The 121,896-nt window shown below is 40.6% G+C and overlaps 1 protein-coding gene, 1 non-coding gene and 1 pseudogene across 2 annotated transcripts; 1 reads left to right on the forward strand and 2 right to left on the reverse strand.

Annotated features, from left to right (window-relative positions):
- Nucleotides 1-39,198: 39,198 nt before the first annotated feature.
- Msn (moesin) lies at nucleotides 39,199-109,429 on the forward strand. Its single transcript, XM_034485201.1, has 13 exons — nucleotides 39,199-39,475; nucleotides 83,742-83,825; nucleotides 91,639-91,734; nucleotides 93,839-94,113; nucleotides 95,563-95,646; nucleotides 96,743-96,889; nucleotides 98,755-98,851; nucleotides 100,863-101,026; nucleotides 104,496-104,626; nucleotides 104,867-105,027; nucleotides 106,114-106,206; nucleotides 106,650-106,874; nucleotides 107,352-109,429. Exons 1-13 carry the CDS (start codon nucleotides 39,464-39,466, stop codon nucleotides 107,514-107,516), a joined length of 1,734 nt encoding a protein of 577 aa, XP_034341092.1. The 5' UTR covers nucleotides 39,199-39,463; the 3' UTR covers nucleotides 107,517-109,429.
- Nucleotides 91,863-92,002, reverse strand: LOC117695654 (small Cajal body-specific RNA 3). The gene has a single exon (XR_004604688.1).
- Nucleotides 109,430-111,965: 2,536 nt separating the features above from the next.
- On the reverse strand, nucleotides 111,966-112,316 carry LOC117695486 (elongin-B pseudogene; annotated as a pseudogene).
- Nucleotides 112,317-121,896: the final 9,580 nt, after the last annotated feature.

Raw genomic sequence — 121,896 nt, forward strand, 5'->3', positions numbered from 1 at the left:
GGATAGGAGAGGGGAGGGGATAGGAGAGGGGAGGGGAGGAGATAGGAGAGGGGAGGGGAAGAGAGGGGAGGGGAGGGGAGGAGAGGAGGGGAGGGGAGGAGATAGGAGAGGGGAGGAGATAGGAGAGGGGAGGAGATAGGAGAGGGGAGGAGATAGGAGAGGGGAGGGGAGGGGAGGGGAGGGGAGGGGAGGGGAGGGGAGGGGAGGGGAGAGGAGAGGAGAGGAGAGGAGAGGAGAGGAGAGGAGAGGAGAGGAGAGGAGAGGAGAGGAGAGGAGAGGAAAGGAGCAGCAGTTGTTGGCCCAGACAGAGAATGTGAAACGGGAGAATTTGAATATAGTGAGTGCCCCAATTCCAAGAACCTGAAGTATTCTGGCAAGAATTGTGGAGGTCAGATAGCCTTACTCCCTCAATATTTATTTATTTATTTATTTTTCCATTTTCAGTTTCATTTGTTTTAGGTACCCATGTGTGAACAGGAAGCATGTGCAGATCAGAGAGCAGATTCTGGCAGTCACTTCTTGTCTTCCAACATGGGAGTTCAAGAAACTGAAGTCAGGGAAGCAGGTCAGCAGCAGTTGCTCCTTCCCACTGAGCTGTCTCAGCAGCCTCATGTGTTTGTTTATGCACACACACACACACACACACACACACACACACACACGGGAGTGAGGGGCCAGGAATTGTGGCATATACCATTAATTCCAGTATTTGGGAGGCAGAGACAGGTGGATCTCTAAGACTTTGAGGCCAGCCTGTTCTACGTCAGCCAGGTCAGCCAGGACTGTTATACAGAGAAGCCCTGTCTTGAAAAAATAAAGCAAAACAAAAATTCTAACAAACAAGCTCACATTTTGTTTTTTTTTTTTTTTGTTGTTGTTGTTGTTTTTTTTGTTTTTTTTTTTTGTTTTTTTTTTTTTTTTTTGAGGTAGATTCTCAAGTAGTCCTGACTGACTTTGAATGTGCTATTGGTATCCAAAGATGACCTTGATCATCATTCTTCTGCCTCAGGCTCCCAAATTCTAGGATTACAGGTGTGCACTACTGTACTCAGAAGCCTGGAGGTGGAATTATTTTTATCTTTCAAAGACAATAAACTCAAGGAGGTAACTTATGTCTGTAATTCCATCATACTTAGGAGGGTGAGTCAAGACGACTGTGAATTCCAGCCTAGCCTGGACTACAGAGTGAAACCAGACTTTGTAATCGTATATCAATTAAGCTCATGCTCTTGGCAATGAATTTGATTGGTGAGGGAACAGATCAACTCTTTCAATCCTGTCATAGTTTTCTATCTCTGGTATGGAGAACTACATTATTGTAACACCTTGGGGTTTGTTTGTTTTGTTTTTTGTTTTTGTTTTCTTCTGCCTCGGGTCTGTAATTGGGTAATTCACTTTCCATCTTGAACAGAAAGCTCCATCAAAATGAATGTGGGGGTGGGGCTGTGAGATGCAACTCTTAGTCTTAATGTGTCCCTAGCTCTCTTGCATCTATTGTATAAAGCCATCCTATATCTAGGCAGAAACACAAATCTGCTTGTGATCTAGTCCCCACATAACCTTTCTAATAGTGCTCACTTGCTCTTCTCCTTGGAATCTTACAAGCTCTGATGTATTTTTGACATTCCCTAGCTCCCTCTCCCTCCTCCAGCTTCCTCCTTCTCAGGAAAGAGGCCTGGAGCAGGACTATTGCCACAGTCTGAGGGCTGCCTGGTCTCCATTGCAACTTTCAGCTCAGTAGAGCTACATAGCAAGACTCTGTCTACAAAAACATTTAAAAATTAAAAAAAGAAAGAAAAAATGCCATGGGGTAGAGGATATGGCTCAGTTAATAGAATGTTTGTGTAGCATGCACAAACTCTGAGTTTATTCTCCATCACTACAAAAATTGGGTGTGTGTTTGTAACCTCAGCATTTTGGACGTGAAGGTGGGAAGAGGAATAAGAATGGAAGACTATCCTTGACTATAGAGCAAGTTCAAAGCCATTTTGGACACATGGGACCTACCTGAAAAGGAAAAAATCTTCAAGCTTTCCAGATGCTCCCATCTAAAGATAACCCACTTCACTTCTCTGACCTAATCCTTACCACTCCTCTTTAGTGATCTATCTATAAAAGATGTTCTTGTTCTTATATAGCCCATAAACGCCTATATGTTGAACAAGATTTGCCCTTGTTTAATCCTTTATCTGAATGCTCCTTCTCCAGTTCTTTCATGTGCTACTTAATTGTTGCCTTCTCAACAAGGTAGTTTTTGCTTTCCCTTACCTGAGCTTATGACCGCTGCTACATCATTGAACTCAATACTTGCTTTAGCATTAGTTTTGATCACCAGCTAATATGTCACATAGTATTATTTTATTTGGTGTCTGTCTGCCCTATGAGGATATAAGTCCCATGACACTAATTATCTTTCATAATGGCTATTGCCCTACTGCATGTTTGAGCACCTGCCACATCATAAGTTTTTATAGATTTATTTTTCTTAATTTTAGTTATTTGTTTGTATTTGCATGAGTACGTGAATGCAGGTGTTTTCAGAGAACAGAGGCATTTGATTTTCCTGGATATGGAATTACAGGCTGCGTGACATGGATGCTAGGAATTAAACTCAGGTATTCCGCAAACACAGTATGAACCCTTAAACACTAACCTATCTCTCCAACTCCTACCATGGTTTTTAAATAAACTGTTCATGAGCCTAATATAGTAACATATTATTTACTTATTTTTTTGTGTTTTTTTGAGACAGTTTCCTTTTTCTTAGATTTATTTATTTATTCCTTCATTCATTTATTCATTTTTTTTTTACAGGGAAGAAATTAAAGTGGTATTTTCAAATAATCTGGGTTTTGTTTTGTTTTTCAATAATTTATGTTTTTATTCACTTTAAATCCCAATTGCAGCCCCCCTCTCAGTCCTGCCCTTACTAATCCCTCTCCCGAATACCACCTTCTCTTCTCAGATAAGGGGAAGTCCCCCCTTGGGTACTACCCCACCCTGGGACATCTAGTCCCAGCAGGACTAGGCACATCTTTTCCCACTGAGGCCCAACCAGGCAGTCCAGGTAGGGGAAGGGGATCCAGCAGCAGGCAGCAGAGTCAAAGACAGTTTGTGCTTCAATTGTTAGGGGACCTACATGAAGACCAAGTTGCACATCTACTACAAATGTGTAGGGGTTGTAAGTACAGTCCCTGAATGCTCTTTGGTTGGTGGCTCAGTCTCTGTGAACCCCTATGGGCCCATGTTAGTTGGCTCTTTTCGTCTTCTTGTGGTGTCCTTGACCCCTCTGGCTCACTCAATTCTATCTCCCACTCTTCCACAAGACTCCTGAGCTCCACCTGATCATTGGCTGCGGGTCTCTGCATCTGTTTCCATTAGCTACTGGATGAAGCCTCTCAGAGGACAGTTATTCTAGGCTCCTGTCTACAATTATAACATATTATCATTAATAGTGTCAGGGGGTTGGCTCTCTCCCATGGGGTGGGTCTCAAGTTGGGCCAGTCATTGGTTGGTTATTCCCTCAATCTCTGCTCCATCTTAATCCCTGTGAATTATGTAGGCAGGACAAATTTTGAGTTGAAGGTTTTGTGAAAGGGTTGATGCCTTCCTCTCTTCACTGAAAGTCCTGCCTAGCTACAGGAGATGACCACTTTAGTTTCTAGATCCCCCGCTGATAGGAATCTCAGCTAGGGTCACTCCCATGCATTCCCAGTATTTGCCCCTGTTCCCTGCCTCCAGCTTCAGAAATACCCCCTACCAAATTCTATTCTCACTCCCAGCCCTCTGTTTTCTCCCCCACCACACAACTGTTCGCCATTCCCATTACTCTCTCACCCTCTTTCCCACCCAGTTCCTTTTTTCATCCACCTCAGATGGCTACTTTGTACCCACTTCTGAGTTAGTTTTATGCATCCTTCTTGGGTCCTCCTTAGTACCAGGTTTCTCTGGGTCTGTGGATTGTAACATGGTTATCCTGCACTTTATGGATAATATCCACTTGTAAGTAAATACATACCATATTACAAATAAATCTGCTATGAAGACAGGATTTCTTTATATAGCTTTGGCTGTCCTGGAACTCACTCTGTACATGAGGCTGGCCTTAATTAACCTCACAGAGATCTGTCTGCCTCTGCCTCCCTCCCAAGTTCCAGGATTAAAGGTGTGTGCCACCACTGCCAGGCAAAGATTTGTTTTTTTTTTAAACATTGTGTGTGTGTGTGTGTACAGGTAGCAGAGAGATATGTGAGTGCAGGTGTCCACAGAGGCCAGAGGTGTGTGATGCCCTGGCACTAGAGTAACTATTGTGAGTTACCTGATCTGGGATCTGGGAATCAAATTTTGGCCATTTAGATAAGCAGTAACATACTCTTATTATCCTTGTGCTTAGCCAAGTAAAGAAAGAAAAATAAGCTCAAGGCCAGGGTTCTCCACTTCCTATGGAGTTGGAAGTCAGTCAGGGCTGCATACAATCCTATCACTCTCACACACAAATCCAATCCATAGAAAAATGTCAAAATACTAATTGAAATTCAATAGACGATAATTCAATAGATCATAGCCAATTCCTTTACAGGGTTCAGACTTCTTCTAGATTTTAGTTTTTGGCAAAATACTTTTATATAGTTGATGTATTCTCACACTTCTAGCTCATGTAACATGCTATTTATTCCCTATGCCTAGCAATTAATTTCTCCCATCTATGCTATGTGTAGACAATTCCACACCTCACAGTTCATGTATTAGTTTAAAGTCTCTCTCTCTCTCTCTCTCTCTCTCTCTCTCTCTCTCTCTCTCTCATAAAAAAGTTCAGTCTGGTTTCTCCTCCCATTCCATGCTCCTCAAAATATATTTACAAGTACCTTGTCCAATTAGCTAGGCTCTTCTCTGACTAGAATCATAACTTAAGATAACCCATTTATTTTAATTTACATTCTGCCACATTGCTGGTTATCTGAGCTCAGGTACCTTGTATCTGTCTCCTCACATCTTCCCCAGAGAATATCCCATCTAGCACTATCCCAGAATTCTCTCTGCCTCTTGGATGTCCCACCTTCTATTCTACCCTTTTCTGTAGGCCATAGGTTTTTTAATCGACAAGTGATGGCTTCATACAAGACACAGCACAATTCTTTCTCTCCTTCCCTCTCTCTTTTCTCTACTCCCTCCTCCTGTGAAATCTTTGCTTCTCCAAGATGGATTATATGCTCCCTTTCTATTTGCTAATAGCATCACTAATGTTGTATTTATCAGCCCATGCCTGAATTATTGAAGGTGATATCTGTGATATCTACCATAGTACATGAAATTAAAGCAGGAGACAGATTTGAATTGAATCCAGCTATTCTATTTCTGAGATGTGTGACCTTGGTTAAATCCCTTTACCTCCTGAACTGTTCTAACTTGGCTTTAAGTTAGATGAACACCTGTGATGAACACCATGACCAAGCTGTCAGCCAAATAAACACTTTCTTCCTCCAGGTTTTTTATGGTCATGGTGTTCATTATAGCAACTGAAAGTAAAAGAAGCCACGGCAGGAACCTGGAGTCAGGAACTGAAGCAAGGATACATAGACTACTTACTGGCTGAAAACAAAAACTAAGAAGTACATGAGTCTTAGTTTAATGTCATGTAATATAGACATCATGACATTTAGCATATGGAGTTATGATGTGAAAATAAGGAAATATTTCTGTATACATAAAGTGCTATGAAAAACATATACATTTAGTGGAGCATGATGACTCTCAGCACTTTGCAGGCTGAGAAAAGAAGATCACGTGTACAGGTCTGAGGCCAGCTCAATAAACAAAATGAAGGGCTGATTTTTTTTTTTTTGTCAACATGAGACAAGCTAGGGTCATCTGGGAAAAGGAACCTCAACTAAGAAAATGCTTCCATTGGATTGCCTGTGGGTAAGTCTATAGGGCATTTTATTGATGAATGATTGATAGAAGGCCCAGCCCACCAGGGATGGTGCCACCATAATAGTATAAGATAACAGTATACGAAATAGTATAAGAATAGTATAAGAAAACAGGCTGAAAAAGCTATTGGGAGCAAGTCAGTGATCCGTGTCCCTTGGTGGTTTCTGCTTCAATTCCTGCTTTCTAGTTCCTGCCATGAGTTCCTGCTCTACTTCCTTTTATGGTGGACTGTAATGGAATGTGTCAGTCAACAAACCCTTTCCTCCCCAAGTTGCTTTTCATTAGATTTCATCACAACAATAGACACTTAACTAAAATAGAATTTGGTACAGAGAGTAAGCTATGACAAACCTGACCATATTGTTTTGGGAATGGTTATAGAAATGTTTCACTTAGGCTGGAAGAGCTGTTGAGGACTTAGAGTTTAATGGGCCAGTCTGTACGAGCTTGGAAGATAAGAATGCTGATGTGTATGACTTTTGAAAATGATGGAAGCATGGCTTGTGGAGTTTCAGAGGGATGTAAAGATTGTCAGAGCCATTTGTGTGCTATTTTGAATTAAGAAAGTGTGGTTCTAGTCAGCTGGAACTAAAGACTCAGCTGTGGTGAACAGAGGACAGCATCACTAAAGTGAACCCCTTGCTTCACTGAGATAATTGCTGCTGGTTGGTTGGAATGGAACAGAGGAATTAGTGGTCATTAAGATGGGACCAGCAACAGGATGCACACTCTTTTAGTTCCAACACTTGGGAGGCAGAAACAATCAGATCTCTGAGTTTGAGTCTAGGCTGGTCTACAGGGAGAGAGTTCCAGAACAGCCAGGGATACACAGAGAAGTCTGTCTTGAAAAAAGTAAGATCAGCATCACTTAGATGAAGTGTTATTGGAGTAATTCTTCAGGGTCAACACCAAGAATCTGTAGTCTAGGGTGGCCACCAATGCACCTCAACCTGGCAGATGAACTTGGTAATGTGTAAGTTACCCAGGAGGCACAGGTTTGGAAGGCAAAATAGGATCAGCAAGAGCAGCTGAGGCTTGATCCTGCATGTGGCAGGGCTGGAGTCCCAGAAGAGAAGGCTGGGAGAGGCCACTGGTCAAGGTGAATCAGCATATTGTAGATACCAGTATCATGGAATGAGTGCCACCTGTACAGTGGAGCTGCCCTGAGCCTATGAGAAGAGCTGTGTACTGTGAACGGCACAGAGAAGTGTAGCTGCCTGGGACCCTTTGGAGCCCAAAAGACTTTGGCTCCCAGATGTCAAGTACTAGATTTTTACTTTGTTGAAGTTAGGTTTTGGTTCGATCTAATTGTGGTAGTGCTCTGGTCCTTTCTCTTGGGAGTAAGAAAGTATGTAACTTATTTTATATTTTAAAGGGGCACACAGTTAGGAGACTTTGGATGTTTTAAATAGACTAAGCTTTCAAAGGGAATGTTTTAGATACTATGGAACTTTTTAAAAACCAGGACTTGTTATTCCTATTGGTTAAGAATAAGACCACTACCACAACGTTTGAGCCAAAATTGAAGCAAACTTTAATTAAATACTGGCCAGGATGATGGACTCTGGCCAGGTCCATTCTGGGGTTTTCAGAAAATAGCAATGAGTCAATTTTTCAGAGACTTGTAAAGGCAAACCCATAAGGCTGTATGTTTCCCACCAGATCCAATCAGGGCAAGCATATATCCTGATGTTCTTCTTCCAACCTACATCGAATACGGGGTAGACATACATCTTGATGTATTTCCTGCCTATGTACCTCCAACCTGCATGTGACCAAGCACATCCGGTGCAGTTGGTTAGACAAACTTGTTTAGGGGAGTGAAAAGATGTGTCTTCTTATCTTTCAACATCCCAAGAAGTATCTGTTGTTGGGCAAAGGGCTTACAGGTTAGAGACATCTTTGTTTAATGGATTTCTTAGGCACAGCAACTAAAACTTAAAAAATAACTTTGGCTCTCACAGACTCTAATTTATTATTTTTAAATGTTATTTATGTTTTATGTCTATTGGTGTTTGGGCTACATGTATGTGCTGACAGAGGCTAGAATGTGATGGCTCCCTTGGAGTTACAGGTGTTTGTTAGGTACCATATGAGTGCTGGAAATAGAAACTCAGTCATCTGGGAAAGCAACTAGTAGTAGTAATTTACTTCATCCAGAAATAATGGGATGGTTCAACATCTATAAATCAAAGAAAAATGTAATTCACATAAATAGTCAAGGATAGAAAGCTTGGGAGCTCTAAAGGGTCTGGTTGGTTGATATTGTTGTTCTTTTTATGGTGTCACAAACCCCTTCAGCTCCTTCAGTCCTTTCTCTAACTCCTCCATTGGGAACACCTTGCTCATTCCAATGGTTGGATGTGAGCATCAGCCTCTGTATTTGTCAGGCTCTGGCAGAGCCTCTCAGGAGACAGCTATATCAGGCTCCTGTCAGCAAGCACTTCTTGACATCCATAGTAGGGTCTGGGTTTGGTGACTGTATACGGGATGGATCCCCAGGTGGGGCAGTCTTTGGATGGCCTTTTCTTCAGTCTCTGCTCCACACTTTGTCTCCATATTTCCTCCTGTGAATATTTTGTTTCCCCTTCTAAAAAGGATTGAAACATACACACTTTGGCCTTCCTTCTTCTTGAGCTTCATGCAGTCTGTAGTTTTACCACTGGTAGATTGAGTACATTCCAGTGGAAGGCTACACTTCCATGACTACATGGCCAGCACAAATTGTTCTTGATAAGTTATAAAATGGGGTGGATAGAGGACGATGAATCAGGGAGAAGTTGGGGGAGGTGTGAATGTGGTCAAAACTCATTGTAAGAAATACTCAAAAAACGAATTACAATTCTCTTTAAAAGAAAAACAATTCATTCAGAAAGAGGACTGTGGAAATGAACAGAAAGTTCTTAAAACAAGAAATACTGATGATTAATATTCCTTTAAAAAGTGCTCAGCATCTTTAGCCATCAGAAAACTGTAAATTTAAATGTATTTGACCCCCTGCCAATCCTCTAGCTCTGTCTTTTGGACATGTCTGTTGCAGCTGTGAACCCATAGCATTTGTGGTTACCTGCATACAATTTCCACAAAATCAAGCCAATTAAAATCACAGAATGACAAGGAAAATTAAGCTTAAAACTACATTAAGTTTCAGTCTCACTCCAGTCAGAATGGCTATCCTTAGGAATACAAAGGATAACAAATGTTGACCTGGAGGTGAAGAAAGAGAAACCCTTATTACTACCTGTGCTGTGGGAGTATAAGATAGTGCAGACACATTGGAAATCAATCTGAAGATTTCTCCTGGGCATATTCACAAAAGATTTTATATCTTACTATAAAGATATTTGCACAACTATATTCATTGCCATTCTATTAATAATAACCAGAAAGTAGAGTCAACCTATATATTCACTAATTATTGAATGGCTAATAATTACATGGTACATACGTACAGTGGAATGCCAATCATATGAACAAAAATGAAATATGTGATTTTTAAGAAATTGATGGAACTTGAAAAAGTATACTGAGTGTCACCCAGGATCCCCAAAACAAATTCACATGTTTTTTTTTTTTTTATGTAGGCCTCAAGCTTTAAATCTTGTTTTTGTGTTTAACATGGAGTGGATGTGGAAGCTAGAAAATCAGGAACATGCCATGGTAGGAGGGACGAATTTAGGGAAAGGAGGTAGTAGAATGGAGGATAAATGAAAGTAGATAAGAGGAATACTGGGGACACAAAGAGCCCAAGCAGGTAATAGTTATGAGGATGGATAAATTAGGGGTCAAGGGAAGAGTTAACCAAGAGGCTTCCATGGAGAAGCCGCATGGGAACCTATGATCTTGCAACCCGAATAAAATGTGTGTGGTATTAAGAAAAATGGAGTAGGGGTGCTGAAAGGTAGGGCAAAGTATAAATGGTGGTATCTTGGTTTCTTAGTTGAAAATCTTAATGGGATATGTTGCATGATATTTGACCACACTGTGAACACCAAGATTGTGTTATTTGCTGAAAAAAGCTGTCTCTAGCTGTGATGTAGCTCAGCCTTAGAACATATCTTTAATCCCTCTAGCTGAAATACACACACACACACACACACACACACACACACACACTTAGTATACACCTTTAACCCCAAACAACGAAGGTAAAGTTAGTTTGTAGAAAGAAGCACCCATGTTTTATTGAAAGTGATGTTTGAAAGTAATGCGTGGCAGATAAAGTGACAAGTCAGAGAACGATTTGACAGAATAGAATATGCCCAACACTGGAAAGGGAGACTACTTACGAGAGCTGGAGAGAGAGAGAGAGAGAGAGAGAGAGAGAGAGAGAGAGAGAGAGAGAGAGAGAGAGAGAGAGTTTTAGTGGGGCAGTTGTACAGAGACAGGTTGAAAAGAGAACAAACTAGACACAGGTGAAGACAGAATGAGCCAGAAGAATAGACCAGACGGCTAGAGTTAGTTTGAGACCAAGCAAAGTCACTCAGAAGAGGCCAGATCGAATCAGTCAGCTTGGAGAGGAGTTTTGAGCCAGAACAGCTGAGTTGATGCAGCCAGCCAGAGGTCAGAAAGAGCTAGAAAGGGTGAGCTTATTCATCAGTAAGTCTCAGAGGCTGAAAACATTCTAGGACTATATTGGATTGTATGGAGGGTAGAAAATTCTAGGACTAGACTTAGTTTAGCAGACAGAGGCAGTAAGCCTCTCAGAGGACAATTACACCAGGGAGAATTACAAAAACTATATCTACAGGGATACCACCCTATGAGTTTCTGGCCAGTGAACCCCTCGAGGCTTCTAACGTATAACAGGCTATTGTCATTGCTCCGCATTCTCTGCTATAACTAGGTGGCAAAGCACTACTACTGAAGACACCACATACTTTAGGTACAAGAAAGAGAGAAATCAAATGAGAAGTGAGATGGAATATGCTTCATTTAAAAACAAAATAATTATTTGTTGCGAACCTGCACTCTGCCTCAACGCTTTGGGGCTAAGTGCTCTGGTCAAGAGAGAGAGAGGGGCTCTTGGGGCAGGAAACGCAAAGAATGGAGATAAGACAGGGTGTGATCAAGTCTCTTACCAAGTCTCCTTTATTGACTCTTTTCTCAAGTCTCGTTTATTGAAGGGAATTCTGAGGTATTTATACGCTTTTGCCATGTGCCTTGTAGGCATGTGGATACCACGTGCCTTGCAGGTGTTGATATGACGTAAGCCTTACAGGCGTCTATAGCATGGACAGCACGTGCACCGCAATGCCTTGCAGGCATGGCTACCATGTGCGCCTTGCAGCTGGGGGCAATAAACAGCAAAACAAAATATGTGGGATATCAGAGTGTGCTTCAGCTGTTGTAGGCTATTGAAAACCAAATCTTTTATCAGGGTATATGGTTCCAGATGGCTGCAAAGGTAATCTAGCCGCTTTCTGCTAAAAGTCGGCTCCCAACAATTATTTTTTAAAATTATGTGCCTGGATGTGTCTGTGTGTGGGTATGTGCACCTGAGTGCAGGTGGCTGAGGGGTAGAGGAGTAAGGAGCACCTGGAAATGGAGGTAAAGGCACACAACATGGAGTCATGGACTCACAACTGTGAGTCACTGATATGGGTTCTGGGAATTGAACTCAGGTTCTCTGCAAGAGCATTGTCTTAGTCAATGTTCCATTGCTGTGAAGAGACACCATGACAATTTTAACTCTTATAAAGGAAAGCATTCAATTGAGGCTTGCTTACAGGTTCAGAGGTTTAATCCTCATTGTCATCTTGGAGGGAAGCATGGTGGCATGTGTGGGCTGACCTGGTTGGTGGTGGAGAAGAAGTTCTACATCTGGATCTGTAAGTAGCAGAAAAAGAGAGACAATGAGCCTAGCTTGAGCATTTGAAACCACAGAGCCCACCCCAATGACACACTTCCTCCAATAAGGCTGCAACTCCAACTAGTGCCACTCTCTGGTGACCAAGTATTTAAAGTCCTATGGGACTCTCTTCTGGTCCCAGGCGCTTCAGGAGCCGCAGGTTACCATGCAGACATGGTCAAGTTCAAGAACCACACCACACACAACCAGTCCTGCAAATGGCAGAGAAATGGCATCAAGAAACCCCAGTCACAAAGATACGAATCTCTTAAGGGGGTTGACCACAAGTTCCTGAGGAACATGCACTTTGCTAAGAAGCACAACAAGAAAGGCCCGAAGAAGACGCAGGGCAACAATGCAAAGGCGCCGCAGAGGCCATCAAGGTCCTTGTGGAGCCTCAGGCCATCAAGCCCAAGATGCCAAAGGGCCCCAGCCACAAACTCAGCCGCCTGGCTTTCATAGCTCACCCCAGGCTTGGGAAGTGATTCGAAGCTACATGGCCAAGGGTCGTAGGCTCTGCCAACCAAAGCCCAAGGTTCAAACCAAGGCAGAGGCCGCAGCTCCAGCTAAGACTCCCAAAGGTGCCCAGGCCCCTGTGAAGGCCCCATAGAAAAGGCCCTTGTTAATGTGAAGACCTATGAACTGCTGTGACACGCCTACCCACACACTATTTGCAGATGACAGGTGTCCTATGCTGCTTTTACAAATAAACTCGAGGCAAGATCTCTTTAAAAAAATAAAATAAAACCATATGGGAGATATATCTGTCTGTCTGTCTGTCTGTCTATCTAAACACACACACACACATACACACACACACACACACACACACACACACACACACACATTAGTCTTCAAGAGAGCCTTCCTCTGTGTAGCCCTGGCTACCCTGGAGATCTCTTTGTAGACCAGGCTAGCCCTGAGTTCAGTGATTTGTCTATCTCTGTCTCTGCCTGCTGGGATTAAAGGCATGCACCACTCCCACCTGTCTATGGAGACCATTCTTATTTAAACCACCACAAAGCATTATGCACTCTTACTAGCTGAGCCATCTCTCCAGCTCAGCCGCTCTTTACTGTTGAGCATTTACAGTGTCTAAAAGTGCTATTCTGGCAGCTAGGAGAGAAAAGTCACCAACATTATTAACCAATTATGGTTAACCAGCCCTTTATGTTATAATACAGGCCTCATATGTTCATTGGTGCAGTTGAGGCATAACTTTTGGGGCCAGCCAAAGACTTTCTGACTGGATTTAAGGCCTATTTCATGGGAGGGAATACATGTATAATACTATAAACCTGGTCAAAAGCCCATGGCTTAGGAAGTCACAGATCTTAGGAAGGAACTTACTACTTTCTGTTAAATGTTTTGCTAAATGGACATTTAGTCAAACTGCCTTCTAAGTATCAATGTATTCATAGTCGTGCACTTGATTTGAGTCAGAGAAGCTTCTTTCTGTAGTGGCAGCTAATGCACAGAGTCATAGCTGGTCAAAGTGTTTAAAATAAGTGACTTGGGAACTCAATCCTAAATGGAGCTTATCTTCCACAAAGCCTAGGGAACATTGTGAAAATTGGAGGCTGAAAGATTTTACAAGATTGAGGAATGCTGTGAGACACTCTTTTATGGAAATGATAACCATGTACTCCTGACCTTATAGCAGCTGAGTTACATTTTATATATATATATATATATATATATATATATATATATGGCATGAAAGTAGAAAACAGAGGTTTCTGTATGTAGGTGTAGGAGGGAGGTAGGAGCAGATAGTGGGTAGTGAATATGATTATAATATATTATATACATGTGTGAAATTGTAAAAAAAAATACAATGAAAATGTGGTACATACATATAGTGGACTTATATTCAAACATAAAAATAAAATTATGATATTATTAGAAAATATTATATTGCTGGGCAATGGTGGCGCACGCCTTTAATCCTAGCACTTGGGAGGCAGAGGCAGGCAGATTTCTGAGTTCGAGGCCAGCCTGGACTACAGAGTGAGTTCCAGGACAGCCAGGGCTACACAGAGAAACCCTGTCTCGAAAAACCAAAAATAAACAAATAAATAAATAAATGTCTCAAAAAAAAACAAACAAAAAAAAGAAAATATTATATTAAGTGAGGCAACTCAGGCTTACAAAGACAAATACTCTATGTTGTATCTCATATGCAAAGCTTTATATATATACATATATATAATATTTATTTTGTTTTCATATATTTTCATAGATTATATATATAATCTAAAATATACAAAGATAAGCATATGCATTTAGGTGTGAATGAGTATATGTAGATCCTAGGAAACTAAAAAGAGGCTCATGAGAAGAAGGAAAAGGCCTTAAGTAGAGGGGGAGATAGTAGAACACACATGACATGAGAGTGGAAGATGGAATATTGAGGTTGGCCAGGAAGGTTCATGAGGCCTCCTAAATTATATAAGCTACTTCCTTGGCTCTTGATTGCCCACCAGAATTAGATGGTAAGATCCTTTGTTCAAAGTACAAGGAGAAATTAAGCTAGAACTGACTTGGAAGCTTCCTTCCTGCTGGGTAGCTTTCATCATACTGTAGGAGGCTCTGTAGGCCACTGAAGGAGAAAACTCACCAATTATCTTATCTGATGGTATACCCTTCATGCTAAAATACCAACCTGCTAGGGAAAGATGTATCTACTCCCAAAATAACAGTGCAACAATGGAGTAAGCAACTACTTTCTGATTGGATTTGAGGACCTGCTCAACAAGAGGGAATACCATGCTTGGTACTATAAACCTGGTCAAAATGCCATGGCCAGGAAGATCATAGGCCCTAGGGGTAATCTAGTACTATTGCTTAGCTAAATGGACATATTGTCAAACTGTCTTCTAATATTCATGGTTATACTCATAAGTCATCCTTACTCAGAGAAGCTTGCCTTTTTTGCAGTGGGTGGTGGTTATTGCATAGACTTATAATTGGTCAAATTCCTAAAGATGTGAAATTTATGAATGTTCAGTATTCCTAAAGAGGATTATGATATCTCTGTGTGTGCTTCTAATTATATACACATATACATATATGTATATTATATATATACACACATGCATACAAAATTGTGAAAAAATGACAATTTATAAAAAATTATAAAAGAAAAAAAGAGTGGGCCTATGGAGAAGGATGTTGATGATTGCTAAGGGAGGGAAAGACATTTGCTTTAGTGATATTGATCTTTTAAGGTGTCTCTACTCCTATATATAACCCCTCATACACACTTCTGTAAGCAATACTAATGAAATTCACCGGATTACCAAAACAAGAAAACAAAAGATATGAAAAGTAAAGGGGGACTGGATGAGAAAAATGATGCCAGCAGGAGAGGGAGCAGAATAAGACTAAATGATTTAGAGTTGAATATGATCAAAATATGTTATATCATAATATCGTAATGAATCCCATTATTATGTATAATTAATAAACGTTAACAAAAACATTTTAAAAATTAGTGTTTTATCTGTGGTGCAGTAAGTGGACTCCAAAGCTAATTTGGAGGAAAGGATACATTTCAAGGACTTCCTATAAACATGCTATTTTTTTCCTTTGTTTTCTGGACACAGATTCTTACATGTAACGTAGCATAGGCTTTCTTCAGAGTTGCCATGTAGTAAGCACTGGCCTTAGACTCCTGATTCTATCACCTCCAGTTCCCACGTACTGGGACTACTGACATGTGTCAGCATGCCAAACCTTGAAATGACTGTTGTACCATGAAAATGTGGTCTTCCTTACTAAGAGTGAAAATAAAGATAGATGTAATTATAGTTCAGCCTTCTATGTTCACAGGCATTAGAATAACTGATGATATCCAGTGCCAGTAAACATGTGAATATAAAAACACTTGCAACAGTCATGCTGACATATATCTATAATCCCAGTACTTAAAAAGCTGAGATTCAAGAATTACCCCAAACTCAATACCGACTTGTCAAATTCCAGGCCAGCCAGGGATACATAGCTAAGTTTTGTTACAAACAAATAAAACCCAAGAAATAGTTGAGTGATAACGATACTTGACTGACCAAAAATACAATACAATACAATACTATACTATACTATACCAGTACTTGACTATAAAAATTTTAGATGAGAATGGCAGCCATCACTCAGGACACTGAAACAAAAGATCATTGAAAGTTTTAGGATAGCTTAGGCTAAAAAGATCCTATCTTAGGCACACATCTCTTAAAAAAAAGACAATTATGACACACTCAGGTGTGTGCCTCTGCATATGTGTATGCATGAGTGTGTGTTTTCTGTTATATATATATCTGATATATATGTCTGCATATATAATTATATATTATATACATAATTTACTATGTTATATATACATACACACACACATATATATAATTGTAGAAGAGAGATAGCAGTGCATTTGTATATTAGGCAGATTTCTTTAGGACCTAGCTTGCTAAAAGGCATGTAGAGAAATGATAAATTGGAATCTATCCAGATGGGGATGGAAATCATGCCAGGAAACTGTCTAAGGAGCTGAATGAAGGCACAGAGGACATTTAGGGAATTTTTATTTTATGAAAATGTATTTTAATTAAATTAATTTTACTTAATTTTAATTTAAATAAAATACTCAGCTATGGTGACGGTGCACGTCTTTATTCCCAGAACTTGGGAGGCAGAGGCAGGCAGGTCTCTGAGTTTGAGGCCAGCCTGGTCTATAGAGTGAGTTCCAGGACAGCTAGGGCTACACAGAGATGCAGAGAAACTTTGTCTCAAAAAATAAAAAATAAAAAATAAAAAAAAACCCAGTCCACCTAAGATTATGTAAGATCTATAGAACCTATAGGTCCTTTCCATCTAATTGTTGAGAAGGAGATTTGACGAACGTTGTGGGCTTGTACTGACTGCTTAGAGAAATGTCAGGACAAAGGGTATAAGTTAGAGCAAATGCCACAGTAATTCCTCCTTACTATCTCTAACCCTTCAAAAAGAGTCTTCCCTCATTTCCTGGATCCAATGGCCATTCCCTTCTCCCAGGGTCTCTGGCCTGTAGAATTGGCTGGGTTTTAGCAGGAACTTGGGACTCTTGTATTCTTCTTCCCTTTGGGGTCAGTTTAAATTGGCTTCTTTATTAGGCTGCAAATAGTTAAGTGATTACCTAGATGGTGTGATTTCAGGGGAGCTCTATTCCTTTGAAGATAAGTCTGGGCTTTCATTGCTGTTTTGTCCTTTGAATCTTGGATGCTTTCCAAAATTATTTTGCAAAAATGCCAATAATTACGGGAAAGGGATCACCTTAAGATGCCAGGAAATAGGAGGAGGGAGGAGCTCTGCATTCTGCAGAGGGCCTTTCCTCAGCGTTTAGAGGAAGTTTTGTGTGCTGGGCAAGGCAAGGGAGAGAAGATGGGTCTTTTAATGTGAAAAATTTAATAACAGTATTGTCTTTTATGTAAGCAGATTCTCCTTAGGTTTCATTTTCGAATTCATACAATAACAGGTTTCAAGTTTAACAAGATTTCAAGATTATCATATATATCTTCTTAATCTGCATATTTCATATATATATATATATATATATATATATATATATAATTTAAGGTTTTGTATATGTATATATTGTATGTTGAGATTGTTTCCTACCATGCTTCACGCCCTCTGTTTTTATGTTGTGTATACATACATAATTTTGTATAGCTCTATAAAACCTAGGAACCACAAATAAGAGAAAACATATGATATTTGTTTCCCTGAGACTGGCTTAATTTATTTACCACGATTATTTCCACTTTCATCTACCCACTTTCCTACAATTAGGAAAAAGGACAGATAATCTTATGTAGCCCAGTCCTCTTGCTTTCACCTCCCAATGGTTGGATTACAGTTAAGCTCCATTATACCCAGTTGCGTTGTTGGGGATTGAATCCATGGTCAGCAAGCATTTATCATCAGAGCTACAGCCTTAGTTCTCATTTGTCTTTATTGCTTAGAAGAAATCCCTTGAGACCCACCTAATGTCATTTCGACATTCTCAAGCCTAGCTGCAGAAGTGCAGTTCATGCAGTGCTGTTGGCCAATAAGTGTAGCTCTCAGCCCTCATCAGACAAGCTTCTTTTTGCAACAGAGACCATTACAGAAAACCACAACTCATCAAAATTCAGAGAAGAGCTGTCTATGAGATGCATCCAACTGATACATATAAAACATACCCCCTGCAACCAAACTCATAGAACATCTCAGAAGAGGCAGAAAGACTGAAGATTCAAAGGACCCAGAGTAGACTGAGATTTTTTTGTCTCCTAGAATTTTCAGGGAAGATGTACACATAAAATCTCAATGATATGGTTGCCTAAGTAAGACCTAAACAATGATGACCTGAGTTGGCCTGCCAAATAGATGGGGGAAATCTCACAAGTCCTCACCCCTAGCTGAAGACCTACAGACATTTAATGTCCGATGAAAGGGAGAATCAGTCTTCTCTCAGGAAAAGCCCCCTGGTAGGTTATCTAATCCCAAGTGGTAAGCTCTAAACATATGTAACACTAGATGAAATCAGAATCTTATATTTATAAATTCATATGTATATATGTAACAATGATAAACTTTCAAATCTTACACATCAGGCAAATATGAATGGTTAAACAACATAAGAGTAAATACACGTATTTGAACCTTAAAGCACACCAGGTATAGTGCCACACACCTTTAACCCAGCACTAAGCAGTCTGGAATGGGAGTATCATGAGCTCAAGGCCAGTCTGTGATGCATAAGACCATGTCTCCTAAAACAAAGCAAAACAAAACAAAGCAAAGCAAAGCAAAGCAAAGCAAAGCAAAGCAAAGCAAAGCAAAGCAAAGCAAAGCAAAGCAAAGCAAAGCAAAGCAAAGCAAAGCAAAGCAAAACAAAGCAAAACTGTAAGCTGTCCAAACATTTATTGGAATAACCACTTTCCTTTGATCAGTTTTCTATTCTGTGAAATAAGGTGAGTCTTTAAACGCTGCTTTTTCTGCCTCTTTCACTGTCTGCTAGAAAATTGAATATCCATGAAGGACTTAGTGACCTATAAAGCACTAAGTAGACTTCTGTATAGAACGTTCTAAATAATAGGCCCTTTCCTACACTGAAAATGTAACAAGATGTTTGCCAGTTTAATCTGAAATATCCATTGTTAGGTGGCAGGCTAGTTCTTGGTTGCCGTTCTGGTTAGGATTTTTATTTGTTTGGTTGGTTGGGGTTATTTTGACATTTTGATCCAACCTAAAGTTATCTGGGAAGAAGAATTTTAATTGAGAAAATACCTTCATCAAGTTATCTGTAGGGAATTGTGTGGGGTTTTAGCGAGTGATTCCATTCCATACCAATGAGTAGTGCTGGCTCTGGGTATGGCATCTTGAGTTGTATAAGAAAGCCAGTTGTACAAACCATGAAGAACAAACCAGTAAGCAGTGTTCCTCCATAGTTCTGCTTCAGTTCTTGCACTGTTTGAGTCCTTGCCTTGGCTTCCCTCTATGATGGACTATGATCAGGACTTGTAAGCCAAATAAACCCTTTCACCCAGAAGTTGCTTTGGGTCATGGTGTTTTGTCACAGTTATTCATTTCTTCTCATCTGTAAGTCCTATTACCTCTTCTGTCAACATTAAAAACAAATCCTATGATGTCAGGGGGTTCACAGTGTAGCTCAGTGGTAGCACATTTGACTGGCATGTACAAGGTCCTGTGTTCCACTCCCTAATATAATAACAAATAATTTTAGAATGTTAGACCTGGAAGAAACGACAGATAAATTTCAGCCTTATTGCACCATCAAATAGGTGGATAAGTGGCTGTGATCATAGCCCCAGTGGTAGCATATGCAAGGCTCTAAATCAGATCTTCAGTATGGCCAGAACAATTACAACCATAAAGCCAAAGCCAAATGGATGGGTAGACAGAGACCTTGAGAAGTAGAGTAACTGATCCAAGAGCTTAAGGTTTGAAGCCAGAGCTGAGTTTCAAACCCAGCACTCTTGGTACTCTGCTGCTTTTCAGAGTTCTGTTGTCCCTCCAGCCACATCCATGTTCTTTTGGAGGACACTGTGTTTTACTTTTACAAATATATATTTTGGATAGGAAAACAAAAACTATGGGAGCTCAAGGAGGCATCTGTGGTTGGGAAGTACTTCTCCAGTGAGATGAAGCTAGAAGAAATGCAACTGTTTCCCTGGTAAACATGGGAGGATGTTCTAACACTGGGAATGACTCAGTTATCATCTAATGGACAAATTAAATCAGAAAACAGGATTTGTCAGTTTAGTACAGGGGCTTTCAGTGTGTGTGTGTGTGTGTGTGTGTGTGTTGGTTGCTTTTTTGAGACGGTTTCTCTGTGTAGCACCCCTGGCTGTCCTAAAACTAGCTCTGTCGTTGAGGTTGACCTCGAACTCAGAGATCCGCCTGCTTCTGCCTCCTGAGTGCTGGGTTTAAAGGTGTGCACCACCACTGCCCGGCTGGATGTCAGTACTTATATAGGAGATGGGATTGACTGTATTTTCTCTGCTAAGGAGTTTAAATTTTAGCCTGCAGGTGTCAGAATACCACTGGAAGGTCTTAGGCTAATGTTAGATATTTACTGATATGTAGTTTGCATTTTCATAGCTATGTCCCAAACTCTTGGCAATATTCCTTCCTCAGCATTTCAAGTGTTGGGATTACAGGATGAGTGCTTCTGTGAGGGATAAATGCATTTTTACCGTTTGTAATTCCAGGCCAAGCAGAAGGATTATCAAAAATAGTCAGAAAATTCCAGACTTGCTTGCTCTCAGTCTCGGAAGAAAACTTATATTCTTCTGTCCCAAACCACTGAATACTGGAGTTGACGCCTTGTGTTGACTCATCCCTGGAACATGAGCTGGTAGGAAGACCAGCCCCACCCTTGTGTCTGGGCTGAGCCATGCGGATTTGGGGCCCAAAATGTGCTTTCCAGGCTTCTCTGGGTCAGTACATCAGGACTCTCTTGGGTCTAACATGTACTAGTCTCTGAAGGTTTTTGCTTTGACATCTATATAAACAGAATTTATATAAACAGAAGCTCAGAGCTACTTCTGAGCTTCATGTGAAAAACCAACCCACACTAAATCCCCACAGCATAGTTCTCTTCCTTTTTGTCCCATTTAATTTTCCTAAATCATGTTTCTGAGTGTGTGAACATTCAAATCATTATGGTAGCAGAGAGAAGGAAATTTCTGTAAGCTATGGGGTTGAGGGTGGAGTACTCTCATGGAGGAAATTACATTTGACTGGGTTTGTTAAGGGTGGATATTTGCATTCATTTCTAACTGTGGAAATGATGTAGCTAGGTGGAATCATAACTTAAAACAAACCTCTTCTCTCCTAAGTTGCTTTTAAAATGTTAGAATATTTTATCACAGCAACAGAAATGAGAAACTGGGTTATGTTCTGTAACATAGCGTTTTTTTGGAAGTCCAGAAAAGGGGCAGAAAGATTGTTCAATGAGTAAAAGAATCCTAAAGAAATCTTCCACATGGTGGAAGAGCAAGCTAACTCATCAAGCTGTTCTCTGACCACCACATGTGTGCCTCAGTACATACACCCTGCCCAAAACAAATAAAAATTTAATAAAAAAAAATAGCTTAAATTCCATAAGAGAAAATGAGGATGTGCAGAGTTTAAGTGGAACTAGTGAATACAAAGTTCTGGATAGAATCCTAAGCTGGTCTTGAACTTGCTGTGGAGCTAAGAACACTTGAGCTTCATGTAAAAAACTAACCCACACTAAGTCCCCACAGCACAGTTCTCTTCCCTTTTTGTCCCACTTAATTTTCCTAAATCATGTTTCTGGGTGTGTGAACATTCAAATCATTATGATATCAGAGGGAAGGAAAGTTTTGTAAGCTGTGGGGTTGAGAGTGCTGTGACCTTGAACACTTGATACACTTGAACATCCCGGTGTTGGGATTATAGGCTTTCATCACCATGTCAGGCAGCATGCAGAGGCAGAGGCAGAGGCAGAGGCAGAGGCAGAGGCAGAGGCAGAGGCAGAGGCAGAGGCAGAGGCAGAGGCAGAGGCAGAGGCAGAGGCAGAGGCAGAGGCAGAGGCAGAGGCAGAGGCAGAGGCAGAGGCAGAGGCAGAGGCAGAGGCAGAGGCAGAGGCAGAGGCAGAGGCAGAGGCAGAGGCAGAGGCAGAGGCAGAGGCAGAGGCAGAGGCAGAGGCAGAGGCAGAGGCAGAGGCAGAGGCAGAGGCAGAGGCAGAGGCAGAGGCAGAGGCAGAGGCAGAGGCAGAGGCAGAGGCAGAGGCAGAGGCAGAGGCAGAGGCAGAGGCAGAGGCAGAGGCAGAGGCAGAGGCAGAGGCAGAGGCAGAGGCAGAGGCAGAGGCAGAGGCAGAGGCAGAGGCAGAGGCAGAGGCAGAGGCAGAGGCAGAGGCAGAGGCAGAGGCAGAGGCAGAGGCAGAGGCAGAGGCAGAGGCAGAGGCAGAGGCAGAGGCAGGCAGAGAGTTCTAGGCCAACCTGGTCTATATAGCAAATTCCAGGACAGCCAAAGTTGTACAGTGAGTCACTCTATCTAAGGAGAGAGCGAGAAGGAGAGGTTGAGGGTGGGGGCGAAGACGAGAGGGAAAACAAGGCTTGGTCTGAGGTCACATAGTGAGTTTCAAGAGAGCTTGAGCTACAGTGTGAGAGTCCTCTTTCCCCCTAAAAGCATTATCTAAGTGTTTTGGCACATACTTGTAATCCCAGCATGCCAAAGTTGAGGCAGGAGGATTACTTATTGTTCGAGACCAGCCTGTATTAAATAGTGAGTTCCAAGCCAACCTCAGTTATTTATAGACACCTTTTCTTAAAAGGGGAGGATTTTGAGCAAAGTACACATATTCACAAAATTGTGAAAGAATATATAAATTTAAATATAAAAAACAAACAATGAAAAAAGATAGTTTTAGTCACAGAACCCTGATATGTGTTCTGTAGTGGCAGCCTGTCCACAAAACAGTCCACTAAGTAGAAGGAACCGAATGTCTGCTATCTAGAATCTATACTCTTGATAACGTTGCTAAGGAAAATAAAGGTAATGATTCATTTCTGTACTGAAGATTATACACGTATAAAAATGTTGCAGAAGCTGCAGAAAGACTTTTACTACTGTTCCCTTGCCCTTGGGGAATCACTTATGATTCTGAAGAAAAGGAAACTAGTGATGGCATTTGAGAGGAAACATGCAATGGTAATATAATTGAATATCCAGAATGTGGAGAAAAAATTCAGCAACAGGGCAACCAATACAAGAACAAATGGCCAGTTCCTGATAAAGGCCTGGATTGGTTTAGAACAATCAAAATTTTATGGGGTTTAAGTACTTACAGCTCTCTGAAACTTAAGCAAGATTTTTTTTAAATAACGAGTAGACTATCTTTTCTGTCCCCTTGTTGTATGCTTCAAAAATTTGTGTATTATATAATACAACTAGTTGGCATCTACTTTAAATTTATACTAGTGTAACTCCATACAGTAAAATGAAAAAAAGACTCCCCTCTCCAAGTTCTAGTATGTTCTTTTTGTATGGTACTGCCTGGCCTGGTACTCACTAATGGTTTTGTTTCTACCTCAAAGTGATGGATCACAGGTGTTCTTCAACATATCTGCTGAGTTTGTTTCTCTTTGTTTTATTTTTTAAAAATTCAATGCTGTTAATCCCAGCACTTGGGAGGCAGAGGCAGGCAGATTTCTGAGTTTGAGGCCAGCCTGGTCTACAGAGTGAGTTCCAGGACAGCCAGGGCTACACAGAGAAACCCTGTCTCGAAAAACAACAACAACAAAAAAATCAGTGCTGGAAAACTGAATGCAAGGCTTCAGACATGCTAAAAAAGCATTCCACTGAGCCACATCTTCAGTTTTTTAATTAAAAATTATATATACATATCTTTATTTATGTGTGTTTGTGCCTGCTTGAGTTTATATGTACCACATGCATGTAAGAACACTGAGAATCCAGAAGAGGGTCAAATCCCCTAAAACTAAAGTTACAAGTGGCTATGAGCCAGTATATGGATTCTGGGAACCAAACTTGGGCCTTCTGCACGCGTGCGTGCGTGCGTGTGCGCGTGCGCGTGCGTGTGCGTGTGCGTGTGCGTGCGTGTGTGTGTGTGTGTGTGTGTGTGTGTGTGTGTACATCCTCAGGGACCAAGCTTTCAGGTCAGATATAGCTCAGATCCTCTGGGTCTAGTGTCTTCAGCAATAGGGACTTATCTTTGAGCTCTGGGTGGCAACAACAGCAACATAGCTAATCCTCTCTATTCCCACAAAACCACTACTTTTCCCTAGAAAGACAGCCCAACATTTACCACCTTAGTCCCCAAGCCCAGGGAATAGGGGCGCTGACTCTTCATTAACTTCTTCAAGCTGACTATGGGCGTTGAGATATTAGAAGAGGAGTGGGGGGAAGAGCAAATTGACATGACAAACATTTCTGTATTAATGTTCATTTTGATTAGAGACCTGTCTGCTCCTGACAGCTTCCTATATTGAATTCTAAGAAGAAATTGAGCATCTTTGGAGTTACTCCAGTTGTGGTGAGACAGCCACTAGACAAGAATTGCCTCTTTCATCTGCAGACAAATTACTGTCCAGAAAAGGACACACTTGCAGAATAGTCGACTGATTATATCTGCCTAGACAGAGTATTCAGCCCTTAATAATCCTGCATCACTAAGGTCTGTCAGATGATCCTGGGCCAGAAGGCGGAAGAACAGATGCTCCAACGTTATGTAGTAGAGGGAGTGTCCAGGTGTTCAGAGGTCTCTATAAATTGGCTAAGTTTTAGAAGCTATGCTTTGTGCTTCCCACAATTATAGTTAACTCAGTCATTCTGGATTTCTGACGGGGTTGAAAACTTATAGTCTCATAGCCAATTCTGGCTATTTACCTTGAGAGAAAAGATTTGAGTGGATGGTCGTCAGCTGACATTCATCCTAAAGCCAAGGAAAAAGCCAGGTTCAGAACTAAGTGTTTTGGTTAGGAGAGATGACAGAGGTTCTGGTTAGTCAAAAAAATGTTGGACTAGGTATGAGGACTATCTTGTACCTCACAGGTACAAATTGGCATAATTAAGCTCTAATTGTATTTTGAGAGAAAAGTTTCATTTTAACAGGAAGGGTGATATGTAGGAGGAGCTAAGGTGGGAAGAGTACTGAGAGGGAGAGAAGGAGTAAGAAGAGGAGGAGAAGAAGGAGAGGAGAAGCGAGGTGATGAAAGAGAGAAAGAGGGGGGAGACAGGGAGGCAGATGTTCATGTATCTCCACCAGTCAAAGATAGTTGATATATCTAGGTTGGGCAGTGGGTTACACCTCTGATTGAGCAATACCATACTTATAAAGCCTATGATTAACATTTAAAAAAATGTATATGTGCAAAAAGAAAAAGGGGGCAAGTGATAGGGGTTTTCTAAGGGGGGGGGGACTAGGGAAAGGGGAAAGGGGAAAGGGGAAAGGGGATGGCATCTTAAGTGTAAATAAAATATCTAATAATAATTAAAAAAATAAAGTTAAATGTATGAATAAAAAAAAGAACAGCAACATAGTTTATAATGTTTTGGGCATCTCTTGGACAAACATTACTAACAACTCAAAAGAGGGATTCTCATGACAGGTGTGGGGGTTTTTGTTAGTTAGTCTTTGGCTCTTGAGAGGACCATTGTCAAACCAGATGGGAAATTTTCATTGAAACTGTGTGTGTATATAGATATACATACTTACGTATATTATATTTTAAATAGTTAACAGTATAATTCCTTATGACTTTTTTATACACTCTAACAGTCATTTTATCGTCTTACTTCCTTCTGTACTTATCTCCCCACCTTCCCAATAAAACTCACAGTCAGTTTTATCCCTTTCTCCCGCAGATCACTTGTACCCTTCTAGTCTCTTCTCTACTGTTCCTCCCCATCCCAATGGTCCTTTTTACTTTCCTGGTTTCTACAGTTTCTCTAGGTTATATACTCACATCTAAAGATTCGGTATTGAGGTACTCAGATGATAGAGAACATGCAACATTTGTCTTTCTGGGTCTAGGTAACCTCACTAAATATGGTCGGTTTTGTTCCATCCATTTACCTACAAACTTTATGATTTCCTTTTTCTTTACAGCTGAATGATATTCCATAATATATACCCATCACATTTTCATTACCAACTCATCAGTTGAAGGATGTTTGGGTTGTTTTCATTTTACAGCTACTGTGAATAGAGCAGCAAGAATAATGGCTAGGTAGTCTTTTGAGCATATGCAGAGGAATAGTGTAGCCGAGTCATATAGTAGATTTATTTTTAGCTCTATGATAATTCTCCACATTGATTTTAACAGTGGCTGAACCAGTTTGTGTTTCCACCAACATTTAATAAGGATTCACTTTTCCCAGCATCCTCTCCAGCATTTGTTGTCAGTTCTTTTGTTGATCTTTGTTTCGGTTTACATCTCTTCCATTGCAAGGGAAGAGGAATATTCTCTCTCTCTCTCTCTCTCTCTCTCTCTCTCTCTCTCTCTCTCTCTCTCTGGATATTTATTAGCTATTTTTATTCTTTCTAGAACTCTCTGTTCAGATCTCAAACTTATTTTTGAATGTGTCATTTATGTTTTTGACTCTGTTTTTTTAGTTCTTTATATATTCTTGATATGAGTCCTCTGTGAAATGGACAGCTGGCAAAGATTCCTTCCCATTGTGTGGACTTCTTCACTCAGTTGATTGTGTTATTAAGAGCGCAGATACTTTTGAATTGTATGAAATACCACTTGTAAATTATTAGCCTTCATTCTTGGAATAATGGAGTCCTATTCATAAATTCATTTCCCAGTCTATATCATATAGAGTAGTACCTGTTCCAGTAGTTTCAGTGTTTCAGGTTTTAAAGTTAAGCCTATGATCTATTAGGAGTTAGTTCTCATATAAGGTAGTAGTAGATTTGGGTCTAATTTCATACATCTGCAGGTAAACATCTAATTTTCCTAGCACCATTTGTTGAAAATGCTTTCTTTTCTTCTGTTTATATTTTTAGCACTTTTGCCAAATATTAGATGGCTGAAGTTATGTGTACTCATGCTTTGGTCTTTTGTTTTTGTTATATTGATAAAATTGTCTGTTTTGTACCCGTACCATATTGGTTTTATTACCATGGCTCTGTAATATATCTTGAGATCTGGAATTGCAATCCTTCCAGCAAAATTCCTTTTGCTCAGGATTGTTTTGGCTCTCTGGGATCTTCTGTAGTTTCATATGGATTTTAGGTTTTTTTTTCTATTTCTGTAAAGAATGAGATAGGGATTTTGATAGGTATTGCACTGAGTTTATAAAAAGATTTTGGTAGAATGATCATTTTTACAATGTTAATTCTACTAATCCATGAGCATGGAATGTCTTTTGATTTTCTAGTGTCTTTCTCTGTCTCTTTCTTCAGAAGTCTAAAGTTTTCATTGTAGAGATGCTTCATTTCCTTGGTTAGGTTTATTCATTTTATTTTCTTTGAGGCTTTTGTCAGTAGGACTGTGTATATAGAAAAGCTATTGATTTTTCCAAGTTGGTTCTGAATCTTGCTATATTACTGAAATTGTTGACTAGTCCTAGAACTTTTCAGGTAATTTTAGGGGGATGATCTCTTATAATATCATGTCATCTTCAAATAGGGATATTTTGACTCGTTCTTTTCCTATTTGTATCCCTTTCATTTCATTTTCTTGCCTTATTGTTCCAGCTAGTGATTTGAGCACAACATTAAGAAGGAGTGCAGACAGTGGGCAGCCTATGTTGTTCGTGGTTTCAGCGGGGAGGCTTCAAGTTCTTATCCATTTAGGATGATGTTGACTGTAGATTTCACCTATATAGCTTCGATTATGTTGAGGTGTGTTCCCTGTAGTCTTACCTTTCCTACGACTTTTATCATAAAGGGATGTTGGATTTTTATCAAAGGTTTTTTCTTCATCTATTGAAATGATCATGTGATTGGTTTGTTGTTAAGTGCACTTGTGTGCACTTCCATACAAGTGGATATTCCATTGATTGACTTTCCTATGTTTTATGCACGTTTGTATTTGCTTTGCAAGTATTTTATTGAACATTTTGAAACTATGTTAATCAAGAATATTAACCTGTAGTTTTTTTGTTGGTCGTTACCTGGTTTTGTCATTATATTGATACTGTTTTCATAGAAACTGAATATATGGTGTACATTTGGGTAATTCAGGCTAATATTAGTATGTGCAACTCAGCTGTAAATTTACTTCCTTCTTGTAATGTAACATATTCATTGTTTTGGAAAACTGAAGATATTGTAAATATTTTTAAGTAGCATTATATTGCCAACTTCTGGGAAATGGCTATTCAACAAGTAAATATATAACTGAAATACATTAGATAGCTGTACTAAGCACCACAAACAAGTATGTTGGCTCATTTTTTATTCCCAGTACTCAGAAAGTTGATACAGGATGCTTGTCATAGATTCCAGGATAGCATAGTCTACATAGTGAATTCCAGGATAGGGAATTAGGGCTGCATAGTCTCAAAACAACAACAAAAATAACAAGGTCCAGGAGGGAAACTTTCCACATTACACTTATTTTATTTTTTTCGTTTAGCGAAGAGAGAAATTATGTTTGAGAATTAATGAGCAAGTACTTGTGACTTACGGGCTAGCCAATACCTGTGATGCACCTAGGAGGTAGAGGTAGAAGGATCAGGAACTCCTTGGCTACCAGGAGATTTCAAAGTTGGATAACACTAAATGAAACTCTATCTCAAAAAGCAAAACCAGCATCAGCAAAAAAATATGGTGTTTAAGCTGAAACAAGAAGAAAGGGAAGTAGCCAGAAAAGGATGAAGAAAGTAGAAGCTGTCCATATTCAATCTTACCTAGAAAGTAGGAAAACTCGGGTGGCAGGAAATTTTGCAAGAGTAATTCTGCTAGCTAAACATGGCAGCTGATGCCTACAATTTCAGCACTCAGGTGACTGAGGCAGAAAGACTGGCATGAGTTAGAGGCCAGCCTAGGCTACATAGTAAGTTCCAGGGCAGATACAGTATAAGCTCCTATCACAAAGACAAAACATACAAAAAAAGTAAAGAGTAAATGTGATGATAAAGGAGTTGATGTGCTGAGTACACCCCCAGTACAATCTATAATGCTAGAGCTCTGGGGATAGCATGTAACCCCTCTAGGCCAAAAAAAAAAAAAAAAAAAAAAAAAAAAAAAAAAAAAAAAAAAAACCTAGTCTAGGCCCCCCAGGGTGTTGTGTTGATTTAATCCACTGAAAAATGGAGGCAACTAAAACACTGAAGCACCAGAAAGCTGATTAATACAGTCGTGGCTTAGGGGCACAGCTAGGCAGTGGGTGGATCTAGACAGAGGCTTTGGCCAGGGAGTCAAGATGATCTCATCTCTGTCGCAAGCATCATCAATCAGGAGGCCTGGCACTAGACAAGCTTCTAGAAGATGAAAAGAAAAAGCAAGCTACAGCCCTTCCCTTTGGGAGCTTTTGTTGGTATTCAGACAACATGCTGCAGTAGAAACAATAGCTTCTCCATTTCCTGTGCATCTGCTACAAAAGAGAAGCCCATGGACTCCTTCCTGGGCCTTAGATTCTGCTTCTAGCAATAATAAGCATGTAGTCAGAGTTGTATCTTAATAGAAAAACCCATTAGCCAGCCTCTGTAGCTTTCCCCCTTCCCCCAAATCTTTTAGTTTCATCATCAGTGCAATAGAATCACAAGGCCTTTCATCATTTTTAGGAACTCACTTGATCTTCATTGCAGAGAACACTGGCTTAAAAGTGTAGACCAATCCCCCTTCCCTGAGAAAATTCATTCACTTCTCTTAGCCTTAGTTTCCTCATGCATAAAATGGAACCATAAGCTGAGCAGGGTGATCCTGTAGCCAGACTGAGGTAGATGGTTTTAAGCTAGCCTTCTATACATAGTGTGTTCCTGGCCAACTGGGTTGTAATGTGAGAAGTCATATCAAAAGAAGATACAATAAAATCTCAAAATCAATGAATAAATAAAACAAATTGGTGTGATCTTTTTATTGTTGTTCTTTCTGTTTGGAGACAGAGTATCATGTAGCCCAGAGTGGCCTGTAACTCATTATATGGCCCATTCTAGCTTTGAATTTCTGATCTCTCTGCCTCATTCTTCCAAGTGCTGGCTTTATGGGGCTACACCATCACAACCACTATAGCTATGCTTTTTAAGGATTATTTCTAGTTTCTAGATAGTCATTCCATGATCTATATATGGGATGTTTTCTCCTCTTTCAAACATTCTGATACATAAGATTAAAGGTTGGACAGCTATAAATCAACTCATCAGAGTGAACATTTAATTCTTTCTTGTCATGAGGAGAATAGAGCCAGACCTGTTGGACTCCCCAAACACAAATTTTTGAAGAAAGGTAAGCTAAGTAGTTGGGAGTGGTATGTATTTGAGGGGGAAACTATAGGGACTGATACTTCTCCTGCATCATTACACTTCCAGAAACAAATGCTTTAAAGTCACTAGGGAAGCTCAGGAACACATGGTGTAATGAGATCAGAGTTCAATTCAACTGTAGAGAGGAATACTCCATTTTTCTCACCTAGACAGCCACACTCGGGATCACAGCTACACATCCATATGGCTGAGCTAAATATAAAAAAGTGCTCTGTTGGCATGGTGGGAAGAAAGGAGATGTTGTTGTTGTTGGCATAGATTGGGTCTCGTAGTGTAGCTCAGATTGGCCTTAGTCTCATGATTCTCCTACCTTGGTCTCCTCAATATCTGGCATTTCAGATATGCAGCACCTTGTCTGATGTGCTGGAAAGCCCTCAATATAAACTTAGTAATTTTTTATCTGCACATCTTAGCTGAATACTAGAATGTTTTCTAGCTCAAGGCTATGGTCCAAGGAATGAGAAAAACTAAAGGTGGGTCATGGAAGAGACTACTGCATACCAGATCCACATAGTAGAAATATGTAGGAATTACATAGTAGGCCCAAAAGCATACTTTCAAACACATATACAAACAAATCCTGAGAAGCCCAGGAGCCTATGGACAATATACATGATTAAAGACAGATATATCTAAGCACTAATGATTATACCTGCAATACACACAGTTATGATCACCATTTTCCACGTACAAGGTCTTTATGGGTTTGCAATATACTTCTCACACCTCTAGTCCCAACATTGTTGAAATGGAGGCAGGAGGCTCATAAGTTCGAGGCCAGTCTGAGCTAAACAATGAAACCTTGTCCACACACTTTGGCTATCAGAAATAAGAAACCAATCTCAAACCAAATGGGAAACTTTATTTTTTCTGGCTAGCTCTTATAGTGCTTTTATAGAGAGGGTACTATGTAATATAGGTTGCCAGCACAGAAAATACATCAGCAGACTTCTGATTGGATTTGAGGACTGCTATACAGAAATGAATTAATGCATGCCACTGTAATCTTAGTTGAAAGCCTATGGCTGGGGAGGTTGTAGAGACTAGGATAGAACATCTTCTACCTTACTGTTATTTTCATAATGGTCACATTGTCAAATTTGCTTCTAAATACATCTAGACTTGGGCTGTACAAACTTTTAGTTAGAGAAGCCTCCTTTTGCAGTGAGCAACAATTAATGTGCTGAGAAGAGACTGAGTGGTCATCCCTAAATGGGACATTTTTATCAATGTTCCACCAAGGCTTAGAGACCATGAAGGAAGGAGCGGCAGAAAGAATGGAAGAAAGAGGATGGGGAAGAGTTCCGTGAAATGCTGTCTTCTGGACATGACATGGTTACTGCAATCATAAAATCACAATAGCTGTAGTTACCTGCACAGGATCAAGCCAACCAAAATTACAGCATGGGTGGTGTCCTAGTTTGGTTTCTGTTACTGGGACTAAACACTGCCTAGAAACCATGTGGTAAAGGAAAGGGTTTAGTTCAGCTTATAACTTACAATCTATCATGAACTCACGGCAGAAACCTGGAGTCAGTGACTAAGCAGAAGCCATGGAGGAATCCTGTTTACTCATTTGCTCCTCATAGTTTCCTCTACTACCTTTCTTATACAACTTCATCCAACCTACCCAGAGACAGTACCACCAACTGTGGGATGGGCCCCCACACCAATCATTATTCAAAAAAATATGAAATAAATCATCTCTATTCATTTTTATGTGGATTCTAGGATTGGATGCAGATTGCCAGGCTTGCACGTCAAACACCTTTATTCACTGAGCCATTTGGCTGGCCCATTTCATTTCATTTAGTTTAGTTTAGTCTAGTTTGGTTTAGTTTAGTTTAGAGCCCAAGTGTCATGTAGTCCAGTCTTAATGTAGCCAAGGATGTCCTACAGTTTCTTTTTAAATGTAATATCATGTTGTGTGTGTGTGTGTGCATGTATGTGTGTGTGAGTGTGCACACATGTCAAAATACATGTTCAAAGGCCAAAGAATAGCTTGTGAAAATTGGTTCTTTCCTTCTAACATGTGGGTCTTAGGGATCAAACTAGGGTTGTCAGACTTGGTGATAAACACCCTTACCCACTAAGCCATTTCCTTGGTTCCTGTCCAGTTCCTAATCTTCTTCCTTTTCTTCCTCCTTTTCCTTCTCCTCCTCCTCTTTCTCTTCCTCTCCCTCTTTTCTCCTCCTCCTTCTTCCTCTAACTTTACTGTCTCCCTCTTTACCTCTCCTTCCTTCCTTCTTTTCTTTCTCTGTTTCACTTCATTATTTCATTTTATTTTATAATTAAGATGGGAGTCACATATAACCTAGGCTGGTGTACAATTTACTATGTAGCAGAGGATAACGTGATCTGTGGGTCCTCCTGGCACAGTCCTGTACCACCATACCCAGTTTTATGTTGTGGTTGGGATGAAGCCCAGAGTTTCCTGCATATTAAGCAAGAATCTTACCAACTGAACTACATCCCAACTCCCTTTTAAAGCCTGAATGTATGTGTGCTCTCTATACATGCTGGTGCCCTTCAAGGCCCAGAAGAATGAGTTAGCTCTGGAATTGGAGTTATAGGCTTTTGTGAGGCCACCCATGGGTACTGGGAACTGAACCAGGCTCCTCAAAAAACAACAACAACAACAACAACAACAACAACAACAACAACAGTAAATACTCTTAAACACTGAGCAATCTCCCCAACTCCCTTTTCTTTTCTTTTCTTTTATGAGAAAGTCTTACAACTCAGGTTGTCCTGGAACACTCTACTAGCCCAGGATGGCTTCGAGTTCACTATAAGACTCTGGCCTTACCATTCTAAGCACTAAGATTATAAGCATAAGTCACTATGTCCAGATTATTTTAAATATTATGTTAAAGGTAATTTACACTGGGATTTGTGGTGCAAACATGTAATTCTAGCACTTGTGAGGCAGAGGCAGTAGGAGCACTGTAAGCTCAAGGCTAGCCTGATCCACACAGCGAATTCCAGATCAATCAAGGCTTCAGAAGAATTGCAGTATTCCAGGGTCTGGAGAAGTGAATTGGAAGTTAAGAATATATAGCACTCTTCCTGAGGACCTAGGTTTGGTTCCCACTATCTACTTTTAGTATCTCACAACAAGCAATGAGACCTTGTTGAAAACAAACAAATAAGAACAAAAGACTACCATGTCCTACTTCCACATTCCCCTAACCACAGTAATTTATGATAATAGAAAAATTAATATAAAATGTATACATCAAGAAATAAAAGCTCTCTTTTTCCTTAAAAAAGGTTTTATTTTTACTTTTTAAATTCTGTTCACATCTGCCTCTGTCTCTGTCTCTGTCTCTGTCTCTGTCTCTCTCTCTCTCTCTCTCTCTCTCTCTCTCTGTGTGTGTGTGTGTGTGTGTGTAGTTCAGAATCTGCAGAAGTGGTGGTTGTGTGCTGCCCAAGATGGATTCTGGGAACCAAACTCAGGTTCCTTAGCCACTGAGCCATCTCTCCAGCCCACTTATTCTCAATACTTTTACTGTTTTCACAGATAACTATTGTTATTGGCTTGCTTTTTGTCTTTCTCCTTTGCTGGAGACTTATAAACATGTATAATTCATAAATGGTATCATATCATTATTATTGTTCTGTGACTTAATCAAAGACCCAAAGTTCATTTTATGATAGCTGAACAATAACCTGTTGAATTGATATACTATTCTTTTTTGTGTTCTATCACTGAGCTACATTTACAGAATTATAATAATGTGTTTAGAAACCTGCTAATGATTGACATTCAGATTGTTTTATTATTGCAATATTGTAGTGTATGACTTTGCAAATGCCTCTGTGCACAACAGTAGAATGTTCCTCTAAAGTACATGAACAACTAAGCTTGACAGTTTGTTCTTTTTGTTGTTGTTATGAATTGAGAAAGTAGTAAGGAAACAGGAGAGACTGTTACATTCGTCTTGTCTCCTAGTAAAAGAGGTGGAGGGAGTACAAATGGGAACTTTGCCTTTAGAAGGCAGCGACACTAACCACGATACCATCAACACCACAACTTTTGCCCTTAGCAGACCAAGACACAATACATGCTGATAAACCTGCAGGGCTAAAAATAAGAATGAGTGTCCTCCTGGAATAGAGGGAAAGAAAGAAAGCAGCTGCAGTTGACTAGACAAAGCCAATGTGGAGGGGAGGCCTGATGAGCACTGTGAATTGGTTGTGGGTGCTACAGGAGCTGAGGGGAAGCAGAGAACACAAAGGAGGGTGTAGAGACTGGGGGAGGGCTTCATGGAGGTGAGGCCCAGGTGGCCCAGGGGCAAAAGGGTGCACTCGGCCTGTGGCCAGAGTAGCTGGCTGAAGGGTAAGGCCTGTGCCAGGGAGCTGCAGGAAGGAAAGTGTGTGCATTATGGGGCAGGACACCTGCCAACTCTGAGGACAGGTCAAAGTTGCCATTTCTGAAGATCGCCATGTTAACCACAGGGAGAACTGCAAGGGCTGGGCAGGGAAGCCTAGAGGCAAGAAGACCATGGAGCCACCTGTCTTCACAATCCAAAACAGCTGGTAAGGGTGGACCTCGGGTATTGTTGGGAGACATGGGAGGGAGGGAGCTGTAGGAGACAGACACACAGCAACAGAGCCCAACTTGCTGACCAATGGAGATGGTCAGAGGAGTATTAAACAAGATGGCGCTGTGCACACACAAGACAGTGCTAACAGCAAAACCACTAAGAGATAGAGAGCTGCTAGGGAAGATGAGGGTGAGCACACTTCACAGACAGAGCCTGGCCTCTTAAGAGGCAGCCTGCACTGTGGGACACACAGCAGGAGGGAGGGATGGAGCACATCCTTCTAGAAGTGCCGAGTGTGAAGCATGCATGCTTTGTGGAGGGAACATAAGCCATGCATGCAGACTGGTCACATGTGGCTGGCCACTGTCTTTGGGGACAGAACTAGGATCTACTGACTAGACTGGGAGTCCCTGTTGGCAGGACTCATTTCCTATTCCAAGAGGACACTGGTTCAAACGGAATTGATCTCCTGGCTGGGGGAAGATCCTGAAATGCTTACAACTTTATGTAGGGAAAAGCCAGGAAGAAACCCTCCCCTCCCCTCCCCTCACTGTCATCCATTAGTGTGATTAATAATAAATATCCCCAGGCACTTGGTGCTGGCAAGCTGCCTTGTCACTGCTGCTTATTACCCATTGGCCATCCCCAGCTTCCAGGGTGCCCATTAGGTGCTGTGGTGAGAGGAGTCATAAAATGCACCCTCCCCTCCCCCCCACCCCACTCTCACTCCAACCCCCCACCTCCACCCTGGCCAAGTGTGCCTGTCACAGTCTGGGACTGAGGCCAGGCATTTAGGCTGGTGGAAAGAAAGTAGACTTAAACTCATAGGACCCAAGCCCAGCTTCTTATCTTATTAAGAAACCGTGTGACTTTCCAAAAGGTACTTCATTTCTCAGATTCTTAGTCTCCTTGTTCCCAGCACTGAAAAGTCTTCTGTGATATGATGTGAGTTCCTAACACTAACTATATGGTAGGTAACATTTTCTCTGCTATTACTCAAACTCTGTTTTTTTGTTGTTGTTGTTGTTGTTTCCAATAAAAGAGTCTGATTTATATTCTCAGCCATATTGTGTCATAGATTGAACTTGATCTGTTGGGGTGACAGCTGTATATTCTTTTATAGTACCACCTAGCTTCAGAATGTGCGCGTGCACACACACACACACACACACACACACACACCACATCCACCCATCTAGTTTCCTTAAATACATGCACAAAGAAAAGCTGGGTAACCTGTCAAGGAGCTGAGCAAACTACTTAAAAGGGAGGCATAGGGATTTAAGTGGAGTGGGAAAGGGCGCCATAGGGTGGGGGAAGGTTGAAGAGTGAAGGAAACGAGGCAGGGTAATGGGTGAGATTGAACCTAGGGAAGGAGAAATTGCAATAGTCCAAGTGCAAATTTTGATGATCAGAACCACAGAACTGTGATAAGTCTTTTCTAGCCAGACTAGCCAGGCTGATTCATGCTAAAGTCCATTGCAAGATTTCTTGCTGATCCTGGAGCTCACTAAGTCTCTTGGTTGGCTGGCCAAAAAGCTTCTGGGATCTACTTGTCTCCTCCCCATTCTTATCCCCATATACCTCCTGGCCAGTCTTTTAGGTAGATGGTGGCATTCGAAGTCAAGCCCTCATGCTTATTGTGTAATAATTTTACCAATAGACCCAACTCTCCAGCCTCTAAATCTCCTGTCCCTCCATTATGATGTCTCCAGCTTTCTTGGACACTGGGTCTAGAATGTTCCTGTACTGCCTCTGATTCTAGTGGCCCTACCTTGATTTACTGTTTAACATGCTTGCCTAACCTTCCTTGAATGTTAGGAATTTAGCACATCTAAATCTCTTCATGCTCCCTATTTCCCTCTGGAGAGCCAATCTATGTGTCGATGTCCAGACTTTATTTCCATGTCTTTTTCTCTACACAGACTGGCATAAGCCAGATCATTTCTAAACTTAAGTGTAGGGATTAAGCTGGTCCCAGCAAGATTGATATAATTCTCAGATCACATACGATCACAATAGGAGGTTGGCTGGGGAAAGAACAGAAGTACTGATCATGTAAACAGGAAATGGTATACAAAGAGGTAAGAAACTAAGATGAGTATCCCTGTCCATAGTGAAGAACAGCAAACACCACAGCTTCCTATGCTTTGCACTGAAGATAGGGAGACTATTTCAAGTCTAACATCCCAGTAATGTCCAGTTGCTTGACCATAGTAACCATTGCTACTTTAAGCAGCGTCTGTGTGGTGAAATGGGAAGATGGGGCATTACTTCATTGGTTCTCTCCCTACCCACCCTGATTTTAACTATCATTTTTTTTTGTACTTTTTACTATTTGCAATCTCTCATTGCCTAGGTCTAATCCTACCCATCTCCTTCAGACTCTTTTCAACTACTTCCTTCACTCTTCTACCTTCCCCCACCCTATGTCATCCTTTTCTTTTCACTTGGACTCCTATGCCTCCCTTAGCTTTTTAGTAGTTTTCTAGGCTCCTTGACATGTTACCCAGCTTTTATTTGTGCATGTGTTTGCAGGGAGTAAATGGGAGGGGGTCGTGCCTGGGGATGTGCACATACACATGGGGGTTAGGGAATTCCATACTGGGGATTTCCATGTTCCGGGAAATTGAACTAGTCTGCAGTGGACTTATTTTAGGTATTTATTTTAGTGCCAAGATCTTTTAGGCTCTAGGTGAACATGAATGAAGAAATCAGTGGGTTCCTTTAACTTGGGGGGCTGAATAGGGTGGAAGGTCCATGGACCATGGCAGTATCAAGGAATGTGATTGGTTACCATTTCTACTCCTGCTACCCAAGTCTTCTGAAAGGTGCTACTCTTCCTTGGGGCTAATACTTGGGTTTTGACAGAGAACGTTCTTCCCCCCACCCACCCACCTATCAATAAACTGTAGTATCTAGTGACAGAAATGGAGGCATGACAACTAATGAACACTGTTAAGTTGTGAGAAGATGAAATAGGACTGTTAGGTTCCTGAGTGTAAATGCAAGACTTTATGCAACCTTTATGTTTCCTTTTTTCCTGAGCAGACTACTTCTTTCTCCTCTTTTTATAATGTTTGAATGGGAAAGGACCTTGGAAACCCTGTAGTTTGGTCATTGTTATGGAAGGGAAACTCATAACAGAGAGGGGAAGGGACTTACCCAAGAAAGTGCAGAAGACATAGGGTAAGTTAATGATAAAAATGATTTGAAGCCCAGTGGGTGTTCTGATTGCCCCTTTCAGATGTCCTTTCCACTATCCTGTGTTTGACTCTCCATCACTGAGGACCTCACGAAAGACACACAATACATGCTCCTGCACAGTTGCTGGAACTGGAGGGTATATCTCACCTGAGAGACTTATACTCTTATCAAAAAGTGAATGTGAGCCTGGTATTGCGGTACATACCTATAGTCCCAGTACTAAGGTTGCTGAAGCAGGAGGATTGGGAGTCCAAGTCAACTGGCTGCTGTTACTACTCTGTGTCAAAAAAAAAAGTGAATGTATAGAAATGGTGTCAGATGTCTGCAATCCACTTGGGGTAGTAGGAGTTTTAGTTCAAGACTAACTTAAGCCAATGTAGTAGGACAGTGAATTAAAGACTAAACCTAAGTTACATAATGAGTTTAAAGCCAGCTCTGCTGACAAACAGACCAAACAAAACCAGTATGTTGGGAAAGGGCTAAGGAAAAGACCAGGACACTGATGTGAGGAAAGTTGAGATTGAAAATTGGAGGATAGAAAGTGAACTTGAAGACAGATATTTGGAAAAGGATCTCAATTCTGGAAAAAAATAAGAAAGAATACAAAGTCGAAGGAAATGTGACAGGTTAAAAATGAGTCCTATAGAAGACAATGAACTATTGAGGAGGAGCTGAAGAAGTTTAGTCCAGAAGTCTCCTGAGGAGTGTGAGAACTCGCAGGAGCTGTTATGGACAGCAGATGATTTGTTGTGGTCCCAGGGAGCTTAGGTGTGGCATGATTGGAAGTCACGGAGAAGAAGAGGAGTTCAAATGTCCACAAGCGGGAACTTTCTAACCGACAAGGCTTCCCAGAGAGGAAACTGGGCAGCTCTACTAGGCAACGGGGTTCCCAACAGTGGTAACTCATGGTTCAGGGCTGAAGAAGCATCTGCTAGGGTGTGGTCCCCAAGTCAAGCTCTGGCTCAGACTGGGGGCGGAGTCAGATGGTCGAAACTTGTTAGGGGGGATCAGTGAAGAAAGGTAGGAGGGGGCAGAGTGGGTAAGAGTGGGGAATGGGACTCCTTGGAGAGTTTTGGCCCGGGGCCTGGCCCCGCACGTGGCCAGAGTAGCCTCTCTGGGCTGGGCCGGGTTGGGCCGGGCTGGGCCGGGCTGGGCCGGGCTGGGCGGGGCGATGCCCGAAGCCGCGGGCAGGCTGGCGGGAGGGCGGGGAGAGGCGCGGAAGCTCGGCCACATAAAGGAGCGAGCAGCGCAACGGGGGCGGCTCTTTCCTGGGTGGGGTTTGTAAAGTCGTGGCCCGTTAGCAGGAAGCGGAGCAGTCGCCCAACGCTAGAGTGGGACCCAATCTGAGCACCCGGTTCTCCCGAGTCCTTGCCGAAGTGTCCTGCGCGCTCAGAGCAGCCCGACAGTTTTCCAGCCAAACTTCACCAACTCCTCTGCCCTTGCCGCCACCATGCCGAAGACGGTGAGTGCCGAGGACTAGCGCGGTCGGCCCTGGGGGCTCCAGTTTGACCCTTGCCACTCTATGGCTTCGGGCTTGGTTGGTCACAGGCCTGCCGGGGATATTGGGCTGTCCCTTAAGGCCCTAGGAAGGAGAAGATAGTGGAGTCCTACTTTGAGCGCTCTAGGGGTTGTCGGGGTGTACAGACTAGAAGTGAGGATAAGGAGGGGCCAGCCTTTCCCGGGTTCCAGTTCCCCGCCTCTGGGATGAGGCAGTGGAAACTCTTTGAGGGGCTGGATAAATCCCCATTTCTAAAGGGTCCTTGGGCACTGGGGAAACGACTCTACTTTTGAGAACAGTTCCCTGGCCCAGGAATTGGCGCCTTTCTGGAGCAAGGCTATCACGGTCTCAGAAGAGCCCCATGGTTCCAGAGAAGCCGGGAGGAGAGAGGAAGTTGCTCAGGGCGGATCCCGCACACCCATCCACCTTTCCCATAACCGCCCCTCTTCTACCCCACTTCTGCTCTGTCCCCGTTCCACTGTTTCTCAGCTCCAACTGCTTTTCCCTGGGAGATGAGGAAGATGTAGAGGTGCTCATCCGCTGGGTTACTTTACCCAGGGATACAAACACTTCACTAGGCACAAGTCTGTGGAGGGGCCCACTCAACCTACTGGAAGATGGGGCAGGTTTCTCTTCCTCTGTGAAATCCCTGTCAGACATAGTGCCTCTCTATCCCCTTAGGACCGTTTTGTGAAGTACAGGTTTTCTCTTGTGGGGCCACACCTATCTAGTGTGGTGGTTGATTTGAGATCTGGTCTCCACCCCACTGGCTGTTGCTAGCAGAAGCCTCCGGGGAGTGAGGCCTAGGGGGGCCGGATGCCCAGTAGGGAGGGGTGGGGGAGGGGTATGTGCTTGACTAATGAGCTCTGCTTGCTTTTGTGCAAGTCACGCCAGGTCCTTGCTCATGAAGGCCCTATGACCATCGTGAATTGGGGTTCTTAGGTGAGGGGCCTTGCTGGGCTCCTGTGTTGTGTGTTCCAAGCCTACACATCTCTCTAGTACTGCCTGAGCCTGGTAGAGCTGAGGTAGTGACTAGGATGCTTGAGAAGGGATGTGGGCGCCTAGGAAGAGAGGAGAGTGAATAGATACGGACGGGGGAGGTCTTTGTGTCTATATTGAGGTTTCTTGCCACCTTACTGTATTCCAGCTACACTACTGAGTCGTCCTTGCCTCTTCAGAACTCTCTTCTTAAGAAACACCAAGGGTTTTTTCTTTCTTCCTTTCTTTTTTTTCGATTTTTGTGTTTTTTGTTTTGTTTTTATATTTTAATTTTTTGAGACAGAGTCTCTTGGTCTTATATAAAATTATACTTTGTGAAAGTATATACATATGTGAAATTATACTTTGTTCTTCTCCACTGTCCCCCACCCCCGTCACCTTCACCCCAAGACCTCTGGCAGATTTCCTTCCTCCCCTCAGTTAGTCGTCTTTTCTTCTGTTTTCTTATCACATGTATTCTGTTGTGGGGCTTTTCGGTTGAGCAGGATCTCACCCTCTAACCTAGGCTGACATGGGACTCCCCATGTAATGTAAGTGGCTTTCAGATTTTTGCCAATCTTCCTGCCTTGGCCTCCACAGTGTTGAGATTACAGACTTGAGCCACCACACCTGGCTTCTTAATTTGGTTTGATCGAGGATTTGATTCTAGCCAAGGCTGGGTTGAACTCACTTTCTAGCCTGAGATATACGTAAAAACTCTTGGAAGTAGTCCTTCTTAAGTGCAGGGATTGTAGGTCTGAGCCACCACTAAACTTGGCTCCCACTCCTCTACTGTGTACTTAACCATTTCTAAAATATGGAAGATACAGAATGGTAGTGTAAAATCAAATTTCCTGTTTGTGTTAGACACGGTCAGTTTCACTGTTAAAGCCAATTTCTCCTTGCCAGGGCAGCCTACTTTAAATATGTTGAAATACACCTTTTGGGGGGACTGTTTTCCAGTTGCTAGTTCCCAAAGTCCAGTCTTTGATGTTTTTCAAGACAAGGTCCTATACTGTTGTAGCACAGGTTGGCTTCCAGCTGCTAGCCATCTCAAACCGTCCCTCTGAGTGCTAGGATCACAGGCTCTCATATGACCAGCCCATTTATCCCTTCTGGAGAGAAGAGAATTTAAATTTCAAATGTCTTTCCTGGTACTGGAGAGATTGCCTAACAAGGTACTCTCACAGGTTCTGGTCTCAGTGCCCATATGACAGCTTACAACTGTCTGTAATGCCAGTTGCAGGGGATCTGACGCCCTCTTTTGGTGTTCTTAAGCATTAGGCACAAATGTGGTACACATGCTTGCTACCAAAACACTCATGAACATAAAATAAAAAAATGAATAAACCTCTTTTTGAGAAGATCTTGTCCATGCAATTCCATCTTTAACTTTCTGATTTAATTTCAAAGATTTAGGAGACTCACTTGGGTTCCCTAAAAAAGAGATTGTTAATTTTCAAGATTTTGAGATTTTAATTTCAAACTCTATGATTTATGGTTACAATTTATTTAATTTACTTAACTGGTTTTATGAAACAAAGTCTCATATATGCCAGGCTAGGCTTGAACTTTTAATCCTCTTGCTTCCACCACCTAAATGCTGGGATTTGTTGTCACACTACCAAGTCCGACTCTTCCCGTTGTTTAGATGGGGAGATTGAAACCGATGATAGGGGAGGATGGTCCATGAGTGATGTAGCCTACACCTACAGGAAGGCTACAACTTACTTGGGTTTAGGTCTTTTTTTTTGGGGGGGGGGTCAGTCTTGAAAAACCTGTTTTGGTTTACTGGGATTTAGCAAGTCGTGGGGGGGGGGAAGTGATCAGTGCTCATTGGATGGTACCATTCATGATAGACACAGAGCCCAGCTTCTTGAAGTATTTGAAAACTTCTGGGTCCACATTCAGCTAAACTTTAACAGGGGCTGTATGAACTGTTGATTTTCCTGCCATTCCTAGCATTGCTTGAGCCACTGAAGTGGCACTAAAGTGGTACTTGGCAAATAGGGGGCAGAATTTCAGGCTTCTAACCCTTGAACCAGCCCTGCCTGTAGCCTTGAGGGTGGGGCAAGGGATCAGGAATGAAGGTTGTGTGGGAGGCTTCTGCTTCTGTCTGCTGCCCCCTCCCAGTCTCTCCTTTTTGGAAACAGTTTCTTGCTGTGTAGCTCTTAAGGGCCTATAAAATAGGCTTTTTTTTTTTTTTTTTTTTTTTTTTTTTTTTTAAACTCACAACAATCCTCTTGACTCTGCTTCAGAATTTCTGGAATTACAGGTGTGAACTACCACCTGAGGGTGGTTTGTTTTGTTTGTTTTGAGACAAAGAGTCATGCTGTGCAGCCCAAATTGGCCTTGATTCCAGGCAATCCTATTTCTGCCTCTGGAATGATGAAATTATAGCCTGTACCACACACACACACACACACGCACACGCACACTCATACGCACATAAAAGGGCAAGTTCCAGGAGTGAGTTCTCTTCACTATGGGATCTGGGAATAAAGTGATCAGCTTTGGCTGTTAAGTGGGTTACCCTTTGAATCATCTTGGACATCACTTGATTAGTTGATTGTGACTCGTGTTGCTCGATGCCCACTTTGGATTCGAACTAGATATATAGGCAACGATGACCATGAACTATGTATCTTTCCACCTCAGCCTCCCTCATACTAGGATAACAGATGACTGTTTACAGTGTCTGGCTTTTCTCCACTCTTGATTTTCCAATTTGCTGAACCCTTTGTGAAAGTATAGATAGTAGAGAACAGAATAGGCAGGATCTGGGGAATTTCAATTATACTTATCCATGGAAAATCTCTTGCCCAGAGAGGGAAAAGTCAAGGCACAAAATAGCCTCTACTTTCATCTTGGGGGGAAAGTTGCTCTGTCAGTCAGTGATGGGGTGATATTGACTATTACATTATTCTCTAAGTCCCTGTAATGGCAGCCTGTAAGAGAAGTGTTGTAAGGCACGGAAGCTCATGCCTGTAATTTTAGCACTTGGGAGGATAGAAGATTGTAGTGAGTTTGAGTTTGAGACCAGCTTGAGCTATAGAGTGAAGCTGTCTAACGCCCCTGCCCCCCCCCCCAAAAAAACTAACAGTAAACCAAAAAAAGGTGGTGCCTTTTTTTTTTCTGATTTGTTACTGTAATCCAACTGCTTTACTAGATTGTGGAAATGGAGGGGACATTTAGAGGTCATTTAGTCTTTCCCCATGCTTCCAAATCTAATTCTCTATGGATGAGAAGTGATGACAGCTACAATTATTCTGAACTCTGTTCTAATAGTGTTGCTTAGCAACAGTCTTTCTTAGGTTCCATTGTATATTCCTGGGAGTCTACCCCTACCCCCACTGGAATTTCTAGACTCAGGGTCCCAGGAGGGGGAGATCTGGCTCTCAGCAGTACTATCAGGGTTGGGCTTTTCATGACTACATGGGCTCTGATCTTCGAAGATAGATCCTCACTCTGTCTGATCTTTGAAAGATAGAACTGAGTTTATCATATGCTTCTGTCTTAACTTCCAATCTTTTCTGCTACCCACCTCATTCTTCTGTCCCTAAAGAGGAAAAGCAAACAAACAAACGAACAGTACAAAGGTGGTCTTCCTTGGAACTGTCCGTTGGTCAGGGCATGATGAGGATGTTTTTTTTTTTTTTTTTTTTTTTTTTTTTTTATAATTGACTGGCTTTGCTATTCATCCCTTTTACTTCATGCTTGATAGAGCTGAAAAACTTTGCAGTTCCAGGTTCTAATTTGTGATAAAAGATCTCTTAGTTTGGAGGGTTAGCTCAGCATTACATGAACGTGCATGGTGGGTATTGGGAAATAGAAAGTAAAACTCAACTTAGAATAGTTGGTCTCATTCTATATAAGGAAATGAGATGCTCTTTGATTTTTAAGATTTAATATGTGTTATTTATATTTGAACAAACAAAAACAGTTTCCTTGAAGTTTAGTGGTGGTAGCACACATCTTTAATCCCAGTATTCTGGAGGCAGAGGCAGGCTGATCTCTGTGAGTTTGAGGGCAGCCTGGTCTACAGAACTAGTCCCAGGACAGCCAGGGCTACACAGAGGAACTCTGTCTCAAACAAACAAACGAACAAACAAACAAAACAAACAATTTCCTTGAAAGTGTTCCTAGGACCTTTAAAGGAGTTCTATGAATGCATAGATACCTGCCAATAGCTGAAATTCTAAATCTTTTCTGAATCTATATAATTAAACAGATAGCCTCCTAAATTTTGTTTTTGGTTTTTGAAACCCAAAGTTTCTGTAGGTTCAAATTGGCTTAGAGTGCATGAGAATCTTCTGACTCAGCCTCCTAAAAGTATCTTAAGTTGTCATATTAAGCAGAAGACTGAGGAATATTCTACATGACTCAGTTTCCTTAACATTTTGTCAAATCTACAAGTATATACAACTGTAAATAACAATTGTAAATATACAAGTATTTACAATTAGGGTAAATTAATTGTGTTCATCAAATATTCACAGCAGCAAAATTGAATAAAAATAAAGGAAATAAAGTTCTAACTGATGCAGAAAGTCTAGGCATGCTGGTATAGGCCTACAATCCCAGTACTTGAGAAGTAGAGGCAGGACAGTCAGGAGTTAGGGCTATCCCCTACCAAATAATGAGTTTGTATCCAGCTTGGGCTACATGTCTTAAAAAAACAACAGAAAGGTTATCCAAATAAAGTAGGCTATTAGCTAATTCCTTTCTGTCCGCTCTCAGTATTTCTTCAAGTTTGTCACAAGAGACCTGTGCCAGCAATAGGTAAACTTTAGGGACTCTTCTAATACTGATATTCTTGACAGCCTTGATGGCATAGTGGTAAATAGCCTTGGATATCTTTTTTTTTCATATGCATTCTTTTAGACATTCTTTAGAATTTGAGCACCTTTGATGTGCTAGAGGATACTAGAGAAACAACGTTCACACAGTGCTTGCCCAAAGGTATTTATTTTGTCTTTTATATTTCTGCAGTATTGTTTGTTGAGTACCAGTTTAGAACGTAGAGTTTCTAGTTTGTTGCATTAGATCTTGCTAATATCACTGGCATGAGTACTCTTGGCTATTGATTTCTCTATTGAGTTTTGAGCTTTTGGCTGTTTTGTATTTTTTTTTAATTAATTCAGTTTACATCCCAATCAAAGACCCCTTCCTAGTCCCACCCTCACTACCCTCCCCCCATTACCCCCTCTTCTTCTCCCCAGAGAAGGGGAAGCCATCCTTGGGTACTAACCCCACCCTGGAACATCAAGTCGAAGCAGGAGTAGGCACATCCGTTCTGTATTTTTTTTTTTTTTTTTTTTTACTGAGGCAAGAAAGAAACTAAGTGAAACTACACTATGAAGGTGGTAAGTTTATCAAAGAGCTCTCAGCAAACAGAAAAGGCTTTTTAAGAGCTGGGTGTAGTGGCTTCTGCCTGGAATTGCAGCACTCTGCGACTGAGGCAAGAAGGTGTTGTGAGGTTGAGGTCAGTCTAGGCCACATAATCAATTCATTAATGTAACAAAACCCTGTCTTCACAAACTAAGAAATGTACTGTAGCTTTCTCTTCCTCTCTTCTCACATTGTCTGGTGCCTGTTTGACAGCATCATATAGATTTCCCCTAGTTTTGCTGAAAGTTTAGGGAGATACTAGGCTCCTTTTGGGGCTGGGAGAGAGAAAGCTCTTAAGACAGAGAAGGATGGCCCTACTGCTTTTGTCTCCAAGTGTTGGGAAACACAGGCATGCGCCACTATATCTACCTGGAAGTTATAAAGAACTATCTCTAATTTATTTCTAAATACAGTTGAGTAGTTAGATATATTGGTAGGTATTTAAAAGGTGGTGAAGATAAACAAATCTTGTAAGGTGTGTGCTGCCAGTGAGCAGAAGACTAGGTACCAAGGGGTAGAGCATTTCAAAAAGGCATCCACACTTAGAGCATCCCATAGCTTCCTCAGCCTCAAGATTCCACCTAGCTATTTGTTTTTCGATGACCAGGGTTTCTCACAGGAGTATGCTGAGTTACAGAACATCTGAGCTGGCCTTCTAGTTCAGCCTTTAGATGAGCACACTGAATCCCACAGTAAGGAAGAAATTTCAGTGAGCTAATAATAGGGTCAGGGCATTTTGCCTGAGGCCAGTATTAAGAGAGGATGTTTAGTGTTTTCTGACTCAGCTGGGGTTGACTTGACCATCATGTTAGTGACTATATTCCTCAGGGAGTTCTAAAGATGGAGATGGCTCAAGTTTCTTTGGAACTCTATAGCACTTCCTAGATGTTTTTTCTTGACGGTGAAAGGTGGTAGAAGACAGATGGTTGAAGGGACATAGGGAGAGGATGTTTGGCCATTTTCCTTCTTGAGACTAGGCCTTACTGTCCTAAGAGTCGTATTTTTCTTTGCAACAGGATTTTTAGCCCAGGTTGAACTTGACTTAGTTATGTAGCTGAGGATGGCCTCGCTTATCTTTATGCTTTCACATGCCCTTCAACTGCTGGGATTAGAGGTGATCACTACCATGACTTGAGTTTTTTTGAATCCTTCAAAATTATTTATTTGTGTACTGTACATCTTTGTATATACATGTGTTTGCATGCATCGACATGTGGCATGCCTATGGCATGACAGAGAACAACTTGCAAGAGTCAGTTCTCTCCTTCCAACATGTTGAATTCAGGTCCATCAGGCAGAGTAGCCAGTCCTTTACCTCTTGAGCCATCTCTAAGTCCTTGTTTTTTTTTTTTGTTTTTTTTTTTTTTGTTTGTTTTGAAACAGATCTCATGTAGCTCAGGTTGGCCTTGAACTTGCTATGTAACTGAGTCTGGCTTTGAATTTCCTACTGTTCTACTTCTGTCTCCTCAGTATTGGGAATACGGACTTGACCTCCATGCCTATCAAGGTCTGACCTCTTTGAGTTTAAGCTTGACCTGTCTGTTGTGTTAGAATACTATGGTAGGACACTATGGTTAGAAGAACACTTGTTTTTCTAATTTAGTGATAATATTTGGTTCTGTAGCCACCATTTTAATATAGTCCAGAGTCACCTGATCTCACTCATCAACTCTAGGTACTTTGCTAGTGGGTCAAGTCTTGGGTTGTTAGTGGGTGGGGTATGACTTTTCAGGCTTTCATAGGAGGAAGGGTATAGTATTATGATATTAGATACAGATATTAGACTCACATTCTAAGTACTCACTTATATGACCAACGAGTTATTCCTAGCATGCATAAGGCCCTAGGCTGAATCTCCAAAACTAAAAGAAAAAGGAGCTAAGTAACTTACCCAAGGTATAACTTGTTAATCACATAGCTGAAATTTGAATCCAAACTCTCTGGTTCTAGATTCTATGAATTTTCTCTCTCCATCTCTATCCCCCTTCTCTTTATCCCCTATCTCCAGTCCCTCACATCTGTCTTGTTGCTGTTATTTGTTTGTTATTTGTTTGTTTTTGTTTTTGTTTTGGCAGTCTTCTTTTGTAGAATAGGCTAGCCTTGAACTTGCAACCATCTTTTTGCCCCTGCTTCCTGAGTTCTACTGTCCATGCCTGGATTTTTTTTTTTTTTTTTTTTGAGTCAAGTCATGTTAGGTGGCTCAAGTTTGTCTCTGAACTCTGGTCTCAAGTTGTCCTGTTTTGGCCATCTGAATAGCTAGGACCATAGGTATGGAACAAATATGTCTCAGTAGATTACTTCTGAGCCTTCTTTTCCTCAACTGTAATTTAAAGATAATGACTGCTGCCTAAGGTTATGCCAATTAAGTGAGATGATTTATATTAAGTGCTTATAACTTCCTAGCAACTAATAGTGTCATATAAATGTAACCACCAATTATTATTAATATGTTCAACTACCTATTAGGAGCTTAATTTTCATAATTTATTGATTGTTACCATTACTGTAAAGAATATAAATACAATGAATAGAGAATACAATTCATGCCTTTAAAATTTTCTCATTTAATTGGAGATTTAGGGATAACTCATTTTTAGAAAAAGTTTGTTAAAAAATTTATTGTATTGTCTATAGATTTTAATAAGGAGTTTACTAGGATGTTAGTTAATGGGATCCCAAGGAGGTACATACTTGGGGCCAATGGCCATTCTGAGTGGGAAAATGATAGGACTTTTATATAAAGGTGTAAACTAGGTAGTTTTAGGCCAGTGTTCCTTTTAAATTGTTCTTGCTTCATTGGCAAAACTTCTGAAAGGTCTGTGAAAGATACTGTGCCTTAAGGTTTCTGAAACCAGGAGAATTAATTCTAGTAAAATCTTATTTTTCTTGCCCAAGTAGGTTTCTAAATGGCTTCAGGAGATGGTTCAGCGGGTGAAGTGAGGACCTGGGTTTGGAGTCCCAGAACCCATGTTAAGGGTACATCTGCAGTTTCTGAGCTCCTACTGCAAGATGGGAGGCAGAGACAGGAGAATTCTGGAAGCAATATGCTTCCAGAATATCCAGGAAGCCTGGAATGAAGTAGCAGAAACAAGAGAGACATTTTCTTTCATAAGAGGAAGCCTAGGACTGATAATGGGGTCATCCTCTGGGTCTCTGCATGCATTTTGTGGCATGCACACACACGTACATCATGCACACATGATGAAAAATGGTTCCTTCATTTATGCGTCTGTCTGTTTGAACTAAATTAAGAAATAAAACTCAGAGAAGACTTTCTATTTTCCCATTGGCTGTGCTGTGAGGTGTGGTGTTTGGTGGGGAAAAAACTGGAGGGATGGTTTCTCAAGGAGTGATTGCGACAGATGGAGGAGAATGATGCTTTCTGACTATAGCCTACCTACAGAATGGGCACCTTGAACTCGGAGACAGATATTTTGGTGTAAGTTTTTAAGTACAGCTCTTTGGGTGTGCCTGACAGCAGAACTAGCAGATCTAATACAGTTTTCAAATTTACTTTTTGCTTGTGAAAATTTGATAGAAAATTTGTGTGATTATGACACTAATTGAGGAAAATTATGGGAATCATTGCGGTTTGAACATTTGGTGATACAGGGCAAGGTAGAGTCCTGACAAATTATGTCTTGGTTATGTGTTTGGGAGATAATAGGGGTCAACACCTGTGAGAGGGAGTAAAGCTTATCTATGGGGCATCGAACATTTTTTTCTCTTTAGTTCTTTCTGGTTTCCTTTAGAAATATAGGGTGGATAATATATATAGCCTCATTATTATTATTTTTTGAGACAAGGACTTAGCATATGACCAAGGTGGCCTGAAACTCAGAGATCTACCTTCCTCTGCATCCTGAATTCAGAGATTAAGGGCATGTTCAACCAAGCCTGGAAAAGCCATGTTATTTTGAAGATAGCTGAAGTAGTTTCTGATCTTACCATTTTGTTCTAGTCTGCTCCCATCCTCGGGTCCAGTCTTTTTTCATGAACCTCAGGCTGGGTTTTTGATTAAGTACACCTGAAGGCTCTTTATTCCTTGTGATAATGTTTAATTAATCTGAGGTATAGGGTTGGAAGTGTCAAGGGAACATCCAGTATGATTGTCATTAGTTAAGATGCACAGGTCCTTGCTATCTAAGCTAAACTGCATCTCAACCATCATTGTTGATACTGGAGAGAGACTGACAAGCCTATAAATGTTATTTTACTAAGACCAAAAGTTATATGGCCCTTTTGCCCTCGAATTTGCTTTTTTTTCCCCTCCAGCATGAAAATACCAGCGACATCAGAAATAATAAACATAGAACTTCCTTCCCCAGGTTCTTTATTTCCCTTGGCCCCTGGGGCATGGTGAATGTAGAATATACTTGTCAAGAATATTGGCTATTTTACTTCAGGGTTACTTTACTTCTTTCTTATGGGTGCTTGGAGGACTGCTCATGAAGTAGTGGTTGAGCTGGGTCTGGGAACAATTTAGCCTATTTGCCTTTCTGCAATAACCTAGGCATTTTCCTATGATTGGGAGCTTGCCTCCTGGCCAAAGGCCAGTTGCCAGAGGAAACCAGTGACTAAAGGCTTCCTCCCTGTGATGTCACCTTCTGGAACCATTCCTCATGATTCCCCACGAGTCGAGTGACCTTATTTGGCTATTTTCACCCCCCTCAAATACTCACCTCTCTTTAGTCAATTTCCTGTACTTCATAACAGGGACCACCTTCTTCAAGGTTTTGCAATGCTACCTGTAAACTTTTCTCCTTAGGGCCCTGAGAGGAGGAGGAGGAGGAGGAGGAGGAGGAGGAGGAGGAGGAGGAGGAGGAATGGGAAGTGAGAAGTGAGAAGGATTTGACAGGGTTAGGGAGGAGGGAGGGGGCAGGCTCTGGAATGATTGTGATTTCTCCACCCTGCTTTCTTATCTGTTTTTTTCCACTTGTCCCTGCATAGTTACCTGTCTTTACTTTTTTACCAAGCTCTCTGACAGCTTAAGTGTGGTCTTGTTTGGCATAGGAGGTGGGGTAGGTCTAGGGCTCTCAGCATCTGAAAGTAACTTTTTTTTTTGAGTAGGTAAAGCCTTCCAATTAGTAAGGTCAAGTCTTGCCATGTGCCTGTTCTATGCCTAGGTTTTACTAGGCTTTCTCAGATTAGGTTAGAAGACCAGAACTTTGGTTGCATAAAGATTCAGGGACTTGTCTCATTCATTATTTTTTTTTCCTGCTTTGAAACTTTGTTTTCAGATTTATTTATTTTTTATTTTATGTGTTTTGCCTGCCTGTATGTCTGTGCAACACTTGTATGCCTGGTGCCTGAGGAGGTCAGAAGAGGGCATTAGATCCCTGAAACTGGAGTTAAGGATGGTTGCGGGCCACCATGTGGATGCTAGACTCTGAACCTGGGTCCTCTACAACAGTATCAAATGATTGTAGAGTCATCTCTCTAGCCCCCCAGTTTTCTGCCTTTTAGTAGATACTGTACAGTGGAAATAGTAGTAGGCTGAATCAGGATATCTGGTTTTAGCCTCTGAGTGACCTTGGACAAATAATTTTCACACCTTAATTTCTTTATATATGGAATAGATATTCTGATAATGTGTTTACTCTTAAAGAGAATAGGAAGATAGTTGTGTAACAACAGAGAACAGTAAGTGTTTGAAGTTGTCCTGTCTCCTTTAAAATAACATTGAGAATGTTTTCTCTCCTAGATATCAGGATGGAAACAGACTGTATTTCCAGGTGCCCTACTGTGGGGACAATGACTTGGGGAAACAGCTATTGATAGTGAACCTTGGGCAAAGCATTTTACTCCACTCTGAAGACGAGAGTTGCTGGCTATTTTTGGTTATTGTTGACTCCAGAGAGAATTGAAGACCCTTGGAATAGCCATACTTTTATCTGGAAAGGGGATGACCAAGAAACAAAACCAAACTGATTGCAGAGGAGATCTTATTTCCCCTCTCTTTGTATAACAGCCTTTTTGGGGCTATGGGATTACTTTTATTTTGAGTCTTAAATTGCTAAGATTTCCTCTTGTCTGAGTCACTGTTGTCTCTGCTGCCCTTGTAGAGGGAAAGCTGTATGTGTGGCATTGGGTAGAACAGAGGAATAATTTCTAGCCAGGGAGTTTATTACCGCATAATCTCTATTTCCATGCTTAGTGTTGGCCTTTCATCGGATCCCACATTATATGAATATTGTGTTAGACCTATAAATCAAGGGTGATGAAATTATAAACTTGTTGTGAAGGTATGTTCCATTGATATGGCATAAGAAAGGATATGCTTTTACTTCCTCCCTATCCTCTCTGTCTTTGGCCCAGTACTTGCTTATCAATCCCACACTGTATCTCAGCATTTTAAAAAGTGACCCTGAACATGTACCTCATGGACTCTGAAGTATTGAATCGAGTCGGAATGGTTTCTGGGTCATAAAGGCAGTTTCTTTTGCTTTGTTGGCAGCTTCTCATTTTCTCAGGGTCCCCACATGGTATCTCCCAGTTGAAGTGGTAGATCAAAATGGCTTTTGGTGATAGAGAGTAGGCAAGCGATGTCAGTGAAGGAAAGAAATGTACAATTAAACAGAAGAAGAATGTGGCTTTGTTTTTTTATTTCCTCTTTTTGTAAAATGCCCCATGACATATGTTCAGTACACACAGAGAACAATCTTTCAAAAACCCACTACTTTAACATATTAGTTCTTATTTATATTTCTTGTTGTGTGTTACATTTGTTCCTTAGTTTTTCTACGGCACAGTGATTTGTACATATGAATTCCTACTTCTTTAAACCCTAGCAAATCCATAACTAAAAAAAATATGATTGGATAAATGTACATTTAAGATTCTTTTTCTCAATATTGTTGGTATTCCAAGCTGGTCTGGAACTTACTGTGTAGTCCACATTGGCCTATAACTTGGGGAAATTGTCGTATCTCAGGCCCTGAGAATATTCCCCTATCACTTGGGTGGTGCAGGCCCTAGGATTGAGTGCAAGATCATTCTTTGTTTCAAAGTGAGTTGTAGGCCAGCCTAAGGTACATGATACCTGAACTAAGAAAAAAAGAACATTTTAATGGCCTTATAAAATTCCATCCAATGACTGTATGTTTTTATAGACATGTTGAATGCCAGACTTTTTATATATATATATATTTAGTAAACTTGTGGATTTTAAGGCTTCTAGTTCCCTTTACCACAAGAAGCGACTATCTCTAGATGGCTATTGTTAGAGACATACAAAATTTCTTTCTTTTTTAAATGTGTATTTGATAAAGGATGTCTTATACTCAGTCCATTGTATCCTTAAATCCAATATGTAGCCAAGGATCCAAGGATGACCTTGAACTTCTTATCCTACTGCCTCTAAGTGCAGGATTACATGTCTGTACCACCTTATCCATAAATCTTTCTGCCCAACTGGTTTTGAGATAGGATGCCACTCTGTAGCCCATAGTGGCCTAATATACAGTGTAGCATCGGTTGACCATTTTGTTGCCTTAGCTTCTTGAGTAGTAGGATTCCAGGTATGTGTTATCATACTCAGCATGGGCAACCCTTTTGAAGGATGTTTAGTCAGCAATAGACAGAGTGGGATATAGCAGTATGTAAGAGATCCTGCATGAGACATGGGAGGCACTGGCAATAGACAAAAGACATACTGAGTGAGTGAGTGTGAGTGAGTGTGTGTGTGTGTGTGTATGTTTATGTGTGTGGTGTATTATAATGAAAGATGGCCTGAGTCATTGCATAGAAACCCAAGCTTTTCTGGTCTTGATATAGGTGCTTGTTGAGTGTACCACCCCACCATGGTTTTTGTTTGTTTGTTTGAGACAAGATTTCAGTTTATAACCCAGGATAGCCTGAAACTCATTAGGTGTAAAAGGAGATTGGCCTCATAGAAGTTATCTTTTCTCAGCCTCCCAAGGACTTGGATTGTAAATATAGTACCATGTTGAGCTACTAAACAGCCTTTTAAAGTTCTTTCACATGTGTGTGTCCCATCGTATCCCTTTCAGGATGCAGAGATGCTGTGGCTTCCTGAGACCCTCACAGGAACCTTATAGCCTAGTTCTTTTTAGAAGGAAGTATATGGAATGTGGTTCCAACTGGCCTCGCATGGCCCTGCTCGAGAATGGCTGCAAGTAGCCGGGGTGGCAGGTGGTCCCTTCTCCTTAGCTCTTTAGCTTCAAGTGAATGGTGCTACAGAAGAGGGGTATCTGGCCCTTTTTTAGTTAAAGGTAGAAGTATTTATAGACGCTGCAGTGAAACTAGAACCCTTTCAAGTCTACTGGCTTCATGTTTTCTATGTATTATTAGAACACTTTTATGTCTGTCACTGATTATACAGTTTTCAAAGGCCTGCTCATCCCATATGTTTTGGGCAAACAGCTTATGAGGGAACCATCAAAGTTCGAAATCATTGAGGATAAATACTCTTTTCTTTTGTTTTTTCTTTCTCTTTTTTTTAAATAGGGTATCATGTATCTTAGCCTGACCCATGACTCTGTAGCCAAGGATTCAAGCCAGCCTTATTCTGTATCTTAGCCTGGATGTAGCCAATGATTCAAGCCAACCTAGGCCTGTATCTTAGCTTAACACATGACCCTGTATGTAGCCAAGGATTCAAGCTAATCTAAAATTCCTGATCTTCCTGCCTCTATCACAGAAGGTTTGGAGTTGTAGGCACATGCTACCTACCACGTCTGGTTTATGTAGTGCTAGGGATTGTACCTAAGGCTTTGTGCATGCTAGGCAAGTATTCGACCAATTGAATCACATCCCTATCTTGATATAGCATGCTTTTTGTATTCAGCATACGCTACACATAGCATTTTGCTGCTATTTTGATTGTTTGCAACACTATAATCTATACTAGGCCTTTGTGTCTTATAAAGGAATGTTTAAACATTATTTTAATCTGTAGATAATATCTTGGTCAAGTGTAAAACACAACTGTAAGGGTCTTTTTCAAAGTTTTGTAGTAGATCTGGGGATATAGCTCAGATTGCTGGGTTTAATCAATTGAGCTCAGGGTTTGAAACTTAGCACTGCATAAATCATGCGTGGTAGTATACACTCACATACAGTGCTAGCATGCAGGTGGTAGAAGCAGGAGGCTCAGAAGTTCAGGTCATTCTCTCTCTCTCTCTCTCTCTCTCTCTCTCTAAGTTCAGGTCATTCTCTCTCTCTCTCTCTCTCTCTCTCTCACACACACACACACACATACACACACACACACACACACACACACACACACACACACACACACACACACAACTGAGACCAGTTTGGGACATGTGAAACCCTGTCACAAAGCAAATCAGAAAAGCAAAGTTGTGTAGTTAACTTGTATGCAGAAAAGCTGCTTTTGAAGTTCAGACCACTTTCAGGATTATATTTTTCATATTGTATTGGCTGAACCCACTCCAGTGGTTCTCAACCTTCTTAATGCTATGACTCTGTTCCTCATGTTGTGGTGACCTCAACCATAAGATTATTTTTTTTCTACTTCATAACTGTAGTTTTGCTACTTTTATGAATTGTAGGTATCTTACAATATCTGATATGCCACCCAAAGGGGTCGAGACCCACAGGTAAAGAAGCACTGCACTAGAGTGTAAGCTGAATCTACTACTATGTCTTTATTTCATGAGAACAAAGATTGGTTCCTACTATCCATTATATAGCCTCTGTAGCATTGTGCCTGACACAGATTAGGTACTCAAGAAATATATGTTGAATAGATACATTTTGTATTCATTAAATAGATCTGCCAGCAAGCTGAATAACTCCATAGTCTTCTGGAAAGCACCTAAGGTGGATTTATTTAGGCCCTGGCAGGGTGGAGTATAATAGTGAAGGGAATGGAAAGGCGTTGTTTTTCTTGTGTACCTTATAGTGTCCATTTATCTGTGAGTGTTCAGCTTGATCACAGTCAATTTCCACCACCCTTTTCCATGTCTTCACACAGTAGTTTTCATGCCAAGGGGGAATATTGAAATCAAAACCTTTAGTGGATTCTAATAGGCAGCTGTGTGAGCATTTCAATCTGCCTTTGTGGAGCAGCCCAGAATTTGGCTGTAGAGTACATATTTGAGGCATTACCTAGTGTAAATTTTTTTTTGGTATGTGTAGTGCTCATTATGGCAGTGCCAGTAGGCAGGACTGAATTATGTAATCAAATCTGAAGAGGTTTGGGTAGAGCCCAGCATAGATGGGTGGGATAACAAAGAAAGCCTGGAGATCATATAGATCTCAATAGATCATACAATAGCTATTGCTACAGTAGCCACACACTCTATGGATGCCTGAGAGCCCAGAGCTGCATATCTCTGCAGATTTGGACTTGTTACAACAAGTCAAAGTAGCATTCTTTTATAGGAAATGGAGAGGATTTTCTTCCATTCACTTCTGAGATATAGATGTGGTTTGCATTGGAAGACATAGTATTAAGCTTAGTAGGTAAGGTTGTATGTCATAAAATAGAGCCTCTGAAGGTTATCATGTTTTTGTTCTGTTTTGTTTTGTTTTTGAGACAGGATCTCACTGTGTAATGTTGGATGGCAGGGCACTTGGAATGTAGACCAGTCTGGCTTTGAACTCAAAGAGATTTGTCTGCCTCTGTTTCCCAAATGCTGGGATTAATGGTGTGTGTCATCACACCCAACAGTTACCTTGTTATTAAAGGGCTCTTCCCATTTGGTTTTAAAGGACTTTTCCCATTTGTTTTAGAGTGCTGAGGTAGACATTGTGCCAAGAATGTTAATAGACATAGAGTATAGGATATATTTAAATACAGATTGTTTTTATTTTACAGCTTTGGACTTTACCTTTTGGCAGTACAAGGAATTCAGCCTAGGGCCTTGAATATGCCAGGCAAGCACTCTATTTCTAAGCCACATTCCCGGCACTCTTTCTACTTTTTTTTTTTTTTTTTTAAATCACGTACTATTCTTGAGATAGTTCATGTAGCTCAGGCTTGCCTTAAACTTGCTGTATAGGCTGAGGATGGCCTTGAATTTATGATCTTCTTGCTTCTACTTCCTGACTTCTGGTATTACAGGTGTGTACTATCATGCCTGATAAATTTGTTTTGGAAGATCTCTTTAAATTAAACTTAAATTCTCTCAGTAGGTCAAGAAGTCCTTGAACTTAAAATTCTGGTATCTTAGCCCACCCACTGAGTAGCAAGGATTACAGGCAAATGGGCCCAGATGTAGGCTTCTGTAGCCAGAATTTGCTGCTTTGTAGGTTCTTTCTTCCATGTTTATCCACCCTTTTCCTCCCCTTTCAACCCCCCTAACAATAGATATGAGAGAAAAAAGGATAGAAAGGAAAGGAGGTGACATTATCATTAGGCTACTTCCTGTTGGTCAGGAGCATCAGGTTCCTTTGGAGCAAGTTTGATCTTTGCGTTAGGATATCTAATAGCTTTTTTTTTTTTTTTGTGGTGGTCTTTCTTCTTTGTGTGTGACTACTTAAGAAATTGCAACCAACCACCAAACACCAACCTGCCCTGTCTCTTAGGGACCTAGCATTTATATACCCTCTGAAAAGTCCCTAGAATTCACAATCACAGAAACTGTTTGCCACTGGCAAAATCACAGCCCTGCAAGAGCACAAGGAAAATCATAGCTGCTCCAGATGAACACATAGGATTAAGATGAAAATGGATAATATTTCTGTGTTTTCCGAAGAAACCAAAACTCCAAAATTGTTACTACAGACTGGTTTGTTTGTCCCTCCCTCCCTCCCTCCCTCCCTCCCTCCCTCCCTCCCTTCCTTCCTTCCTTCCTTCCTTCCTTCCTTCCTTCCTGTACATCTGTAATTCCAGCACTGCAGAGGCAGAGAGGTACAGAAGGATCCTAAATTTGAGAACAGTTTCGTTTACATAGTGAATTCCAGGATGGCTAGGGCCACTTAGTGAGACTGTCTGTCTTAGGATTTTATTGAGACACCATAGCAACACTTATGAAGGAAATTAGCTTACCGTTCAGAGATTTAGTTCTTATCATCATGGAGTATGAAGGCAGACACAGTACTTGAGAAGGAGCTGAGAGTTCTATATCTGAATCCTCAGGCAACAGGAAGAGAGAGTGACACTGGGCTTGGCTTGAGTATCTGAAACCTCAAAGCCAATAGTGACACACTTCCTTTAATAAGGTCATACCTGCCCCCACCAAGGCCACACCTTCTAACAGTGCTATTCCCTAGGAACATATGGGACCATTTTTTCAAACCACCACACCCTCTAAATTAAAACAAACAAATGACAAGAAATGAGACAAAATTGGAAAATAGGAAGTCTCTTCTGTGCCTGACTCTTCTGAGGGAACTACTTTTAACCAATGTGAATGTGGACTAGCTCTTTCCTTTTTATTTTTTCTTCCTTCCTTCCCTCCTTCCTTCCTTCCTTCCCTCCCTCCCTCCCTCCCTACTTCCCTCCTTCCCTTCCTTCTTCCCTTCCTCCCTCCCTCTCCTTTCTTTTTTGATGTTTTCACGTGAAGCCAAGACTAGCCTGGAACTGTTCATCCTTCTGCCTTAGCTTTCACTTATGGGATCACAGGTGTGCGCTGCCACATCCTGCTAATGGATAGACGATTTTAAATGCATTTACACACCTGAATCTTGAAGCACACATGCTGCACTAATCTGTTTTGTTCTGCAATGCTTTGTTTCCATGTAGCTAAGGGAAAATCTCCTTAGGTATAGGGTAGTTATCTTGTTATATCAGGTTTTAAATTCTGAATGTGTATAAATAAGCAAATGAATAAATAGGTGGAACTCTGTACATATAAAAAGTCCATATATTTTTATTTTCTTTTTAAAATATTTAATTTAAAAATATGTGTCTCTTTGTGAGTGTGTGCATGTGAATGCAAATGATCTTGTGATCTAGAAGAGGGCATCGGAGCTGGAGTCATATCATAGGTGGTTGTGAGCTCTCCAGAACTGCTGTTCCTTTGGAACAGTAGTACATGCTTTTAACTGCTTAGCTAGCTCCATCCCCTGCCCTCTTTTTTCCCTGTGTCAAGGTATCATGTGGTCCAGGTTTGGCCTCTTTTGTGCTATGTAGGTGAGGATGACCTTGAGTTTAGTAGCGGATCTTCACCTTCTCAGTGCTGGCACTTCAAGATTGAGTTACTGTGTTGTGCATAGCCCATACACTTTATCAAGTGGGAAATACAAAATACATCATGAACACTTGCTTGTCTAGGAGAAAAGGTGTACTGATGTGTGATTTTCAGACCTTTCTATTGCAGCAAAGAATATTGAGAATTGCTTCTCTTTCTATGCTCATCCTGGAAGAGAAATAAATAGATGTGATTTCATGTGTGTCTCAAATGATCTTTGTAGAGTACATCTTGGTAAGGCAACTTGCATACTTATGCATATAATGGTCTTATCCCTGTTTTGCGGTTTTCCAGTTTGGAATAGTTTGTTTCTAGACAGCACCTAAATGCAAGGCCTGATTATCAGAAGAATGCTGGAAGACGAAGCTGTATGAGATGAAAGAAACAAAACTGTGAGTGCATCCATATGTGTATTGGTGGGCACTTGCCTTTGCAGTTTCTTCAAAGAAGACCAGTGTGAAGGCCTGTCAATGAACAGTGAAGCAGAATTAAATTTCTCTTTTCTTCTTTTAACATGTATACTATGTGCATAAAAGTAGCTTTGCAGAGTGTTCACATGTGCTCTAGTCACTCAGTTGAGGGAGATGGGAACTTGTGAAATACAAATGAATAAACACAAACAAACAAGTAAATAATAAGTAAATCTAGCCTATTTGTTGCTGGTTCTAGTCTTAGAAATTTACTAATTTGAGTATATTGAACATTTGAAGATGCCGAACCAAGAGAGGAAAAGCAAAATTACCAGAAATGCTGGCTTCCTTCTTCCCATCTCACTGTACCTCACTCTTGTATTTTCAGTTGCTAGATTTTCATAGTGTGTAGAGAGTAGAGCTTCTGCTTGCCTCCTTTTAATCAAGCAGCCTCTACCACCAGAAGCTGATCGTGGCTGTGCTGGGCCTCTAGGCCACTGTAGGTATTTTTGCTTTCCTCTTTAGACAAACAGGAAGTAGCCTACAGACTGAGAATTGAAACTTTCTGACTTATTGTGAAGCACAGAAAGCAAAGATCTGAGATCACTTCCAAGAAAGAGAAAAGGAAAGAAAAGAGAGACATTTTTCTTTTCCTTCCTTCCTTCCTTCCTTCCTTCCTTCCTTCCTTCCTTCCTTCCTCCCTTTTTCTCTCCCTTTTTCCTTCCCTCTCTCCCTCCCTCCCTCCCTTCTTTCCTTTCTTTTTGACACAGTTTTAGTAAGTAGCTGTGGCTGGCCTAGAACTCACCAACTTAAAAGTGCTAATTTACATGTGGTGTGCCACCATGCCCAGCAAGAAAAATGGGTTGGGATTTATGAGTGTGTGTGACTAAGCTATAAGCTGTGCTAGGGATTAAATCTATATCCTTGTGGATGTCAGGTGAGAGAGCTCTCTCTACTTGTGAGCTAAAGTGGGAGTCTGTGTGGTTTGTTGTTTAGCTGTATAAGAATTTCATCCAAGGTAATCCCTGGCATTTATTGTAGGTCAGCCTTGTGGGAAGGTGTCTTTGTAACCTTAGGGTAGTTTTTTAACTTTGTTCAGCTTTGTATTCTCCTGTTAGGAAAATGAGGATGATCATGCTAGCCTGAGAGTTAATGGGCAAGTTGGATAAGGTCAAATTGGAAAGCTCTCAACTGTTAGCTCTGTAGAAAATCAAGCATATAGGATTCAAGTGCTCAGAGAAATTTAAATTATGTTTTAATGGCCTCTGTTGACAAAGGCAGTAGAGCATGTCAGATGAAAACGTTCAGCACACCATTAGAAATGGTTATTATATTTAAAAGGGTAAGCTTCAGTTATCAGAAAAAGTTCACTTTGGATCAGCTTATTCATAGACCATTTGGGATCAATGAGGTATTGCTGTATAATCAGCTTTGATCTCTCCACCACATGTCCTAAGCCATGGGACCATAGGCCATGCAAACTCTATCGGTTCTTTCAAGGGACAGTGCAAAAATATATAATTAGTTGAGTAAATAATGCTCTCGAAGATTTCCAGTGTAAAGTGGTTAGATGGCTGTTGCTACCGCAACCTCTTGTTGTGTGTGTGTGTGTGTGTGTGTGTGTATGTGTGTGTGTGTGTATCTTTAAAATGGGTTTTGCATAACCCTAGCTTGGAATTCACTATTTAGATCAGGTTGATCTCCATCTTCTGGCAATCCTCCCACCTGAGTCTTCCAAGTACTGGGATTATTAACCCATCTTAAATTGATATGCATAACTGATCTCAATCACAAAGAAAATGACAAACTTTACCATCTAGAACAAGGGCTATGATAGGTTTTTCCTTCATTTGTAACCTCCCTGACTTGACCCTCTAGGTCTTATTGGCAAAGTTATGAGGTACAAATTAGAAGGGAGGAAACCTAGACCTGAGTGTGCCTGTATGGACTGTGTTCCAGGGGAAGGTTTGAGTGTTTTTCCCTATACTCTACTGGGATTGAGCCTTTGGTATGAAGAGCCAAGCTCACAAAATCTTGAAAACCATTAAGACTCGTTTTAAGCAAGATCTTTTAGCTGTTGAGCACCTCAGAAAGGAAAACACTAAGATTAGGAAGCTGAGATGATGTTCTACTTCTAGGAGGCGACTCCCTATTTAAAATAGTAAAGTCTGATAATTAGATATCTCTTAGGTTTTCTGATACTGCTCTATAAATATTGTCAAGTGTCACTAACTTTATTGCTTTCTTACCCTATGTCTGTGTTCTATGTTGTTGTTATTTTTTGTTTTGGTTTTGAGCTAGATAGCCTGGTGCTGAAATTATGAGCATAAGCTAGTAACTAGTTAATGTGATGCTGGGGACTGAAGGAGCCCCTGGACTCCATGGGTGGTATCCAAACATTCTATCAACTGAGATACATCCATCCCTAGCCTTCTCACTGGTGGTCTAGACAAGACAAATAACACCAGCACAAATGGTAGTAGTTCTCTTCATTTGTGGTATGCTTTGTAGTTGTGAAGCCTCACCCCCACCCCCTTTCTGATCTTAATATATACTTACTAACTTTTCCTGGTTAGCAAGTTAGGAGTTAACTATCTTTTCATATAGAGAAATCAAGGCTCAAAGTGAGTAACAAACTGTAAAGCTTATCTAATCCCTTATGGGGGCAGGTTTCAAAGGAGATTAAGAAGATGAATTTTGGACTCTGCAGGATTTGATGTGGGAAAGGGAGACAAACATTGCTTCATAAAGTCCTAGACTTTCTCTCTAGTCATAGCTAGGCCGGAGTTCTGAGATTTGCAAGGAAGAATCCCTTTTGAATATTTGGCCCCTATTCCAGTAGCTGCTAATCTTCCCCAGTCTCTTAAAATTTTGAATCAGAAGTGACATTTAAAAAGATGAAGTTTAGAGAGAGAATTCATGCAGTTAAGGGCTGTGTGGGGTTGGCCAGCTGTTCCATTGTTTTCTGTTTCTTGGGGCTTGGCAGTTGTCTTCCCATGTCACCCATCCTGTTGCTAGTGTCAGACCATTGCTCCCAAAGCTAATTGCCCTTTCCATCTGGTTGTGCCAGTAACTTACTTGGCTTTGTCATGCACACAGTTGCTTAGTGGCAAGGGAGAATTGCTTGGCATTTGCTTAGACCTAACCAATATAGGGTCAATAAGAATGTGAACATTGATTTAGTTTCCTTTCTTTTTCTTCTCCTTATTTTTATTTTGAGACAGAATTTAATGTGGCTCAGTCTGGCCATGAACTCACCATATAGCTAAGGATGACCTTGAACTCTTGGTCCTCTTGCCTCTGGTTTAGTTTTCCAACTGGCATGTGCTAACACTACCAGTTTCTTTTCACTTCTTTTTAATTCAGTAGTTAGTTCTCTAAATTCTTGGTTAAAGATGGTAGAGACAGATGTATATGTTAGTGAAAATGCATTGTAATATTTCCCTGCTGGACTCAATGGAAGGTTTCAAAAGGGAGAACTTAGTGTCAGCAAAGTAGCTTGATCATGGAGTGCTTGCCTAACATGTGCATGTGTATGGATCTGAACTGCCGAAGAAATGAAGGGAGTGGAAGTTTTGGGTTTGTTAGTACCTGTCAGAAATCTCAACCTTAAGGAAGTTTTCCCCACTGCATCATGTGAGGCATCCTGATTAAAGAGTAAGTTTGTCTTCCCAGGGTCATGAGGAGATAGTTAATGTGGGAAAAAATACAAGTATACTTTTGGGTTTCTTTTCTCTAAACAGCTTCCAAGGGAGCTACACGCCTGTCTTAGGGTTTTACTGCTGTGAACAGACACCATGACCAAGGCAACTCTTATAAGCACATTTATTATGAGCTGGCTGGTTCAGAGGTGTTTAGTCCATTATCATCAAGGCAGGAAGCATGGCAGCATTTAGGCAGGCATGGTGCAGGAGGAGCTAAGAGTTCTACATCTTCATCTGAAGGCTACTAGTGGAAGACTGACTTCCAGGCAGCTGGGATGAGAGTCTCAAAGCCCACGCCCACAGTGACACAACTATTCCAACAAGGCCACACCTCCCAATAGTGCCACTCCCTGGGCCAAGCATATTCAAACCATGACACCTCCTCTTGCTCAATATAGGAGCATTGCTGTGAGATCAAGGATGCTCTGGACTACATAGTGAGCAGCAGGCCATCCAGGACTGTATACAAACAAAGCAAAACAACACAAAAATAATTCAACAAACACTCCTACCAGTGGTGATGGTGATCTAAACTCATGATCTTAGTAGAAGCTGGAGATTACTTGTTAGAGCACCTCTGCTTACAGTAGAAGCTGAGCTTCGGGTGGAGGGAACTAGACTTGTCTTTTGACCTTATGCTCAAGAAACTCAAGTTTGCCTGTGCACTACATATTGACATATTTATAGGCATTCATGTAGTCTCTAGTTGGTATGGGTTAAGACAGGGCATAAAGATTTTTAACTTACTCCCTAAGTGATCCTAATGTTGGGTAAAAGCTAAGATAACTGTATCTCTAATGGGAGTATCTCTTTGTTCCTTGCAAGAAAATAAATGAGAAAGGAGAGTCCTATCTCTGGACATACAGCAAGACTACAGTTGAGATGAACTAAATTTTTACTCTGGGTTCTTCATACTCTGGTACCTGGAGGTAGAAGTGGCCCTGATAGCTCAATTGGGAATTTCCTAAACTTCATCAGGGTTAGAGGAAATGGGAACTGTAGCCCTCAACCTAAAAATGCTGGGTTAGGTGTGGGGTTCAAAGTAACTAAGTAGCCCCAAGGGAAATGAGTAGCTCTCTTTGTAGGGTGAGTTCATTGTCTGGGCATGTTGCAGAATTGGGCTGGGATGGGGGTGGGAATAGCACAGAATGAGAGGTGAGTAATGCTGTGGGCACCAAGGCATTCAGTCAGTAGGAACATTACAGGCAGTTGGTGAGTAAGAGCCCAAGGACTTGGTGACTTCACTTTTCAGCTCTATATGGAAGTGCTGGGATGGTGCTCTGTCTTTTGTCCAAGACAGGGCATTTGGGAATTGAACACTGTTTGTGTTCTACTTCCTGTTTAACCCAGTAGCCTTTATTCTTGATTATGGAGTAGGGACACCCATAGATCAGCCTCTACTAGGTCCCAGTCCCTGCTGCTGCGGTACATTCAAAGAGCATCAAGTCCTTGCACATATTCTGGTACCATTTCACAGTGCTGTTAGTGATTGTTTCTCCACTACTCCATGTGAGAATGATTAGAGAATAAGCTTGTCTTCCAAAGGTCATGAGAAGATGGCTAATGTGGAAAAAATATGAGGATACTTTAGCATTTCTTTTCTCTAAACATCTTCCAAGGGAGTTCCTCTTCCCTGTAGCCCCTTCTCCTCCTCTCACTTTCTTGACACAAATATCATTATGTAGTCAACCTAGTAATGAACTCACATTGTTATTTCTCTGACTTCTGAATGCTAGGATTACAGGCCTGTGATACCATGCTTATCCTCACCCCTCCTCTTTCCCGTAGAAGGAAAGTTGTGAAGAGCCACAGTGAGACTCAGAACGTGGGCATGTCTGAATGATGGGTTTCTTCTTTCTGGTCTTGAGAGAGAGAAAATTTCTAACCAGATTATGCATATCCTAGGCCTAGTCACAGGAGGGAAACTTCTGGGAGTTGGTTCTCTCCTTTTACTATGTGGGTCCTGGAGATGGAACTAAGATTGCCAGGCTTGGCTGCCAGTACCTCTTGCATGCTGAACCATTTCACTAGCCCACCAATTAAATTATTAAATTGTTTTAAAATAAATTTTAAAAAGGTTCACTATCCTTAACCATCAAGGAAATGCAAATTTAAATTATTTAGAGATTCAACTTTACCACAGTCAGAATGGTTATTTAATATAAAAATGTCAAATGACAAATAAGTGGTGGTGAAGATGTGGGGAACGTGGAGCCCTTATTCATTTCTTGTTGGGAGTGTAAACTGGTACAGTAACTATGGAAATCAGTGTGGCAGTTTCTCATAAAACTAAAAATAGAACTGCCATATGACTAAGCAATATTACCCAAGTCACTTATAAGTACTACCAAAGAGATAGTTTTACATCCATTGTAAGGATTTTTTTTTATTCTTTGAAATCTTAGTACATTTATACAATGTATATTTATCATATCCATCCACCACTTTCCCTGCTTCATATCTGTGAGTTTGTGTGCACAACAGCCATACCATGCCTAGGTGCCAGCATTTTACAGCTCACCCGCGCAACCATCAGTTCTTACATTCTGTTTACCTTCCCCCTTTAAGCAATGTTTCCTGAGACTTGAATTGGAGGATATTGATAAGGATAACTCATTCATAACTGAGCATTTGGTGATACTGTTTTTGGCACTTTGACCAGTCTCTGCATTAACCACTGAAGAAAAGGCCTCTCTGACCATAGTTGAGCAGTACAAATCTATGACTATAAAGATAAAAATACCTAGAATGCAGTTTGACAGCATGGCCATGTAGCAAAACACCATTAAGTAGGTTCTCCTCTAGGGCCTGTGATCTCAGGTATGGACTTTCGACCAGGTTACAGTATCAGGCATGGGATCTTTCTTGTGGAGGAGACCTTATCCAATCAGAAAGCAATTGCTTACTTGTATAACTGTCATGCCACTCTTTTTTATCAGTGGGCACATCTGCCCAGCATGTCAGTACTATAACATATGGGAGTCTAGTACTGGAAAAGACCATTATTTTTGTTTGTGTGGTTTTTGTTTTTGATTTTTTTTTTTTGAGGCTATCCTGGAACTTACTATGTAGACCAGGCTGACTTTGAACTCACAGAAATAATCTTACATCTGCCTTCCTAGTGCTGGAATTCATGGCTTGCAGCACTCTACATGGCAGAAGACAATTGTTTTAGATCCGTGTTATTTCTGTGCCATTCATGATAGCCAAGAGAGAATCAGTTGACTGGAAAAAGTAAATAGTATACATAAAGCCTTTTATTTAGCTGTAAGAAAAAAAAATGAAATCATGGCATATGCAGGCAAATGGTTAGAACTTGAAATCCTACTGAGCAGAGTACTCATACTTACATGTTTTCTCTCGTGGATCCTGGGTTTTAAATCATACATATTTGTATATGAGTGCGTGTGGATATATAGAGAGACCTTAGCAGTTGGTCAGAAAGGGAAAGTCAAAGAGGATAATAGAATACATGTAACATGAGAGCAGAAGGGAGTTAGTGGAAGGGGTTCAACAACAGGAGCTGGACAGGTTAGAGGAGGAAGGAGGAATTTAGTGAGGGGAAAAAACAGTATACGTGCAAATGGCATAGTGAAACCCATCTTTTTGATTGGTAACTAAAAACCATAACTAATAAGAAAGAATTGTTGGCAGGAGAGATTGTTCAGTGACTAAAAACCATAACTAATAAGAAAGAATTGTTGGCAGGAGAGATTGTTCAGTGGTTAGAACACTTGTTGCTTTTTCAGAAGACTTGAGTTCTATTCTCAGCAGTGACATTAGGCGGCTCACAAATGGCTATAGTTCCAGTTTCAGGGGATCTGAGATTATAGCCATGGGCACCTGCCTTCATATACACATTCCCACATACAGACATATACACCTACACATGATTAAAACCAAATCTTTTTAAAAGGTATTGTTAAGGAAACAAACAAAGAAGACTATGTAATAGAGGCTGCATGTGGCCCAAAGAAATAGTCACCAACCACCTATATAGACTGTGTGTATTGGATTACCAATTTATTTATATATCTATTTTTTTCCTGAGAAAAGTTCTCCCTGTGTTGCTCAGGCTGGTCTCAAAGGGTCTTTCTACCTCAGCAGCTGAGATGGTAGATGGTATATGCCATCCTCAGCCTTATAGCAATTTCTTAGATACTCAGAAGTCCTTTTTTTCTTGAGCCAGATACATTGTAGGTCTTTTAATTTTGAGTTATAATTTGCCTGCTTGTTGCAAATTAGAAATCATGTTGGTTGCCAACTAACTAAAGTACTCTGTCTCCTTCTGGGGTACAGTTAAAGGTCATAATTACCTCAGATTAGAATTAAAATTGGATCTTTGGAATAGGAAACAACCCCCCACCCCCCGTAGATGATCTTCGTTCACCTCACTGTTCCTTTGTATACCTTTGCTTTTCATTACAGGTGGCCCCAAATCTGGTAAGTAGGCAGCTGCTGTTGACAGATAGTAATTAGACAGATTTGAAAGCAAACACAAAAGTCCAAAGCTGCATTCAATGTAGGATTCTAGGATTGTAGCCAGCTCTTTTTGCTTCTTCCTCCACACTCCGTCCTTGGCTCTTGTTGAGTCACCTAAAAATCTGACCTGCCTTTTTGAGAAGGTACCGCTTTGTGTTGTTGTGGGAGCACTTTTAACAGAAAGAATACTGAGTCTGTTTGGAGGAAGACAGATTGTGGACTTGTGAGGGTTATACCCTGGCATGTCTGTAGTAGTAGACCTACATGGCAAGAGAGGCATTCTCACTTCCTGTATAGTCCGTTTTTCTCGTTGCACTGTTAGCCATTGTGCATTTGAGCAAATATACCATGCTATAGCTTGGGAATTTTGTTGTAGAGGGAGTATGGTTCCAAGGCCATGTCACACAGTTCCCTTTAAATGTCGGAGTTGTAGCAGGAATTGATCTAGGAACGCCTTCTTTTCTCCTTGCTGCTATATCTGCCTCTTGTAGACATACCTAGAATTATCCGTGCTCACCTAGTTTTATGCTCTTAATTCTAGGAGAGAAAACCACTGGAATTCCTGCCAGTGGTTACCTTCAGGGCACAAAATGAATGAGCAGTTCTCATCAAGGCTTCTTAGTCATATCCTTACTTTTTTTCCAAGTCTTGTACCTCTATCCCAGGGATGGAGTAGTTGCAAGGAATATGTAAAGATCCTTCTGCTCATCAGGACTGACATGTATTTGTAAGTAGTGAGTGAGAGAGGTTGACGTAAATGATTTTCTAGTGACAATGGAGATCACTTCTTCAAGGTTAGGCAGGGTTTGGGATCTGGTCAGCATTAAGGTGATTTGAGGGAAGGGAAAGTGATAGCTATAGATAAATGAAGTAGGCCTACTTGTAGACTAATTCTCAACCATTACTTATAGCTGTAAGTCTTTGGGTGTAGCACCTTAACTTTTGACACACACTATTTTCCAATTGTTAACGTTCAGATTAGTAGGGATATTTACTTCATTGGAATTTATGAGAAAAGTACATGAGTATGAGAACATACCTAGATATGTGCTTAATAATGTCATCTTTTCCTAAATCTCATATTTTACCCTCTAAATATTTAAGATGAAACTATTTTTTTTTTTACTATTTATTTGTGTGTGTGTGAGAGAGAGAGAGGGGGGGGGCTTACATGTTAATGCCAAAAGAGTTTTGAATCCTTTGGACTTGGAATTACAGATGTTTGTGAGTCATCTGATGTGTACTGGGAACTGAACTCAGGTCGTCCTCTGGCAGTAAGTACTATTAACCCCTGAGCCATCTCTCCAGCCCCTCTGCCTCTAAGTTATAGGTGTGTCCCCTTGGAGATCAGTAGTTCTGTTTGATTTTCTTTTAATAGATGAGGAAACTGACATTTGAGCTAGTGATGACCATGACTGATCTGTTTTACAGGGGACACACCTCTTTCTATGTCCTCTGCTACTGCTTTTCGGGTGAATGGGTGAACAAATTGAGAATCTGTGGATGTTTATTACTTTGTGAAGAGGAACCCTAGATGTACACACTGAAAAGTCTCAGGTTGAAGGATTCAAGGCAAAGAAGTACGTGAGATCCGGGGTAGAAAGGGTGTTTGTGGTATGAGTGCGATGGAGAATGTGCAGAACAGACGATGATTAGAGGAACCCTTACACAAGAGGCCAAAAATAGTTTGTGAAATCAGTGAATCCTTGCTCTTCTGAAGAGGTCAGGCAGCCTTGGCTGGGGCCCACACCCAGGTCCTTTCTGTGTTGGTAGATTTCATTTCCTTTTTTCCTATGTGTGGTTGAGGGTGAATTGGGTGAGGGTTGAGCATTTTGTCATGATTGCCCCTCTTGATGTACCCGTAAGAAGATAGGTTCTTTGTATAAGGTATATTGTAGTAGGTGCCTTAAGCTTGATACCTTAGTTCCTGTGAGATCTGCAGGTGTCAGGCTTATCATGCTACACTGGTATCTTAGTGAAACGGTCGAAGCAGCTTCCTCCCTGTCTTGTACATGAGCCAATTTGTCAGTTTTTTCTTTAAGATTTCTCTCTGCCTGTGACACACCTCGCTCCTACATCTGATGAATTGACATATAAAACCAACTTGGTGAGAAGGTCTAATTTATTCTCTTCTGATAGCTTCTGGGAAGGCCTGGGAGATAGGAGCAGAGGCCTTAACATTTAACTTGATGCCCTTTGTAAGGTTTTCATTTATCATATGTATCTCTGTGACATTTGGAAGATATGAATTGTTTTTCTTTGTCCTGGATCCTCTTTTCTGCATAATATTATAAGTACCCCATCCGTTTCATTTAATTTTTTTTTGTGATAGTTTTATCTTTCAGAACACGTTAGCTCTTTAGAACTTTGCTAAGATGGGTCAGAAGATAAAGGCACTTGTTACCAAGCCTCAGGACTTGAGACTGATCCCCAGAACTCATGTGATAGAAGGAGAAAACTGACTCTCAAAGGTTGTCATTGAACCTCCACATGCATGGTTTGGCAGGTTCTTGCATGGGCGCGCGCGCGTGCGCGTGCACACACACACACACACACACACACACACACACACACACACACACTATTGTAAGGGTTTGGTTCCTGTTTGAAATGCCCATAGTAGGTTGAGAGGTAACTTTAGTTGATTATCCAACTCCTGTTAGAATTATAGATAGATTTATAGAGTTGCATTTGATTGCATGCCATGTGTACTTATGGCCTCCAGGGACAGACCTGACTTGGGTAGCCAGAAAATGAAGAAAAGACAAATAAATACACAGAGACACAGAAATAGTTAGGATCCATTAGTTTGGGATCTCTGCTGGAAAAACCACAGCACCCTGGAAACTCAGTATATATAAATTTGAATAGAAATGTGTGGGATTACTGCATACAGCTAAAGATGGCTTAGGCAGGGGTGTTCCATATAGATGAACACGGAGTCAGTGTTTATGGCATCCAGCTGGATCAAGGATTTTGGTTTAGCTAGTCTCAGTAGGAGCAGCCTCTGTAAGGGAGTGATTTTCAGGCCATGAATACTGGGTTGGGGGTGCTATGGTAGATTTTTGTCCACACTGTCAACATTTGTACTCAGTTCCCAGAGAACAGGTCTTGTACTTTTGCTCTGAGCCTCGTCTTGCAGGGAAGGCTTTATCATTACTGCATGAGTCTGAGCTGGTGCCCATGTCAACAGCACACATTCACTCAAGATTTCACTCAGTCCTCTGCTTCCTAAAATTGCACAATGATGTTCGTTGCTTAGGCCGTTTGAGAAAGTTGGTAATTTCTGGAGAGATTCTAGTGGGCCTGTTTTCTGTTCCTTTCTGAAGACACTAGATGAAAGTTAAGATAATGGAGAAGAGTGTTCTTGTTCTACACTGAGAACTAAATGTATAAATATATTTATATTACATGTTTAGCTAAGTGCATTCCTGTGTATTCACTTTAGTGCTTGAGCGTGAAGATATTGATGTGTGGTGGGTGGGGTGCTAAAAATGTTGATATTTTTGTTGCATAGGCTGAAAAGTTTTTAGTAAATTGGTAGATGAGCTTCTAAGTTTAGAGGGCACAACAACAACAAGGGTTTAGAAAGATTATCTCAGACTATGGAGTGACTAAACCTAGTAAGTTCCATGTTCTGCATTGTCTAGCAAAGCCTCCGCCGTCCCTTTCTGTTTGACCAAAGTAGGGCCTTTTCCAAAAGTAATCCTGGCTTTACAGGGTCATATGACACTCTGCTGGAGGAGTTTTGAGAATCTTCGTTTTCTCAAGGCCTGTGTGATTAACTATGCAGCCAAGAGTTGAACTGAGCTGCAAGATTCGGTGTGGGTACCAGCAGATTGTATGAGAGTTAGGAACAACCTGCTTACGCATGGGAAGCTGAAATTCCCCCTTAGAAGCCCAGTGAGGCTCCTGTTGCAATAAAGAATGGCGTGTTCAGTCAGGCATCACTGAAGAATGACATCTGACTTCTGACTTTTGACCTTGGATCAGCTCGGAGGACCTCCCTGAGCATGGAATGTTCAGCCACGTTATATTTAGAGACTAGGAAGGAGAAACAGAGGGGAGCCAGGGAATGAGCTGATTAGAGCGAAGTGAAGACATTAACAGTGAGTAGGGCTGTGGTTACTCCTTCACAACTCTAAATTTGTTTGGTTGCTGCTCTTACAGATTGGAAGTCATTTTCTTTTCCTAAGTTGGGTAATGCCACTCTAGGCCTATTAAATCATGCTGCCTTAGCAGAAATGCCAGTATTGTTATTTAGGATTACTGTGTGAGACTTGTGTGACACTTGGGAGCCTTTTGAAAATACAATTTTCTCTGGTTTTGTATCTTCTGGTTTACTGATCGAAGAAGGACACTGGCATGGTTGTCTTACAATCGTGAAATGTAAAAGAAGTTGGCCTTTTATCCCATTAAATTCATTTTTTTTTCTGGAAGCAATTTGGTCTGTCACCCTCTGTCTTTACGTATGTATCCTTCACTGTATCAGCTGATCTCAAGATTATCAAGTCACTCTTCCTGTCCCTCTGTGAAACTAGGAGGTTTGCTTCAGATTATTTAGCCTGGTCAGGCAGAGAACTCTGGCTCCCTCTCCAGTCAATCAGATCCTCCTCCACAGAGGGGAAGTGTGGTAATGACATTATCTTTCCTTAGGCAGCCACGTGTTCTCTGAGAACAGGATGTGGGGAGGGCTGGGGCCCAGTCACAAGGTGTAGGGGATGGCCCTGGAAAGTGGGCTGGCATGTAGCCATGAAGCTTGATGGAGGCTTCCTTGACTTTGAGATTCTTTGAGATTCAGTAAAAGCCCCTATATTAATTCACAAATGTTCATGCATGTATACCCTACTCCTACCTATGACATGGCTGTATTCTTACCCAAGGAAGATATACAGGTGAAACACTTGTGTGTATGAAGCCCTGATGTTTGACCTGAAGTTCCAGTGGATTGGCCAGGTTTGCTTACTGTACCAGCCCATTCCTAATTGTTCCTGTCAGGCTAGCAAGGTGAGGTTGAAGAGCTTAGCTCTAGTAGACATAGAGGTTGCCTCCCTGTTCTTTCTCAGTGCCCTAGTTCATTTCCTAACCTCAGACTGGCGCCTTAGCACACTGAGGTAATTTGCATGTTTGGTTTCTTTTTAGGCCTCATCTTCTCCCTGCCCCCACTGCTTCTGCTTGGTACGTCTGGAGATGCACTGCTGAGGGTGGGGAAAAGAGGATGTAGCTAGCTTCCTGTTCAGAGGAGGGTGGGGCTGCTGCCTTCCTGCTTGTCTGCTCCCCCCACCCCAAGCTGTCATTCACCCAGTGCTTAACTGTCTAAAGAGTTCAGCTCAGACGTACCCTAGGCTGGGGAAATATGCGAGCATATTAAAATGGGGGATTTGCTCACTTTAGCTCCTCTTTTCAATGAGGATAGATGGACCCTCTGAAAGCACCTTTGGAAGCCTGCTAGTTTGACCCCCCATATTTCAGGCAGAGAGATAAAGGATGCAGAGAATATTATAAGGAATTTATGGCAGAGCTAGTATGAGTAGAATTCTAGGAGACCAGACTGAAACTCCATTTTCCCAAGATGTTAGTCTAGAGGGTTTCAAACTTGCCAGGCTGCCTGGTGAGCTGTAGCACCCTACCTGAGAGCTTATGGTTAGAGGCCACTTGATTACTTGGATAAAGTAAATGATAACTGTCAAAATAACCTTAACTAAAAGAAACTGGCAAGGGCAAATAATAGTCAGTGTACTGGTAGCTTTGAAAACCCATGCTCTAAGTTTTATCTCTGAATTTGCACTAGATGCTTTTGGTCCCCCTGAGAAATGTATAGCCCAAGCTTATCTTGAACTCAGACAGTCTGATATAGTATGGTGCTGGGATATTACAGTTGCCTCCATAAAGCCTAACTAAACACATTGCTTTTACCTCACTGAACCTCCCATTTCTCCCTTCCATGAAAAGTTGCATCTCTGCCTTGCTTTTGATGTTTGTTCTTTGTCTGTTAGTTGTCAGAGAATCCAAGAAGGGGAGGTTGGTGCTTAAGGTCTGCTCATTGCCAGAAAATTCCCCTGGGAATGAGTAAGTGTGGAATGTTTATGAGGCAGAGAACTCAGGAAGACTCTTGACAGAGGCCTTAAATTAGAGCATTTTGATCAATATGTTTTGGCTGCTGAGTTATCTGTACCTCCCACTGTCTGGTTTTTAACTAGATGGAAGGATGGTTGAATACTCTGGACAATACAACACTCAAAGGTTTGGCACAGTTTTCTGATCAGGCTTTCAAAATCTCCTCCTTCTGCCTGTAGCACCTGTTCTGTCATATCCTATCTTCAAGGTCCCTGAAGGAGGATTTCTGGGCCAGAAACCATCTTGGACATATAGGTTACTGGTCCTGTGCTCTGATGTCACCAGAATCTGTGCTAGAGTATGTTTCTTTAAACTCAGGTAATGAGTGTCTCAGGGTACTTGTTGAAATACAGATTCCCAAGCCACTCCTCTGGAGAATATATTATAGTAATCTTGGATTGGGGACTAGGAATCTGGGTTGTTGACTAATGTCAAAAATGGTTTTTGCAATCAGTTAAGGGCACCATCTCATTAGCACCAAACAACATGCTTGCTACACTGGCATCATTATGCTCATTTTATGAGATTTAAGAGCTTTTGGCTCGTTGGTAGAGCTAGATCTTGTATTGATATTTTTAGGATATAAATTCATGCTTTCCCTGTTACTGAAATACTACTTTAGTATGTGGGTATAGGTAGTAGTGGTTCTTAGGGAGGAATAGACATTATTGTCATCATACTTTACAGACAAGGATACTAGAACATAAAGGGATGAAGTGGCTATAGAAAGACTATGGCATCCTTGATCTTTTTGGGTGTGGGTTATGTTCAATCCTGGAGAGACTTTTACTAAACCACACGCTTGATGTCTTCTAGTTAACCTCTGCTTTCTGTGTTTCCCTCAATCAGATAGTTTCCAAAGCCATTTTATCATCATGAGGTTTACAAATTGGGAAGGGCCTTGGAATTATCTTGGTGGTTCTTAACTTTCTGATGGCCAGTCCCCTTCTGACCCAAGAAGCCAGAATCTTTGTGGATCGGCAAGGGACTCTTCCAAAAATTTACCTCAGGTGATTGTATTGAGTCATTTTGAAGCCTAGTTTATGATCTTTGTGATACCAGCTCTGAGATTTTGGGAGTCTTGGTAGGTTTTATTGAGTGGTAAGGATTAGTAATAAAAGACACTGCAGGAAAAAAATAGTCAAGCAGAGTTCAGAACAAGGAAGGAAGACATGGCAGCCTTTGAACAGGATAAAGCATCATAAATGCACTGCTGTGTTCACTCATCCTTTATAATTCTGTTTCTTGGGGAAATTTTCCCATCTCTCCTAAGAGAAAGAACATTAAAAGTGCTGGGCCAGGCTTTGTGGTGCATGCATGTAATTCTAGAATTAGGATCATGAAGGACAGGAAAATTAGGAGTTAAAGGTCATCTTTAACTACTATGAAATTCTACTTATGAAGGGGATAGAAGTCAACCATAGCCTACCTAGCCTTTGAAAAGCAGTTCTTTTGGACTAGGTCTGTAAGCTTTCTCCTGACCCCTGAATAGTTTGCTTATCCTGGCTTTGGCAGTTGTAACACCCAGAGATTTGGGATTCTTATGAGCAGTTGAAGGAAACTCTGCTGGTGCTTGGGTCAACTGCATTGTTCTTCAGAGACATGATGTTGAAGGTTGATGTGTTGTGCTCCTAAATAGAGGGAATAGAGCCCTCTTCTGGTGCCCTGGGCAGAGCCTGCATCTTCAGGCTGCCAAAAATGGTCTGTCTCTAGTCTACAAATAATTTCCTGTGAAACTTGCTGGCAGGAGCCTGGGTCAAGCAGGAAGCTGACTAGAGAGAGTGAAGCCCAGCCGGGTGTGGCTCCAAATAACAGTTTCTCACATTTGGATGCTTATTTTATTAATGATGGGCTTATTTCCTTTTCATTTCGGCACCTTCAAAGTTTTATGGGAATTGTTGTTCTTGGCTACCTAGGTATGGACCCATTCCTTTTATTCTTTACATCTTTGCTTCCATTTTGTTATGAAATATTGTGTCTCCCTAGAATGGGTGGTAGTGGTTATCTCAGCATGAAAGTTAGATCTATACCCTGTTGAAAACTAGACTTCCAAATAGTGTCAGTTTTGTGTTTTTAATTGAAACCTACTCGTGCAGCCTCCTCCACATAGTATCTTCAGATTCAAAGTAGCATGTATGAAGGGTTTACTAACTACTTCTAAGATCTAGGGTGACATGAAGGCATATTAAATGTGCTATGGGACCAAGAGCTAATTTTTAAAAACTAGATATTATTTGTGGTGTTGGAGGTGGAACACTGGTCTTCATTAACCCTTGGCAAACCTTTAGCTAGCACCAAGCCACTCTCGTAGCCCAAGCACCCAGATTTTAATCCCTGTTCTCATACTATCTAGTAGCTGTGTGACACTGGACCAGTGCCTCTCTTTCTCATACTTCAGTTTTCCTATCTGTGAACTGTTGAATTTGAGTTAAATGCTCACTGAGGTCCTTTCAGGCTTAAGAGTTTGGGAATCCACACTACTTCTTGTTTTGCAGAATAGAAGTAAGAAATTCTGAAGGGAAAAGTCAGATGATTTTCTGGGGAATGACCATGTTAAGGACATTGCAAGGTGGTAACCTGTGTGCCTGGAAGAAGATCTGAGCTGGGGTTGAGCATTGTTTCTAGGGCATGACTTGACTGATGAGCTGCTTTTGTTCATGAGACCATAATTAGTTAAAACACGCACACACACACACACGCACAAGAGTAATTTTTTGCTGATAAGGTGGCTGTATCTTCATTGCTGAGATGGTTTAGTACCTCAAACATGGTAACTGAAAGAACAGCACTCAAGTCTCTAGTATACTCTGTCAGTTGAAATGCTTCTTGGAATTTTTTGGAGGGCAGGGCTGAGCCAAAACAAATGAAAGAGACTCTTGTCTCCTAGGCTTTTTGGAGCAGCTGGAGTGGTTGGAGAACTAATGTTGAGTCATGAAGGTATGGGTGTGGGTCAGGATTGCAGTGATTCTCTTCTGTAGAAACTACAGAGAACAGACACAGATCTAGGAAAGGTTACGCCCAGGTAAGTCTGGGAAGGTCTGGAAATAGGTCCAAAGAGAGGTAAAGGAATAATCATGCCAGGTGCCATTTCCAAATCATTAGGGAGAAAGAAGAATAAGTTGTTGGGAAGTTGATGTGAGTGTGTGTATATGTTGGGCAAGGGGCAAGGTGACCAGGTTCTTCACCTCCTGGGCTGGAAAGTCAAGGCAACTCTTACTTTCTTCTTAGAGAAAAGAAGTTCTTGAGGCTGTTCTGTTATCCTCAGAATTAAGATAGTCCAGGCCCTGCCACAGGAAATGCTGGGTGAAGGTGATTCAGGTGACACTGGTGATTACTCTCTGCCTGAGGAAGAAATTTGAGTTCTGGGGTTGCCCTAGTAAGACCTGTATTTCCTCTTGCGCCTCTCCTCCAATTATAATTGTCTTCCTCCCATTATCAGCCCCCCTCCCCGAAAGCCCAGAAAGAAAGGCCACTCCCTCAGAATTCAGAGATGGCAGTAAGGTTGTGGAGCTCAGACCCAACTGGACTTACACAGGTTCTGCCCCAGGGAGACAAGGGAGTCCTATCCAAGCAGTGTTTTCAAGATGTACCCAGGCTTCCTATATATGCTACAGTGTGTGGGCTTTGGCAAAATAGTTACCAAGACAGTGTCTGAAGAGAGCAGTGCAATTACCATGACTAGAGAGGCGGGTGGAGTTATGGAAGGAGCTCCAGGAATGTCCAGAAGACCCGCCTCCACCAACTGCTAGCAGAAGAAATTTGGCTTAAGTGATTGAACTGAGACTGTGGGTGATGGGGCTGGCACAGAGTTGGCATACAATAAGTGTTCTGTCACCTGTGTCTGTGTACTTCGGGTTTTTCACTTATGAACTGACAAAAGTTACTTTCAGTTTTTCCAGCAAGGTTAACTTGTGATTATTTCTTCTCCCTGTCTCTCCCCCTAGACAAAAGGTTTTATTGTTAAGAACATGTGACAGGTGGAGGTGAATTATGGCTAGAGCACTTTGCTGTAGAGTACTGCTGCTTACCTGGGTGATCCTGGCTGTAAGGAAAGGGATGGTCTCTTTGAAGCCACTGGGTCATAGACTAAAGCATTCCAGCTCCCGCTGCCCAGTCAGAGTCAGCATCCGGCCTGGTTATGTTTCAGGCTATCCAATTCAAGGTGTAAGAGTGATCCTAGTTGAAGCCTTTGGATGGTGGACCACCAAGAGGAGTTAATTCTCAGAGAGGCTTCCTGTGGGAGGTATCTATGTTCAATTGTTCAGTAAGCATCAGTGGATTTATTGTTCTTGGACTAGAGGTGGGAGGACCAGTGTATGTGAGAGGATGACACACTCTCAAAATGCGTACCCATGATTTTTGTTGTCATGTTCCTTAAACCCGTCTGTTCTCCATAGACACAGTCTTTGACCTCAGTCTATGTCTGCATACTCAGGCCCAGCTTAGGCAAGGATTTAGCTGTGTAAACAATTCTCTCTGCTGTGAATTATCCTTTAAATTGCTAGTTTACTCAGATCAGCTCCTTTATTCCCTGCCAGGGACATTTTTGCTGAATTTGGAAGCTTCAATTTCAGAGTTTAAAAAGAAATTTCTGTGTGTACTTATGTGTGCACTTACCATAGTATGCAGAGGTCAGAGGACATCTTATGATAGTTGGTTCTTTCCCCCCAACATACAGATTTAGGGCTTGAACTCAGGCTGTAAGGCTTAGTTAGTGATGGGTACCCACTGGCCACCTTCTTTTTTTTTTTAAAAAAAAAAAAAAAAAAAAAAAAAAAACCTTCCCAAACAAGACTTCTCTCTCTTTTTCTCTCTCCCTGTTTCTCTCCCTATCTCTGTCTCTCTCTGTGTCTCTCTTACTCTCTGTCTCTCTCTTTGTCTCTTAGTGCCTCTCAGCCTCTCTCTTTCTCTCTGTCTCTCTTTCCCTCTCCCTCTCCCCCTGCCTTTCCTTTTCCTTCTCCTTCTCCCTCTCCAATGAAAAAGTGAGGTTAATTCCAAAAGGAGGGAAGTAGACCCTAGTAGAGGTGAATGTCCAGAGGGCCTCATGTGACATGGGTTGGGGCTGTAGCTTGTCTTGTGTAATTTGCACCCTAGATTATCAAAGAACAAACCAACCTTTAATCAGTACTAACTCCTACTATTCCCGTCAAGTTTTAGGCTCCGTTTATCTTACTTAAATCCCCTTGTTTTGGTTTTTCTATTTTGAGTCCCTTTCCCAAAATCAATCCTGTCCTTAGAGATCTATGGAAAAACCACCTTAATATGATTCTTAACTTGCACAAAAGGTTTTTCTGTTCTGCTTTTCAGGGACTTCCCTGTGTGTTACCATTACAGTTCTTTGGTAATTCAGTAATTGCCTCAAGGTCAGAATAAATTCTACAGTTCTCCTATACTCATAATTCTTTAAACAATGTGCTCCATCTGTATTAGGTGAATTGAAATAAATTTCTAGAAAGTCCCTTAACCAGAAGTTCTATCCGTGAATAGCATTTGAAACAGGAAAAGACCTATGAATGTGGATATAGTTGGCTCTCAGCCAGCTGTGGGTTGAAAATATTTGGGGAAAAAATTGCATCTGTACTGAACATGTGCAGACTTTGTCTTATTATTCCTCAAACAAAAAAGAATAGTGGCTTATTTATATAACATTACATTAAAACATTGGTTTATGAGACTGAACCCTTACATATGCTAAGCCATGGCTGTACCATGGAGCTACATTCCCAGCCTATGTGTTTGGTATCAGAAATTATTTAGAGATGATTTAGAGAACACAAAAAGATGCATGTAGGTTATATGCAAATATTATGACATTTTTTTAAAAGGGACTTGAACATTTGTGGGGTTTTGTGCCCATGGGGGTCCTGGAAACAGTTCTTTATAGATACAAAGGGATGGCTGCATTTGTTTGCACTAAGTTCCAACTAAAAATTTAGCCTTTTAATCATAAATATAAGCAAAAATTTTTAGTAGCAGCAATACCTATGATAGTGTCATCAGTGGCAGTCTGAGATAGTTATTCTAGATCTCTCGAATATCATCTATACTAAATTAGAATTACAATAGTGTAGTGGCTATGCTGTATCCAGAAGACATATCACTTTCCTCCCTCTGGGACTATTGACAATTAATGCTTATTGGAGGAGTGGTGTCACTTTATAAAGTGACATTGCCACAGACAAGTTGTCCTTGCTGTGTTGACAAACTTCCCATCCATGCTTGGGTAAGGAAATCAAATTAAACTCAGTGGAGCAGACAGAAAAAAAGACTTAGAAACAAGGAGAGGGACACATGGTAAAGAGTGCTAATGGGAGGTGGAGGGGAATGCAGGGTGTGTAAGATGACTAAAATTAATTGTATAAATGTGTGGATCTGTTGAAAATAAAAAGATTTTAAAAAAGAAATCACAGTAATAATTATTAAGACCCAATATTAGGTAATTAACTTAATATAGTATATAAGTACACATTATTAAATTTGACATCTATCCCAATATAAACAATCTCGTATTTATTTTATGCTATAAAAATAATTCTGACAAGTGTTCCATTGACTTTGCAAGATTGGCAAGAATGTTACCTCCCATAAAAAGGTGAAAAAGTAAAATGGCCTCTCTCTGTTTGTACTATCTTTAGTCCTCTTTTGCCTCCACCCCTAACCATACTAGATAACTGCTCTACCACTGAATTACATTCTTATTTCTGTAGTCATCTATTTTATAGCCTTTTACTTGATGACTATTCCTGTAGTCAGCATTTTCTTTGTGCCTACTTTGCCTTGTGTTCCAGACACATAATTCTAAATTAGAAATAAATATTGATATGAGAATAAACCAATGTATTATATTAGGAAGGCCACTGTCCCCATTCCACTCCCTCTATATTATTAATTATTATTTTTTGTTGTTGTTTGGGATTCTTTGGTGTGGTGTGTGTGTGAGAGAGCGAGGGGGTGGGGAGTATGCATATGGAGGTCAAAGGACAAGCTACGGAAGTTGGTTCTCTTCCTCCATCATGTGTGTCTTAGTGATTCAACTCATATGGTCAGGCTTAGTAGGAAGCACCATCTTGATAGCCCCAAAGCACGAAATTTTACATGTCCATATAACAAGCCAGCTTTTGGCTAGGTTGTTGAGCAAAACAGCTAGTAGTATAAAATTTATCTTTGATTTTTTTAAATTGAAGCCTTCCATATTTTGTAAGAGGAAATTAACATATTGGTTTAAATCGTAAGATCTGCACATAGACCTGTATTCCAACTTTCACATACTAGCATGATGATTATGTATCTGTGATATAATATACATTATATCTATTTTCTCACCCTCAGTGTAGAAACAATCACAGAGGGACTGTTGGTGTTAAGAGGGATAATACATAGGAAGTACCTAGTGACTTGTATATCTAGATACATGAACGCTGTTGTTTATTGTCACTATATTTACTAGTACCCACTGTCAAGTTTTTACTAAAAAAACCTCCTTCACAATAAAATCTCACTTATCATTGATATACATCAGGGAATCTACTTCTAAGGTTGTGACTATATTGTCTAGTGCCAATGTAGTCCTACATGGTTATCTGTTATATTTTTAATTTAAAAAAGCTTCTAAGGATTTAATTCAACTTCCTTCTGTGCAGAGGTATTTTGGGAAAGTATGACCTTCTGTCTCTTCATATCAATGACTGCACACTTGTCTGCAGTTCAAGAGTTCTTTCCATTCCCTTGGAAATATAGTTGGACACTTAAAAAAATTTATCTTCTGGCCAAATATATCTTGGTGAATGATCTAATAATGGCTTGTGGTTACAAATACCCATACAGTGTATCAGGAATTGTGTGAAGCACCAAGACTATCAGAGACAGCAGAAAAGAACATGATCTTGTCTTTCTGGCTTCCATCTCCTGAGTAGCAATAGAGTCTGTGAGGTTGATTTGGGTTAAACTTGCGTCTCAATCTGTAGACAGCATAACTCCGAACTTGCTACTAGTGTGCATCTGAGATGTTTACCAGAGGGAAGAGACAATACAGACATATGAAGAAAATGGTGGGCTGGGATTAACTAAAATTTAGCGACTAAACTCTTTCCCTCTGAGATATATAAAAGCTTTGATTTGGTTGCCACGGGGGAGAGGGGGTCTCACTCTTCTTCCCCTAATAAACTATTGTTACTTGATATTTTTTCTGTTTTCATTTAAAAATAGAATATGTTATTTTTCACTTATATTTTTGGATTAAAATATAATTATATCATTTCACCCCTCCCCTTTCCTTCCTGTCTGGTAGTTCGTCGGTCTGTGTCTGGCTCCCTCTTTGTCCTTCCATTAACTTGGTTTTGGTAGCAGTTTTTGTTTGTTTGTTTTTTGTTTTTTCAAGACAGGGTTTCTCTGTGTAGCCCTGGCTGTCCTGGAACTCACTCTGAAGACCAGGCTGGCCTCGAACTCAGAGATCTGCCTGCTTCTGCCTTCCAAGTGCTGCAATTAAAGGCGTGCGCCACCACTGCCTGGCTGAACTCAGTTTTCTTAATTATTTTTATTACACAATTTCAAATATATATGTATGTATAGATATTGTATATACACACACACACACACACACACTTTGATCATATTCTTCATGCTGTCCTTTCTTGTCCTCTTTGCCTCAATAGTTTTTTTTTTTTTTTAATCCTCCACTGCGTTTAATTAGGGTTGTTTTCATGAGCATGTGTGGGAGGTTACTTACAAGGGCAACTTACCAATGGCTACAGAAAAATGACATCTGTCCTGCAACAGTTAATTGGCTTTTGCTCCTTAGGACAGGATGGAGTGTCGTTAGCCCTTGCCCTATCCGTGTTGATGTGCCCAATATTGTGCAGGTCTTGAGGGCAGACCTATCCTCCATTGCTGTGAGTTCATGGTTGCAGAAGAGTGTTGCAGCACTTCTCTGTCCTCCAGCACTTACATTCTGTCTATTCCATCTTCTATAGTTTTCTTTGGACTTTGGGCAGGAGTGGGTACATGATGATTCCTTCTTTAGGACCAAGTACTCAACAGTCACTTATTCTCAGAACTTTGACCAGTTGTGAGTTTGTATTAGCTGAAAGCTATTGCAAAAAGAAACTTCTCTAAGCCTCAGAACAAAACTATCTGTGGATATAAATACACATTAAGAGGCCAATTTGACTGCATTTCTATTGAGTAAAACAATAGTAGTCCCACTAGGGCATATGACCTCCAAAGCCATGGGTTTTTGAGCAGGTTTACAGTACTGGGCATCAATTTCCTCCTGTGGAGTTGACCTCAAATTCAATCATAAAATGGTTAGTTACTCCCATTACCATCATGCCTTTATTGCAGTGGTTCTCAACCTTCCTAATGCTATGACCCTTTAATACAGTTCTTCATGCTGTGACCCCTAACCATAAAAATACTTCCTACTTGATAACTGTAATTTTTCTACTGTTATGGATTGTAATGTAATATCTGTGTTTTTCAGTGGTCTTAGAAAACCTTTATGAAAGGGTAATTTAACTCCCCTAAGGGGGTCATGACCCACAGGTTGAGGAGGACAGGAGTACATTTTGCTTAGAAGGTTGGTGTTGTAACTTGGAATGTTTATAGTAAAGAATCCAGTGTTCTTTATTTTACCTTGCTTCTGCAGAGATCTACTTGTGCCATAGATAAGCCAGGCTATAGATCTGGGGTAAGGAGAGAATTCTATGGGATGGAGCTGGCTGGTGCAGATAAAGAATAGTTTTTGGAAGAAATATAGTCAATACTTCCTCTTTGTAGTAGGATGGTTTACATTCTTTGTTTCTTGGTAGAGCATTGTCTGTGGCTATGTTTTTATCCTCAGTAATGTAGGTGGGAATATAGTTAAGACTTATGTCAATATTTTACCCTTCTTCATACCAATTTCTTATTTTCTCACTTTCTTGGTGTTTAGGTTTCTTTCAAGAAACCTAATAGACATTTTCCCCAAATCTACTGAGTACAAAACCAAACAACTAATCTGCTTTCTTTCATCTCATCCTAGATCAGTGTGCGTGTAACCACCATGGATGCAGAGCTGGAGTTTGCCATTCAGCCCAACACCACTGGCAAGCAGCTGTTTGACCAGGTAAAGGAGGGCCTTGTTCCTAACTACTTCTTCTGTTAATAGGTCTCGTCACAATGCAGGTCACTCATTCCTTTTATGCTTTGGGAAAGGTCTTTTTTTTCTACTTGCCTCTCCAAGGATGGTGAGAACAAAGGCTGACTGCAGACTTAATTAAAAAGGAGGCAAATTTTAATGCTGGCAACCTGAAATCTCAATTTCATTGCTCTAACACATCCTATCCTTGCTCCTGAGCAAGGGAGAAAACAGACAGGGAGCATGATTATATGCTAGATTTGCTGAAAATATGAATATATGGAGCCTTCAACTGTGAACGATGTTTGTTTGTTTATTTATTTATCTATTTATAGACAAGTCTCTTTTAAAATTCCAGGCTGTCCTTGAATTTCCTGTGTATCCCAGGCTGGCTTCTAACTCACAATTCTCATTCCTCTGCCTCCCAAGTGCTAGGATTCTAGGTGTGTGCCTCCAGACCTCTAAGTTGTCCTCTCACTTCCACGTTTGGACTGTGGCATGATCATCAATGCACATATACAAATGTGGAAGAAAGGGTGGCAGTTAATGCTTACCATATAGATCTTTTGTTTTTATAAAAATGTAATGTTTATTTATATCTTAATCATAATCCAAAAAACTGGTTACTGTGAGATATAAGGTTGCATAAAATTTCAGATCAGAACTGGACAAGACAATAAAAAACCCAAACCCAAATAGCTTAGAAGAGAGTATTATGTACATGCATGTGGTAGAATAGTAAATGATGGCCTCCTTTCAAATACCATGATGCTCTTTGTCTCATATGAACTAGAATAGGGAGATAGGCTTGATCATCTTATTTTGGATTTAGTTGGAACTTACTCCTTCTCTTGAGTTTGTTTTGTGTTTTTGTTTTGAATAGGCAATCAGTATAATTTGTAAGGTAATCACTGATGGTTAATTTGTGAAAATACAAGTTAGTCTGAGGAACTTTTAAACACAAAAATAATGTGTTGACATTCCCATAGCTCATAAGTGATTACAGTACTAGTCTGCAATGGCTGAATGCATTTTGATTATATTAAGGTTTTGCATTCCCACTTTGCATGTGGGTTTTTATATTGGAGAGCTTTTAAAGGGACAGACTGCTGAACTTGGATACTGGATAGAAAGTCAGAAATTCTGGTCTCTAGAGCTGGTTTGGCTAGCTAATTTTTTGTTGTTTCATGCAAACATTTCCCTTATTTCCCTTCTTTGGGCCTCAGTTTCCCTATCTGTAAGTGGTTTCTCAAATTAGGTTATTTCTCAAAAATTTATCACTGCCACTTTTTCTGCACAGTTTCTTCTCCTCCTTCTGTATTTCCATTGTTTATAGTTCAGACAATCCTTTTCTATAAAAGAAGGAAAATGCCTCATTTGAATTGGTAGGAGGAGACAGGCAGCTGGCAGAATATCTCTTCTGGATTGGCTTCTAACAGTCTATAAGACAAACATAGGATGTTTGTACTATACAATATATATCTCTGGGTCCCTTGTTTTAGATGGTAAGATTTCAGGAAGAGGTACAGAAGGTACTGATGCCACCAGATGATACTGGCCTCTTCTTAGACTCCTTCCATAGTTTTGATTCTACCCATTCCTCTCCCAAACCAAATGATCACTATACTCTTCCTTCCCTGCTCTTGTTCTTTTGAATTGGAGGGGGATGGCTGCTGAAGGCAAAGAAGACATGACTTAGAGCCTGGGGCAATAAAAAAAATCTGTGGGCAAAGTTTTATTAATTTCAAAAAACCTCAATTTATTAATTCATTGTTAGTGTTGGTTTGCTCTACGTACTGTATATGTAGTTCAGTGGGAGGCTTCTATGGCTGTGAGCCCTGTGCAGATTGGAATGGTAAATTTGTGTGTGTTGGGGGCAGGGGTGGGGTTGAGGTCATGCTCTATAACTCTGGCTGACCTGGTATTTATTATGTAGTCCATGCTGCCCAGAACTTGAGACAATCTTCTTGTTTTAAGCCTGCTGATTCCTGGAATTACAGACATGTGCTAGGTTCCTGGCTGGTATGCTACTTTTAAGGCTATTGCCCCCCAAACAGAGTACATAAGAGAGTTTAACCTTTTATAGTCATCAAAGAAAGGACTGAGAGAGAAAACTAAATAATTTCTCATCTGAATAAGCAATGTCTTAGGAAGTATATTTATTGAGCACCTACTATAGCTAGGTGCTTTAGATACAATTTCATTTAGATTAGAGTGAGTCTGAAGTTGGGTGTGATAACCTGTAATTTCTGTAGAGGCAGAAGGATCAGGAGTTCAAGGTCATTCCCAAGAGCATAGTGAGCTTTAATTGAGGCTAGCCTGGGCAACATGAAACCCTGTCTCAACAGACATAGATATAAATGAAAATATGACCTTGAGTTCTATTATATAACATGATGACTATTGTTGGTAACAGTACATTGTATTCTTGAAAAATGGTGAGTTGATTTTGTAGTGCTAGCTGGATTCTTAAATCATCACAGCAATCCTTTCCTTAAGAGGACAAAGAACATACCTTGGTAGGTCAGTTCACCAGCAAGTTGTGATATGGAGTTTCAAATACAGATCTGAACAAACATATTCTTCTCCCACTGCACTGCACTGTTTGGGGCAAATGAGGGTGTTACAGCTTTGACATGTCACCTAGATGTGTTTTCTGTCCTTAGGTCCCTGAGAGGTTGCCATAGAACAGAGAATACAGCCATCCTCTGTGAGGGCAGAAGGGTCTGAGCTGTGATATCACAGGTGAAAACCATTGGAGAAAAGATTTGAACTTGATGAAATATGCTTCCTCTTTATTTTACTTCCTTTCTGGTCAAGAAGCATATTTCGGCATCCAGTGATAAATAACATGCAACAATGGGAAACCATAGCTTGAGGAGACGCAGAGCCTGGTGGGAAATGGAAATGGGGCCCACAGTTGCTTCCCCTACTTCTGTTTCTTTCTGTGAGTGTGTTCCCTGACAGGAAAGAGGAAGAATACATTTTGCTGCAGGCATGCTGTACTTGGCTTGCTTTAATCTCTTAAAGCAGATTTGTCAGATGACTCCATCCTGAATTACATAGGTGCCACTAGGTGGCAGGGCTACCATTATGAATAACATTGTTTTTTTTTTTTTTTTTTTTTTTTTTTTTTTTTTTGAGAGTACAGTATGATTACAACATTTCTCCCTTCCTTTTTCTCTCCACCCCTTCTCCTAATCTCCTCCCCACTCTCCTTCAGATTTAAGGCCTCTTTTCTAATAATTGCTATTGCATGTATATATGCACATGTATATAGAGATCCTGTCTGGCTTTTCAGCCATTCTAATAGTTGATCTTATTAATAGCCAAATGTTGTGGGAAATGTTGTGGGAGTTCAGTTGAGGGAACCATAAAATTGCAAAGCTTTTCTGACTTAGTGAAGTACTTGTCACTGGCAGATTTTACATTAGGACTTTTAAATTCTGCTTTTATTTTGTAGCATGATTAACACCTATTATGACACTAATATTAGTCATAGTCCCATCCAGTTGATGAGAAACAGGTTTTGGGAGGAGAAAAGTTCTGGTTAAGCTCACACAGCTATTGAGAGTGTTCTAGCTTGACCTTGAATCTTGATAGATTCTAGTTTTCCCAGCCTCTGTCAACTATGCCCTACGTGAATTCCCTTTGCCTAGCCTACTCCCTAAGCAGAAACTGGGCTGAGTGCTGTTTGTTCTGTGAAGAAGATGCTCACTGTAGTACAGGCTATGTGGAACATAAGAAGCAGATGCTGTGGTAGCATCTTACAGATTTTTTTCAGTTAACCATCAATTTGCTTTTAGGTGGGTGATGATACAGCTGCTGCCAGCCTGTAATGGACTCTCAGCATACTCAGATGTTGGGGCACTGTTGCAATGCAGTTTTGCACATAATTTCTCATGCCGATTTTTTTTCTTAAGTCTCTGGCCTTGCTTATAATGCAGCTCTGTGCTTCTGAGATGGCTCATGATGTCGTCGCTGGTTTGTTACACAAATAGATTCGGGTGGTATACAAGGAAGGCAGCACTGTCTCTTGAATTGACTTCTGCAAGTTAAAAAAATGAAAGAGGTAAATGGGGATCTGTCTTACAGGCCAAAGCTCCTAGAAGTTAGCAATGATTGTTCTTTAAGGCAAATCTCTTCCTTTCATTGGACTTCAGTTTTCTTTGTAGGTTGTTTTTTTTTATCACTATGTGTTAAATACATATAATAATAATTGGTTTTCTTTCTTTTTTGTTGTTATTTTTTGAGACAGGATTTTTCTGTGTAGTACTAGCCCTCACTAGAACTCACTCTGTATACCAGGCTAGCCTCAGAGATTCACCTGTCTCCTCCACCTAAGTGCTGGGATTATAGGTGCACACCACCATGCCTAGCTTGGTATAACATTTTCAATAAATGCACTTAATGTATTTTGATATATTCATCCCTCCCTTCTTCCCCGTAGTCCCGATTTCCACTCCTGCTGATCTCTTTCCTATCTCAGCTGGTCCCTTTTCTACTTTCATGTCTACCCCTCCCTCAGAACCCAGTGGGTTTCTTTAGGCTCATCCACAGAAGTATGATTACCAACCAGTAAGTGCCTGTAGATCTTCAGGGATGGGTGTGACTTCATGATAAGATGTTAACTCAAATCTTATGGAGGTCTCATGTGTGTAATCACAGGTGCTGGGAGCTCAGGACTGCAATGGGCATCCTGTATGGCAGCATTTCATAGCACTCGTCCACATCTTCCGGCTCGGATGGTCTAACTGCCCTCTCTTTCTGATGTTCTTGGTGCCTTGGAGGAGATGATCTAGATGTTTCATTTAAGGCTGAATAGTCAACAGTCACTTATTCTTGGCACTTTGGCCAGTTAAAAGTCCACAATCACTGCTGAGCACAGCGTAAAGAAGCTCCTCTGACCAAAGCTGAGAGCAGTACTTATACGTTGAAGGCAACTTGATAGACACATCACTGGACTTCAGTTTAATAGCCTGTGTTGTGTTAGCCCTGTTTTCTCTCCACAGTCTACTAGGATAGCAGTGTATAGTACAGAGCAGAATTCACAGCCTCTAGAATTTTTCTTAATCCAAAATGTGTTTATTGGGATAATTTCCCAGTTATCTTGATTCATGATGCTTTTAGTGCACCTCAGTTCTACCATACTCTCAGACCTTTTGGGTGTAATCAATGACTGTGTCTTCTGCTTAAGTGTTTCTTAAGGTCAGCTTTGAGGAATACTAGCTTAGGTCTTATGAGAAGGATGTCTAGTACCAAAGGGAACTTTTTTTTTTTTTTTTTTTTTTTTTTTTTTTTTTACTCAGGGAGGGAGCCGTTTCTCAGCTTTATAGGAATCTACTTACTGGAGCCACAGAGGTTTATTCCTAGAATAAAGAGCTAGATACTTTTCTTTAACTTGGAAAGCAAGGTCTTTCCGCTCTCCAATCCAGCACCACCTGAAATAGACTTCTTGGTGACTGTAAACATTGGAAGTGAGTAATTTCTCGTCCAGTTTCTTTGTTCTTAGAATTGGAAATGGGGCCAAGTGTTGTCTGAGCAAATGGCTCCCATCACTCCATAAACCTTAATTGGACATTTCTTTGTAGCCTGTAGTCACAGGTCTTCTCTTTTGCCGTTTATTCTTTTTCAGTATCAGTTCTGACTTCAGACTGCATTTCCTTCCTCCCATAGCCCCACTTTGGAACTTCAGCATAGGCTGAGAGACTGCTCATCTCTCCAAGCTCAAGAGCTTAAGGAAGTGGAAAATTCATACCATTTTGATTTCCCTCTGCTTACAAAAGAAGCACTGGCTCATATCAAAATCCCCTTCAGTCCTAGGATTTCTGAGCCACCACAACTGGCCTCTTGGTTTAGGTAAAAGCCAACTGTTGCTTTACCAGTTCAGTTCCTTTCATGCACCACTCCTTCAGTACCTAGGCATTTAGTCCTGTAGCCTAGCCTATCTTCAGTGAGTCTTTTTCTTTCTTTGAGATCTGAACAGTTTGGAACTCTCCTCTTCCCACTGGTTGCATTTCAATCATAACTCTGAAAATGTATTGAAAATCAGAGTTATTACTTGGGTCCTATGTTAAATGTAACAAGAACTTAAAAAGAAAATCTTCCCATACACAACCCTTCATGTGAGATCATTTGACAACTTTCCTCCCAATTAGGTAATGAGGAAGTTGTGACCAGCAAAATGAAGTATAGTGTCTGGAAGTTACAGATAAAAGATTTTTGTTCAGAGTTCCTGATATGTGACAGCTATAAAGAGAAAGTGTGATATCTTAAGAATGTGGTTAATAGCCTTAGAGTGGTTATTGTATGAGGTGGTCCCAGGAATGTATTTGTTTGTTTACTAGAAGAAATGTTGGCAACTCTGAGTTCTTGTTTTTATCTCTAGTTAAGGCTCTTAGATTCCCTACTTATCCTACCATAAACTTTTATTTCTATTCTTTTATACCTAGAAGAAAAGATGAGGGCTCTCTGATGTCATCCTGACTTTATCAGGATATGGCTTAGCTTTAGTGTGGCCATCCCTAGTCTTGGGCATGTTGGTGTGGAGCCTACAACTGGACCGTCTATATGCTAATATCAGGGCCCAAGAACAGGCTCCATCTGTCTTTTCCTTGCAGGCTTCCTTTTCTTCCTTCCTGATAGTGAGGTAATTCTTCCATAGAAACCTAAAGGTTTAGGTTGGGAAGCTTCTAGATAGCTAGACATGTGGAAGTTCCTTAAGGGACATGTGCTTGAGGACATAGGAACTGCACATCTCCAGGTGTATCTCTGCACCTTTTCCGTTTGTTCATCTGTGTCTTTTTAAATGTGCCTCCTTTGTTAATTTTAGACAGACATTCAACAACTATCCCTGGCTGGCCTGGAGCTTGACATGTAGACTGAGCTGGTCTCCAATTCAGAGAGCAGCCTGCTTCTGTCCCCTAAGTGTGAGATTAAGCACAGCTGCTCTCACCCCCATTTGACACAAAATCTTATGTAGCCCAGACTGGGTATAGACTCTGTGTAACTAAGGATGGTGACACTGAACTTCTGATTCTCCTGCCTTCACCTCCTCTTGAGTGTTGGTATTACAGGCAGTTATTACTAGGCCCAATGTAATACTCTTTATAATAAATTTTAAAATGCTGAAGGACAATATATGAGAGTTCCCCAGGAGAATATGATACAGGAGGTAACCTAAGAATCTTTGTGTACAGTCTCTAATCCATTCTGGGAGCAGACAGCTATATAGCATTGTAGGAGAAGGGAGATGAGACAGTGGCAGAGCATATGACAATTGGCTTGATTTGGGAATATGACATAAGCTAAATCTTGACTCTGTCACTCATTATCTGCCTGTTGGGCATACCATTTCTTTTCTGGACTTTTAACTTTACCATCTGTAAAGTGAACCTCATTGTACTTCTGCCATAGAGCTTTTTTGAGAATTCAAGATGATAATGGATGCAAGATTCTTGGTGTGTATCAGTGTTCACAGTAGTACTTAGTAGGCAAAGAAACTGATAGCAATTCTTTTTTTTTCTTTTTAAATTATGTATTAAGCATATGTTAATTGCACAAAACAATTGATTTGTGTCACTTTCATGCACATATATTTGATTATAAGGCCATTCCTTTAATCCATTGGTTCTTGTCCTTTTCCTAAATAGTTTGTTTCCTTTCTACTTTCATGTTCTTAAAAAAAAGACTAACAGTACCTTAAACCTTTTAAGGGTAGCTTAAGTTAGTTCCAACTTTATGTTCTTTACTTCCTGGCATGGGGTAGATATTAAACCAGTTATTCTGTTGTCTTTTCCAGGTGGTGAAAACTATCGGTTTGAGGGAAGTTTGGTTCTTTGGTCTGCAGTACCAGGACACAAAAGCTTTCTCTACTTGGCTGAAACTCAATAAGAAGGTAATCACTTACTACTCAGTTAGAAGTCTTCCAGGTAATCACATATGCTAGCTAGCAAACCTGCAATAGTCAGTCACATATTGAACAAAACAACAAAGGGACCAATATTCAGAGTGTTAGTTTTAAAAGTTGTATGGAACGGAATGACTAGACTTAGCTGTCTGAAATCAGACGAAGATTTCCAGGTTTATGCCAGATTGCTGCCTTCTTTCTGTAGACAAAAGATTGTTTCTCATTTGTCTGCCTGGCTGGTTCTACAGGTTCCATAACAATCCTCCTCTTTTTATTTTGAGAAAGGGTTTCATATTCTAGGCTGGTCTCAAGCTCTATATGTAGCAGACAGTGACCTTGAACATCTGATCTTAATTCCACTTTCAGAGTTTTGTGATTACAGGTAGACCAACACTGTAGTCCTATTTACTACTTTCATCGAAGTACAGGCAACTTTGACTTCTGAGCAAGATGGTCAAGCCAAAGGAAGTGGAGACTCTTCTTTAATTAGATTTGTTTTAGACCAAAGCTTTTAGTGGTTTAAAGTATTAAGATACCTATTTTTTTTTTAACTTGAGATCTGTAGAGTTGCCAGAGAGAGCCCCAAATAGTATCTCTGGAGACACCTGGCAGACTCCCCTCTTCATATCCTCAAACTGGCTAACAGTTGACCTTAGAGGATTTAATACTGTGCTGTGGCTAAGTTTGCTAATTGTATCTGGAGGCGGGTATCTCGCTTTCTGCTTCAAAGAGTCTTGTTTTATTAAAGAGTGAAAACTTTGTAACTTATATTTATTTACTATATTATAAATATATTTACTATGCCTGTCCATGTGAATGCGTGCATGCATACGTACATGCCATGGTATACATGTCAATTCTCTCTTCCACTTTGTCAGTCCCCAGGATCTAAATGAGTTTTGAAAGCAAATGCCTGTACCCTCTGAATCATGTTGCTGACCCCCAAAGTAGCACATTTGCTGGATAAATTAAGAGCCATTTTCAGGTTTAGAAGGTCATCTGGTTTATGGTCTAAGCTAACCAATTCTGAGCTTTCAATCAGACTTGCTGTTCTCCAATAGTTTGTAGAGTTTGAGGACACTTGAAAGAGGAGATTAGGGGCAGGAGAGATGGATTGACTGTTAAGAGCACTGGCTGTTCTAGAAGATCAGGGTTCAAATTCCTAGCACTGACATGGAAGCTCACACCTACCTGTAACTCTTATTCCAGGGAATCTGATGCCCTCATCTGGCCAACACAGGTGCCAAGCACACATGTATGTCCACACACAGAAAAAATATAAAATAAAATAACTTTTACAAAAGAAACTTTAAAAAAAGAGGAACATTCTTAAATCTACCCTCAGAATTTGAGATCAGTGAGCTATATTGTCAGATGGTGGTGGCTTCTGTCATCAGTGGGTATTATAAATTTTTTAAGAAGAATTTTTTAAAATATTTATTTATTTATTTATTTATTTAAAACTACAGATTTTATTCCCCTCCTGGTTCACCCTCTGACTGTTCGACATCCCATACCTCCTCTCCGACCCCCAGTCTTCACTAGGATGTCCCTACCTCCCACTCCCCACCCCACCAGTTCTCTAAATTCCCTGGTGCCTCCAATCTCTCGAGGGTTAGATGCATCTTCTCTGACTAAACCCAGACCTGGCAGTCCTCTGCTGTATATGTGTTGGGGGCCTCATATCAGAAGAAAATTCTTTTTTTTTTTTTTTTGGTTTTATTTGAGACAAGGTTTCTCTGTGTAGCCCTGGCTGTCCTGGAACTCACTCTGTAGACCAGGCTGGCCTCGAACTCAGAAATCCACCTGCCTCTGCCTCCCAAGTGCTGGGATTAAAGGCGTGCGCCACCACCGCCCAGCTAAGAAAATTCTTAAGAGGGAGAAATGTATATAAGATTCCCCAATGAAAGTAATACTTTTGGTTTTTATTATTTGTTTGCTTTTTAAAAATTTAGTTATGAGGGTTGCCTCCCAGCCTTGGGAGATTACCCACACTTACAGCCTTTCAGAGTCCTCTGAATGCCTCATAGACACTCTCCCATCATCACAGTCTGTTTTGGGGGAGCCTTTGTAACCTCTTTGCTCCTCCCAGGTGACTGCACAGGATGTGCGGAAGGAAAGTCCGTTGCTCTTCAAGTTCCGGGCTAAGTTCTACCCAGAGGATGTATCTGAAGAACTGATCCAGGATATCACCCAGCGCCTGTTCTTTCTGCAAGTGAAGGAGGGCATTCTCAATGATGACATTTATTGTCCACCTGAAACTGCTGTGCTGTTGGCTTCCTATGCCGTCCAATCTAAGTATGGTGACTTCAATAAAGAAGTGCACAAGTCTGGCTACCTGGCTGGAGATAAGTTGCTGCCCCAAAGGTGAGGTTGTATCCTGGCTTCCTTTGACCTAGCTAAAGTGCATAGTGGGTAGCAGACAAAGCCCACCCTATAGGGGCTGCCAGATAAGTTTTTTTTCCCATTGAGTTCTCTCTAAAGACTGTTATGCTGCTGAGAGAGACACATTTGCATATACTATTGTATCTGATTGTATTTCCGGTCCTCAAAAAAAAATCTCTTTTCCCCTTTCACTCTTTGATATCAAAGCTCCATTACCCTGGGGATAGGTGCTGATGTAGAAGCAAAGATGAGTTGATTTGTTTTGTCCTCTCCCCTGGTTCCATTTTTCTTTCACTGATGAGATTTTATTTTAGAAATTCACAGGAGAGAGAGAGAAAATATGCAAACCACGAGTACCATTGAGCAGTTTTCTGATTTTGTAAACTTCGAAGGTGAAAGCTTTTAAACACTTGATATTTTTATTTTAACATCATGACAACGCTAAATAAACAAGGCAAGCATTGTCCTTATTTTCTGGCTCAGGGAATAAAGATACAGAGGTACTAACTCTGATTTGCCCCATCTCCCATAGCAGATTTTTTGGCAGACCTGATCTGAACCCCCAATTTCTTGAATTTTTTTTTAATGCACAAGGGGCTTGCTTCATTTTGTATCAGATGGCCATTTATTTCCACAGGCTTTTAGATTAGAATAGAAGAAGAAAAATGAAGCTTGAGCTGTGGTGTGTACACAGATGGTCTTAGGGATGGTGATTGTGCCCTGGGACTCTTTGGTTGTCAGTGGCATGATGTCTGAGATGGCATATTTAAAGCAGTGCTTGTTTAACAATCTAGTAGAACTATGTGTTAGGCCTCTTGGTTTCCCTCAGAGTATTTTGTGACCACTTCCCTGCTCTGTATGCAAAGCTCTGTCTTATAAACACCAACTGTTGTCTCCAAGAGGATCTAGGAGAGAATATTTCTGCCCGTCTTTTACTGTTAGGCCCTGATCACAGACTCCTATGTATTCTTGCTGAGCTTGGAGATACAACACATTATTAGCATTGTGGTTAATGGTATAAAGAGGATGTGGCCTTTTTATCCCAGCACTTGGCGGGGGTGGGGGTAGGGGTGGGGGGCTGAGGCAGGTAGAGCTCTCTTGAGTTTGAGGCTAGCCTGGTCTACATAGTGAGTTCAGGATAGGTGAGGTAAGTATAATAGAGAGACCCATCTCAAACAAACAAACAAATGGGTGACTACAAGAGGATGATTCTGTTGTTCTGTTTGGTCATCTGTTCTTAGAAGCTTTTCTTTTAAGAAGTTCCTTATGTCTGTTTCAGTGTGTTCAGGTCTAATTTTCAGTATGAATCCAGCAATATCTCAGTGGGCTAACTTCACAGTTGCATCAACTCCACAGAGAGCTAAGTGAGCTTAGCTTCCCTTCCCTCCTGCCTATGGTCTGTACTTAATTGACCACACACTATCTTTCTAGAGTCTTGGAGCAGCACAAACTCAACAAAGACCAGTGGGAAGAGCGGATCCAGGTGTGGCATGAGGAACACCGGGGCATGCTCAGGTAAGCCTCTTCTAATAGCATGAGCTTCACTGTCCTTGTAAGGAGAATGAGGATGGTGTCTACAAAGAAAAGGCAAATTATTAGGTACATTGGTGGATTTTAAGAGAGAGACTAGGGATGATTTCAACATTTAGATATACAAGACAACCTTGAATCATTGTAAGACTGTAGTTTATTTTAGGCATTTTTTTAAATTCATAAGAGCAAAGTTTTAATGCAAAGGGCTGTAACTTGAAAGGATCATTAACTATAACATCAGGACTTTATTTTTATTATTTTTATTTTGTATGTCCTCTCTGTTTCTGTCTGTCTTTCTTTGTCTCTCTGACTCTCTCTGTCTCTGTCTTTCTGTGTGTGTGTGTCCATCCATACAAGCACACCTCTGCTTTATGCCAGGGTGCACATGTAGAGGTCAGACCAACTTTTGGGAGTCTATTTTCTTCTACTCTACAGTGTAGGTCCCAGTATTTGACTGAACTCAGGTTGTCAGGCTTGCTGGTCAATGCCATGACCAACTGACCCAACTTGCCAGCCCCACAAGTTCTTTTGAGAAATGATCTCATTATGTAGCCTAGGTTGATCTTGAACACACAGTACAGGTGGTTCTAGGATTACAGGCATGTTCCACCACTTTCTACATCTTAAACAGTTTTGAGTGCAATGAAAAGGAAGGAAGATCAGAGTATCCAGGAAGTTTCTGGGCTATCTTGTCAATTGCTTTTCTAAAAATAAATGGGAAAGGAGCTCTCTAAATTCTATAAGAGCATTTTATAGCTGTTTGGTTGAGAAACAAATCTCATTTTTAAGAGGATGTCACAATGCAGAGGAGGGAGAATATAGTTTCTGTAACAGCTAATATTCCAGAGGCCAACAAGGTAGACTGTTCTTATTCTTTACGTTCCTGTCAGCAGTTTTTATTTAACAGAAATAATGTGTTTTCTTTTTAATAGTCACTTGCTTAAGTTCTATCCATTTCCAAGTCCTGCTATCAAGACCATTGTCAGAAACAGAGAGCAAGCTGGCTTTCTATGTTGCTGGGCCTGCTATGGAAGCTTTACTTTGTAAGAATACCCCTCTCCTATTCTGTATCATATAGGGAGGATGCTGTCCTGGAATATCTCAAGATTGCTCAAGACCTGGAGATGTATGGTGTGAACTATTTCAGCATCAAGAACAAGAAAGGCTCAGAGTTGTGGCTGGGCGTGGATGCCTTGGGTCTCAACATTTATGAGCAGAATGACAGGTATGCTTCAGACTTCTCTCAGTTATTTGGATCACTCTTAAAGATAGGGTCATCCCTTTCCACAGAGCAAGTCTATACCCCTTGAGTCCTACCTCAGTTATTTTTCCTACCGGCTTAAGTCCAGCCAAGATATTGTACACCTTCCTTCATCCTATATCAACCAGATTTGTACTATCTATTATGATAATCACTAGCTATATGTGACTGTTGAACATTTGAAATGTTATTACAACTGAGAAGTGTCATGAACATAACCTGCATACCGCACTTTGAAGAACTATTGTGAGAAAAAAAAATGTCTGTTAATCATCTTTCTGTACCTGTGACAGAATACCCGGGAGAAATCAACTTAAAGGAGGAAATATAGATTTTGGCTTGTACTTTCAGAGCTTTCAGTCTGCATTTATTTGATGCAGCTGCGATGAGCCTATATTGAGGAGAGTTTCATGGTGGAGAGCTTGTAGTTGTTCACCTCCTGGTGAAATAGACAGTGAAATAGACAGTGAAAGAGGAAGGGAGTGGAATTCCAATGTCTTCTTTGAGGCCATACCCTTAATAATTTACTTCCTTCAACCAGGCCCTGCTCATAAAGTTCTGCCACCCAGATAACACCAGTATCTGGGGATGTAGCCTTCAACAAATTGCCTTCTGGGAGACACTTAATATCTAAACTATGCTGGGTATGGTGGTACATGTCTGTTATCCTAGCACTCAGGAGGGGCAGGCAGTAAGAATCAGAAGTTCAAGGTCAGCTTTAGCTTCATAGTTAATTCATGGATGTCTTAGACTAGAGTTACCATGTTGTGATGAGACACCATGACCAAAAGCAACTTGGGGAGGAAAGGGTTTATTTTGCTCACACTTTTGTATTCATCATTAAAAGCAGTGAGGGCAGAAACTTAAGCATGACGGGAACCCAGAGGCAGGAGCTGAGGCAAAGGCCATGAAGGAGTACTGCTTAGGCTTGCTTCTTGTGGCTTGCTCAGACTGCTTTCTTATAGAAACCAACACCACCAGCCTAGGGAAGGCACCACCCACAAAGGGGTGGGCCCTCTATCAATCACTAATTAAAATAATGTCCTACAGCCCGATCTTATGGAGGTATTTTTTTTCTGTTGAGGTTCTGTCCTTTTAGATGACTGTAAACTAGTCAGCACAATGGCTATCCTGGGCTATGTGAGGCCTTGTCCCATTCACTTTCCCAGGCAAATATAATCCAAACCACAGTAATGCAAAATACATGTATAATATATGTTTAAAATGTTGACTTATATGCTCAAATGATAGTGTTAGTATTTATTGAGTTAGTTAAACCTTCATACCTTTTTTAAAACCCATTTTCATATAGCTACTAAAATTTATAAATGTGACCCTTATAATTTTTGGAGAGTGCTGACCTAGAATCTATCTTGTCATGGTTCATAAAGTCCAAGTCTCATGTTATGATTAAGTGACTTTTGGCCTATAAGCCTTGTTATAATATTGTCTTACTTGCCTTATTTTCCCCCTTGGACCACTCTTGGTAAGAGTGAAGTCATTAGATTGTTGTTCTATTTACTACTTGATTCTTAGGGCTCATTATTTCTCTTTCCAAGTTTAATAATTTTGTATAGAAGGTTTTTGGTTAAATAGGACTACAGATGCCCTGGAAGGTTCTTACAAGGTAATTCCTTCAACCCTAAATGCAACAAAACAATGGGCAATAAGTGATAATAGTATAGGAGTTGACAATAGGTCTGTCTCCTCAAGGGAGAGGTTTGTGTTATGGGATAGAGTGGGATGGGGTGATGGTGAGGGCAAGACACTAAGTCTGCTTCCTTCTTACTTTGCCTTTGTCATGATGTTGTTGGCCTCTGTTTCTACAGACTGACTCCTAAGATTGGCTTCCCTTGGAGTGAAATCAGGAATATCTCTTTCAATGATAAGAAATTTGTCATCAAGCCTATTGACAAAAAGGCCCCGGTGAGTGACTCTTTCTTCTGACTATGTGCAGCAGGCTTCACCCCCCCAAGGTTTAGGTAATATTGAGCAAACATGTCATTGCATTTATCTGTCTCTCTGTTTTCTGTTGTGTGTAACCTGTACAAATGAACAGGAAGCACAAATGGAAAGTAAAATGTAAGCGGAAGTTGATGCTGAGAAATGGCCAGGTGATATCCTATACTTGGTGCACTCTAGTACCAAACTCCCTCTGGGGGTGGGGGTGGGGGCAAGCTACAGGCAGTCCTGAGTGCTGTGCCTTGCCATTGCCTCACCTTCCTAAGCCTCTAGAACGTACTCTTTGTGTACTTGGCTTCTGTTTAATTGTGGAAAAATGGCAGAGCCAGGAGTTCAAACCCAAAGATGATATTACAATTTGCCTTTTAAGACTTTTAATAAAGGAAGATTAAATGTTTACTCTCTATATTTCTTTACCCACAAGTTTTGAAGACAGGTTTCATAGTCTGACCTTAACTTAAAATGACCTTTCTGGCTTTGGCCTCTGAGTGCTGGGATGACGTGTATGTATTTCTATATCCTCTAAATTTTGCCTTTTTATTATTACATTTAGTTTATTAATTTATATAGTGTGTGACAATAGTAATTAAAGAAGAGATAATGAATTTGGGGGAAAACACAAGGAAGTTGGAATGATGTATTAGTGCTCATATAGTGGTTCTGAATAAAATAAATAAAAAGCCAACAGAGATTAAAGGCTTTTTTAAGAAATAATAATCAAGATAATTGAAGTTTAGGAAATTTAGATAGTTGTGTACTTAACAGCCTGGTTTCCCATAACTAGAGCTCACTTATCAGAGACTACAGAGATGGTTTAGAATCCCAGAGTGTAGCTGTTGATTAGAGTATTAATTATTTCATAGAAGAGGCCCTTTGAGATTCAGGTGTTAGATCTCTAGGTAGAGATACATGACATTGTATGCTCCCTTAGGAGTTAATACAGTTGGGTCAGTCAGTCCCCTGGCTAAGGGAGTGCTTCTCAGGAAAGTGAATCCATATTAAGCCGTGATAAATAAGTAGTAGGACTAAGTATCTCTGTAATGAGACGGTGTACTTTTTCTTCCCAGAGTTTCTCCTCCATAGTTTAGTCCCTATGAGCTGCCATGGGGTTCTGTTGAATTTGCTCATCTTACTGTATCCTGACATAGAAAAACAACTTTTTTCCCTTTCCCTCTCTTCTGTAGTTTTGTTTCGATTGCTGACTGGAACCTTTGTATACTTCCTGTGGTGCTTTTGGCTTTTTCACACTTTCTGTAAAGATCTCCCTGCCATGCGGTTACTTTCCTACCATGTGGCTGACTTCCATACTGATTTAACTAAAAGGTCAAGGCCTCTTAAGCTCCATCCTGTGAATCAATAATAAACTTGAAAACTAAAACAAAGTACTATTGCAGAAAAAGACACTTCCAAGAAAGTATTTTAGAGTATTTTTTAGGTTTATTTTCCAATTTTCTGTATTTACTTATTTGTGTGTGTGTGTGTGTGTGTGTAAGGAGTGAAAAGGTATTCATTCCATGGTGCACAAGTGGAGGTCAGAGGACAACTTGTTGGACAGAGTTGTTTTTCTTTCACTATGTTATTTTTTGGGATCAAACTCTTATTGTTAAGCCTGATAGCTTTATTTTCTGAGCCTGGCCCCAGGGTGCTTTTCATGAGCAGAGTTGGAGAAAAACTGGTTTGGAGGAAAGAGCACTGGTATCAAAGAGAATCATGGGTTCTAGTCTTGAGTCTACCACATTCTGATTCCTGACTCTGTGAAAAATAATTTCCTTACTCTGCTAATTAGTACTCCCACTGGAGTGCAAATTGATTGAATTACACCATCTCTCCAATACTTTTGGACTTAGCTTTTCAGTAGCCTTTCAAAATTTTATTTTCTAAATTTTATTTTATTATTGGCACACACTAGAGTGCATTAGGTCACATGTTAGCCATCCCACTAGCCCTAAAAACTCAACTTCTGTTTTCCCTTCAGGACTTTGTGTTCTATGCTCCTCGGCTTCGGATTAACAAGAGGATCTTGGCCCTGTGCATGGGGAATCATGAGCTGTACATGCGTCGACGCAAGCCTGACACCATTGAGGTACAGCAGATGAAGGCACAGGCTCGGGAAGAGAAGCACCAGAAGCAGATGGAACGGTAGGTGCTGTATATAGTGCTGGAATTAGGACTAGTGTAGTGGCAAGTAAGCTTCTAAAGGTTCCTAGCTTGCTTAGGGAGTGGAATCAGCCCAGGGCAAGAGACTTGTGAATTGGAAGGGAGGACAGACACCCCATGTATTCAGTCTCAGGACAGACATTGTTGTTTCTTAGAAACAGACATCAGAAATCTTGGATTTCAGAGGTTACAAGAGAGAGGAGCCTTTCATAGTTTCCTATTGTCTATGACTCTCATGCCATTACAGTGCCAGGTACATTATGGGTTGCTATCGGTTGACTGACAAGTAGAATGATAGTAGCTGAAGAGTCTGTGCAGTTGTACTTGGGTCAAGCAGAAACAGACAGAGCCCTCAGATTTTTCCCCTACAATGCCCTTAGTGTATTCAGTGTAATCTGAGGGTTAGCAGCAAGAAAGGGAGGAACTTAGATTCCGATCTCAGACTTCCTGATCAGTATCTTAGAATGCCAGGATGTTATTTATCCAAAGAAGATAGGCAAATTGTTAATAACATGAAAATATCATTAATCATTACAGAAATGCAGATGAAAACCATAATGAGTTACCATTTTAGGCTTATTAGTGCAGATATAGGAAATAAAATTGAAATATAAGTACTGGTGATGTTCTGAAAAAAATTAGGAATTCATGTATATCACTGGTGAGAGTGTAAAGTGGTAGAAACTAGTTCCTTAAAAAGTTAAAACACAGAATTACTGTATAATCTTGTAATCCCATTCCTAGGTAAAGTAACCCTCAAAATGAAAAAAAGAATGTGCAAAAGAAGTATGTACACACATGTTCGCAGTAGTATTATACAGACACTTAAATGGTAGAAAATAACCTAGTATATACCAAGAGATAAATTATAAATATACATAATAGAATGTATCTTCTAAAAATGTTTTGGTTTAAATGTTGTGTGGGGGTGGTTGTGGGGTGGTATGTGCATGCATGTGTGGTTGTGAATGTCCATGCATGAATGAGCACAATACTGGAGTATAGGTACATGCAAACAGGCCGGAAGAGGTCATCAGATACTCTGAAGCTGGGGTTAAAGGTGGCTGTGGACCAAACTCTGATCATCTTCAAGACCACCAATTGCTTTTAAACACTAATCTATCTCTCCATCCTCTAGACTATATCTTAATCTAGTTTATGTTGTAATAATAAATGACCTAATGCTGAGTACTTACAAAAATAAGGAGGGTATTTTTACTCATGTTTTTTGGATGCTGAGAAATCCAAGATAGGATGGCCACATCTGTCAAGAGCCCCATATTGCACTGTAATACAGCAGTGGACATATAGTAGGAGCTATGGAGAGTAGCAAATGAGGATTCACAAGAGATGGTAGCGTTAATTGTGACAACCTCTTTTCATAAGAAGAAAGCCATCTTATGAGAAACTTAACCCACCTCTTCAGCATCCTTTTTGAAAGTGGCTACCCTAATCATCTCCCACTCATGCCCATCTAATAAAAGTTTCACTGCCTCTCACTGCCTTTACGCTAGGGACAGGATTTCTAAAACGTGAACTTAGGTAGGAGACAAACTATAGCAGAATAGTTTTTATCCATCCATGCTGCAATGTGATATACTCTAAACATTATGCTTAGTTAAAAAAGGAGTATGAAGTACGACAAGTTACATACTATATATTCTATTCATATGATATAATCCCCAAATGAAATATATATACAAGTGTGTATTGGTGGCTCTCAGGTTCTGGGAGAAGTGAAATGTGAAGAAACTGCTGAATGGTATGGGTTTTTACTCTGCTGTAATGAACATATTTTATAACTAGAAAAAGGTGATAGTTGCCCACTATTCGGAGATGTACTAAGTGTAATTGAACTACTTTTGTAATGATTGACTTAATATTATTTGAGATCATCTTTTTGATAATCCCAGGTAATTCTTATGTACATTGGAGTTTGAGGAACACTGCTTTAGTGGGGGTACTCTGTCAATTAAGAGTTTGGAATGTTGGAAAGTTTCCAAGTTAGGAGGCAGGAAATGACTTCATATATGATGATTTAGAAGCTAAGGGTAGCTTATCTTGGTGGCACAAAGTTGTTACAATTCAGGACTACCTAGGCTTAAATAGTGAGACCCTGTCTTAATGTAAGTAAAATCAAAATGATCTTATATTTTTTCTAACATTGAACCCGGTTCTAATACATATAGACAGACAGACAGACAGACAGACAGACACACACACACACACACACACACACACACACACACAAACACCTGTAGGCATGCATGCACACACATACATACAACACATACAGCACACATATAACTAAAGTTGACTTTACGCCAAGCATTGGGGTTTAGACTCAAAACCCCGTGAAGACGAGACAAGCACTCTATAACTGAGCTATTTTGACAGCCGAGAGTTCGCATTTATTAAGGAAAATATTATCAATATTTTGGGAGTAGTTCACTGAACTAGGACATAGCCTTTAAAACCTCACAGTGCAGTAACAAAAAGAACGAGGGATGTACAAACATATAAATGCTCACAGCATCTCACTCACACAGTCTGGAGGAGCAAAAGTTATATCATTCATTCCCTTTAATATTATCAAGCAGTGAAAAATTTCTGTTGTTGTGAAGTTGATGTTCTAGTAGGAGAAGACAGATAAAGTAAACAAATTATTTAGCATATGCAGTTGTGATAAGCGCTATGGAAAAGTGTGTGCCAAGCATCCTGAAAGGCCTGAGAGTGAAACATCTTGCTAAGGTGTAAGAATGCTTCCTAGGGGGTGGAGAGATGGCTCAACAGTTAGGAGCACTTAGTGCTCTTGCAGAGAACCCAGGTTTGATGCCCAGAACCCACATGGCAGTTTTCAACCATCTGTAACTCTGCTTCCAGGGGATCTGGCACCTTCTTCTGGATGGAATGGACACTGCTTACATGTTATGTGCTTATATATGCACAGGAAACACACACACACACATGCACAAACACACACAAAATAAAAATTAGTAAAGTCTTTAAAACAAAATGCTTCCTTGAATAGGTAGTGAGGTCAGAAAAAGCAAATACTTAGTCTAGATCTGCAATGAAATCTGGGAAGAGGGAACCTAGAGCTAGGGTTGGAGACAGGCCAGGTTAGCCCTAGCCAATATTTGGAGCACAAAACCAAAACTTATCTTGCTATAAAGCTATAAGACAATGTGCAAAGTTAGTAAATCATTTTACGTATGGAAGGTGGAGAATAAGAGCAAAGCCATCTAATTGGTTACTTGCAGTGCCAGCATTCCTATTTAAACCTCATGCATTCAAGGTAAATGGACTGATCATGGAAACCTATGTGCAACTATGGTGTGACTAGATTATATGAGACTGTGGGAAGGCTGAGGCCTGACAGACTTATTCCCTGGAACTCCTCAAGATTCCACGAAGCCTCGCTATATCCTGTTACATCTCTTTTCTCTAGTGCTCTACTGGAAAATGAGAAGAAGAAGCGTGAGTTGGCTGAAAAAGAGAAGGAGAAGATTGAACGGGAGAAGGAAGAGCTGATGGAGAAATTGAAGCAGATAGAGGAGCAGACTAAGAAGGCTCAGCAAGGTGAGACGGATTTACTGTGGAAGTTGAGTCTCCCCAGAACCTCACCCTAAGGTGTACATTCCCCCGCCCCACACGCTGCAGAGCAAGACTACATAGTCTAGGTGTGGCACCTAGGAATTTGTCAAGAAAAATCCTTAGAACCCTTGCTTACTGCACCATGAAGTGGAAAATTCCCAGGAAGCAAGTTAGTGTGCCATCTTCATCTCTGAGCCCTTTATCAGTTTCCTGTTTTTCTACCAGAACTGGAAGAACAGACCCGCAGGGCCCTAGAACTTGAGCAGGAACGGAAGCGTGCCCAGAGTGAGGCTGAAAAGCTGGCCAAAGAGCGTCAAGAAGCCGAAGAAGCCAAGGAGGCCCTGCTGCAGGCATCTCGGGACCAGAAGAAGACCCAGGAACAGCTGGTAAAGTTGCATCCTACGCTGGGTTGTTTGCATGCATTTTTCTTGCTTGCGCCCTGCCCCCACCCGGCTTACTGATTTATAAATCCTGCATACCTATGTCTTTCTAGTTTGTTTGCATCCCAAAGGTCTCTAATAATACATTCAAAAGAAGCTGAGGCACCACTGATATGGCCCACAGTCTTTCATAGGCCTTGGCTTTCATTTACTTTTTTACATATAGATCTCAACTTGTAATCTAAGAAATGAAAAGAGAGAGTACCTACTGGTGTTTCTTTAGCATCATTTCTTCCTTCTTTCCTTCCTTCCTTCCTTCCTTCCTTCCTTTCTTTCTTTCTTTCTTTCTTTCTTTCTTTCTTTCTTTCTCTCTCTCTCTCTCTCTCTCTCTCTCTCTCTCAGCCTTATGGAATTAAACCATAATATGGAATAATGTGACTAGATAAGCAAATTGGCAATCATGGAGGCCTAGAGACTTGTTAAAGGTCACAGCTGTGTTTGATTAAGGTTTACAAATATTTCTGTCTCCATTGGAAAGATTCCCTCCCTGAAATCATGTGTTAAACAAGGGATCTATGACTTGAAAGTTAAGAATCTATGGCTTAAAATAGTCCCGTCTCTTGTAGAATGGCAGCAAAGGTATCTCTCAGGAAAATGATGTCATGAGAAATTTACCTGAGGGATAAGGATGTGCAGAAGCTTTTCTACACTCTATAGGTTCCCTAGGATATTACTATTTATTTGTTCTGGTGGAGCCCTAGGATAGCCGTGAAGGGTTTGCCACTTCAAGCAGTGACTTCCAAGCTTTGCTGAGGCCCCACTGCATGCATATTTGGCAACATTAAGAGAGGAAGAAGGAAAGAAGAGGAACAGAGATGACCAATTGTCTGCCTTAAGGATGCCTGTAGTATGGTGGGGGGACTCTGACCTATGAAGGAGTAAAGGGTGGAGTCATTTAGTTAAAAGTCACTAGGTCAACAAGAAATGGAGCAGCCGGTTACCTACCAATTCATCAGAGGAACTGGGGTTACAGGCATCTGAACCCTGAAAACCCAAAGGTCAAGCTCTCACAGGCTTCTAATAAACCTATAGGCTTCCGAAATGGCAGAGCTGACTGCACGGATCTCCCAGTTGGAAATGGCTCGAAAGAAGAAGGAGAGCGAGGCTGTGGAATGGCAGCAAAAGGTAAGGTACAGAATCCAGGGCACAGCGCTGTGGGAGCGACTATGCTATATGTGTATATTCCAGTTTCTTATATTTTTTAAGAAATATAAAATTTTTATACATAAATATACAATATATATAAATTTTATACAAAAAAAATTTTATACAAAAATATAAAATATAAAATTTTTAGACTCCTCACTTTTTAGACACAAACCATTTTTACAGGCAGTATGGGAGGAGGTGCTCAAAGCTTTCTCAGATACTTCAGAATCCCCCACTACCCATGGGAGGTTGATAAAAATCACTTCTCTTTTACAATTAAAAAACTCAAGATCAAGCAAATCAAGCTATTTGTCCTAACCGGTATCTACTTCATACGAGATGTGTCTTTCTAGGTATGATTGGGTTGCCACAAGATACCTGATCTGACTGCCAGTCCTTCTTTTTCTGTCACTGGACAGGCCCAGATGGTACAGGAAGACTTGGAGAAGACTCGTGCTGAGCTGAAGACTGCCATGAGTACACCTCATGTGGCAGAGCCTGCTGAGAATGAACAGGATGAGCAGGATGAGAATGGAGCAGAGGCCAGTGCTGATCTGCGGGCTGATGCTATGGCCAAGGACCGCAGTGAGGAGGAACGTACCACTGAGGCAGAGAAGAATGAGCGTGTGCAGAAGCATCTTAAGGTAACCAGGCTGGGCCAACAGTAGTCAAGGAGTCTGTGTAATGAGTTAATAGCCTATGACCTTTCCTAGAGCTCAGTTAAACATGTTGTAGCCTTTGTCAGTCGTGAATAGGAGTCTGAAACTTTAGAAACTTGAAGGGAAGACATTTTCACTTACTGATCCTAACCCCAGAGTCCCTCATGTAGCTCTCTCCTACTTCCTATTACACTCCCCTCTTATATTCAGAAAATATCTAGTTAACCAAACTACTACTTGAATATTTGGAATATTATTTTGATCTACTCTCAAGAGATAGCCATCATTAATTTGTCCTGTACTGTGTTTATGTGGTGAATATTCACATGCGTGCATGTGCATATGGATTATATGGTTAGGAAAGAGGAAAAAAGTTTTAAAAAAGAAGAAAAATCTGTTCAAAGAAGTGGAATTAAAAGGAGAGGAAGCCATTGACCCCTGATTCATCTTGCTTCCTCACAGGCCCTTACTTCAGAACTGGCCAATGCCCGAGATGAGTCCAAGAAGACTGCCAATGACATGATCCATGCTGAGAACATGCGACTGGGACGAGACAAATACAAGACCCTGCGCCAGATCCGGCAGGGCAATACCAAACAGCGCATTGATGAGTTTGAGTCCATGTAGTGGGCGTTCAGCCTTCAGGGACCCCTCCTCCTTCTTCCTTGTCCCCACACTCCTATAGTTTTGCCTAACTAACACTGTGCTGGAGCCACTAACTAGAAAAGCCTTGGAGCCATGCCAAACATTCAGTATAGCCATGGGACCAAATTTAGTTTTCCCACTCATATCCTTGGGCAAACAAATGACCCACTGTGGTGCCAATGGAATCTCCTTTTCCTTCCTTGTCACACTCATTCAACCTAGCTCTCCAGAAATAGACCATTTGCCCAGCTCAGAGGCTCATTCCTTTTGGTTTGACAAGCACCCCCTCCCCATGGACACTTACTGTTGTCCTCTGGGACTCAAGTGTGAAGTAGGTTAACAGCTAGTTCCCATCCCTGGCCTTTTTCTTTCTAGTCCTGTGATTTGCCAAGTTGGGGTATTATGTTGTTTAGGGACAAAAGTAGGGACTTGGCTTTATCATTTAGTATGTCAGCTGACCTAGGATTTGGCCTCTTAATGTCTATCCTTATTATAGTTATTTAGGCTTTGTAATGATTGGAGGGTAAAAGAAATGTTTAGCCATTCTTATTTCTTCTACCTCCCATATTGGGCCTATTACAAATTCAGTCCCAAGTGGCCATTGTCTCTGTGTTTAGGGACTTAGTTTCTAATCAAGAAAGGATGAAGGGATAAAGGAAACAGTGCATTCAAGAGATTCACTAACAACCTAGAAAGCCCCCTGTCCCAGTGCATCATGGGAGCCTTTTTTCTTTTGAGTGAGGTCTATGGTCAGGGATACCCCTGCCCATATCAGTCCAGGTTGGTTCCCTTTCTAAATATGCTCCTGCCCTTTCCCATCTGCAGATCCCTTCCAGCTAGGACAGAGGACGAGTACCCTCAAACCTAGCCAGTTGCATCTAAACTTGTTGCCACAAAGGAAGAACATTTATACCTGGCTTTAGTATTTTCCCTGCCAGGACTTCTAAACTACTTCCCCCAGAGCTGATTGGACCACTGTTCCTGCTTCACAGATACACAATATGATGAGGAAGAGTAGACCTTGTCTCTCAGTCACCCAGCAATCCTTCCTCATCTTACCCAGTACAAAGTGGTGAGTGGGCCCTGCTTCTGACAAATCTCTAGCCTAGGTTTCATCACCTGTTGTGCTGTCCCTTGGAGATAACAAACAGAAAGCTGCTGGGTATTCTGGCCTTATCCCTTCACAGCCCCACACCCTTTTCTCCACTTTCCAGCAGCTGCTCCCTCTTTTTGTCAGTCACATGTGTGCTCTTTTAATTTTTACCAGTATTATATATTCTAGTGATATCTAACAATATTGGTTTCTACCTTTTTTGCTAATGCACTATTAGAGAGATTAGTCTTGGGACAGGATCATTTTAGCCTCATTATTTTTTACTACCCTCACCCCACATCTGAAAAGAATATACTATATTAAAAATGATATTTTGCCAAAAACATTATGTAAGAAGATTTCAGTATTAGCGATTTACCTGTCACTATAGGTCATACAATCCATTTAAAATGTACTTAGTATTTGGTTTTATTGTTCCTGTTTGCCTTTTCCCCAGGGTTCAGTCTCGAAAACGCTGTCTTGTCCCTCCATGCATCCCTAGCCCAGAGCCTCCCTCAGCCCATGCCCCTTTTACTTAACCTTGGGGAATCTTATATGCATTGCTGTGAATTATATTGACACTTGGTGAGCTGTCCTATATTGGCTAAATTCAAACCTGGAATTGTGGGGGCAATCTAGCCGCATTAAGGGCAATAACCCACCCCCACAGAGGCTGGGGAGAAGGTTAGGATTTATATTCAGGTTTTTTTTGTGTATTTTTGTTTTTTAAATAATTGTTTTGGAGGGGTTTATGCTCAATCTGTGTTCTATTTCAGTGCCAATAAAATTTAGGAAGACTTCACTATGACTCAGTCTTTCTGTATATTTCACTGTGATTTCTAGTCCATAGGCTACCTATCTTTGGTCTCAGTTTACCTTGACTTAAGTTCTAGTGGGAGGAGGAATATAGTTGTCCTCATTTGAATAGGATGGAATGATTTTAAACACCATCAAAACAAGAGTAATAAGATTAAGTCCCAAGGTTATAGGTGTGATAGAGCTTACTGAGCTATTCCTTTTTTTTTTTTTTTTTTTTTTTTTTTTTTGCTGTTTCATGTCATGTTTTCTGGTATGAGTTGGAGCAATACTACAGGTGTTAAAGCAGTGGTTCTCACCCTGTGGGTCATGACCTATTTGGCAAACTTCTATCTCCTTTACATTATGCTTCATCTCAGTAGCAAAATTACAGTTATGAAGTAACAGTGAAAATAATTTTATGGTTGGGTGGTCACCACAGCATGAGGAACTGTATTAAAGGGTCCCAGCATTAGGAAGGTTGAGAACCAATGTGCTAAAGGGTAAGACACACAAGCCAGCATTTTGGTGTGGCTATGGGACTTGCATTAACCAGGTGATACTTCTAGACTTCCTTGGCATTCGAGCTTAGAAGCTGATTAACCCAGGTCGACCTTAACTTGAAAATCCTCTTGCCTTTGCCTCCTCGATGCTGAGAATAAGCATATGTCTTCAAGCACAGTGAGGCCCATTGTCTCTGGCATAGGTCTGGGAAGGTCAGCTCCTGTTCTACCTCCTTGTCTGGAAGACCCCTGACTCGTTTTATTCCCTGCAGCTCTTCAGTGCACTGCCCATAAAAGACGGGAACTATCATGGGTCCTATTACAAAAGGCAGTGGACAATGCTGTGTGAAATGAAGGCCGATAGAATATATGGTACTTTGAAGTTTATAAAGTATGTAAATTCTTTAGCTTAGATGTGGTTATCTTCAGTTTGCACATGAGGAAATTGAGATCCACATAACAACTTTCTATTTCTTGGGCCTGACATTCCCACTTATTCCCTTACTGGGAAGTAAAAATTTGGAAGGAAAACTAGTTTATCTCACTTACACTTTAAATTCTCAGAACAATTTTTCGGCAACTTTTCTGTTAAATATAATCCTTTAGAGATTAATTTTTCAAACAAAAATTTTTGGCTTTTGAGACAAAATATCAGCTGTGTTTGGAGTGTGAGGCCAGCCTGGGCTACTTTATACTGTCTCAAAATATAAAACAAACAAACAAACAAACAAACAAAAACCCAAACAAAAAGGAACTAGGTCCAGTGGCACAGACTTGTAACCCTAACTACTCAGGAGACATAGGCAGAAAGATCACACACTCTTGACAATCTGGGACTACAGAATGAGTTCTAGGAAATCCTTGACTATCTTTTGTTGTTTTTCAACACAGGGTCTCTCTGTGTAGCCCCGACTGTCTTGGAACTCCGTCTGTAGGCCAAGTTGGCCTCGATCTCAGAGATCTGCCTCCCGAGTACTGGGATTAAATGGAAACTATTTGAGGAAAGGAAGGAAAGCAGGTGAGGTGTACAGGAGGAGGGGAATGGATGAAAACAAAGTATTCTGATGAATAAAAATACCACAAAGAATTTGTATGCTCACCAAAAGTGCTATTTAGGAAAATAAAAAGGTGAGAAGAGGGCTAAAATGTAGCTCAGTGGTAGAATGCTTGTCTCATGCATTCTAGGTTCAACTTCTAGACCTCAAGAAACAATACAAATCAAAACAGCACCTGAGTGTGCCTAGGTTGAGAGTTTTGAGATAGATTAGAGGTGATGGTATTATATCCAGATCATTCTAGTGCCATAAGAAGACCCCTTAAGAGATGCAGTGGGAGATCTAAACAAATTAAAGATGCTATGTTGCTGGTTTTGAAGGTGGAGCAGGAACCAAGGAATTTGAGGTGCCTCTGCAAACTGCCCCCCAAAGTAGATAATACATTTACATTTAGGGTTTTTTTTTTTTGTTGTTGTTGTTGTTAATTTTGGTTCACTGGTTTGTTTGAGACAGGTTTTCAAATCATAGCCAAGATTATCATGGAACTATGTAGACCAGGCTGGCCTCAGATCTATTGCACTCCTTCTGCCCCTATCTCCCAAGTACAGTTACTACAAATGTGAAGGATCATATCAGTTGCAGTAGTGTTATTCCAAGTTACTATTTCACACTGTTTTACGTTTTTTTTTAAAAGTTCTTCATTCTAGGAATTCATTCTAGTGTTGCAGAAACAAAGAATAGGCCGAATGGTTTCCAGTAGTTAAGGAATAAGGGAGAGAAGCTTCCCATGGAGCACCGTAATAACAGCATTGGAGGTCAGCCTTGGTGACACAGTGAGTTTCAGTCTCATCACAGACTTTTCCTGAAATAAACAAAAAAAATAAGCAGAAAAAAAAAAGGAAGAGGGTAGAAAGTGTGCAGAACAGAGCTTGTGTGAGAAGTGAGTGTGTATGTTGTATTTTTTTAAAATTATTTAAAAAGACAGCCAAATTTTTTTTGGAGGGGGGTGTGGAGAATGAGTCTCTAGAAGGTGGGCTTGGGGCCCTTACTGCACAACTTGTTCCTTAGCACTGTTTCCAGAATCCTTCATCACGTCTGGACGTTCGGGAGGGTAAGAATAGGGGTAGATAGACCGGCCTTCAAAGGCATCTTCTGTTCTGAAGGCCAGACCCACTGTGGCTGGGGCCTGTGGCTTTGCTACCTTGCTGGTAAAGCCACATTCAGCCAGAGTTTTCGTCTCATCAAGGAGCTGGTCGTCCTTGAACAGCAGCTGCTCATCAGGAGGCCTCTTCAGGATGCCCTCAACTATGTACTTGAGCTCCAACACTGGGCTCGACTCCTTGGCCTCAGCAAAGATGTTGGTCTTCTTGTGTTGGATCACCAGAAACACATCCATCCCTGTGGCTGCTTCTGGCTTGATGCACAGGACCAAATCTGATGGCTTCTCAGGTTGTCCTCAGCAGGAGTGATCTCGGTATCCCTGGGGCCTTGCCACAAGTTGGAGAGCCAAAATGTTGTTTTAAAATAAAAATTCCCAGCTGTTTGATTTTACCAATGAAGACTCAGGGGACAGATGCTGGGGTACCCCAGAAAGCCTGCTAGCTCAGAGAGGCAGAGAAAGAACTCAGCTGATCTTCCTACTCTACTCACTCCCCAGAAGGAAACAGCTGTATGTTGTATTTTTATATCATAACTGTCTTAGTGTTATTTTCTGGGCAGTGATTCATGATAATTTGTAAGATGCCACCACCAGATGGACCTTAGTAACACAGCTACATAATTAGTGTCTTTGTCATTTCTTTTTTTTTAAGATAATTTTATTTTCTCTATATGAATGTTTTGCCTACATTTATAACTGTGCACGTAGAGAGTGAAATGAGTTTCGGATCCCTTGAAATTGAACTCACAGAAGGTTGTGAGCTGCCATGTGGGGACTGAGACCTGAACTTGGGTCCTCTGCAAGAGCTGAAAGTACTCTTAACACCCTGAGCCATCCCCAGATCCTCTTTATTATTTCTTAAAACTGCATATGAGTCTTTGATATGACTTAGGCTTTTTTTTTAATGAGTGGGAAAGGGGAAGGAAGGGAGAAGGGTGAACATGAACAAAGTCCAACTACATACATGAAAATGTCATAATGAAACCTGTTACTTTCTATACTGTGTTGATAAACAGTGACTGCCTGTATCTGGCAAATATCATGGCAATATTATATAAAATAACGTCCATCTGGAAACATCTCAAACTTGAATGAAGAGAATAACTAAAATCCTAGGGTTATACAATGATAAGTTACTCAGGAATGTAAATAAATGGACTACTGAAACATATATTTAAATGAACTCACAGACGTTATGTTGTATAAAAAACATAAAAGAGTCTATATGGTATACTTCTCATTTGCTTTAAACATCATGTTATATTTTTAAAGTACAGCATATACACATTTTATTATTGATAGAGTCCTGGTAATCCAGGTAAAACCCTGCAGCAGTATTAGAGCATGTGACTCATTTGCATTTAACTGTCAGAAGACAAATCCAGCATGGGTAATAAACACAGAGCAGAAATCCAACATTCAATGCAATCCCAACAATGAGTCATTTCATGCAAAAATAGGTCAGAACTCTAAGTCAGAAGGCTGCTCTCTTGCTGTGTCTAATTAAAAATTTTTGAAGCAGGAAGTGTAGTTAATGCTTGAAGTTTTAATTTCAACAAGAAATTCTGAAAATGCCTCAGCATCCATCCCCAAGTGAAAGAAGGAAGCCAGCCTCATTTACGTCTAAGGGAAACAGAGCTGTTCCAAGCAGAGAGCAAGCGAGCTGTGCCTAAGAGAGAATTGCTGGTATCTCTCCTTAGAAAGTGCCATCTGGAAGATGGGGAAGTGGGAGCCATGATGTCATTCCTCCATCTGTCCTCATGCCCATAAGCACACTTTAATCAACTGTCAATGACTTGATACTCAGATTTTGAATAGTAAATCGAGGGTGCAGCAGTGACAGGGAAAGAAATGTCAGTCATAAATTTTAAAAATTGCAACATGAGATTCCATTGCATTTTAGAAAGAGAAATGTCCATGCATAAACAAAAATGAGGGGGTGGGGTGGGGGGGTGGGCAGGATCCTGCATCTGCTTTTCATCAGCAAACACTCAAAGCATGGGGAACAAGAGAGGCCAAGTTAACCAATATGCCCTAGAATTTAAAAGCTCCTGCATCTGGATGCCTAACTCAACCAAAGCAATTCTCTAAGGAATTTGAAATATACATCACCTGAAGTCAATGAAATCCACATGCCTGGGAAAACTTAAATCATTTCAAGGGGGAGCCTGATTTTAATGATTCCTTTATCTCTAAGGCATACTCCTGTGTAAATCTTTCATTTCTAGTTCATGTGTGCAGTCTTGAATAGGATTATCAGAAAGATCTGTCTGTCATCTTCATAGCCTGAAGGCATGGCTCAGGGCTTCAGGCTTGAGACATACAGATTACTACCCTGTACTTTTCAGGGAGGAAGCAGACCCTTCCCACAAGGCACCGATTTAAAGGGCACTTAGCCATATGCCTACAGTGTCCTGCATCCATGGTCACCTAATACAGTGGGCTACCCACTAACCCTCAGCGTTCAATATTTTTTCACTAACACTTAAAACTGCAATGCTTGCAACCCCATTGCCTGCTTCTAGAAGGAAAACGACTTCTCAGTAGCTGCCATTCAGTTATTATTCTATTTATATGACATTCTCGAGCAGATGTATGTGGTTTAGTGGTACTAGGTTGAAGAGGTTGAGTGGAAAAGAGCATTAAGAAACAATTCTTAGTGTAGGTCATTGTATGCTATAAGTATAGATAAAATTTTATTATACTGAATGCAAGTGCACCTTTTAAAAAGATATCTATCACTGAAAAAGTTGGAAATATTTAGTACCTTATTTCTCAGAGTGTATCATAATTACGTGGTACATTTGAAATAGATGCTGGGTGTGGCATGTTCCATGCTGGGTGTGGTGGCATATCCCAGAAATCTCAGGAGGCTGAGGCAGGAGGGTCATGGCTTCACTGTCTATTTGGACTATAAAGTAAGACACTGTTTTAAAAGCACTGTTCTAAGGTATAGAGTAACCCAAAACTTGTATAGGTGGAGTTGTAGAGAAAGAAGGGACTCATCTGTGTTTACAAAGCTGCTGGCCAGAGATCCACTTAAAACCTGTTTCATCTCTGGGTCTTCATACAGTGCTGCCTTAATCTTGGAGTTAGTGGTCCTTTACCAAACTTAATCATAATGCCTGTTATTATACCACACCTAATATCTGCTTTTACTTGAGATGTCCATATGGTCACATCATTATATTCCATTTTGAAATCAGGAAGAAGCATCTTCTTGCATTTGAGGTCGTAGTAATAAACAGTCCCAGTCCTTATGGTACCCAGATGTCCACATCATAACTCCAGCTCTCTTTTCACAGAATTAGTACAGTCTTCCTATTATAATAAATGCTGAATAGATTGCAGAGAGATTAAATCCTTGGGCCAGAAGTGGTTGTGCATCCTTTCAGTACCAGCACTAGAGAGGCATAGCCATGTGGACCAGGATAAGTTCCAGGCCAGCCAGAGCTACAGAGTAAAACCCTGTCTCAACAAACAACAACAAAAATATCATCACATACTACTTTTTCTTAATGTAAAATGATGTCATCACTTTAGAAAATGGGTTCGAAGTTCCTTAAAAACAATATAGGGGACAAAAGTGTGGCATAGTGATAGACAACTTCCATAGCATGTATGAGACCCTTGATTTTATTTCCTGAACCTTCAAAAGTTAAATGTAGTTACCATATAGCCTTGCAGTTCTAGAGTATATATCCAAGAGAAGTGAAAATATATGCCAATAATAAAACACACACACAAATTCCTTGCCTATCATGTACAAAGATTTGGCTTCGAATTTCAGCACCACAAAAACTTATACTGAAATATTAATAATAGTAGTATTATAACCAAAGTGGACAAAATTTGAAATATTTATCATCTTGGATAAGTACAGAACATCTGACAAGGACATTTCCTCAACTGAAGTTCCACTTTCCAGATAACTGTAGCTTGTTTTGGGTTGACAAAAGGATACCAGGATACTATTTCACCGCATTTAGCTATTATCAAGAAAACTGACAACAAATGGAGGCAAGAATGTGAGGGAAAGTACACCCTGGTCATCACTGGTGGAAGTTCAAGCTAGTATATCTACCATGGAAGTCAGTATGGAGTTTTCTCCAAATATTAACAGAACTGCCATATATCCCAGCTATACAACCCCTGAAGAGTATGTCTAAAGAACCCCATGTCCTACCACAGAGAAATGATTGTATCCATATATGCAATGAGGCTGTATTCTAAGGTAAAAGAAAACTGAAATTATGAAATTTGCTGGAAAATAGCTGGATCGGGAAAGTACTATATTAAACAAGGTAACCAAGATCAGATAAAAAACTGCATACTCTCTCATATGAAGACCGTGTGTGTGTGTGTGTGTGTGTGTGTATGTGTGTGTGTAATATTCTATAAATGTGTGTAAATGTTGTTGGTAAGGCCTAAAAATCTAGAAAGGAGACCAAAAGAGAATTAAAAAGATGTGCGAAGGAACAGAGATGGGTAAAAGACCACAGATGACATGAAGGCTGAAAGAGACTGGGGATGGAGACTCTAAGGGGCAGACAGATGGTTGAACAACATGAGGGGGAAGAAGATTCAACTAGAACAAATTTATTGTTTGAAAATTCCATAGTGAAGCCTACTATTTTATACTACTTTAAAAGTAAAAGTAAACATGTCATTCATGTCACAAGAATGTCACTGTAGCAGCAACTTGATACCATACATGGGAACAAAGAACACTCATAAATTATGTAACAAACGACAGTACAAATTCATAATTTTTCTGTTCTCTTGTTTGATCACAGGCAGCAGCCTATAAAATTCAGGTGTAGGAAAGGACTTTCTGAAGAAGACTCCATTTGATCAGGGATTAAAGCCAACGATTGACAAGTGGGAACTCATAAAACTGAAAGTTTCTATGCAGGAAGGGAAACAATCTATTGAAGAGGAAACCTACAGAATGGGAGAAAATCGTTGCCAGATATACTTCTGACAGGAGATTAATATCCCAAATATGCAGAGAACTCACAAAACAAAGAATTGAGGAAACAAATGGTCCATTTAAAAAAAATGAGCTAGGGATCTAAACAGAGAGTTCTCAATAGAAGAAATAAAAATGGTTAAGGAATACATCAAAAGTTGTTTACCATCCTTGGCAATTAGTGAACAGAGGATTATATGACTTTGAAGTTTCAACTCACCCCAGTCAGAATGGCTAAGATCAACAAAACAATTGACAGCAATTGTAGATGTGGTTTCTGGGAGAGAGGAACCCTCATTTTTTGTCGGTGGGAATGCAAATTGGTGAGTTAATCTGGATACTTGTATGGACAATCAGAAAATAAAGGTAAAAATAAATTTACCTTGTGATCCACCAATATGACTCTTTAGAATATATGTGAAGGATGTCATCTGTCTCCACAGATACTTGATCACCCATGTTCATTTCTGCCCTTCACAATAGCTAGGGAGTAAAAGCAGTCTAAATATCCTTCATGGAAATGTGGAACACATACACAATGGAATACTAATCAGTTGGGAAGAAAAATGAAATCATGAAATATGCAGGTAAATGGACAGACCTAGAAAGGAATGTGTTGATCAAGATAACACAGATCTAAAAAGACAAATGCTTCATGTTCTCTCTCATCTCTGGTTCCTATCCCCAAATCTCCAGATGTGAGTATAGAACATGGAATGACCACAGAAAGCAGGAAGTATGAAGGGAACATATATGGGGAAGGGTTGGGAATGGAATAGCAGGACACAGGTGACATGAAGTAGGTAAAACCATGAGGAAGATTCTAACTGGGTGGGAGGTCAATACAGATGAAGGAGCAAGGAGGGAGAAACATCAGCAAAGTTGCTTGATAAAGCCTTAAGGAATCTTTTAAAATATTTATGTAAAATCATACACAATACATTTATGCACACATACAAGCTATGCAGCTAGGGCCGATAATGCTCCCCATAAGAACCAGAGACTAATAAGATCCCCAGGATAATGCACAAGAAATCTCTTTTAGAATAGTGTAAGCAGTCCAAGGGACACCCAAAACAATACAGACTATGGCTTTTGCTCTTGGCTGGCTTAAGAGCTTGAAGGTAAACTCCTATTGATGACGACACTGCACACTTAGGACACAGGATTCAGATGACTGCAGGTGGATAAAACCTGAAAGCCTCCGTCTGGCAATCTAGCTTTCATAGTTTGAGAAAAAAAATGAAAACTGCCAAGGGAGGGAAACTGTGACAGCTATGAAGCACAACAATGATCAGATGGACACGTGCAATAAGTGGCACTCACATGGTGGAGTACCACTTACCATCCTAGTACTAAAAACTTAGCCATCTTTCTTGTCATGGGTATTAGAAGAGAATCTATTACTACCACTTTGCTAGATTAGCATAGTTCCTAAATACATTAAAAAATCTTGTTCTTACAACTATAGATAAGTGTAGCTACCACCCCTCATCAAAGAAGTTTCTCTTTCCAGACAATGGAGACCATCACAGAAAATCGCCAATGGACACAATGCAGAGATCAGTGGATAATGGGAATTACAGCCCTAATGCATACATTTACATTATAGCTTTTGCATCTATGGTTCAGGGAACTTGACGGAAGAAGGGGTAGAAAGTTTGTAAAAGCTAGAATACCAGGAAATCCACCATGAAACAGTCTCTCATAGAAATGACTGCATCCAAAAAAGATCTGAACATTTGCATATTAATAGATATGCTAACACTGAGGGGGGTATCTTATGGGGTCCCACCTCTGAACAAACAACTGATTATTTCTAAGAAAGTGTTAGCCCTTCCCAGGAATGAGCCCCCTAATTGGTTGTCCAAAATAAATGAACAGCTTTGAAACCATATATACACAAAGTGGACCCAGAGCATGTTGTATTTATATATTTGTGTACATGCACACAGAGAGAGAGAGAGAAAGAGAGAGAGAGAGAAAGAGAGAGAGAGAGAGAGAGAGAGAGAGAGAGAGAGAGAGGAAGAGAGGGAGAGAGAGAGGGTAGCAATTATGACAGTAGTTAGAACATGGAAGGAGTTGGCAGGAGGGGGCTTGGGAAAGGCTGGGAGGAGGAAGGCAATGGGAAAATGTGGAGTAATTAAAAATAAATGCAAGAGGAAACAATACTAAATTTACCTGACAAACCAGAAAAATTTGTAAGAAAAAATTTGTAAGATTTTATGGGCTGATGTACAAAATAAAACATTACACAATTTTGCAAGTATAAAAACTTAGGTATACTAATGAAAACTACATAGGTGTAACGGCGATGGGAAAATGAAGTATATTGATAAAATAGATACAGAGCAAAATGTATAAATACATATGGCTATATTATGTGCATCTATTGCCCACAATCCATTTATCTAGGTAATTTGCATACTCTGACAGACAACATAAGTATTTTGATGAGTTTGATGTAACAGAATTTGCTTAAAGCATAGATATCTCTGGAAATTTGCTTTCACAAGTCTATATGGACAGACTGGAAATATGGCAGGCACATCAGCTACTTTTCTCATTACTGTATTCAAATGTCTTACAAAAAGCAACTTAAAGGAGGAAGGATTTCAGGATCAGGTCAGTGGAGGGGATGTGGGGGCTTGGGCTCCATCTAGTGGTCATGGGTTGTAGAGTGACTTGCTACATCTCAACCTACCAGGAATCAGATTACAGTCCAGAATGGAGCCAGCTTTAATCCTCTATTCTTGTACCTATATCCATATCCGTGTATCTGCAAGCTGGGTTCCATGTTCAAAGGATTCACCACATTCCACAGCATCATCATCCTCTCAAGTTCAAAGATATGGACCTACAGGGGATATTTTATGTTCAATCCACCATATAGGGGAAACTAGCACACAGAAACTCAGTTTATCCTTTTCTCTCATAAATTTGATGTCTCATATTTTTGCTCAAAGTACACAGGATCCCAGGTCATCTTTGCTGAATTTTTTAAGAACTAGAATAGTAGTTTTGATTATACCCAATTTATTTTATTTTCTAGGGATTCTCTTCTTCTTCTTCTTCTTCTTCTTCTTCTTCTTCTTCTTCTTCTTCTTCTTCTCTCTCTCTCTCTCTCTCTCTCTCTCTCTCTCTCTCTCTCTCTCTCGATGCAGATTTACCTGGATGACTTCTTTAGTTTGTTTGAATCAAAAGTATTCCTGAGAAGAACATCAGATTATCTTGTGGATGAAATCAGCTTGTTTTTATTAAATAGTACTTAATTTATTTTTATTTTATGTAATTGGTGTTTTACCTGTATGTATATCTGTGTGAGGGTGTCAGATCCACTGGAACAGGAGTTGCAGACAGTTGTGAGCTGCCATGTGGGTGCTGGGAATTTTGAACTTGGGTTCTCTGGAAGAGTAGCTAGTGCTCTTAACTGCTGAGTCATCTCTCCAGCCCTCAGCTTGGTGTTCATTGTATAGCACTTGATGGGAGACACCACTGAAAGCTGGGGTATGTGGTTGCCTTAGGTTTTGTTTCTGCTCTAATTCAGTAGAGTATCTTCACCATTGTGATAAGTTTCTGTGTTCCTATATCTGTGAGATGTGTTGACAAAATCAAACATAACAGGCTTGAAGTTAGGGCCTGCTTTCTCCAGGCCAGGATACATAGCACCACAGGCTCAGGTCATAGCTCCCAATATGATTTGGACAATTATGTTGTCAAAGAGCTGGTTCATATGAGGAAAGTTTTCTGAGAAGAGTATGAATGTTCTTAAAGATATTTCCTGATTACATTTATCATTCATAGTAAGCTTAAAGCACATTCATAATTACTCTAGAATTATTCTGAGTAAATATGCAATCTATTGCTACTATATTTTTAAAGAGACAAACAAAAATAATGACTCCATTAGTAGTTAAAGACTGTAATCATGTTGTATGGGTGTATATTTTGCTTGTAAGGCTAAAAATACCCCACATAGATAATAAATAGAAATTACTTTGGCGTACTCAGGAAAATTTTGTATTGCTATGACTAATGCCCAAACAAAGAAAAATTGCGTGAATGGTTTAAATTATAACCATTCTTTAAAAACTAATATCCTTGTTAAAATGGAAAATATAAAAGGTAAGAAGTAATTTTAGCCCAGGGAAGGATGTAGAACAATCTAACCTTATTAGTGGGAAAAACTTATGTATTCAGTTCAAACCAGAGTTACTGAATAACAAGCCAAACAGCACAAATTGACAATTTGTTCAAGATATGACTGTCAGGAGGTAGCACAATATACTCACAGGTGTTTTGAGATTTGGGGCAATGGGAGCTATAGGTAACCATGATTAATTTTTTTTAGTCTTTCTTACCACCTTTATTGGGATTTTAGAATTTTTATTATGCAAAAGACCTAGAAGCAGGGAATCTAGTTACAATGTTTGTGAGCAGCTGGCTTGTCAGGAGGCTACATTTGCATACACAATTATACTCTGACTTAAAATGTGTATTTTGCTAGGGCAGCTTGAGGAAACACAGATGAACACTGTAGGTGAACAGAGTTTGATCTTCTTGGAACGTGGCTCCTAGCCTAGGAGAAACTACTTGAATCATGAAAATGTTTATTGAATCCCACAGCAGGGTTGATTTAGAACACTTAGTATTTAGTCCTCCACTCTACCCTCTGTATACTACTTAACCAAGAGTCTTCCTTAATATATGATTAAGTACAGATGTATAAGCAAAATGTCCAATATGCTCAAGGTATACTTCAGATTTAAAATAAATATGGCAAAAAGAAATGGGTAGTGGATAATGAAGAAACACGTAACTGGTCAAAGTAAGTGGCTGGGAGTG

The sequence above is a fragment of the Arvicanthis niloticus genome, chromosome X, assembly GCF_011762505.2.
Source record: "Arvicanthis niloticus isolate mArvNil1 chromosome X, mArvNil1.pat.X, whole genome shotgun sequence".
In the NCBI taxonomy this organism is placed as follows: Eukaryota; Metazoa; Chordata; class Mammalia; order Rodentia; family Muridae; genus Arvicanthis; species Arvicanthis niloticus.

Coding starts and splice junctions, on each gene's coding strand:
- Msn (XM_034485201.1), top strand. Junction 96,890..98,754: donor ATTTATGAGCAGAATGACAG/GTATGCTTCAGA, acceptor CTGTTTCTACAG/ACTGACTCCTAAGATTGGCT. Junction 106,207..106,649: donor CTGTGGAATGGCAGCAAAAG/GTAAGGTACAGA, acceptor GTCACTGGACAG/GCCCAGATGGTACAGGAAGA.